Source organism: Pteropus medius, unplaced genomic scaffold (assembly GCF_902729225.1).
Source record: "Pteropus medius unplaced genomic scaffold, Ma_sr-lr_union100, whole genome shotgun sequence".
NCBI lineage: Eukaryota > Metazoa > Chordata > Mammalia > Chiroptera > Pteropodidae > Pteropus > Pteropus medius.
Window position 1 is genome coordinate 130,395 of NW_024344198.1, and position 136,415 is coordinate 266,809.

General features: G+C 52.0%; 10 protein-coding genes and 2 long non-coding RNA genes across 31 annotated transcripts; 6 read left to right on the forward strand and 6 right to left on the reverse strand.

Moving 5' to 3' along the window:
• Positions 1 to 3,656: 3,656 nt before the first annotated feature.
• On the reverse strand, positions 3,657 to 15,837 carry ZNF329 (zinc finger protein 329). Of its 3 annotated transcripts, none has more exons than XM_039868762.1 (3): positions 15,697 to 15,837; positions 13,794 to 13,971; positions 3,657 to 6,512 (listed from the first exon to the last, which is right to left on the reverse strand). In XM_039868762.1, exon 3 carries the CDS (start codon positions 6,490 to 6,492, stop codon positions 4,879 to 4,881), a length of 1,614 nt encoding a protein of 537 aa, XP_039724696.1. In that variant the 5' UTR covers positions 6,493 to 6,512; positions 13,794 to 13,971; positions 15,697 to 15,837; the 3' UTR covers positions 3,657 to 4,878. The 3 variants fall into 3 exon arrangements, with proteins under 3 accessions (XP_039724696.1, XP_039724699.1, XP_039724698.1); XM_039868765.1 differs by having other exon boundaries at positions 13,794 to 13,924; positions 15,697 to 15,816; XM_039868764.1 differs by lacking the exon at positions 15,697 to 15,837 and adding an exon at positions 15,613 to 15,631.
• An 11,959-nt stretch (positions 15,838 to 27,796) lies between these two features.
• Positions 27,797 to 49,428, forward strand: ZNF274 (zinc finger protein 274). Of its 8 annotated transcripts, none has more exons than XM_039868755.1 (8): positions 27,800 to 28,114; positions 28,519 to 28,594; positions 29,050 to 29,463; positions 30,422 to 30,517; positions 43,036 to 43,518; positions 46,457 to 46,554; positions 47,616 to 47,742; positions 48,138 to 49,428. In XM_039868755.1, the coding sequence occupies exons 3-8, from the start codon at positions 29,430 to 29,432 to the stop codon at positions 49,064 to 49,066; spliced, it is 1,767 nt and encodes a 588-aa protein (XP_039724689.1). In that variant the 5' UTR covers positions 27,800 to 28,114; positions 28,519 to 28,594; positions 29,050 to 29,429; the 3' UTR covers positions 49,067 to 49,428. The 8 variants fall into 8 exon arrangements, with proteins under 8 accessions (XP_039724688.1, XP_039724689.1, XP_039724684.1 ...); XM_039868750.1 differs by having other exon boundaries at positions 27,801 to 28,114; positions 29,337 to 29,463; XM_039868751.1 differs by lacking the exon at positions 27,800 to 28,114 and adding an exon at positions 28,124 to 28,415 and having other exon boundaries at positions 29,337 to 29,463.
• Positions 49,429 to 50,965: 1,537 nt separating this feature from the next.
• Positions 50,966 to 59,432, reverse strand: LOC120607150 (uncharacterized). 2 transcript variants are annotated; one of them, XR_005654067.1, is made up of 4 exons: positions 59,083 to 59,432; positions 56,131 to 56,313; positions 53,064 to 53,314; positions 50,966 to 52,567 (listed from the first exon to the last, which is right to left on the reverse strand). It is a non-coding gene; the product is annotated as an uncharacterized LOC120607150 (long non-coding RNA). The 2 variants fall into 2 exon arrangements; XR_005654066.1 differs by having other exon boundaries at positions 52,567 to 53,314.
• A 58-nt stretch (positions 59,433 to 59,490) lies between these two features.
• ZNF8 (zinc finger protein 8) lies at positions 59,491 to 71,929 on the forward strand. 3 transcript variants are annotated; one of them, XM_039868759.1, is made up of 5 exons: positions 59,491 to 59,682; positions 63,888 to 64,014; positions 64,308 to 64,403; positions 65,766 to 67,217; positions 68,106 to 71,929. In XM_039868759.1, the coding sequence occupies exons 1-4, from the start codon at positions 59,617 to 59,619 to the stop codon at positions 67,172 to 67,174; spliced, it is 1,698 nt and encodes a 565-aa protein (XP_039724693.1). In that variant the 5' UTR covers positions 59,491 to 59,616; the 3' UTR covers positions 67,175 to 67,217; positions 68,106 to 71,929. The 3 variants fall into 3 exon arrangements, with proteins under 3 accessions (XP_039724693.1, XP_039724692.1, XP_039724694.1); XM_039868758.1 differs by having other exon boundaries at positions 65,766 to 71,929; XM_039868760.1 differs by lacking the exon at positions 59,491 to 59,682 and adding an exon at positions 59,871 to 60,137 and having other exon boundaries at positions 65,766 to 71,929.
• Positions 71,930 to 77,663: 5,734 nt separating this feature from the next.
• On the reverse strand, positions 77,664 to 81,869 carry A1BG (alpha-1-B glycoprotein). Its single transcript, XM_039868769.1, has 8 exons — positions 81,784 to 81,869; positions 81,666 to 81,701; positions 81,289 to 81,567; positions 80,658 to 80,930; positions 80,100 to 80,402; positions 79,204 to 79,500; positions 78,147 to 78,431; positions 77,664 to 77,809 (listed from the first exon to the last, which is right to left on the reverse strand). Exons 1-8 carry the CDS (start codon positions 81,815 to 81,817, stop codon positions 77,802 to 77,804), a joined length of 1,515 nt encoding a protein of 504 aa, XP_039724703.1. The 5' UTR covers positions 81,818 to 81,869; the 3' UTR covers positions 77,664 to 77,801.
• A 2,701-nt stretch (positions 81,870 to 84,570) lies between these two features.
• ZNF837 (zinc finger protein 837) lies at positions 84,571 to 93,974 on the reverse strand. Its single transcript, XM_039868792.1, has 4 exons — positions 93,794 to 93,974; positions 93,536 to 93,699; positions 91,036 to 91,124; positions 84,571 to 87,023 (listed from the first exon to the last, which is right to left on the reverse strand). The coding sequence occupies exons 1-4, from the start codon at positions 93,972 to 93,974 to the stop codon at positions 85,736 to 85,738; spliced, it is 1,722 nt and encodes a 573-aa protein (XP_039724726.1). The 3' UTR covers positions 84,571 to 85,735.
• Positions 93,975 to 97,295: 3,321 nt separating this feature from the next.
• On the forward strand, positions 97,296 to 102,073 carry RPS5 (ribosomal protein S5). Its single transcript, XM_039868787.1, has 6 exons — positions 97,296 to 97,438; positions 98,206 to 98,314; positions 100,594 to 100,803; positions 100,959 to 101,087; positions 101,785 to 101,883; positions 101,953 to 102,073. Exons 2-6 carry the CDS (start codon positions 98,207 to 98,209, stop codon positions 102,019 to 102,021), a joined length of 615 nt encoding a protein of 204 aa, XP_039724721.1. The 5' UTR covers positions 97,296 to 97,438; position 98,206; the 3' UTR covers positions 102,022 to 102,073.
• Positions 102,074 to 102,222: 149 nt separating this feature from the next.
• RNF225 (ring finger protein 225) lies at positions 102,223 to 104,292 on the forward strand. Its single transcript, XM_039868784.1, has 2 exons — positions 102,223 to 102,866; positions 103,306 to 104,292. The coding sequence occupies exon 2, from the start codon at positions 103,317 to 103,319 to the stop codon at positions 104,274 to 104,276; it is 960 nt and encodes a 319-aa protein (XP_039724718.1). The 5' UTR covers positions 102,223 to 102,866; positions 103,306 to 103,316; the 3' UTR covers positions 104,277 to 104,292.
• Positions 104,293 to 110,057: 5,765 nt separating this feature from the next.
• ZNF584 (zinc finger protein 584) lies at positions 110,058 to 117,482 on the forward strand. Of its 2 annotated transcripts, none has more exons than XM_039868770.1 (4): positions 110,058 to 110,269; positions 110,946 to 111,126; positions 114,457 to 114,579; positions 115,054 to 117,482. In XM_039868770.1, the coding sequence occupies exons 1-4, from the start codon at positions 110,252 to 110,254 to the stop codon at positions 116,121 to 116,123; spliced, it is 1,392 nt and encodes a 463-aa protein (XP_039724704.1). In that variant the 5' UTR covers positions 110,058 to 110,251; the 3' UTR covers positions 116,124 to 117,482. The 2 variants fall into 2 exon arrangements, with proteins under 2 accessions (XP_039724704.1, XP_039724705.1); XM_039868771.1 differs by having other exon boundaries at positions 110,976 to 111,126.
• Positions 117,483 to 118,551: 1,069 nt separating this feature from the next.
• ZNF132 (zinc finger protein 132) lies at positions 118,552 to 125,254 on the reverse strand. Of its 3 annotated transcripts, XM_039868740.1 has the most exons (4): positions 125,032 to 125,254; positions 123,279 to 123,363; positions 122,956 to 123,082; positions 118,552 to 121,650 (listed from the first exon to the last, which is right to left on the reverse strand). In XM_039868740.1, the coding sequence occupies exons 2-4, from the start codon at positions 123,288 to 123,290 to the stop codon at positions 119,750 to 119,752; spliced, it is 2,040 nt and encodes a 679-aa protein (XP_039724674.1). In that variant the 5' UTR covers positions 123,291 to 123,363; positions 125,032 to 125,254; the 3' UTR covers positions 118,552 to 119,749. The 3 variants fall into 3 exon arrangements, with proteins under 3 accessions (XP_039724674.1, XP_039724675.1, XP_039724673.1); XM_039868741.1 differs by lacking the exon at positions 123,279 to 123,363 and having other exon boundaries at positions 122,956 to 123,124; positions 125,032 to 125,171; XM_039868739.1 differs by lacking the exon at positions 123,279 to 123,363 and having other exon boundaries at positions 125,032 to 125,165.
• A 193-nt stretch (positions 125,255 to 125,447) lies between these two features.
• LOC120607152 (uncharacterized) lies at positions 125,448 to 132,302 on the forward strand. Its single transcript, XR_005654071.1, has 3 exons — positions 125,448 to 126,962; positions 127,883 to 128,609; positions 129,499 to 132,302. It is a non-coding gene; the product is annotated as an uncharacterized LOC120607152 (long non-coding RNA).
• On the reverse strand, positions 128,974 to 133,970 carry LOC120607136 (zinc finger protein 304-like). Of its 5 annotated transcripts, none has more exons than XM_039868747.1 (4): positions 133,898 to 133,970; positions 132,436 to 132,562; positions 131,834 to 131,956; positions 128,974 to 131,189 (listed from the first exon to the last, which is right to left on the reverse strand). In XM_039868747.1, the coding sequence occupies exons 2-4, from the start codon at positions 132,467 to 132,469 to the stop codon at positions 129,598 to 129,600; spliced, it is 1,749 nt and encodes a 582-aa protein (XP_039724681.1). In that variant the 5' UTR covers positions 132,470 to 132,562; positions 133,898 to 133,970; the 3' UTR covers positions 128,974 to 129,597. The 5 variants fall into 5 exon arrangements, with proteins under 5 accessions (XP_039724681.1, XP_039724680.1, XP_039724678.1 ...); XM_039868746.1 differs by having other exon boundaries at positions 133,588 to 133,959; XM_039868744.1 differs by lacking the exon at positions 133,898 to 133,970 and adding an exon at positions 133,448 to 133,580.
• Positions 133,971 to 136,415: the final 2,445 nt, after the last annotated feature.

The following is a 136,415-nucleotide window of genomic DNA, read 5'->3' on the forward strand; positions in this document are numbered from 1 at the left end:
TCTCCAAAGGGATATACAAGAAACATCAACTGTGGTCTCCAAAGAGGGGTCTCAGGTGAGAAAGAGGCTTATTTTTCATTCATTTTTTCCCCTACCTTTTAATTCTTTACCCCATGCGTGGATTGCTTTTACAACTAACGTAAAAATATTTTATTCCAAAAAAAAAAGTACAAAAACCAGTCATAATAAAGGCGCTCTCAAATGACAAGTAGCAAGAATATACCTGAAGAAGCCCTGGTGATAAAGGAGAACGCAGTGGCCGTGTCTCAGTGCATCTCACAGTGTGGTGCCGCCTGGCCTGTGGGGGGCTGGGAAACAGCTCTCCACCCTGTTTCTGACTCCATCACTCCTTTCTGTCCAGCCACACGACCCATTTCTGCCCTTTTCTCTCTGCTTCATTCTCCCTGCCCAGCGTAGAAGGTAGTAGGGGAGGCAGCATCAGCTCCCAAAACGACTTGTCCTCACCATCCAGCAGCCACAGCTGACTCCTCAGAATCCCTGAGCCCCTAAGGCAAGTGCCCACATCAGGGCCCCCAGTGCCATCGTTTAGGGCCATGGAAGTGAGGACAGAGAACTTACTGCTCCTTCACAAGAGTCTAGCTGAGGCATGACTCTTGTACCATCAAAATAAACATGGCAGCTCCCACTGGTATTTGGTGGATGAAAGATGGAACTGTTACAAATACTGGGGAGCAGGGACAGTGAGACAGGGGATAGCCTATGGGAAGAAAGGGCCCACAGATCTCCCAGAGGTTGGGCTGTCTGAGATGTTACGGAGCTGCTTCCTGGCCACATGGGCCAAGGGGCGTACAAGGCCAACCTTGTTCAAGTGGAACACGTCTCACTGTTCTTGTGACATCTCATGGGAAGTCTAGCTCTACTCTGGACTAGACACGGGTGGCTCAGTTCCCCTTGGAGCAGCAGTTATCATCTGGCTTTGGTTCAGCTGCTGGGCAGGGCCTTGGAGGAGTCTTAGCGGAGTGGGAAAAGCTATGGCATGGGGCAGAAGTTCTTTTCGTCTCAAGTCCAGGAGCTTGGAGCCCAAACAAGACGAGGCTCTTTTCCAACTGTCATGGGATGGATGTGCACCACAGTGGAAGGAACACTGGGCAGCATCTTCCTTCTCATTCCAATATATGCCCTTACTCGGGGGCGCATATGCCAATGGCCGACCCACCAAGACCGCGTCACAGTGCCTGGAGCCCCGCCTCCACTTTGGTCAGGCACACACACCCCAGCTGCCATCATCCACGCCCTGGAGATCATAGCCCTCTTGACCTCTAGTCCTCTCCCAACTAGACTCTTCGACACTGCCCCCTCAAGAGACCACCAGCCAATCATGGACGCAAGTCTGAGAAGCAATGCTATCTATCAACTACTGCTGATAGATTCTGAGAGTGCGCAGAACCTGAGAAGGTGGCCGGCGTCTTCTCTTTCAGCCTCCTAGTCAGAGGAGAGTAACATCAATATTACCGTTAACAGCAACAACACAAACTCATCGACGAGATCGTCAATGACTAGAGTGGCAGTAAAAGAAGGCACAGTAACAGGAGGGGAGCAGCAACAGTGAATCCACAGAGCCATCACGTCCCAGGCACTCCACACACCTCTCTTAATCCTGATGAGGCAGGACCTGTCCGCATTCTGTAAGTGAGGAACTGAGGCACAGAGCTGTTCAATAATTCACCTCAGATCTCACACAGCTTTTGAGACGGATACCCAGGTGAGATTCTGAATGCAATTTCTTAATTTCATATATTCCTGTACATTCTGAGTCTTTCCTTCCAGCGAACAAAGATTGCTTTAGAATCAGAAAACAAATATATGCACCCAAGGTGTGGCCACCCACTGTTCACTCGTGCTGGGTCGCCTCCACGTAACTCTTTTGAGTCCCTGCTGCAGGATTCTAAGCATCAGTGATACAGCCCAAAACAGAACGAGGTGTTTACAGTCCAGCGGGGGAGATAAACAGGCAGAGCGCGTTGTAGATCAGTCACATGGCAGTCGATGCTTTGGAGAAACATAAGCAGGGGGAGACGGTGGAGTGTGTTTTGGGCAGGCGCGGTTGCAATTTTAAACAGAGAAATCTGGGAAGGCCTTGCTGAGCTGATGTGTGTCATGACAGGAGGCAGGCAACTGAGCCCAAAGGCATTGGGAAGAGGGCCCCCCCAGAGGGAACAGTGACTGCAGAGTCCCTGAGGTGAGCGCATGCCTGGCATGTTTGAAGAACGGCAGGGAGGCCACTGGACAGTGAGCGAGGTGAAGATGGGAGAAGATGGGGCCGGCCTAGAGACAGTGCCTATCAGTTGAAACGCTATTGCCAAACCAAAAAGATTACGAAGTAAAACAAGTGAGGTAACCTGTTACGGTTGGAAATATTTGCTGCCTCTCACCCAGGACGATGCCTCACTGCCCCAGCGACGTTAGGCTCGGTTGTGGACTTGCTGTGGCTACAGGAGGTGAGCGTGCATGGGGAGTGCCACTTCTGAGCAGCAACTGAGCATCTGCATGGACCCACCTGTCCTCCTTCCCTATGCCATGAGATCTGCAATGCCCCAGGAGAGAGGGTGCTCCAACAAACCCCAATATCTTTGCTGCCACTCGCCGCTGCAGCCCAGCTTACGTATGATAAAACTACCGGAATTACTGCTTCTTTAGAGGCTGAAATTACTTTCACAGCCTCTAGACACCTATCAGAATGGCTAAAATAAAAATAAAGTGGGCATTCCAAGTGCTGGCAAGGATGCACAGCAAAAGAAAGTATTATTTTTTGCTGGTAGGAAAGCAAAATAGTACAACCACTTTGGAAGGGATTAGGATGTAGACATATTGGGGAGGCCATTACTCCCCGAAGGGAGTTCTTGACGACTGTATTGGGGAAGTTGCCCTCGGGAGATGGAGGAAGGTCTGGGTCTGGAACTGAACGGTTTACACTAGCCCTACTGGCCATGCATCAGGCAGGACTTGCAGGCAATGCTCTGGGCCTCTGGCCATCAGCTTCCTGCAGCTGCAGCTGTCGGCGCTGATGCGATGAAGCCGAGCACTGAGTTTTCATGCCTCCAGATCACGGCCTGCTGCAAATGCAGCGCCTTCCTAATGCGCATGACAGCAACAGGCAACCCGGCAGTGGCCCTGCCGGGGCATCTGTGGGAGCAGGCCAAAGGAACGGAGCGCAAGCGGATCAAAACGAAGAGGGAAAGGGCAGGAGGGAATTTTCTTTTAAGGCTGCTAGTTTTCTACTGTCGCCATAACAAATCACCACAAACTTAGCAGCTTACGGCAACACACATCTATGATCTCTGCCTTAACTAGCTCAGCGGCCTTCGCAAGTCCAAATTCACAGGAGAGCAAAGCCCGGGCTTTGACACCACGTCAGCCAGCTTAAGCAGCTCTTAAGTGGCCAGCACACCTGTCTCAGGAGAGAAGCTCCCAGGTCAGCCCAGACCTCTTCCAGGCCCACCCTACCCTCTCCTCCATAGTGACATCCCCTCACAATCCAAGTCCCAAAGAAGGAAATGATTCTTATGTCCTGTGTTGTGGGACACTCATATGAGAAGCTTCTGACTGGTTGCCCCCCAATTAAGTTACGGCTGCCCTATGACCCTGATCTAGACCTTTCTGGTAAAAAAAAAAGAAAAAGAAAAAAAAAAGAAACCCAAAATTCATCACCTTTTTATTCCTTATCAAGTTATGACAGCAACAATGTATGATTTATAATACAGAAAAAAAATCATACACGATTGTAGTCCACTAGGAAAACCAGGTTTATTTCTCCATGATCAATGTCCACTCTACAGTGACATGTACACATATTTTCACATGGCCATCGTAATAGCAAATCTACTTTATGCTTGTTTATGTTGTTGCCTGCTGTATCATGAGCATTTTCAATAAGGCAACAAAACCTTTATCATTATGGTTCAGCAAGGAACAAATCAGAAGTGTCCTAAGTGAACAACAATGTAAAGGAACAAGATAAACATAACTCAGTACTTTTTGTTATAACAACTAAAGCGGCGTATCACACTTATTGACAGCAGCCCTTTCCATCTCAGTATAAGCTGGCTTCAGTCTTAAGAAAGATAATGCCACTGTTCACTCGTAAGCAACACTCTCGTCCAAGTAAGTGCTCCTTCTGAAATGAGTCATCGGCATCTGGCAAGACTGTAACACAGAAACACACTCAAACGGCAATCTACTCCAACACTGTGGTTGCTGAGAGGTGGAACACTGAGGAGCTCCTGCCAAAAGCTGCTCTCACCGCTTACACATGGTTCCGGTTAAGAGTTCACTTATGTACAATAAGGCAGACACTCCCGATTAAACGATCCCTCGTACCGATTAGTTACTGAACACATTCACAGGTTCTTTGCAGTTTACACACTCTGACGCGGGCGCAGTTGGCTGTCTCCAGGGAAGCGTCTTCCTGACAGACATCCACTGGTTTTACTCCAGTGTATCTTGCTTGGTACAGGCTGATCATCCCTGAAGCCTTTCCCACATTTATTAGCATTTTATATTCCCTCCGGGAGTCCCCTAATGTATCAACTTAATAGTATGGCTAAGGAATGTCTCACATTCATCAATTCACTGGATAGGGTAGAGAAATACTTAAAAGCAAATTTCTATATTTAAAAGCCACGTGTGTAACGTGACCCTATCCATGCAAAAACATAAACACATAAAGAGATGGGGAGAGAATGGTCACCAGAATATTAATGATTATAATCTCAGGGGGTGGGATTGCGGGGACTTACTTTTTTCCTTAAACTAAATTAAAAATCTCTTTTGTATTGACAAGGAGGAGTCATCCCTGAAGACATCCCTCCTTCACACAGGTTTCTGAGAACGTTCAGGAGACAAGTAGGCCTGCGTTCATTACGTTTCCACGGCTTGCTCTCCAGGGTGTGTGCTCTGATGGCGGACGAGGGCCGAGCTCCTTCTGAATGTTTTCCCACACTGAGGACACTGGCTGGGACCCCCCCTGCTGTGGAGTCTCTGATGCACCGCCAGGTGCGAGTTCTGCTTGAAGGACTTTCCACACTCCGGACACTGGTATGGGGTCTCCTTAGTGTGAATTCTCTGGTGCTTGGTCAGACAGGAGCTGTCCCTGAAAGCTTTGCCACACTGACTGCACTCGTAGGGCTTCTCGCCAGTATGAGTCCTCTGGTGCCGGATGAGGCCGGCGATGTTCCTGAAAAGTTTCTGACACTGGTCACAGCCGTAGGGCTTCTCGCCGGTGTGAATCCTCTGGTGCCGGATGAGGTAGGCGCTCTCGATGAAAGTCTTCCCACACTCCGCACACTCATAGGGCTTCTCCCCAGAATGGATCTTCTGATGCACGATGAGGTGAGAGTTCCGGTTGAAGGACTTCCCGCACTCCCCACACTCAAAGGGCTTCTCTCCGCTGTGAGTCCTCTCGTGTTGGGTGAGGTACGAGCCGTCTCGGAAAGCCTTGCCACACTTGCCACACTCGTAGGGCTTCTCCCCAGTGTGAATTCTGAGGTGCACGGTGAGGTGGGAGATGTCCGTGAAAGGCTTCCCGCACTCGTTACATCTGTACGGCTTCTCCCCTGTATGAGTTCTCTGATGTAAAATCAGGGAGGAATTCCGGTTGAAGGTTTTCCCGCATTCTAGACATTCGTAAGGCTTCTCCCCAGTGTGAATTCTCTGGTGCTGTGTCAGAGCTGACCCGTCGCTGAAGGCTTTCCCACACTTACTGCATTTGTAGGGCTTCTCTCCTGTGTGGATTCTTTGGTGCACAATCAGGTTGTAGTTCTTGGAGAAGGATTTTCCACACTCATTACACATGTAAGGTTTCTCTCCAGTGTGAGTTCGGTGATGCAAAACGAGAGAAGAGTTCCGTTTGAAGCATCTGCCACATTCGGTACATTCGTACAGCTTCTCTCCAGGGTGACCCCTATTTTCATTCCGAGATGAACTCAGGGTAAGCGTGTTACCAAAGCCCTTGCCTTCTGACAGTTTCTTCCCTCTTCTCGTTATTTTTTGTTCATCAAGAGGGGGAAAATGGCTGAACGACTTAACACTTTCGGGGTATTTATGGGGTTTCTCTCTCATTTGATTTCTTCCAAGCTGAATAATTTCCATGGAGTGACTGAAGGCTTTTCCACAGGCATCACTGTCACCAGTTATCTTAGACACAAAACTTTTCTGACAACTGTGGACAGCTGGGTCATAATCCAAACTGCGAACTTCTGAGTCATATATATGGAAACCGTTTGTTGCAGGAACCCTCCGAGAGGGTGGAAGGTCTGAGCTTGCACTCAAAGGCCCCCCAAGTCCAGGATATTCACAAACTGACTCCCGAGCCCCTGGCTTCTCCTGAGTTAAAGCTGAATTGCACAGATCTCCCTCCCAGTTCTTACAGTCCCAACTATCACCCAGAATGGAAAAATGGGGACCCTCTCTCATAAATCCTTCCATTTCCACGTCACAGGGTAGTTCTTCCTCAGGAATATTCTGAGCTGTCATTTTCAATCTCGTGTTCAAGGCTGAAAAGTAAAGAATGAAAAGGACTTCAGTATATGAAGCTATGTTTGGAAGAGGAATGAAAAACGATGACCAGCCAGGCATGTGGATGTGTATTTTTACTTGTTTCCTTTCTCAAATTCCCATCCATACAAGGAGGAGACAAGTGAGAGTCAAGAGATGGAGGCAAGAACAGGTTCAAAGTTAGCGACACAGCATTTTCATCCTCTCAAAAAATAAGAAGGCCGGTACTGGGAAATATTACCAACGGAATTAGCCTGTGACAGGAGAGACCCGAGGCCAGTGTCATTGCTCACAACAGAACACAGTCTTGGTCACTGTGTGCCAGTCCCCATTACCTGCTGCTCCTACGACAACCAGCACACGTTTTCAAAGCCTCAACTCATACATACAATGTGTGTATGACGGTGTTGAACAAGCAGACGGCACTCCACCTTTGTGGTCGGAGTTCTGCCTTCACAGATGGGGCACAGTATAGGCTCCCTGACCTTGAAGATCAGAAAGTCCTAGATCTGTCAGTGACCAACTTGCAGGGTTATTATGAGAGTCCGATCACATCTGAGGCTAGCCCTGAGCTGGGGAATGCACAGCGCTCCATAAGTGGCTGCCACTGTCATCACCGTTATCGATCTTCAATCAGTTACCAAGATAACTGGCTGTCCGTATAGTTTTTAGGTAAAATGAAATTAGACCCTTCCCCCTCATAAAAATTTAAAAATTTGAAGTGAATAAAGACCTCACTATAAAATCAAAGTTTAAATTATGTAGGATATCTTCACGAATGAGGCAGTCCAAGGCTCAAGAAGAAAAAACAATATAGACAAAGATTAACAATTTGATATCAATAGGAAAAGTTTCCACGCAACAAAAGACATAATACGAGTCAAAATACAAGTGGCAAGTGGAGAGACAATATTATGAAATATAAAAGCAGCAAAAAAATAATACCTCAAATCTATACTTTTTACAGAACAGCATAAAAAAGGGGGGAAAAAAGATACAGAGGAACTAAACAGAGAGAAAATGGAAATGTCCTGAAAACATGAATATCTGCTCATTCAGGCAATTATGAACTTCAACTTTAAGAACACGAAATATACATATTTTATAAGTAAAAGTAACACAATGTATGATGTGAAGCTTGGACAGGCATGCAGGAAGAGAGTTGGCGGGCATGGACAGTGGTCAGCCCACTTGGCAGGCTAATTTGGCAGTAGCCGACAGAACACAAAATGGGCACATCCCTCCACTCAGCAATCTGCCTGTGGGCATGCCAGGCTCAGGAAGCACGAGTCCCGAGCATAAGTGGACATCGACCTATACCAAGGACACAGTCTCAAAGGCCAGCAGGGAGAAGATAGACCACTGGTGAAGGGATGAAAAGTATTGTTATGGACCCCTTGATAGCAAAATAGAAACCCACAGGTAATGGAGGTTACTTTCAAAGTGCTGAGGAAAAACTGTCAACTGCATTATTGTTCAAGAGGAAAGGTAAGATAAAAGACAGCTTCAGAAAAGCAAAAGCAGAGCTTACCTTCGGGGATACTGCCAAAAGAATTAGCGTTGTTCTTCCGGAAAAGCCCAGAAGGAAAGAATGGAAAGAAAGGAAACGATGAATGTGTACTTAGATCAAATTCAGTACTGACCATATAAAATGCACTAGTAATAATGACTCAGGGAGTTAACAGCACGATGGTCTAAAATACCAGGTGGCAGTGTCCTGTGAGATGGGAGAGGGGTAACAAACTTAAGTGTCCTGCCGTCCTTATATTGTTCATGATTCATGTGAGACCCGGTCAAGTAAGGAATAAAATAAATGTCATGTAAAACTTGCAAGCCCGTAGAGTAGTGGTTTTCAACCAGGGGCAACTTTACCCACAAAGGACACTTTGGGACGTCTGGAGATGTTTTTGGTTGTCATTAGTAAGGGAGAAGTGCCACTGGCATCTAGAGGGCAGAGGTCAGGGATGCTGCTAAACATTCTTTAATTCACAGGACAGCCCCTCACAATAGAATGATCCAGCCCCAAATGACAACAACAGTGCTGAGGCAGAAAAACCCTGTTGTAGGAGGGAAGAATAATTAAAAAAATAAAAACCAGATCAATCCAGGAGAAGCTGGTAAGGGATGAAAGCCCAGAAAGGACAGGTGAAAAAGTATCACCAATAAATATACGTAAATGGCTTCGATGGGACAGATAAAGACACCGCATCGCACTGCATTAAAATGTTTGTAACACACATACCTAAAGCAAAAGGACATAGAAGACAAAAGCAAAAATTTAGAAGAGACGAATGCCAACCAAAGATTTTATGGCTCTTTGTTAACCAATGATAAACTTCAAGTACGATAATGGCAATATAACAGTGGTAAAGATGCCTACATTAATACAACGTCTCAAAACACAGCAAAGTCAGCCAGCATTGCAAGTCAAAGTCAGCAAATCCAACCATAATGGGAGGTTTTAATGGACCCCTTTCAGAAATGGAAATTCAGAAAAACTGAATAGAGACACTTGGAGAGAATGAAATTAGCCAGCCTGATTACTCAGCTGGATGAAGAGTGAAGTATCAACAACTAGAGACAGACACTTTCAAGCAGAAGTGGAACATTTGCTAACACTGGCCATAAACCAGGCCAAGATACAAGTTCAACAAAGGCCAGACCACAGCTTGACACAGACCATAGCCTCTTGACAACAGATTTGGTCATGTGAAAAACCAGTAACAGAAAACCAAATACAAGAAAAACAAGAAGTAAAACAAACCCCAATTTATTTGTAAAAATGAAAAGCTATTTCGCAGTAATTCACAGAACAAAGAGAAATCTAGACAGAAATTAGAAAACACCTAGAAATGAACGACAACGGGAATGGTACATCTCAAAACATGTAGCGAGTGAGGATGCAGCTAACACAGTTCCTAGGCGGAAAATGTTGGTCTTTAATGCTTATAGTAAAAAAAGGAGACTGTAGGTTGAGTGAGCTCACTGTTCAACTTAATGGAAAGAACCATGAAGTAAACCAACAGGAGGTGGAAGGCAGATGATAATAAAGGTATAAGCAGAAAGTACAGAAACCGAAAACAAAGAAACAGCAAGAAGATAAAGAAAACCAGAAGTCTGTTATTTGAAAAGACTAATGAAATAGACACACCTTTAACAAGAGTGGCCATTAAAAAAGAGATAGGAGGCACACAAAAGTGATAGTTATGCAAAGGGATTTGAACTAGGAAACAGTAAAATGTTACCGACATGGCATTATTGGACATGGCATTATTGGACGTATCCTAGGAATGCAGGGCTGAGGAGCATGACAGCATCTACTCACGCAATTCTCCATACTTTCAAATAAAAGAAGATAATCCCCTGCGGCCTACCTCGATAAGTTCATAAAGTACTAATTTGAGGAAATCTTGCCCAGACTTATGACCCAAATGCTCTTAGACAAAAGTAGTAGACCCCTTTACCCTATGTCAATAAATTGAGAAGGTACTTTAAAGCAAGCTCCGATTCATGATGAAAATTTGTAACCACCAAGACACAGGGAATTAACATAAACATCATACTTAATGAGTAAACATAAGGATTGTTCGCTCTGAAGCGAAGACTAAGACCTCAGATGTCTGCTAATGTCCACAGCATTTGACAGTGATGTCAGGATGGTGCCTCCTGCTGTCACTCCTGGAAGCTTATACTGAAAAAGCCTCCTAAGGCTGCTCTGCTACCAGACCACGTGTTCTCCATACTGGACCTTCTGAATGGCTTGTGGTTGTCCTGTGAAAAACAAGAGATGGAAAACAAGAAAAACGAGAGCACCTCCCCATAGGTCTGTAGGGGGAGGATGCATGTGTGCACTTTAAAGAAGTCAGTCAGACATATATAGGATGATACCACCGAGGGAAATTTTTTAGACAAAATATTCTGGAAGTAAAAATATTGAAATGTCCTGGAAAGACACCTACGAAAGCTGTGATCACAAGGTCTTGGGATATGGAGGGAAACGAGCCTTGAGGAGCAAAGGGAAAGTCCCTTTCATCTATAACAGATATTCCCTTTTTTGAAATAAGGTTTATATACCACTAAGAAAGTGAAAAGATGACCCACCAAATGGGAGAAAATATTTGTAAAGTACATATCCGACAAAAGACTTATATACAGAAAATATAAAAAGAGGATGTGGAGAAACTGGAACCCTCACACACTGTTGGCGGGAATGTAAAGCGGTATTGCTGCTTTGGAAAACAGCCTGTTTCTTGAAAAGTTAAACACAGAGTTATCACAGGACCACTCCTAGGTATCTAAATCAAGAAAAAGCCAAACATGTGTCTACAGATAAGCTTGTACATATACGTGGATAAACAAAATGCAGAAATCCACACAACTGAATATTCTAATATTCCTCAGCCATTAGAAGAAATAAAGAACTGATACATCTGAACCTTCGAAACATTATGCTCAGTAAAAGAACTCAAAACACAAAAGACCATACCTTTATAATCCGATTATATGATGTTCAGAACAAGTAGTTCCATAAAAACTGAAAGTCAATTAGCGTTTGTCAGGAGCGGAAAGAAGGGGAAGGGGGAATAACTGCTAGTGGGTATGGGGTTTCTTCTCGGGCTGATGAAAACAGCTGGAATTACACAGTGGTGACGGCTGCAAAACTTTGTGCACAAGCCTAAAACTACTGATTTGTGCATTTTGGATGAATCCTATGATCTGTGAATTGTACCTCAATAAAGTTGTAATAAGTAAAGTTATACCTTCAAGAACAATGCTTGTGATGCTAAACACAAACATGTCTCCTATATAAAGGACAAGTATCCCCCAGCCTGACCTGAAGCTCTTAACTTTGGCAGTATCCCCTCGGGGCATCTGAAAATCTGTGAAGGTGTTAGGTTGTCACAAAGGTGGAGGCCGGGGCTAGAGAGGCCTATTTGCTACCACGCCTGGGACTGCTCCACATGGTGCTTGACCGTCCTGTGTCCCAAAGTCTCTGCAGGTATCAACCTGGAGTACTTCAGAACAGCAATACTACATGTGATGTAACACTTTAGAAAAAGAGTGTGCCTTCATTTAAGAGAAGGAAGCTCAAAGGAAATCCAGATGCTGCTATGAATTCACGAAATCATTCCTTACTCTGCTTCTCTCTCCATGACGAAACTGGCTGTTCCGACTATACTCTCAGTCGATGAGGGTGTGAGTGCCATTGTGAGGTTACTGGGGGAAAAAAAAATGTCACCAGTACCTGTGAGGGTATTAGGACAGACTGCTGGAAAAGCATATTAAATCAGGCATTTAACGCAGGAAATGCACTGTATTTCATTAATCAGGGTTGTTTTCAAATGTCTAATCTTATTGCCCTCATATATATTTCTATATTACTATTTTTAGCAAAATAATGACACAAAAATAATGTTGTAAAAAATTCATCTCCATGCTGTTCACATATTTTGGGGGTCTGCCATATTCCCCAACTCCTTATTGGACCCTGTGTTTGGATGTCCACCATACCACTTCTCTGCAGCCCCAGCCTATCCTTTTCTTCCCCATGGCCAATGAGAAGGTGATCTGCAAGACTTTCTACACGCTGAATGTTGCCCCAGCACATGCTGAGACCTCAGGTCTGGAGCACTTTCTGCGATAAATTATCCCGATGCTGTTCCAGGTCAGAGCACAGGGGTGATTGACCCTTTGCCTGTGAATAAGGACAGCCTGGGTTGCCTTACTGTGTAAGTGCTTAGAACCTGCTTCCAAGGTACATTCTTCCTTTCCTGTTTAATACACTTGGTCTGGGTCCATTTCCAACACTCACTCTTCCAGCATCATCCACCCATACCATGCCCCATTTTATCTCTCTGAATATAATGAATTCTGTTCTGTTTCTCTTAATCCAAACCCACAGTCTGCAGCACCTAACTGTTTCCCATTTCTTCTAGGGTAGCTGTGCCCAAGCATTGAAATATAGAAATATATATTTTAACACAAATACCTTTCCTTTCACTGATTCTTTATGTGCACACAAGACTTTAGAAATTTTTTAATTTTTGAATATGTAATATTATCTATAAAATCCCTCTTAGGATGATAAAACACACATTGCAAACTTGATCATAAAGAGTGAAGATATTAACTCAAAATGGATAACAGGCCTAAATATAAGAGCTAAAACTATAAAACTCCCAAAAGAAAAACACAGGTGTGTTAAATTCAAAAACTTGGACATATCAAAAGCACAAGTGAAAAACATAAATAAAACCTTTTGTGCTTCAAATGACATCACTAAGAAAGTAAAAAGACATCCACATAATATGAAAAAATATTTGCAAATCCTGTATCTGACGAGGCACTGGTATCCAGAATAAATAACTCTTCCAATTAAATAATAAAAAGGTCAATAACCCATTTATTAAATGGACAAAGGATCTGAATAGACAGTTCTCTAAAAAAAGATATACGAATGGCCAATAAGCACAATGAAAACATGCTCAACATCATTAACCATCTGGAAAATGCAAATCAAAACCACTGTGAGATACCACTTCACAGCCAGTAGGATGACTATAATCAGGTCCACTCCAAGGTAGTTATCCAAGAGAAATGAAAACATATGTCCACAAAAACAATAACAACAACAACAAAATTTAAAAACATGTTCACATAAGCATTAGTTACAATACCTAAAAAGTGGAAGCAACTCAAATGTCCATCAATCAATGAATGAATAAGCAAAATGTGATATATCCATACAACAGAACATTACTCATCCAGAAAAACGAACTAAGTACTGATACATGTTACTACATGGATGAATCTTGAAAATACTATGCTGAGTGAAAGAAGCCAAAACAAAGAACTACATATTGTATGGTCATTTATATGAAATGTCTAGAATAAGCAAATGCAGAGACAGAAAGTAAATTATTGATTATCTGGGGCTGGGAGGGATGGAGAAATGGGGAGTGACTGCTAATGGGCATAGGCTTTCTTTTCTCAGATGATGTAAATATTCTAAAATTGTTATTGGTGATGGGTACACAACCTAGTGAACGTACTAAAAACCACTGAATTTTACACCTTAAGATAGTAAGTTATATCGTCTGTGAATTATATCTCAATAAAACTGTATCATAAAAATAAGCAGGTATCGAGTCTGTCAGGATAATAACCACTGGTCTAGATCCCACCTGGCACATTTGTGGTACCTTCAGACTTCGCAAGAGAAGTAAGAGTTTCATAGGGATGTGCCAAGCTTGTGTAGAATTCTATTCCCAGACACTCACCTCTGAAGGGCTTTATCTCCAGTCTCCATGACCTTGCAGAGACATCCACTTAGGCTCAATACCTGGATGTTTGACATCAATGGCTGCCAGACTTCAGCTGTCCAACCCCATCCACATGGTTCCCGCCATCTCTGTGAAGCACACATGATGCTAACTTTATTTGTTCAAATGATGCATCCTTTAAAAAAAATGTTTATTATCAACTTTAGCCCTGTTTTTTCCCCCACAGCAAAGTCACCCACCTACCAATTGTGATAGAATCTGACTCCATTTTTGATGACTGCTGACCGCTTTCAAGGCCCCCGCCCCACGACCTACTGTCTCATCTCCTTCCATTCCACAACTAGGCAAGCTGACAAGCCTGAGTGCTTTCTTCTTGGAGTCAGCAGAGGTTCAAACCATGCAAATCCCAATAAATGCAAGGCCACCCTAATCCCAGCTCCACTCTCTAGTCACAATAAAAGCCCAACAGTCTCCTTCTGCTCTCTCAGGCTATTTCTGGATCACCTTGGGAAGCCTGCCCTTTTCTCCCAAGACAATCTCATTATGTGAATAATCAACCTTTTATACTCGTGGTGTGTGTGAGTGTAAAAAATAAAGACTGTCTATATGTGTTCGAGGCAGGGAAGAATGAAAGGTAAAGCTAATGTGGCAAACTGTTATCTTGAGAATCTGGACGGTTTTACAAGTGTTCATTGAACTATTCCTGCGACTTTTCTGTAGGTGTAAAACTTTTCAAAACAGGAAGATGGGGGTGAGAAGGGAGAGAAAGCAAGCGATAGAGTGAAGGAAAGTTACTTGCTATGGGGGGCGGGCTTTGGGAGGGGACAAAGCCTTGGTATTCAAAACGTATTTTCACAAGTCCTCTACAACCAAATTTTTTCAATTGGCAAAGAATATGAGAACTTTCTGAGATGACGACGGTCAGTTTGATGAAAGGTTGGGTTGCATTTGTCAAAATTGATCCACTTGGTACAATGAAGATCTGCGCAATTCAGTGTTAAGTCAATTCTGCCTCAAAAAAATTTTGCAGCAATAGATGGAATAGAATTATAACTGATGTTAAGCAAAGTGTTTGAGGGGAGAAGCGCAGTGATAACTGCCACTTAATTTAAATGTATCCCCAAAAGATTTAATGAATAGGTAAAAGGATGGACAGAGGGAAATATACGGGTTACAGCTAGTGGAGCAGATGTTAATGCGTCAGTATAAGGTCGGACAAAGATTTCGACTTGTCTATACGTATGAAAACTTCTATCGTGAACTAGATTGGGGAGCCAAGGAGATGAATCACTAAACCAAGGAAGAAAGCGAAATGGTCAGTAAACAGGTGAAAAAACGCGGCCCCCATTGGGAACTGCAGCAAGATCTGACTTGGCAGATATTATGTGGTGGGGGGACAGGTGATGTAACACCTGCGGGACTCAGTGGGAAACGGCAGAGGTCACCGGGCGCAACGTGGCCAAGTGACTCGAGACCCGCGACGCCGACACCCGCCCTTCCACAACCCGGCAGCAGAAGGGCGTAGACCGGGATCGCCCCAGCGGCTGGGCCAGGACACCTGGCAGGTGCGGGCGAAACGGTCCTTAAGAAGGACCCGCTGAAACCAGTGCGGAACAGCTGAGCGACACGAAGTAAGGCCGGGAGGAGAGGCCACACTCGCCGGGGGAAGGCGTCCACACCCGCAGGATACCCTCACCCGCCGGGGTCTTCCACACTCGCGAGGGCAGCAGCGCCCGGGGCCGACCCCGCCCCTGCGAGCCGACCGCGCACACTGCCCGCCTGAAACCCGCCCGCGGACACGCCGCTCACGACCCACCGGGACCGGCGGACCTTCTCTGCGCCCCGCGGCCGTAAAGGGGAAAACAGACACGCAAAGGCCGAGAGGCGCGGCGGGACTCACCTCAGGCGACCGGGTGGCGGCGGCGGCCATGTTCGGGCGAGTGCGCGTGCGCGCGCCAGAGCCCGGATGTGCGCGGCCCTGGAGGCGCCGCGCCCTCGCCCCGCCCCGCGGGCTTGAAGTGGGCGTTCCCGAGCTTTCGGCTCTGCCCCGGGCTGCGAGCGTCCAGCCCCTCGTCCTCCGCCCGGGTTCGCGTTTTCCTGCGCCCGCCGGGCGCCCAGCCTTCACCTCCTGCGGGGTCGACTTTGACCCACCCTCTCCGCCTTAGGGCGCGTGAGTCACCAAGTCAGAACTGTCCCTACTTCCCCGCCTACTAATTTGCTTACTCAATTATTTCTTGATACCCATATGGACGCAAGGATTTTTATTTTCTTCTGTGGTTTTCATCCTATACCATCAGTATTGTAGTGCCTTATTTTTATTTACCGAGTAGTTTGCCAAAGTAATTCCATACCATAATTTTCTTATTTTGAGAAAAATATATTAAAATTCAGATAAGTGCCTCATTATTCATTGATGGTGTAATTGTTTACCTAGAAATCAAAACAGAAGCTACATGTTTTTTCTGTGCATCTAGGTTAACCCACCTATGAAACTCCTCTCCCTTCCTTCTAAAGTTAAGACCACTCTCGGAGAGCACGTAATCTAACTACCCTGTAATCTGATCTTCAACTTGCTTTCTCTTAGCTCAATGAAATCTTTACGTTCCTTCCTTAACTCCACATCTTTTTATTATTATTGTTTATTGGGGGTAACATTAGTTAATACAATTATATAATTTTCAGGTGTACAGTATTTGACGTCTGTATATTCTATTGTGTGTTTACCACCCAAAGTCCAGTTACCTTCAGGTATCATATATTTGATCCCCTTTACCCACTTCACCCTAGCTCTACCCCACTATATTTGACACACTTTAATCATCTACCAACCCACCCCCCTCCCCTATCCCCTACACTCTGGTAACCACTAGTCTATAGTCCGTGAGACTCTCTGTTTGTTTGTCCTGTTCATTCGTTGCTTTTAGGTTTATATCCCCCATATGAGTGATATCATGTGCTTGTCAACTTTTTGTCTGGCTTATTTTGCTTAGCATGATTACCTCAAGGTCCATCCATGTTGTCGCTAATGGCAATGTTTCATCTCTTCTTATGACTGAGTAATAGTCCATTGTATATATGTACCACAGTTTCTTTAGCCAATCATCCGTTGTAGGACACTTTGGTTGCTTCCATGTCCTGGCCACTGTGAATAATGCTGCTATGAACATTGGTGTGCAATTATCTTGTCAGATACCAGTGTGGAACAGCAGGTGTTACATCACCTGTCCCCCTACGCACCAGTTTTCAAGTCTATGAGGTAAATACCCAGATCAGTTCAAAGCCAGATCAATGGTAGATCAATTCTTAGTTTCTTCAGGAACCTCCATACTGTTTTCCATAGTGGCTATACCAATTTGCAGTCCCACCAGCAGCGTATGAGGGTTCCTCTTTCTCCGCATCCTCTCCAACATGTTATTACTTATCCTGTCGATTATAGCCATTTGAACAGGTGTGAGATGATATCTCATTGTGGTTTTGATTTGCATTTCTCTAATAACTAGTGATGTAGAGCATCTTTTCATATATTTGTTGGCCATTTGTATGTCCTCTAGGGAGAAGTGTCTGTTCAGGTCCTCTGCCCATTTTTTTATTGGATCGTTTGCTTAACTCCACATCTTAAGAGAAGCTACAAAATCATTTCCGGGAAACGTTTTTCTCAATCTGTTGAGACCTTGCCTGGGCGTATCCTCTATTTGGCTCGAATACATTTTTATAAAAACTCTCTACCTGTTTGTATGTTCTTATATCAATACAGGACTTGAGCTATTCTTCTGGGAGGGGAGTGCTGTACGTGTGGGAAGATGTGCACAGAAGTCCAGTGACCAGGGGTGTCTGTCATTAGTGAAGGTCCTGCAGGATATGGAGTCAGATCACAACCAAGGGAGGACGCTGCCTGGAAAGCAGGATCTGGGGGATGACACCCTACTCACTGCCATCTGTTGGTACCACCCCCACACCCCCCATCCGCCTCCACCTTAGCGCTGTCTGTGCACCTTGCATCAGCTTCTCCTTAGACCCCGCCCCCAGAGCGAAGGCAGACGCCCACTCCGCCACCACGCATGCGCGCCGCTCGAGACTGGTTACTGCGCTTGTAGGTTACCCGTTGCCTGTGCTCCCAAAAGGCCGCGGGGCTGACCGCCTCCAGACTGTCGTTAGACAGGGCAGCGGTGCCCCCTTGTGGCCACGAGGAGAAATTACAGCGGGTCCAGGACGTCAACGTCTTTAAGGAGCTCAGGGAGGATACTGGAGCCACCCAGCTTTAAAGTAACCCCATAGATGAAAGGAAAAGTCATCATCGGGGTTCAAACTGGAGCAACAGGTCGCGGAGGACGTAAAACTCAGCCCAGTTCCCACTGTGATTCACACTTTAGGCTGCACAGGGAGTACTGATGCTGGCCTCTAGAGGGTGGTAGATGACTATTTAATCTCATGCCTGAAATTTACTCTTAACCACTCCAGGTATTCTTACCAGAGTATTTTTTTTTATACACATTTTTTATTTTTCACTTACAGTTGACATACATATTATGTTAGCTTCAGGTGTACAATATAGTGATTAGACACTGATATAACTTAAGAGGTGATCACCCAGATAAGTCTAGAGTATTTTTTTAATACAAGGAAAAGTCAATGGATTAGAAACAAGTTGTCTAGAAACTAATGAAGGCTAATTTCCTCAAAGATATGTAAACCGTAGAAAATATTTCACTTAAAATACATATATTGCATTTATTGGATTTACTTTTTCCTCAACATTCTACCAAGAACATTGTCAAATGTTCAGAAACCTGAACAGAATTATGTACCTAGCCACATAACCACGAATGGGTTTATTTGGATGATAATCAAATGGGATTAAGAGTGCCAGTGGGTTCAAATAGACACAGTTTCTGCCTCAGATTAGCACAGATGCTTTATAACTCTATAACTTAAGGGAAAAAAAAACTTCAACTCTCTAAAACTTGCTTTCATTATTTGAACACTGGAGTACTGAGAGGGCTGTATGAGGACTGGATTAGCTAATACGTGTGCACTGCACAGAGTAAACCTTCGATGCAAATTCGTTATTAAGACATTTTTAGGAAGAACTGCTCAAAGTGAAACTCCTAGATGTTAGGAAAAAATGGTATATAAAATCTTATTTTTTTCACATTCTGGAAAGATATACAGTGCCGTTTTTATCTGTGCTTTTATTTTATATGTGACATATGGATCTCGTTCATCGCATCCTATATTTAAGTGCTTAGTTTTTTTCCGCATTCCCTACTCCCTTCCCTATGGCAACCATCAGCTTGTTCCCTTTATCTATGGGTCTGTTTTGTTCAACTGTTTTGTATTTTTAGATGCCACATATTAAGTGAAATCGTATGATATTTGTCTTTCTCTTTCTTTTTTCACTTAGTATAATGTCCTCCAGGTCCATCCACGTAGTCTAAAATGGCAAGATTACATTGTTCTTCAATGCTGAGTAATATTCCATTGTATATATGTACATTTTCTTTACCCATTCGTCTACAGATGGGCACTTGTTGCTTCTATATCTTGGCTATTGTAACTAATGCTGCAATGTCCATAGGAGTGCATATAGCTATTTGAATTAGTCTTTCCATTTTCTTTGGATAAATACTCAAGAGTGGAATTGCTGGATCACATGACAGCTTTATTTTTAATTTTTGACAAGCCCCCATACTGTTTTCCATACTAGCTGCACCAATTTACAATCCCAATAGTTCAAAACAGTTCTTTTCTCCACATCTTCGCCAGCATTTGTTGTTAATTTATTAAATGGCAGACATTCTGATAGATGTGAGGTGATATCTAGTGATTTTAATTAGCATTTCCCTGATGATCAGTAGTATGTCCACTTGAAATAGTTTTAGTTATATATTATGATATGACATGTCTCTTCATATTTCTCTCACCTACCTTGAGGAGAAGGCCACTGCCACCCCCACTCACCAGTAGAGACTTACATTCTGTAAGCCTTTCATGCCCCTATTGTTTTGTTGCTGTGTAACGAGCCACCATAAAAAAAAAGCAGCTTGAAACATGTGTTCATTATTTCACAGTTACTGTAAGTCTGACATATCTTACATGGGTCCTCTATTTTAGGGTCTCCAAAGGCCGCAGTCAAGTCGAAGTGTCTGTGGGCTACACTCTCATCCGTGGACTTGACTGGGGAAGAATTGGCTTCCGAGCCCATTCAGGCCAAGATCGAATACAGCTATGGAGCGCACGGCAGCTGGCTTCTTCCAGGCCAGCAGGAGAGTCCCTAACTACGTACTCTTTTAAAGGCTTCCAAATATGTCAGGCCTACCCAGAATCACCTCCCTATGATTAGCTTAGAGCCGACGAGTTTGGGATCTTAATTAAATCTTCCAATGCCCTTCTTTGTCATAAAACCTGACCTAATCATGATGTTACACCATCTCAGAGTTCTGCCTACCACATTATCTGATCCAGAAACCGAGACGTTGATTTAACTTGCATATCCTTAATGACCAGCAAGTTTGCACTTTTCCTGTATGTCTGTTCATTAGCTACCCAATCTTTCAGGGGACTGGTCACTCCATATTGTTCATCCATTTCTACGCCGGAGTCTGTTTATCTCACAAATACGCATGCACTTTCACATAGTGGCTCCTCTGCCTCCTCGTCCTCTGATTGTCCTGTCTGGCCTCAGAATTGCAGTTGAGGATCAGCAGACACTGAGTCGAAGTCAGAAGTATAAAAGGGTTGATGGGGAATAACACTGATAAAAGAAAGCAGGACAACAAGGGGAATGAGCGGGATTGGGCAGAAGGCGCCGCCAGACCACGGCGCTGTCCAGTGACGAGCTCCAGAGCAATGACTGCTAGTGAGAGGAGTCTCGTGTCGGCACAAACATCCAGGCCCTTGGACCATGGCCTTGCTTGCTTAGTGGCCAGAGACTGCTAGAAAGGAGCCCACAGCTGATAGCAGGTCCCTCTTCGAAGGGGAATCTGGGCAGCAGCCTGACCTGAGCCCTGCCCCCCAACTCCAACAGGTTCTAGGCCCTTGGTGTGTGTGTGGCCCTCTGATCTTTCAATTCCTAGACTTGTCCACAAAAATGGCATCATTTGTTTTAAGACTAGAAGAGAAAAAATGAATACGACTCTACCCAGATTTATACCAATGTAGTCATACAACACAAGGTGTTATATCTCTCGATTGCAGAAGGTGCCCACGAAGGCCCAAACGCCTCCGGCTTGAGAGAGACAGCATCTTCCTTTGCTGTGCACCCCTCACACTAGGTTCCCCTCCATAATCTGACTCCTTTCTGCCCCTTCCTTTGCTCGGGACCTCACTTTTTCAGATTTTATATTGCCGATGCCCCCACGTGTATAATGCCAGCCCAGACTCTTCCCTGAACTCCAAACGAAAACAGCCACCAGCCTCCATGACACTCCACTCAAAGGTCTAATGAGCACGGTACCCGCCCTGACCAGACTCCGGTGCCTCCCCACTCGCCGCTGCTCTCATGGCCTTGCCTGACTTGTGACCAGCAGTCCCACTCTTCCCCTGGTGAAAGCCCAAACCTCCTCAGCCCCTGGACTCTCCTAATTCCTATCCTACTATAGTTTGGGCAGCGAGCCCTGCCAGCTTCCATCCTTGTCCCTAAGTCTGTTTCCCCACAGCAGCCAGAACGTTCCTACGAAACCTCCCGCCCTTTCCTCCAAAGTCCAGGGCTCCCAGCCCCCTCAGGGTAAAGTCCACACAGCCAAAGTGGCTCTGAAGTTTCCAGCCCAGCCGGCGAGGCCTGGCCGGGTCAGCCCCTACCGCCTCTCGGAACTCATCGGCCACCCCTGTCCCTTTACCTCATCCAGCTGCAGTCACACTGGTCCACGCTCTGATGCTCACGCAGGTGAAACAGGTTCCCACCTCCCAGCTTCCACACGTGCTGCTCCGCCCCGTTCCCCGGACGGCTCTTCCGCCAGGTGTTTGCCCGGCTAGTTCCTTTGCCTCTTTGGCTCTTCACTCGGACCTGCCACATGCTAGGTGCTTAGGAATTCTCCTTGACTGAGGACCAGTCGATTGAATCGTTGATTCCAATTTTTTACTGCTCTCCTCGAAGGAGGATTACATGTCCCCATGTGTTGCTAGTGACTTGCAAGGCCTCCTTTTGGGTGTGGGAAGGAGGTACATATATGAAATATATGTACATATATGTGTGTGTGACATGTTGATCTATATTTTATATATTTACTTATGTTTATTTATAAATATATATTTAAAGACCAATGGAAGAATAAACCAAAAACTAATAAAAAATGTTTTATCCACAGGTGGTAGAGGAACCAGGGAGGAAAGGACGGGGATGGAAGGTGAACTTCTCTGAGTAGACATAGTTCTATCATTTTGACTTTGACACCATATAAATGGCTTACGGAATTACAAAATTTAAAAGACCTTATCGATGAGAAGTACAGTCGAATCTTCTTATATTAATGTTCTTCATTAAAATTCACTTTTAAATGTTTCATAAGATGAGAAAAGTAGGAAGGAAGTTAACCAAGGGCCTCCCCGAGGACGCCTCCCGGCTGTTCCCTCTGCCAGCAATGCCCCGCCCCCTGCACATCACACACGTGCCAGAGCACGTAGCCATGACCCCATGGCATGACCCACATCCTGGCTCTGGTTCACTGGTGCACATGTGGGTACCTGAGCTTAGTCGGGCCATTCACAGCCCTCCCCCCAGGATGCTGTAGTTAAGGACATGGAAAGTGGCAGGTAGACCATCTGGGATGCATTAATGATAGTTGCCAGCTCTATTTGTGAGCCGCTCAAAAAAAAAAAAAAAAAGCCAAGAGACTGGAGTAGAAATCAATAGTAAAGCCACAGTGTCTTTTATAATCTACCCTTGGAAGTGACGGTACATTCAGCTATGAGTCGCACAGACCAAGCCTGGTACAGCGTGGGAGGAGGGAACCACAGGAGAGTGTGAATTCTATACGTTGGACACGGGAATCACTAGGGACCACTAGGGACCACGTGAAACTAATATATTGCATGGCAACTGGAACTTTTAAAAAATAATTAAAAAGGAAGAAACTGATGGCAGGTGTGAGGCTGGAACGTGTGGGTGAGAGACGGGTGGGCAAGGCTCAGACGCACCAGACCTCGTGGGCCCGTTAGGACTTCGGGCTTCACTCTGGGTGCAGTGGGAAGCCACCATGGGCAGAGTTATACGTCATTAAAAGGTCACTGCCTGCTATGTGGGACAAATCTCTGGCACACATTTGTCAGAAGCTTTGGGAATTCAGACATTGGGTATTAATGACTTTGACTTGAAATTCATCTACATAGCAGTCAAACGTAAAGTGGTGAGGGGTGCAAGTGACTTTGGACAATTGGCCAACAAATAGTCATGACTCTCCCATGCCAGATGTTGGGACTAAAGAGATATACAAAGAGACATGGCATGTCTGTATGTATGCTCTCAGCATAATGGAGGTGGGTAGTCTACCAAAAAATGACATATACTTAAGAGCAATGGGGAAACCATCGGTCGAGCTTAAGCATGAAAATGACATGATCTGGTTCACATTTTTGAGGCTGCTCTGGATGACTGTAGGAGCACGAACAGAAGGGATGATAGGTAAAGCCTTGCTGTGGTAGTACAGCTGACAAGTGCAGTGATTCTGAGTCGGATGGGGAAATGGACACAAGAAGGAAACCGATTCAACGTATAGATACCGTGGACTCAAAATTTGGTGACTGATTTAAAATGGAGGTGCCGGAGTCCTTGGACACTGGCACAAGCCGCCAGGTGGATCGTGTGCCCCTCACTGATAGGGAAAGGCTGGGGTGAGAGCAAGTAGGGATGTGGGAATAGTACTCAATTTTGACAGGTAACGATTGTAGAATAAGTAGAGATGCCCAGTAGACAACTGAATGTGTCCAATGCTCAGAAAACAATCTGGATGAAGTGATAGAACTGTGATTCGTCCACAGTCAGATGGCATTTGAATCCGGGGGAATGAAAGAGACCACACCGGCAGTGGAGAGAAGCGGGCTCGGCCTCTCCTGGCAGGGCAGATCCGAAAACACGCCCTCAGGCTTCACGGCTGCTCCTCGCTTAACCTCACTATATTCTCGCCAGATTTACGATCCACAGGGAAAATTATACATCTACTTTCCAGCTCGGAAAGTAGAACGAAAGCAGAGCATTTCGTTTAGAACCCTATGCTGCACTGGGGATGAAGTATATCCTTCCTCGTTTGGCCGAGACCAGGAATGTGAGGCCTACTTCAAGAAGCAGGAGAACCAGGAGAGATGGTGGAACATATGGCCCTTAAGGAAATACTGATTCAGGACAGAGTCTGCAAGGATAATAATTTGGTGGGAAAAGTTCATTAGAATTCAATCCTTCTTCCACTATACAATGACATCAGAGAAGTCATACTCAAGAGATCACATAAATGTAATGTGTAGAAAAGTCTGAACAGAGCTTAACGCTTTTCTCCATGAGCAAATTCACTCAAGAGAAATACCTTACAAATGTGTCCCGTGTGGGAGAGTCCTGGAGAAAGACCGCCTTTCAAAGGACATTTCAGACCTCACACAGGAGAAAAACCCTACAAATGCATAGGCACAAATGATCCCTTACTCAGTACGAGAGAATTTACATTTAAGAGAAAACAATGTTTGCAGTAAATTCAGGAAATCATTTTCCAGGAGTGATTGCTTTACAACTAAGAATCTACAGAGAGAAACCATACAATGCAATTATTTAGGGAAATGTCTCATGCATTTCTCTTTCCTTACTCAGCATCACAGAATGTACACTGGAGAGAAACCAATGGAGGTGGTCACCGTGTGAAAAGCATTAACCACAGCTCGGCACTTATGAAGCTACATCAGAGAACTCATACTGGGAAAACCCCTATGCATGAAATCGGTGTGGAAGAGCCTTCAGGGGGTGTTCTCACTTTATTCGACACAGGAGTACTCATATGAAGAGGGAGAACACTAGGAATAGGGTCAATGTGGCAGGCTTTCAATTATGGTTATCACCTTATTTGACACCAGGAAATTCATATAGATAATAGAAACTCATTGAACATAACATGGCAAAGCTGTGGTTGGAATTCCATTTTGTTTGACATCATAAGTAAACCACAAATGAGGCAGAATCCACAGACAGATATCTGGGTTTAGTAAGACAAAACTCGTGGCTCTCTGCAGTCACAGATAAGCCGGGATGAACAGTTATATTCTCTACATATGCCCTTGAGTTGCCATAGAAACACCATTTGATGGGACTCGGGGTTGTAGGCCTGACGGACATTTCATAGAAATGATTGTCATAGATAATAAAATGCAAATGTTATCAAAGACAAGAGCATACTTATCTTTTTACATCACATATGAATCAGGGAACCGCCAAAAGGGAAGTGTCACACAGAGACTATCTTTTAGTGTCATGGAGATCAATAATGCATAATTTCATATTCATATAAGAGAGCTGAAGAACACACCATCCATTTTTTCCTGCATAATCCAAATGCTGTCACTTCAAACAAATCACAGAGCTTCACACTAACTCAATGTTTCACAGATGGCGTTCTACTGTCGCCTTTAAGAGAAGCATCGTAAAGACTTGTGTTCATCGTCCCACTTCTAGGGGCACAGCGAGTGTCCAGGCAGACTGCGGAGACATGTCACAGCCTGGTGAAGTGTCCATACTCCACGGGTGAGGCAAACCAGCTTTGATTCAAATGCCCTACAAAGCTGGGTCTGGTGGGAACCTCACCCGTATCTGCCCAAACAGGTGTTTGGAGTATTATGGGGACAGGAAGGGGGAAAGTTCCCGCACATGAACTCCAAGGGCCATCATCTCCCTCTGCCACTGTGAGGACTCTTTGAAATGCTGGCTCTCCTCCTGTACCCGAGGGAGAGCACCTGTTCCTCCCTCCGCCCCATGGGATGCCGCCTTCCCTTCCCAGCACCCCCACCGAACCCGCCACCAGTTCCCCCACCCCTCCTACTCCCTGGATGTCGAGACTTCACTCAATTCTAGATCTCTGCTGGTAGCAAGTCTGGAAACTTCTAGCACCAGCGGCTCTCAGACGGGTGTGTGGTCTTATAACTCAACTTGAGGAGAGGCCTCTGGGGCAGAAAAGTTCACACAAGTACACTTTAGTGCCAGCCCCTGTGGCTGTGTGAACCTCCATTATTCTGGAGAGGCCGGGTCCCTCCACAGATGCCAAAACACCAACCACCCTTTTCCAGCTTTTACCATAGCAAGGACACGGACACATGTGTCAGTGCTGGCTAATAGCATCTGAGGAAGTCCATGAGAAAGAGGGCTTCTGAAGAGATTTTATTCCTTCCCTGTGGTATGCAGAGTAATGGCTCCCCACAGATGCCCACATCCTAATGCCCGGAACGTGTGACTGTGTTACCTCATAGGGCAGAAGGGACCTTACAGGTGTCAGTAAGGGTCTTCGGGTGGGAAGATTATCCTAGATTACTTGTGGTGAGCCCAATGTCATCACAATCGTCCTCATTAACAAGAATAGGCAGGAGAGTCAGAGTCAAAGACTGCAGTGTGATAACAGAAGCAGAGGTCAGAGTCAGAGAGACACTTGAAGATGCTACACTGCTGGCTTTGGTGATGGAGGAAAAGGCCATGAGCCAAGGAATGTAGGTGGGTTCTAGAATCTTGGAAAGGCAAGGAAATGAATTCTCCCCCAGAGCCTCTAGAAGCAGCTCAGACCTGCTAGGAAACCTCCAGGAAGAGGAGAGTACACAGGGCCATCGGCCTGAGGAGCACAGGTGAGCCCCGAACACCAAGGAGAGAGAACATCAGAGCTTGGGTCCTGGAACCCGAGGAAAACGAAAGAACACCAGATCTTGGAGTCTGAGGAAGACAAGAGAACATGTCATCCTGGGCTCCCAAGGAAGATGAGAGAGCTCTGGGCCCAATGAAGAGCACATACCATGCCCTGAGCAGTGACAGACTTCTTCCATTACCTAAGCATGGGCACCTCGGCTCTCAGAGGACACTGGGCAGAGGATCTAGCTCACTCTTCTTCTCTGACAAAGATTCTTTCCTTAACCAAACTTCTGTCAGGATCCCCGAACGCCCTCCCCAACAAGGCCTATCCACCTACTTCCTTGTGGAATCGTTTTAACAAGAATCCTGCTAAGTCAGTTTATCCAGAATTTCCTACTTTTGATAGCTAACCAAACTCAAATCCACTATCTCCTCCCCATCCTGGGTGATATCGGTCACCTTGGCCTGCCTTCAGCAAGAATCCTGTTCGGTGGGTTCAGCCAGAATTCCATCAACCCCCCACCCCAATCCAACCTGCTGCTTGTCTGTAAATCTCCACTTATTCCGCTTGAATCCAGAATCGAGCCCAGTTCTATACCGGAGTCTCCCTTCCTCAGTTGCAATATTTTTATTGAATTAAATCTATTTTCCCCGCTTCAATTTCTGTCCAGCTTTGCTTTATCTTTGACACCACTCCCCAACCCGGGTGCCTAGAGTACAACGAACGCTGCCCCTCTCCCAGACTTGACAGGACATTGAGGCCTGTCCCTCCTCCTCTCCCTGGACATACTTCCGGGTAAGTTGGGTTCCCCCCCCCACCCCACCGCACCACCCGCCACCCCGCCCACTATCCTCCCGACCTTGGGCTGATTTTAGTCAAGCCTCCAGCATACTTACAGCTCAGTCCCGCCCCTTCTATCTCTCCATTAGACAGAGTTGCTCATTTAGCCCCGCCCCCCGCTCAATCCCAGGAACTTGGTGGACAGTGACTCCGCCCTCCCCGTTCCTGCCCCTCCTCCTCCACTTTGGGTATGAGTGGTAGTTGGCCCCGTCCCCTGACACTACCGGCCCTTCCCGCCCATCACCTCTCCCAAGGATGTAATAGTCTCGCACCCCCACCAACCAACTCTTAAGCCATTTAGCACTTCCGGCCCGCCCTTCTCCCCGCGCCTTCCTTTTCTGACTTCCGGTTTGCCCCACGCGTGGACGCCCTCCTTCCTGGGCGCGACTATCTCCAGGCATGTGCCACCGCCCACTAAAGTATTGGGACCCTCGTAGCCTGGCGTGCTTCACCCGACGTCTCCTTCTGACCCTTTGGGCCGCCAAGGGACGCGGGCGAGGGCCTTTTACCTGGCTGCCCTGGCTTCGCCTTCCACCCAGAACTGGCCGGACAAGATGGCCGCCGCCGGGGAGCGCCCTGGCGCGGCGCGCCGCGGGGCTGTCTGGGAGTTGTAGTCCAGACCGCTGCGCTGACGCATTTCGCCGCGGGCCGACGGGCGCCATTGTGCGCCGCGCGCGGGTGAGTGCGGCGCGAAACGTGCGTCCGTCGGGGGTGGTGTGGGTTCGGCCTTGCCTGCTGTCCTCCCGCCGCGGGGAAGGAAGAGGCGGTGTGGTCGGGAACTGGGGGCCCAGAGGGAAGACAGCTCCCTCCGGGCCCGGGCGTGGCGCGGGCCGCCCCTCTCGGGCGTGTGCGGGTTGATGGCGGGAGTCTACTCCCCCTGGGTGATGAAGGTGGAGGGTGTCTCCTCTCGATCGAGGGGAAATGGGTCTCTCGGTCCCTGGGAGTAGGTGGATACGACCCCTTCAGGGTGTTTTCCGAGGTGGGGGTGGACTTTTCCTCGTTGATGGGCGGCTTCGGGGCAGAGGAGGGGACCTCGGCGTAATCCTCAAGCAGCTCCTACCTCCCCAATTCCATCTTCTCAGGACTGTGCCCACTCCCACGAGACAGGTTGAGGAGGAGGAAGGTATGGCCTCCGGGCTTCCGACGGCCTGGTTCCATGTGAGTAGAGGCTTCTTTGAGTTTCTCAGTGCACACCCTGATCTGGGGACGGGGGTGGGCGCAGGGAGGAGGGACGCCACCCTCCCTGATATAGCCCCCGGGCCCCAGGGCATCTCGGGGAAGGGGCCGGCTGAATGGAGACCTTGCTGGAGCGACCTCAGGCTGTTCAGCTTTCCAAGGTCGTGGTTAGTGTAGATTTCAGATTCTAATTTGTTTTTTTTTAAAGTTGCGGGGGGGGGGCGGGGCGGGGAGGCATTGACAGGTCTAAGCAGGGATCAGATTCGTATTTAGATTTCAACAGTTATTCTGGCGTCAAGAGCTAGACATGAGGTGAGTTCAGTCACTAGGAGAAAAGAGAAGGGTGGATCCTTTACAGATGGAGGAAGTAGAAGCAGCACGGTCGGCACGGGTGCTGAGGGCTTGGGTGTGGTGATTCAGCTCACGGAATTTCCTAGGCGGAGGCATAAGCACTGACATCCGTGTTGAAATCCCCAGGAGAGTAAGAAACGCAGAGGCTTTCAGAAACCGAAGAACCCTGTTCAGCCTCACGTGGTGTCCTCCTTGGTGTGACCTGATAGGGCGAAGCTTGGGTTTGCTCAGTTTCAGACAAATGCAGGAACACATGAGACGCCTGGAACGTTCTCAGGCCGTGTTGTAGACTGCCTTCATGTGCTCACTCAGCCTCCCTACTGTCAGCGTGAGTGGCGACAGACCTTGGCTGAACAGAACCTGTGGGTTTTAGGAACCAGTGACCTTTGAAGATGTGACCCTGGGTTTTGCCCCGGAGGAGTGGGGACTGCTGGACCTTGAACACAAGTCCCTGTACAGGGAGGTGATGCTGGAGAACTACAGAAACCTGGTCTCAGTGGGTAAGGCTGGCCTCCGTGTCAATAAAGGTCTGCGCTTCGCAGCACCAATGGTGCCACTGAATTGTGTGTCTGCTTGTGCTCAGGCTGCAGGGATCAAAGTGCAAGTGTCAAGGCCCCGGAGCTTAAGGGAGAGGGCTGAATTTGTACCCTTTGGAAAGGGTGACTTCTGAATCTTCATCTAGTCCATCCCTCAGAGGCCCTGAATACCAGGGGTGGGGGTGGGGGTCTGTCAGGGATGTTTTTAGCTGCTGTAGTGGATGCTTACTATTTTCTGTGCGTGTGGTTTTTTGTGTTTGTTTGTTTGTTTTTTCTATTAGAGTTGACATTAGCTTTAGGTGTACAGCATAACGCTTAGACATTTACATAATTTACAAAGTGACTCCTCAATCTAGTACACAGCTGGCACTGTACATGGTTATTAGATTACTGACTATATTCCTTATGCTGTGTGATACTTACTGTGTTTGTAACGAGAATTCCAGAGGACACGGTGTCTTTGCAACACCTCAGGATTGTCATCCCAGACCCTGATTCCTTCCTTCTCTATGTGGTTAGTGTGAACTTTTCCATTCGTAAATTAGTAGCTGCATCATTGCGGCACCCAGCATCATGTCTGTGTTAAAAGCAGAGAAAAAAAATCAGAAGAAAGAAGGAGAGAGGGAACGGCCCCGAGTAGTGCCCTTTTCACTTCTGTCACCTGTAGCAAGAAAGAAAAAGCCCTAAGGCTCCAGCTGACAGACATTCCTTTGTGTCTTGCTGGCCAAAACCGGGTCCCACTGCCACCTTTACCAGCTCTAGGGAGCCCAGGAAAGCAAGCAGCTGACAAAGGAGATGGATGGATGGTCATCACTGCCCTAGACCAGAAGTCACGCCCTGGCAGGAGACAGCACGCGCCACAGCAGGAAAGCCTTTTTTCTGAACACAGACCCCCAAGCCCTGTCTCTTTTCCCTTGGGCAGAACATCAGCTTTCCAAGCCAGATGTGGTATCTCAGTTAGAGGAGGAGGAGGAGCTGTGGTCGGTGGAGAGAGGAATTCTTCAAGACACCTTTTCAGGTGAGAACCAGGCACGTGGGAGTCCTGGCAGGGATCGGGCTGACTGGTGAGTCAAGGACGGTGTCTCAGAACAGAAGGTAGACAGGCGAAAGCTCCGGCGGGGAGCCGTGGCGCTTGGCTGTGGCCACACTGACTCAAGCGCTGCGTTTCGCCTCAGTCGGGTTTGTTGCTGCTGGTTGACCGTGAACCTGTTGCCAGTGGCAGGTTGGCATTCGGGGCTCCGTCACTTTGCTCCACTCGTCGTCGTCTGCTGCCCTCCCTGTTGTAATCACCAGTAACTGTTGTCTGGCCAGACTTTTCAACGTACATTTACATACGTGTATGCGAACGTAGACATCCCCGACTCAACGACAGTCCAGCTTAACCATTTTTCGACTACAGTGGTGCGAAAGCGACACCCATACAGCCATTTTGTTCTTCACTTTCAGTTCAGTATTCAACAAGTTGCTTGAGCTATTCACATTATATCAAAGTTGGCTTTGTGTTAGATGAGGCTGCCCAGCTGCGGGCTAATACAAGTGTTCTGAGCACATTCAAGGAGGGCTGGGCCCAGCTGTGACGGTTGGTAGGATGCTTCAATTTACGATGGCTTTATCAGGACGTAACTTCATCGTATGTTGAGGAACGTCTGTATATGTGTGTTTTGGGGGGTGTGATACTCAACACAGTCAGCTGTGCGTCTTTCATTTTAACAAATGCAGTGTAGTATACATTTGATTTTTTCTCTTCATGGACATTTAAGTTGTTGCAGAAAACTTTTTACATACATTCTTTTGCACACTTCAGTTGGGTTTTTTGTAGATAGGATTTCTTGAAATGGTACTTCAGAATCAGCCAGGATGTAAGCTAAAAATCTAGTAGCAACAAATCGTTGTCTATAAAATACATGTAGCTGCTCAAGCGCACGAGAGCTGCTTTTCCCTATCCATGCCAGTGCTTTACGATGGTCTTCTTAAAGTTTGCAGATTTGGTGGGAAGAGATAATATGTTCAGTTTAGTTTCCCTTTCCTTTATGGAGTTACACGTATTTTCATAAATTTACGATAGACCGTTTGTATTTTTTCTTTTGCGAGTTCACGTACTGTTCCCCTCTTTCTCTGTGCGTGGGATTTTATGGATGTTAATATTGCAACTACCTGAGACCAGCATTTATTTTTTACCTTTATTCAGTCTTCGTAAAGTTTTATGATTTCAGGTTTATATGTTTGTTTTAATTCCTATCTGTATTCGTATTCTAGGTTTCATATCATACATAGGCAGGTTATACAAATCCTTTTTTGTATTCCAGTATTTTTAATTTTGGTCGGCTGTTCCATTTATTTGGTGTTTTCTTATGTATGTGGGGTGGGGCACAAGTTCTTTCAACACCCATTTTCTAACTAGGTTCTTCCACATTGAAAACATCTTTATCGTGGACTAAATTCCCACAGTCACCGTGTGCGAGCCTCCTCCTCAGCCCCTTCGATTGCCGTGACCTCTCTCTGAATAAACCCTACATTGCTGTCTTTACTGTAGCTTTGTAACAAACTTGGATAAATGGTAGTTCTTCTCGTTAGTAAAAAAAACACGTTTTTAGCTGTTCTAAACCAGCTAGTTTGCCAGATGAACTTACCATCAGCTCGCCAGGGTGAATTGAGAAAGTCCTGTGGGAATAGGTATTACATGCAATTGGATTAAGAGATTCCTTGGTGCGGAACTCGTCCGTCCAGTGAGTTTTGGCACAAGGGCGCGAAGAGGGATCTGCTTGCCTCACTGTGCTGTGTCAGGCCTTGCGAGTCCTGCCGGGCTCTCATCTTAGTTACTGTTATTGCTCAGGTTAATCCTCCCATGCAGTCTTGCGACTTTGTCCCAGGCAAACCTGTCGTGCTGCAAAATTCTCATCGGTGTTCTCAGAGCACTCATTTTTCCAGCAGGCGTAAAGGAGGAGGAAGTTGTATTAATTTTTTTTTTTTTTTTACTTCTTTTGGGCAATCTTTAAGTGCATTCATCATAGCTGGTATATCCAAAAACTTTGGAGGCTCTCCCCTTTGTTCTCTGTGTGTTAATGCAAGTGACGTTGGAACTACCCACTGCTGGAAGTATTCAGCTGTGAAAGCTGTGCTTGGTCCCCCATCTTTGGTGATGACCTTCCCTTCGGCACAGCATAGACTGCCGTCCCCAAGACTGTTTGCCCCTTTTTCTGGACTCCATGTTTCAGCTCGATGGTCTGATGTTAGTGCTTTCTATTTTTCTTTTTCATATTCAAAGTCGTTCTTTTCATTCTCTACGTTGAAAACCTTACTTCGAACTATTAGCACAGGTCACGACTATACTTCACCTGGAAGGTCCCTGGCGACACACGTGCTTTGTGTCTGCCCACAGTGGTTGCCCTTGGTTGCTTCCCTTGATCCAGCCGCCTAATGTCCTTTCCCGTCTTTGTGCCTCTGGCTGTGGCAAGTGTTCGTCTCATCCTCCCTGGAGCTTAAGTCCCATGTCCTGTGGGGGCAGACCTTCCAGCCATGCACTTCTGGATGATCTAGTAGTTTTCTGAATCTAGCTGCCATGCGTGGCATTGGGCACCAGTGGTTCTACACATCTCGGGAGAGCTGGGCTGACACGTGACAGGAGATTCAGGGGTGGTGCCCCAGAGCGAGATCGTGTGCAGGAAGGCTTATCAAGACACTCTTACAGGCCTGAGGTGATAGGTACATGCCTCATCTCTGCCCTGTCACACAGAGTCCTTTATGGGATGTTTTCCCTCCACCCTTTCATGTCACGATCAGCCGTGGAAGGCCTCTGCGTCCCGTGGAAGATGCTAAACTTTGGTAGTAAAACAAGGACCTGACATAATCTCTGCCATCGTAGACTTTGTAGTCTAAAAGACGAGGGCCTACAGAAATTTACACAGCTGTACCTGCATAAACCCAGATGAATAGTGGTAAGTCCGTGGTGCGAAGCAGGAGAGGTGAAAGGTTACTCTGGAGGAGGCGGCCGGGGACAGTGCAGAGGGAGATTTAAGCCGATTCCTGAAGAAGTCTGCAGACGTGGAAGAGTGCTGGCGAAGGGAGCTTCCAGGCGTGGAGATAGTTTGGGGTGACTGAGAACGGAGAAAGCTGGGGAACAGAAAGCCACCCAGTGGGTGGGGAGGGGGTAACAGGTGTACTGACGTGCGGCTGAAGTTTGGCAGAGCGCTTGGGGCCTCCATCCTTCATCGAGCAGCTGTGTGGTCTTCGCGGCTCGCTCTGGGCGCGTGTGAGGGGAACTGCGGGAGGGCACAGGTGGAAGCAGGTGGAGGCCGTGGTAACATCTGGAGATGAGGTGGTGATACTTGGCCTGAGAGTAGCAGTGGGGTCGGGGGGCTTCTCCCCACTCAGTGATCAAGGGAGCAAGGGAGAGGAAGCTGGCAGCCCTTCCTTATAGGCGAAAGCTTCCACGGATTTCCTGTGACTATCCATTATGTATTTACTGTATACATTATTTTTATATGCGTCAGTATCGTTTTAAAAATACAATAAAGATGAAAAGTTACTACCCCTGAATTTTTGGTGATAGACAGGTCCGTGAGAGAGTCTTGTAAAGTCACAGAATCTTGAAGGGCGGAAGTAGAGGTTTTGTTTTACTTGTTACATTGAAGTAATTTTAAAGAGTTAGTAAAGTCATAGAATTTTGAAGGGCGGAAGTAGAGGTTTTGTTTTACTTGTTACATTGAAGTAATTTTAAAGAGTTACGTAAACTCCCTTTGTACTCAAACAACTCCCTAGTAACTTTCACCCAGATTCAAGAGTTTGGAACTATCAGGAGTCTTGACCTGTTTTGTGAATGAGACGTGAATGAGAGCAGACTTAGAAACATCCAAGGAAAGGCTTGTGACGCTGGTTGAATGCACGTCTCTGGACCTCAGGAGGAGGCCCGGCCTCGCATACACACATGGGAATCATAGGTGTTTGCAACTGTGTGCTCTAGTGTTAGACGACACGAGCATCTCCTGCAGCGGCCTCTTCCTCCCAACACTGGTGCGGCTGTGCCTCTTCTTAATGCAGAGACCTGAGATTAAGTGGAAATCTAGGCCTTTCCGATGCAACTCAGTTTGCATGCCTCTGGCTCCCCGTGATGGCAAAAATGGCAGCTTAGGCATTGGTTGAAGTAGAAGGGAAGCTGGGGAAACACTTAAGACAGATGGCATTCGTCTTCGAGAAGGTGCTGGTTTGGAAAGATGCTATGAAGATGAGAAATGTGGAGAAATATTTGATGGCACTCGTCTTCTGCCATCACTCAGTTCTTTCAAGAAAGTACTTCCATGTATGGTTCAGAAAATCTGAGACATAATCTAGATTTAATCATTAGAATAGCAATGGTGTGAAGATACTGTTTTGAAATTCATGATTGTAGGAAGGCCTGCAGGACATTTAACTTTCTTGTCAAGAAGTTAAGCAGGAGATTTTCATCCTTTGTACAGCCTGAGAGGACTCGGCTATAAAACAAATGTGGCAAATAGGAAATCAGTTTATTTATACAGAAGATAGTTGTTCATCCAAGAACAAGAGTGAATGTTTTTAGTATGAGAAATCCTGTTTTTAGTTCAGCTTGGCCTTCTTTAAGAGAAGGCTCACACAGGAGATTGACAAGCAAAGATCTTCAATAGAGGAAGCCCTCTTCGTGAATTTTTTGACATGAGAACTTAAAACTGAGGTAAAATTGCAGGAACATTATCATAGCAGGAAGGGCTTCTGGCCTGATCCAGTCTGACTTGGAGAGAATTCATACTGGATCCAAAAAAATTCCACTAGTTTTGAAATTGGAAAAGTTCGTACACCAAATAATTATATCTGAGAACTCTGAAACGATGAGAATGTGACTGCTGTGGGAACGCTTCGTGCAGCGTTCCCTCATTCAGCATCACAAGGCACAGTGGGCCGTGCCTGAGAGCGTACTCAGTGTTGGGAAGGCCCCGAGGGGCCTGGAACCCGCTGCAGGAAGCCCTCCAGTAGGAGTCCTCGTGGTGCTCGGCGTCAGAGGACTCATATGACAGCGGCCCCTCGGTGTGGTCTGTGTGGGTAGATCATTAGCCTTAGCTTTCACCTCTTTTGACAGAACAAAAGCAACAACAAATTTTACCCTGGAGAGAAACGGTTTGAGTAAAAATGAAACATCTGATCCTGTTTATACCAGATAATTCCTACAGAAGGTCGACTCTGCATAAAACTTTGACCACATAAGTATACAAACACAGTAAAATAGGCTGTGTCTTTTCCAATTTGTTCTGTTACCTGCACATCTTAAACAAGTAACGTGGGTGACAGCAACATCTTTATTTCCGTTTCCCAAGTATTCTCTAGTAGCTAAAGCAGTGACTGAATCTCTAGCTGAGGACACTGTTGACTGAATAAATGGTTGAAGAAATTGAAAGAGAGAAGAGGGCATCTTGAAAGAGGAGACCGTTAAGACCAGGCCAGGCTTCGAAATGAGAATGGAGAAAGGATGAGAAAGGGAAATCTTGAGATAGAGTGTGCCACAAAAGACTTTAAGAGGTTCACATGCTGAGGACTAGGCCAAGAGTCTAGAATCATGTGACTATGAAACATGTTTTAGCAGGAATCCAGTTTAGCACAGTGTGGTCACTTACCGTGCAGTCTTTAGCCAAGAACACTTTATGTTCTCTGTCACCTTCCACATACTTGCTCTCCAGGACCCATGTAATCTTGATCCATTTAACTGGGACCACTATCCCTGGTGTCCAGATGTAGTACTCGGCGTAATATCATGACCTGAGACGCCTTCACTATTAGTTGAATAGGAAGGAAAACAAATGAGTAAGCATCTGGTTCAAACATTTTTTTGGGGGGTGGAGGGCCTCTAGAAATCCTAAGGAATGAAAAAAATGATAAGATCAGAGCAGGAATAAATGAAACGAATGGGAGGGGAGAATCCAGGAGCCCATTTTTTTGGATAGACAAAATGCGAAACCAACATTGATTAAATAGAGAGTAAGATGCAAGCTAAAAACTTAAGTGAGAGGGGGAAAAAAAGACTAAATATTCAGTAAACATTCTTTTCATTATAGTACTTTGCATAACTGTTATAAAGAATGAGCCAGCTCTATGTAGCGTATGAAATAATCTTTCAGATACACATTTCTTAAAATACCTCTTTTAGCACATGTGTATTATATAAAGATATGGAATACACATAGCAGTTTTCTTCCTTAAAAATATACACACAAATACAAATATGAATGTCACTTGGTTGTCACTGGGAAAATTTAGAAACTGATAGGCCGTGATTGCCTCCCAAGAAAGAAACTGGGCGGGAAGATGACATTTGAGTTTTAGAGGTGCTGCCCACAGCTGTGTTCATGAAACGGAAACAGCTCTCTCCCTCCTGTGTCACCAGTTGCTGACACAGCATCGGAGCTCAGTAATATTTGTTGAGTCTAGGAATGAACAAATAATAAGATGGAAGATTTCTGGAAAAGTGTAAAGTTGTCAAAAGAAAATTTTTTAGAACAGAGTGGTCTCTTGCATCTCAGATCGGACCCGGGCAGTATTTCCCTGCTTCCTGTTAAAAGATAGTTCCCATGGAATGTGAACAGTTCAGTGACAGAACGGAACACTGGCTGGCGTGTTTACAGGTTCTTTCTGTAATGTATACATAGCACTTTTCTCATCAAAACATGAAATGAGAAAAATATTGAAAAGGAGGAAATATTCGTAGCTCATAATCGACCACCTTAAAAAAATAATCTTCTGAAATAGTATTTAACACATGGAGGCAAACATTTAACAGATGGAGGAAAGATTTTATTAATAATACTCTTCTGAAATTGTTCCCAAGAATAAATTAAGGAACGGGCAGGCTCTATTTAAAGGAAGTTACAGTTAGTGGGATACAGAAGACTCGAATACGTGTCAGCATTGACTGTTGAGGACTTAGAAAGTCTAGAAGTGTATGAAGTTCCTTGCTTGACATAAGTCCTGCAGTCACCCCAGCCAGCAGCCTCTAGGGAGTGCTGCTGGGCCGTTTCACCTGCGGGCATAGGAATTCAAGCCCCTGGTGTGGCCAGTCGGGGAAAAACAGGGGTGTGGACCAGGTGTTTCCCCTTATCCCGGGGTTGGCATTCCCAGCCACTGCTCAGGTGCCCGAGTAGACAGGAACATGGTGACGGGAACATTTATACAGAGGACACAGTCACGCCAGTGAGATTTCCGGGAATGTGACAGAAACTCCTTCACCAGGTCACTTAGAAGCTGTGTTGAGTCAACAAGTACTGCTTGAGCAGCTGCCAGAACACCACGTACTGTTACAGAGGTGGGTCACTGCAACGAACACAGCATCAAGGCCCTTGTTTCACTGGGCCTGCGTTCATTCCAGAGCAGCCACATGTGGCTCATTAAATTGAAACCAACTAAAGCAGCGGTCTCCAACCTTTTTGGCCCCAGGGACCAGTGCCCCTATGAGAATCTAATGCCTGATCTGAGGTGGAGCTGAGTCGGTGATGCTGGTGCTAGGGAGCGGCTGCACATACAGATGAAGCTCCCCTCTCTCGCCTGCCGCTCACCTCCTGCGCGGCCTAGGGGTTGGAGACCCCCGAACTAAAGGGAACATACTAGTTCTGTTCTTTGGTCGAATGGACCATCTTTCAAATGATCATTGGTCACCTGCAGCTAATGACTGCTGTGTTGGACAGTGCAGATCTAGAACATTTCCTTGAGTGAAGACAGTTCCACTGGGCAAGTGCTGCTCTAGAGAAGGTGGAGAGGTGACAAGTAAATTAACTGGATATTTTGAGATGGCAATCAGTGCTATGAAGAGAAATAACAATGGGATATGCTAAGGGGGGGGGGGAGGCGTGGGTGGGCAAAACTAGTTTAGAACTGGGCAAGAAGACAGCTTTGAGGAGCTGACATCTGAACTGAGAGCTGGATTGGGATGGGGGACCAGGTAAAGGTGTCATGAAGCCCTCTGGACGAGACACTTGGACACATTTGAGGAAAAGTAAGGTGGTGGCTATGGAAAGTCCCTTTTGGTGTAAAGGGCGTATGAACAGGGTTTGGATCACACCTGCGATGTTCCCACGCATGTGGCATTGGGCAGGGCTCCTAGCTGCTTCTTGGGACTGTGGTGTGAAACCTAAGCCCTGGGGGCCCTCGTGAAATGCTAACTGTTACCGATTTGAAGACTGATGACCATCCACAGATCCTCCTCTGGGCCTGGCTTTGGGGATGCTGACACCTAAGACTCAGGTGGCAGCCTCAGCAGTCCAGTGGGGGAGCCACACTTAGAGACAGTGTGCCCAGCAGAGCTGAGGAGTGAGTGATGGAACGAGGAGAAAGGACGGGGATCTGGGAGCACTTTGGACGAGGAGAAAAAGGGACGGGGGAGCGGAGGTGGCACCACTCCTGCCGTATCCCCCAGCGAGCCGGTGAGAAGTGGTTGTGGTTACTGTTGTACCCGCGGAGTGGGAGCCCTGTGTACCGGTTGGTCGCCATTCACTAGGAAACAGCACTAAGAGAGAGAGATAGCTTACCCTGGAAGGGACGCAGCAGAGAAAAGGAACATGAGAGAAGACAGCAGCTCCCATCAGCCTTTGCTACACGCTGCACCTGACTGATCACTTAGGGCGAGGAAACCTCCAAAAGCTTGAGTTTGGAGAGAAATAGGGAGTTGCAGGTGAGTGGACTGCATGGCGCAAACTGCCCTGGGGTCATTCAGCTGGTGCGTTGAAAGACGGTACAGATGGACCCCAGATTACGACGGCTCAATTTAGGATTTTTCGACTTTACAGTGGTACTAGAGTGATATTCATTCAGTAGAAACCGTAGTCTGAATCTTGATTATTTCTCGGCTAGTGGCAAGGAGCCGCAGCTCCCAGTCAGGCATGTGATCACAAGGGTAAACAACCGATACTCTACAGGGTACCAGCGTTTTTTGAATGTTCCTTTTGTACTTTTGCATTTTATCATGCTTATAAAATGCCTGTATGTCTCCTTCTGGTAAGGATTGGAAGGCAGCAACTCTTGAAAGAAACTGCTCAGCTGTGGGCTCGTGTTCTGAGCATGCTTAAGATAAGCCACACTCAGCTATGATATTCAGTATGTTAGGGGTATTAAAGCATTTTTTAAAATTATTTATCATTTTTTTATTTTATTAAAGCATTTTTTGACTTAGCATATTTTCAACTTGTGGGTTTATGAGGTGTAAGTCGAAGGGCTTCTGTACTTGAAGCCTCAGGTAGGTAGGTGGATTAGTCTTAGGATGCCCCAGTGAGGTGAGGATCCAGCTCCACCCATGCTTGTGGCTAAACTTAAGGGTGTCCACCTTTTTTGGTAAGGATTATTTTAGAGGGCTTGGAATGGTCCAGGGGGATGAGGGATTTAGAGCAGCAGTCCCCAACCTTTTTGACATCAGAGACCGGCTGCTTCTATGAGAATCTAATGCCTGATCTGAGGTGGAGCTGAGGCAGTGATGCTGGCGCTGGAGAGCGGCTGCAAATACAGATGAAGCTTTGCTTGCTCGTCGCCACTCACCGCCCTGCTGTGCAGCCTGGTTCCAAACAGGCCAAGACAAGTACCCGTCCATGTGGTTGGAGACCCCAGATTTAGAGGACTGAGGGGCCTAGAATGATACTTAACCACCAGTTTCTCGGTTTGTGGCCCATCTGATTTACTGCATAACACCCAGTAGGTGCTTTATAATTGCAAAGCCTACGCTGGCCTGAAGGGTTGCTACAGCAGGGAGAGCTCTTAGTACCATAATAAGGATTGGCAGAGTTTTTGACATCCAAACCCAGAAACAACAGAGTTAACATTTTTGAGTGAGTACTCAATTAAGATTTTGAGAAGAGCAGCTTGGTGCCCCCAAGGATAAGAGGAGGAAAGAAATACACAATCAAGATTAAAAGAGAAATAAGTAAATTAGAAACGGAGTGGGGCAGAGGAAGTGAAATAGAAAAGAACCTAACATGTATTTTCATAAGGCAGAAAGCACTAAATAAAAATCCCTCTTGATGATTAACCAAGGAGTACAAAACGAAAGTTTTAGAATTAGAAAGCTGTGAAGCAATACGGAGAACTAAGATTGTTTTTAAGTGTCATGATTATTACTCAAAGTGGTGACTGTGGCCCGGCACAGAGCCGCTAGGGAGTCCCCACATAGCCCATATATCCGAGGCACTTGTACTAAATTCTGGGACTCTAGTACTAAATTCTTGTCCCTGGCTTCCCGAATGACCTCAGAGGGGTAAATTTCAAGACTTAATAGCTTTAATTGGGAAAAAAAAAAAAATACATGAACTGCTTTCAAATCAAGAATCTGGACGGGTAAAAATAAACCCTGGAAGTCCTAAAGAACAGGAAGAGGATTAAATGTCGAAGGTAGCAGAAGATGAAACTATTTCAAAAGCTTATTTGGGGAAAGAGGTTGGAAATGGGAGATCAAACACCTGTAGTTATTCTTACCAAGGAAAAAGAATTACTTTAAACGTTGGAAAGGAGTGACGGGCGATGGCCGGTAATTACAAGCCTGGCTCAGGACCGGTTTTGCAACCGGCTGCGTCCAAGGCCAGCCTGGGGCGGCCCCACCCAGCCCTGGGCAAGTCCCGACCCTGACCTGACTCACTTCCCGGCTGCGTGCCAGCACCTGTTAGGTCTGTGCAAACGAGCAACCGAAACCACGAACGAGCCAAGTTTATGAGGACGTTTGGAGGAGGAAAGACAGGAAGCCCTATAAGAACCGGGAGAGAATGGGTGGGGGAGTGAAGTGGCGAAAATGGATTAGGAATCCGGTGTTCGCTGCTTTTGGGAGGAAGAGACCGCGCTCGCCCACCCTGTGGGGCCCAAAGAGAAACTTGCACACTCGCGAGGTGCGCGCGGAAGCTCCACCTGCGCCGATCCCGTTCCCGGCGCCATATGGGGGGTGAAGGCGGCCGGAGCACAGCCCAGCAACTCGCCAGGCGGGGCCCGGACCGCAGCTGAACCCGCAACATGGCGGCGCCGGAAGTCCGCGCCGCGGAGGCTGCTGGGAGTTGTAGTGCACCGTCGCCCGCCATCGGACGCCCTTCTGGGCCTGCCGTGCGCTCTTTTGCGTTCAAAGGAACGGGGGCCCCGGAAGCCTTGTCCGGTTTCGCCGAGGGCCTTACAGCGCCGTTTGAAAATCGCGTGATGACAGCGATGACAAATCTTGTGGGTTCCTCACAGACACCGAGAAACACGTACATAGAGGCACTTCTTGGTCAGGCAACCGCTGCCCTTGAATTTTTCTGTTTTTTTTTTTAAGGCAGCCGTTCTTTCTCCTAATAATTACATTACCTGTCCCTGACCATGAGTAGATTACCCTGGTGAAAGTCCAAAGTTCCTTGCAAAGATTTTGAGTTCATGCTGTGAGCTCCTTTTCAGGTGGAGTCGTGCTGTTTATACTCTGCAAGGGTGGAAGTGCAGATTTCCTCTAGATGTCAGCCATGACATTTGTTTTTATAAAATAAATCTAATTGGGAGTAAACCATAATTTGTGGTTATTTACGTTTTAAAATGGGTTCCCAGAGCATTCCCCCACATCGACAAACAATTCTCAGACACCGGCAGGGTCTCATCTCAGTTGACGCCACCTACCCAGGCATAAGAGTCTACAGGTTAAGAGTTTAGTCCTATAAGACTGCGGCGTCACGGATGGGCAGCTTCAAACACACGCGCACACACTCCTCAGATGCCAGCCCAGGCTCTCTGTGCTTCTGACCAACTGCTTATAGATTAGAGGTTCCAACAACCCTCTTCTTGGGTTCAATTAATTTGCTAGAATGGCTCTCAGAACTCAGGGAAAAAAGTGTTATTTGCTAGATCACTGGTTTGCTGTAAAATTATTTAATTCAGGAATCCCCAGATGAAGAGGTACGTGGGCTAAGGTATGTGGGAAGGGATGCGTAACTTCTTTGTCCTTTCTAGACACTCCATTCTTCCTGAATCTCCACGTGTTCACCATCTAGAAGCTCTCCTAACCTCACCCTCCAGGGGTTTTATAGAAGCATCATTACATAGGTATGATTGAGTAAATCCCCGGCCACTGGTGATTGATTCAATGTCCCCATCACATAGGTAGGCCAATTTTCTTTGTCCGTCCGTCATTTGATGGACATTTGTTTCCCCTTTGTGGCTATTACAAATAATGCTTTTGTGAACATCCTTGTACCTAGATTTTGCGTTGGTACATGTTTTCAGTTCTCCTGGACACATACTTAGGCGTGGAACTCTTGGTTCATAATATAAGTCTTATGTTTAACTTTTGAGGGGCTGCCATTCTTTTCTGCAAAGCGATGCCGCTTTCTCCGTTCCTGCCAGCAGTGGACGAGGGTTCCAGCTTCTCCACATCCTCACCAGTCCTTCTTTCCCCCTCTCTTTGATAACAGCCTGCCTGGTTCACATCACTGATGTCCCGTTATGTGAAGTGGCATCTCCCTGGGTTCTGATCCACACTTCCCAGGTGCCTGATGACATCGAACACCTTTTTGTGGGCTTATTGTTCATCTGTCTTGCTCTGCTTTTGACTCACAGGCTGTCCTGAGGCTCAGTTGGACCCTGAATTGGACACTCTTCCTGCTGGGGATCCCCTGACGAATATCACGGTCGTCGAAGTCCTCACACTGAACCAGGAGGTGGCTCGTTCCCGGAACGCCCAGATCCGGGCCCTCTATGCTGAAGATGAGGGCCTAAGCCCAGAGGTCCTCAGGGAGCCAAGTCAGCCGCTGGGCAGGTATCCGGCTGACCCCGAGGCCGCTCGCCAGAGGTTCCGGGGGTTCCGCTTAGAAGAGGCGGCGGGGCCCCGCGAGGCCCTGGCCCAGCTGCGTGAGCTGTGTCGCCAGTGGCTGCGGCCCGAGGCGCACTCCAAGGAGCAGGTGCTGGAGATGCTGGTGCTGGAGCAGTTCCTGGGTGCGCTGCCCGGGAAGCTCCGGGTATGGGTGCAGTCCCAGCACCCGGAGGACTGCCAGGAGGCTGTGGCACTGGTGGAGGACGTGAACTGGATGTCTGAGGAAGAAGGTGAGTGCAGTGGGAGGGCGAGGCAGGGTGACCCCTACAGGGCATCTTGGAGGATGGGGAAGGGGTCATGGCCACTCCAGCGCTGCCAAAGGCATCTGCCTCCCCGACACGTTCCTGAATCAGAGCTTGAGATGTTTCCAGCTGCCTGCCGTTGGCCCTCGATCAGGGGCTCTGAGAATGGCTTCGTTCCAGGACCCACCTGTGGAAATGGAAGGGCTCAGGCCCCACCTCAGAGCTACTGAAACCCTCTGGTGGGGCCCGGCACTGCATTCTGTAAGGAGCTCTCCATCCACAGGCTTCTAGGAAGCTAAAAGATACAGTGCTTCATATTCATCCCTTTGGGATCCATGCCACTGTGAGCCAATAGCAACCCTGCCTTCCGTCACACAAGCACATTCCTGGGGTGCCTTCTAATGTCACGCACTCGGCGGGGACTGCGGATAAACTGGTGACCAAGACATAGGACTCATGGATTCATGAGCTCAGCAAGGCTTCAGGAGAGACGGGAATCTGACAAAACGTGTGTGAGACAGTGGTGAGGTTGAGAGGAACTCAGGCACGCTGGCAGTGGGGCCCGTGACGGCCACGTTGCTGTAACCGACACTTGGTATGGAGTGGGGTTCAAGAAGGAGCAGGAAGGATGTGCCAGGCAGGGGGCGGGGACCATCAGCTGTGAAGGCCCAAGATGTGAGCAGTCAGGGTATAGTCAAGAACCAGAGAGACTGAGTAGGTCTGCAGCAGAGGGGAGCAGAGAGCAGAGCTGGCAGGGCTCTTGGGGAGTGGGAACCGACTCCTGAGTTCTAGGAACAGGTTGAAGGATCTGACTGAGCTTTAACGATTCATTGGGTTGCAACATGCTGTTGATGGTGGGCCAAGGACAGGGCAGGACTAAGAGTGGAAGGGCCAGGGAAGCTGCAGCCACACCCACCGAGAGGAGCGGCTGCGGTGGGGGCTGGGAAGGAGCACAGTAAGGGATGCATTTGGGAATCAGACTCTGTGAGACGTGACATCTGTCAAGCTGAGCACCTGTCAAGCTGAGCACCGTGGAGCACAGACACTTCTTGGCTCAGCTCCACTCCCCACCCAGCATCTGGTATGTTTCTAGAAGGTGTTTCTTGAGCAAAGGAATGATGGACTGATTGACTTTGGGGACTGAGGGATAAGAATCTGACAGTGGAGGGTGGGGTTCTGAGAACAGGGCTTCCTGGAGAAGCAGCTGCAGAGGGAGCGTGCTAGACAGTAACACGAGCCACGTCTGTCTCACGCACCGAGTCTGGGTGCTGTTGTCAGCAGGATAATGGCCCCCAAAGGAGTCGACGTCCCAGTCCCTTGAAACTGTGAATATGTTACCTCATTTGGCAAAGCGAACTTTGCGGGCATGATTAAGTTAAGGATCTTGAGACGGGAGATTTTCCTGGGGTCTTTATGATAGGCAGGCAGGCAGGAGGGTCAGTCACAGGTGACATGATGACGGGAGCAGGGGTAATACGAGGAAAGGACCATGAGCCAAGGATTTCAGGCGGCCTCTAGAAGCAGGAAAAGGCAAGGAGTCTGTTCTCTCCCAGAGCCTCCAAAAGCAGCATGGTCCTGCCAACACCTTGCTTTTAGGCCTGTGGGGGTGTGTCAGACTTCTGATCTCCATCGTTGTCGAAAAGGAAATTACGACAACTTTGTGTTACTTTGAGCTATGGATGTGGCAGCTGTAGTGAACTAATACGGGTGTCAGAGTCCACTGTGGAGCTTGTGAGATGAAAGTCAGTAAGTCTGTCCTGTGTTTAACACCTCAGGGCTGAATTAAGTATCACACAGGATGACCGGAAGACACCTTCCAGAGGACTTGAGAATCCTGCATTGGTGGCAGTGTGTCAGCAGGGACTCTTGGGTGTAACTGCCACAAAGCCTTGCACAGGATGGCCCAAGGAAGGAGAATGTATTGAAAAAGTCCCAGGGTAGTCTGGCTTCGGGCATGTAGTGTCCACAGCACTGGTCCTGTCTGTGTACTACTGCTGGCCTCTGTTGGCGTCACTCACAGGCAGGCTGTCTCCATGTGGGACCTCCTGGCATGGAATTTTTTTTTCTAGGCGAGGCAACCCTTGGTTGACTTCACAGATTGCAAAGACCTTGTCATCTTACAATACCCTATTTTTTTATTTTTATTTTTTTATATTTCTTTATGCCTACAGTACCTGTTCTTCCTAGGTGGTCTCGCATCCAAGTACTAACCAGGCCCGACCCTGCTTAGCTTCCAAGATCAGACAGAATTGGGCTTGTTCAGAGAATTTCTCTTAAATGTTCCTACAAAAGCCTCTTTGGCTCTGATTAGCTCCATGTTCATCTCTGATCCAGTCTTGGTGGCTAGAAGGAAGTGACGGCCTGGTGGGCCAGCCTGAGTCACGTGTGTGTGCCCCTTGATAGTGAGGATGGAGCCATCACTATAGAAACTCGAGGACCATTTGGGGACGTGTGAGGAAAGTTGAACGTGAAAGAGCGTGTCGAGGGGCCACGAGGCCGGGCCGGGCTGTTTGCTGAGGAGGAAGAGACTTGTGTTGGGAGAATGGGTCTGGCCCCAGGGGACAGGGGAGGTCCCACCCTCCACGTGGTGAAGGGCGGGGGTGAAGGACCTGGAGGCCAGAAATGGAGTCTTTGCTCTGAGGTGTGAGGCCAGCTGCTGAGGCCAGTGTGGAGGTGAGGCAGATGCCTCAGGAAGGACTGGGTCTAGAACAGCCGTTGGAGAGTGTGGGACCAGGGCTGTTAGCAGCCGGGTATTTGGGCACTGGCTGTGAGGAGTCGGGGTGAGGAGTCGGGTGGGGAGCTGACCTGGTGAGGAGAGCGGGCACGGACACCCTCAGCAGTGCACAGGCTCCAAGGGTCCCAGAGAGACGCAGGCAGTCTTTGCGCCCATCACTTCTTCCTGATGCCTTGTGCTGACATCTCCCAGCATCGGCCACCCAGGAGCCCACCTGCTCCCTGGAGATCCCAGCGCAGCAGAAGGAAAAGGAGGAGGAGACCTCCAGGCCAGTGAAGGTGCTGCCTGAGGTGAGTGGGGCGTGTCACCCTTGGGCTTTTTCTGGTCACAGCATCCCCGGGGAGGTGAGCCTACCCCTGAGTCTTCCAGGGCCGGGCCTTTCAGAATTTCTAAGCATAAATGACAGGCCTGCCCTCCAGCCACCATGGCTTCATTGGAAGCCAAGAAAGGGCACCACGACCGGGGCTCAGGAAACCTGGAGGCAGGAGGGTGTTTACGGACCCTTGGGAAGTGGGGCAGCCTCAGCCAGGGGCGTGCAGACCTGTCTGGATCCCAGTTAGACCCTGAGAGCCCTCATCCTTCAGAAGTGAACATTTCGCCATTTATCGTAAGAGCCTAGGATTTCTTTTAATACCGCCCACAGCCGGGCATAGACAAAACAGGGCTGTCGAGGCTCACGGAGTGTGACCAGGCCACAGACCGTATGTGGCATTGGTCAGGGCTGCTGCTGCTGCAAGTGGCTTACAACTGGCTGGAACACAAGAGCGAACTTAGTGGCTCTCATGTAGTGAGCGGTGTGGCGCGGGCGTCAGGCAGAGCCGAACTGGGTTCCTGGGAGATGAGCACACTCCCCTGTGTGTCTCATGGCTCTGCCCCACGTGGGAAAATGACTTCCAAACCCAGGCAGAGGGCCATGGGGAGACCTCTTCCTCCTGGGATCCTGGTTAGCTCCTCCGAAAGGACTGATCATGGCCGTCCAGGTGACTGCCTCACCCCCAGGTGGCTCCTGTCCCACCACCTGGGATGTGGTGTACCCAGGAGGGGTGTCTCCTGTGGGGAATCGTGGGGAAAGGGGAGCTGGATGCAGGTGTCGGTCGGGTAGAAGGTTTGCTTGTGACACTTGCAGCTCTTAGTGAAGTAGGAACTCTGCCTCCAGCCTGGGCCCCAGACTCTAGTACTGTGAAAAAGGACTCATTGCACATCTGATGCCCCAAGTCAGTGTTTCCAGCAAACCCCCGAAGCAGGGGAATGCCCAGCGGGCTCTGTCAGAAAGTCCCAGCACGGCTTTCTTTTGTTTCCTTTGATGACTCTCTGAGCCTTCTGCTGAGCGGACATATGTGTGATGTTGCAGGAACCAGTGACCTTTCTGGATGTGGCCGTGGACTTCAGCACGGAAGAGTGGGGGCTGCTGGATACAACACAACGGACAGAGTACCACGACGTGATGCTGGAGACCTTCGGCCACCTGGTGTCTGTGGGTAAGGCCCCGCCCACGCAGGCCGTCCCATGATTTTGGAAGGAGGTGCCACAGGGGACCCGAGCCCTGGCTTGTGCTTTCTCTGGACTCGGCACAATGCCTGAGCGTGCCCTCAGAGTCCTTTTATTGCCCAGAGCCTTTTGGTGGCACTGTGGACCTGGAGGGTGGTGGCTCTTCTGACGGAGGCAGCCTCGGGTCCATGGAAGGACTGCTCTGCTGTCCCCGGGGGGCCTGCGAGGGTAGAGCGCACCTCAGTCGTCCCCCCATACTGCCCGCCCCGGCCGCCTGCCTGTCCTTGGGAAACCGCAGATCCCCTGCTTTCGAATACTTAAGAAGGTCATGCTGTCGCACACTTCAGCGCTCCTCCCCACAGAGTGCACCCGTTTGCTTTTTCAGGGTGGGAGACGACTGTGGAAAGCAAACCAGTAACCCCGCCATCTGCCGCTCCTGAGGAAGGATCCACCCGGGACCCTAAAATGGAAGAACCCTCGGGGGCCCGGGCCAGGCCCTCCACCTCCGGGGAAGGCGTGCCTGGGGCGGGCCAGGGAGTGCTGAGCAGGGCCCTGAAGCCGGCGGGGCCGACGCCCCGGAAAAGCCTCCCTGGGAAGCAGCGCACCGGGAGCCCCCCACCCCGCGCGGACAGCGGTCCCCACACGAGCCGCGTTTCCCAGCAGAAAACGCGCCCCAGGAAGCGCCTGCGCAGGCGGGGCTCGGGGCTCAGAAAGGGGCCGCGCGACGCACGTGTGCAGGTCCCTCGGCAGAGCCGCCGCGGGGACGAGTCGGCGGGTGGCCGTGGCCGTGGGCGAGGCCCCGGCCGCAGCAGCCAGCAGGTCACGTTCACGCGCATCCACAAGGGCAGCCAGGTCTGCCGCTGCAGCGCGTGCGGCAAGACGTTCCGCAACCCCCGGTACTTCTCCGTGCACAAGAAAATCCACACGGGGGAGAAGCCCTACGTGTGCCAGGACTGCGGGAAGGCGTTCATCCAGAGCTCCTCCCTCACGCAGCACCAGAGAATCCACACGGGCGAGAGGCCCTTCCAGTGTCGCGAGTGCGGCAGGACTTTCAATGACCGCTCGGCCATCTCCCAGCACCTGAGGACGCACACCGGCGCCAAGCCCTACCAGTGCCAGGTGTGCAGGAAGGCCTTCCGCCAGAGCTCGCACCTCGTGCGGCACCAGAGGACGCACACCGGGGAGCGGCCCTACGCGTGCGGCAAGTGCGGCAAGGCCTTCACCCAGAGCTCGCACCTCATAGGCCACCAGAAGACGCACAGCGCGGCCAAGCGCCGGAAGAGACCCCCGCCGCACAGCCCGCAAGGCCGCTGAAGAGACCCCGCCTCGGCGCGGTGGGGAATCGGGACTGAACAGGGAGCGCCGGGTGACGATGTCCTCGGGACCAAAGGACCGCCAGGGACACTCTCCTGCACACGGAAGAAGAATGCTGGGGGTTGTTGCTAATGAATGTAACGTTGGAAGAACATTTACTTTTTCACTCAGTTGATTTCCTATTACAATTTGTTCATTTGGTCGTTAAAAGTGGGATTAGTGAAACCCAGGAAAATGCTTATAATTACGTTTAAAAAGCCACGTGCCAAAAAGTGTGTGCACTGATATTTGTAGTATTTATGTATATGGACAAGGACCAGAAAAGAAGATGGATAAATAAACTATATATTTCTGTGATAGAACCTGAGTATTTTCCTACCCAACAGGTATGTTTTCTTAAATGTTTTGATATCTAAAATCAGCAACGTCAAAGGGGTGGAGATAGACTAGTTCTAGCAGATTCTGTGCAAGGCCACAGCCCCTCCGGCCCAAGATTCCAAGTGAGTCAGGATGAGCGCGTCCTTCTATTCCTTATGGTGCCATCAGGATACAGCTGGGGACAGGGGGCAGGAACCTTGAGGCACCACTGGAGGCCTAGAGGGCCGGCAACCCCAGCAAGCCTGGGAGCTAGGGCATGTTCATTTGCTTCCTATTTCCACTTCCGCTCAGGGACTCCTTCGAGGGGGGGCCCGACCATGGCTGGATGCCCATCACCAAGTTAAGCAACAAGACACTGGCAGTACTAGAGCACGTATTTGATGCTGTTTCACATGGGATGACAGGTGAGTTCTTTGTCCTGGTCACACAGCCTGTAGCCCACAACCCATTCCAGCCCTCGCTTCCCGACTCCTTTTGTTCTCGAGTTCTGCCTAACATGTCCTCTGGATCAGAAGTCCTTACATTCAGCACATGTTGGTTGAGTGCTGCTCTGCGCGGCCTCTTCAGGCACAGGGCTCGGGGCTGCTGTGTCACATGTCATCATTTCCACAACCTAAGAATGGCAGTCGTGACTCCTTCGAGCTCTGAGAACATCTGGGGTTGCCGCTGCCCTGCAACTACACGAGACACAGGCCTTCCTCAGGGACAGGGAGCAGCTCTCCACGGAGGACGTCAGCAGCTCCTCCGAGTCCTGACGCTGTAGAGATGTCCATTTTCTTGGGGAATGGCTTCACTGTGGTGCCTAAGTACTGGCTGCCAAAGTTCACAGCCATGTCCTCAAACAAGGTCACTTCGTCCCAAAATGTCACACACTGATTGGCTGCCAGGTGGTCACTGGAGGAGGTGAGCTGCTTTCCTGTTTGTGGCAGTATCAAACATGACCACGAATTCTTGGCTAGTCTTCCCTTCCTAGAACTTGGATGGCTTGTGACTGTTTCGACCCATAGCATCATGCCATGTGACTTCCATGACATGAGGTCATAGTGATGTGGCTCTATCTTGCTTGCTGGAACACTCGCTCCGGGATGCCACGTTCATGCCCTAATTTCCTCATCCTGACTTAGCCTCTCACAGCTCTCATCGCCCTGACATTACTGATGAACTGCAGTTCGCTGTAGCCCTGGCAGGAACATGAGCCCTGTGCGTGCGGGGACTAGGCTTGGCTCTTTCCTACTCTTCCCACAAGAAGTGTTTGCTGCGTGAGTCCGTTACCAAACTGATCTCCCCGCCACAAGCATCTCACGACCATCCCTAAGCCCCGGTATTCCATGATGTCCCCACCACTCAGGGTCAATGACAGGATCATCCCCTGGTTTTAACTCTAGAATCACCCCAGGAACAGTGTAGACGAGCAACTAAATCATCTGTATATCTCCAAATACCACCAACCCTCAAAGCAAGAAAGAGTTTCCCGTTTCGGTTTTCCATCAGAGATTCCTGTGACATAAAGGAGAAAATCTTGGTTTGGTGCTAGCTCGTTTTCAAGCCTCTCTCACATTTTGCCTATAAACTTTTTAGCAAAAAAGAACAGGCTTTCAGAGGCCGCAACATCTGGCTAAAATCCAAGCAGTATTGTTTTGTTTCAACCACGTTTATTTAACACATTTTGACAAGCGAATAACTACAAGACCCCTTTAAACATAGTTTCAAGTTGTAGCAAATAAGTGAATTTAACCAAATAAGACTAAGGGTACTGAATATGGCAAAGTCACAATGATGGGAGCAGATGCCCAGTCTGGGAAAACTTGGCTCGCAGGCCCTATATGGCTCCTTTGCTGTTCCCCTGCCAGGCATGCCCGTGGGTTCATGGTCCCTGATGAGTTCCAACAGTTCCTGCTCGGGGCCCCAGGTCTAGCCCCTCTAATGCTCCCCGCCAAGTCCAATGGCTGAATTAAACAAAACTCTCCAGCAAACACCCCTGGCCTGTGCCAGGCCAGGAAGGTGGGTGAGTGACGCTGGGTGGGGCAGTGGCCACCTAGGACCTCCAGCACAACGTGAGTCTTGGGGTCCCTTTCCTCACAGTGGGGAGCCCTTCAACAGAGAAGGTTGAGACCACTCACCTACGGCTGGATGGACAGGTGGGCCTGCACTCCCAGGCTGTGGGACTGAACTGGGGATGGGGTCAGAAAGCTGGGGAAACCTGTCCCAGGACCCGCAAACCCACAATGTGCTCTGATCCTCTAGTTCAGCCCAGATGCCCCCCATCCAGGATCCCCAGATTAGCCCAAGGACCACTCCCCCTAGTCTTGCCAGCATCCCCCAGGGTCAGCTTAATACCCACCTCCTCACCACCCGAGGTTCCCCAGCTCAACCTGAGACCTCCCCTGAAGAAGTGGTAGCCAGGCCAAGACTCCCTCCCCTGCTCAGGAGCCCTGGAGACCACATCTCCCTGCTCCCAGGCACTCCTCAACCTTTCCCGGGGTGTGGGGGGGACATCAGGAGCTGTCCCACCACATCGGGTTGGGCGCCCCCAGGTCCAAGCCCTTTGCCACTGCTGCACCGCACTCCGGCAGATTCCCTTTCCTAAGAAGACGGTGTAGTCCCTTCCCCATCACTGAGCTTTCTACTTTCTGTTCACAGGCTCGTCCTTGGTTCAGAAAAGGGTCGCCACTCCCACGGGGGCCTTGACCCTCACAGGCAGGCCTTCATCCACTCTCTCCTTGCATTTGGATTCTTTCCTCTCCCTTTCAGCAGAAAATGCCTCTGCCTGATTGTTTGTTCTCTTCCTTGCCCCGAAAAACAAACAAACTTAAATCTAATTAAGCTTCTAGATCCAATGAGGAATTTACAGGAAAAACAGGGAAAGAGAAATGAAACCATAAAGTGCTGGCAAAGTGGTTCTGTTGCATACAATACAGACAGCATTGTCCCGAGGCAATAAAAGAGGACACGCTAGTGTCTTATGTCCATTTTTTAGAGAGGGAAACTTCCCCAGAAGCCCCCAACACACCTGATATTTCCCCTTGCTCAGAATACCCTTGCCTAATTCAACCAAACAGGAAAAGGCATGAGACCATCATGACTCCCCGCTTGGAAGTTAGAGTCCAGACTTCCGGGAGGAATCTACAAATGGCACGGTCATGTTAGCAGGTAACAAGTAGTAAGGAGGTGATGGCTGTTGGGCAGACCACCAAAGAGATCAGCCCCAGGAGGGAGGGTCAAGGCAAAGAATGCTGGCCACAGGAGCACCCCAGACACAGCAGCACAATCGCGGAGCTTAGGACACCTGAGCTTCGCGCCTAGCGGCAGCGGTCCCCACCCGAAGGCCACCCTGGGCAGGCTTCCTGCGGTCTCTCAGCTGGTAGAGTCAGGGCGGGTCGGCAGGTGTGATGCGTCTCAGGCTCCGAGACCCACGGCGCAGTGACACTGACCACGTGCGACATGCCTCTGACCCACGTCAGTCAGGACGTGGTCACTAACTACTTAGGAGCACCCGGAGGAAGCCGAAGCGCTCCCCTGAGCGCCCCAGAGGCCGACCCGCGTCGGGTCCGCCGGCCTCCCGACTTCCACCCTCGCGCCGCTGCGGCCTCTCCCGTTTGTGGCTGTCCCCGTGTCCTACCTTTCTCCCCTACCAGGGGGGGGTCTTCGTTCACTCGCACGGCAGGTCCAGGAGCCGGCAAGGATGAGCCCCAGCACAGTTCAGACGCAAACCCTGCCCTCCACGTGGGTCGCAACGTCCGTGGCTGCGGCGTCGGCCTCGGTCGCGGGATGAGGAGACGCGGGGCCGCCCGCTGACCCGGATCCGAGGGGAGAGGCGCAGTCAGGCGCTGGGCCGGAGGGACGCGACCGTCTAGACTACGGCAGGAGCCGCTGTAGAAGGGAGGAAGCTGTGACTTGGACAGCGCCAGCCTCCACGCCTGCGCCAGGAAAACGGCCGCAGCTACGCGACAGACGGCCGAAGTCGCGCGAGACCAGGCTTCCCGCGCGCGGCCCTCTGGGACTTGTAGTTCAGACCAGAAAGAACCCGCATGGGTGTTATCTGTGTGGAAAAGCTTTCAGGTATTGTTCTGAGCTTGTACACCAGAGAACACATTCTGGAGGGAAGCCATAGAAATCCAATCAGTGTGGTAAAGCCATCACTAGAAGCCTTCACTTTCACCTCAGAGAATTCACACTGGCGAGAAACCCTATGAATGTAAGAATTGTGGGAAATCGTTTTGACAGTAATCACAGCTTATTGGGCATCAGAGAACCCATGCTGGACAGAAACCTTATGAGTGCAGTCGCTGTGGAAAAGCTTTTAGACAGAGGTCTCTCGTGCTCTCCAGAGAACACACTGGAGAAAAGCCCTGTGACTATATTGACTGTGGGAAAGTTTTCAGTCATCAGTCAGCTCTTAGAAAGCATGAGAGAATACACACTGGCGAGAAATCCTGTGAAAGTGTTCATTGTAAAAAGACCTTTGTCCAGCAGAGTCAGCTTACTAGGCATCGGGTAATTCATACTGGAGAGAAATGTGAGTGATCTCATTGTGGAAAATTCTTCAGCCCTAGTTCTCACTTTCTTGCGCATAACGGGATTCATACTTCAGAGAAACCCTGTAAGTGTAACAACTGTGGGAAATCATTGTGGTCACAATCACAGCTTGTGCCTCCGTGAACCATACTGGAGAGAAACCCTATCACTGTGGCACGTGTGTTAAGTCCTTTCGTCAGAAGTCACACCTTATTGCACATCAGAGAACACATACTGGAGAAAAGCCCTACGAATGTATTGAGTGTGGGAAGGCCTTCATTAGCTGGTCATCTATTAGAAGACCGACGAGAACACACACTGGAGAGAAACCCTATCGGTGAGACGTGTGTTAAAGCCTTCCGTCAGAAGTCACACCTAATTGCACATTAGAGAACCCATACTGGAGAAAAACCCTGTGAATGTGTTCACTGTGAAAAGTCTTCAGTGACTGGTCAGCTCTCATAAAACACAAGAGAACACACATTTCATGTTGGAGAAAAGCCCTCTTAATGTAACTGAGCATAACAAAGCTTTCAGTAATCGGTCATCTCTTAGAAAACATTGGAAAAAAACGCTGGAGAGAAACCCTATGAATGTAATGAATGTGGGGCAACCTTTAATAATCAGTTATATGTTAGGAAATGAGATAACACACTGAAGAGAAGCCCTATCACTGTGACTTGTGCAAAAGCCTTCTATCAGATGTCACACCTTGTAGCACATCAGAGAACACCTACTGGAGAAGAACGTTGTGAATGTACTGAGTATGTGAAAGCCTTCAGTGATTGGTCAGCTCTCATAAGACGTAAGACACAAGAGAATACACACGTGAGAGAAACTCTATGAACATAATGACTGTGGAAGTCTTCAGCGTTGATCACAACTTGTGCATCAGTGAACCCATATTGGCAAGATGAAACCTTTTGAAAGCAGACTTTGTGGAAAAGCTCTCTAATGGAGATATCTCCTTGTTATGCCTCAGAGAACACACTGTAGAGAACCATGTAACATTTCTGTTAAAGCCTTCAGTTGGAAGTCACCCATTACTGAACATCAGAGGACACATACTAGAGAAAAGCTTTATGAGTGTATTGCCTGGGAAAGTCTTCAGTGATTGGTCTGCTCTTAGCTAACATGAGAACACACATGAGAGAGAAACCCTATGAATGTAATCATTGGGAAAAGACCTTTAGTTGGCAGAGTGGCCTTACTGTGTATCATAGAATTCATATGGGAGAGAAACCCTATAAAGGTAAGAGTGTGGCAAAGATTTCAGTTATAACAAATCCTTTATCAGACCTGAGAAACCCTATGAATAACTAAGATGGGGAAGCCGGCTGCCAGAACTTCTTTTCTAGATATCAGAGGACCACATACATCGGAATCGCTTGGAGTGTGTATTGAAACTGCACATTATCAAGCTTACCCTGGTCTACTAAGTCAGAATCTTTAGCAAAGTCAGGAGCCTGCCATTTTGAAAACCAGCACAAGTTATTTGTATGTGTGTTAAAATGTGTTTACTTCTGCATTTACATGAGAAGATACGAACATGACCACTGATGGAAATTTTCAGAGCTCTTCGCAGGAGTTAGGAAATTCAGAATGGAGCTGTGCCCACTGATTATCATTTTATTTGTAACGACCACCCCAACTTAAGCAGATGTTATCGTTGTAGCACGTTCCTGGAAATGATGAGAGACTGGAAGGCATTCTTTATACAGAGCCTTGGACACGTAATCTAAGAAGAAACCATTGCATGAGGAAGTCGGTGTCGAGTGATGAAATATGAAGCCAGCCACGTTCAGTGTAAACCAGCAGTAAAGGAGAAATTGAAGGAGGACTGAGGTGGGATATCTTCTGAAATGGTTTTCATTGGAATTAAAAGTAGACTGAATGACTATTTCAGGAAATTTGTTATGCTCTTTGTTGTTCAGTTGGGTTGACTGTATTCAGAACTGTGTGTATGTGTAGTGACATGGATATTTATCAGGTGAAATAAATCAATCCATAGTCATATATACACAAAACTACAACCACATAACAACATGTGCACAGATGTCTGGTTAAGGTCAACTCGGCGACACGTACGAAAAAGGCAGCAATGGTGAAGAAAACAGGAGAGGCCATTACCGCGCATTTGAGCAAGGTGAAAGCAGGTGGGAGAGCGTCACCTGGATATGGAGAATGCGAAAGGCTGAAGCCAGGATGTGAAGAGAGGGCTGCAGCCGTGGAGGCCATGGTGCTCTGGCAGAGTTGCAGGCTGACAGGTGGGGCAGGAAAGCAGGGTTGATTGATGGTCTGTTCATGAGACTAAATTTCCTCCTCCTTTTTTTCTTGTCTTGCACTAAATCAGGCTGTGGGTAAACAAAATAAAATAGAAAATGAGTTAGGTACTAAGAAAAAATTAGTCTGAGGATGAGGGACATTGGTGTGCCTCCAGAATAAGCATGCTCCAGAACAAGCAGCTGTAGCTTCTTGTTTCAGGGACATCTATCCTAACACCTTGTTCTTGCCATTTTCCTCCTAAAGCAAAGCATTCCACTAAACCAGCCCCGACCGTCTATGGGGACTCACATCTACTTTCTGGTAGCCTCTTCAATACAGATAGGAGCCAAGGAGTGAAAGATTTGAAACCTCGAACGTGAAAGAAAAAAGACGAAGCAAAAAAAAAACAACCAAAAATGCAAATATTCTCAGGGGAACAACATATTTAAAATGGAGATTGAGTCAAGAAGTAATTGAAAATGAAAAATAAATCCAGGCTACTCGTTTAAAAAAGAGTTCTGAGAAGAATAGACTATTAGATTAAAAGTAATATTGTGACCAAAAAAAAAAAAGAGAGAAGGGAAATTTCCCCAGAGCTGAAAGAAAAATCTTCAGATCATCCCAACTACTTACTATTCAGGATTAATAAGATCCATGCAGCATGAGAAACTGAGAACACAATTAAGATAGTGCAGAAACTTCTGGAGAGAATAATTTTGAACAAAAGTATATGGGTTTTATTTAAAATATTAGTTTCAGGTATACAACGCAATGGTTAGACATTTATATAATTTACGAAGTGATCCCCCTGATTAGTCTAGTTCCCCCTGACACCCTCCATAGTTATTACAATGTTATTGACTATATTCTTTATGTTGTACTTTATATCCCCACGACTATTTTGTAACTGCCAATTTGTAGTTCTTAATCTCTTCACCTTTTTACCCAACTTCCCCACCACCACCGCAACCTCCCTCTCATCTGGCAATCGCCAGTTTGTTCTCTGTATGTATGAGTCTGTTTTTTTGTTTGTCCATTTTGTTCTTTAGATTCCACGTATAAGTGAGATCATATGGTATTTGTTTTTCTCTGACGCAACTGTTTCATTCAGCATAATATCCTCTATGGCCGTCCCTGTCATTGCAAATGGTAAGATTTCATTTTTTATAGCTGAATAATATTCTGTTGTATACATGTACCATAACTTTATCCAGCCGTCTGTTGGCAGGCAATTAGGTTGTTTCCACATCCTGACTATTGTGAATAGCACTGCAGCGAACACGGGCGTACATAAATCTTTCCAAATTACTGTCGTGGTTTTCTTTGAATAAATACCCAGATGTGCAATTGCTGGGTTAAAAGGTAGTTCCATTTTTAACTTTGTAAGGAACTTCCAAACTGTTTTCCTCAGTGCCTGTACCATTCTGTAATCTCACCAACGGTGTATGAAGGAATATGGTTTTTAAAGAAAAAGAATATTTCTTCTAACTAAAAAAAGAGAAGAGAAAAGATAATCAGATACTCAGGGTAAACAAGTTCTAGAAATATAAATATTGTACAAGACAGTTGTGGTCCAAATGTGAACCCAACTTTAGAAAAGAGTATTCATTTGACTCGGATGTTTATCTTCCTAGATGTAATAGGTTACTTGAGAGATCAAAATCAGAGTTCCAAACAGTAATATGACAGAATTTGGAAGCAAATAGAGGAGAGATGTAAGTCAGATTGTAGTTTCTATCATAAAAGGAAGTCAGTAAAGTCTATAAACACTGAACATAAAAATATGAGTTTATGTGTTAAACGTATGAATTTTCATATTGGCTTCTTAGCGAAATGGCTTCAAAGTGAAATGGCTTTGTAAATGTTGACTTCTCTGCTTAAGGCACAGGTTACTTAGGAAAAGAGGAATAGCTGTCCTTCAGGGGAATCTCACAGAGACTCATAATGCTATTTGTGCCTTAGAACTCTCTGGCCTTGTTTAAAGAGAAATAACCTTCTCAAATGTCCCCAAGACCGATCATCCATTTTAAAAACTAATATCCCATCACTATATTGTCTAATAGTGTTACAAAATTAGATTAATTGAAAGAAAGAGTTCCATTTGGATATTTTAAAATATTGTTTGAAAGCTATTTGATCAAAAGAAAATAATAAAATAAAAAAGTAATCATCTTAATTTTAGAGTAAAATAATTAAAATCCTCCATAGTAAAACCATAGGAATACATACAAAGTTATCAAAGCTTGCTTTTTAAGAAAAGCCTATACTTAGAGGGTAAATGGGGTCAAATACAAGATGATGGAAGGAGACTAGACTTTGGGTGGTGAGAACAATAGGCAATACGTATGTTGTATTATAAAGTTGTAATGCTGAAATTTATATGATTTTATGAATCAATGTTAACTCAATAAATTTAATAATTTAAAGATAAAAATGCCAATCCGCAAACAAGTGTTTCAAGCTTTTCAGTCTCTAGACCATCTTCACTTTTTCTTCATTGTTGTCTATTTATTTCATTTTTATTTTGTTTTAGGCACGGCAACCTTCGGTTGACCTCACAGACTGCAAGGGCCTTGTCAGTTTACAATCCCTTATTTTTTATTTTTAACAAATAAAAAATAAGCACCTGGTCTTCCTAGGTGGTCTCCCATCCAAGTACTAACAAGGCCCGACTCTGCTTAGCTTCGGAAATCAGACTGGTTCGGACAGGTCACAGGGGTGAGCCAATGCTCCAATACGACTGCTCCTTATAAAAGGAGGAAATGTGCAGACACAGGAACACAGGGAAGTCTTGTTTCCTTTTGACTCCTTGTATTTGACCCCTCTTTACCCTTTTTGTGGAAATATGTTCAACTTACAAGGAAGGCAGTAGATACCACAGATAAAATGGGGAGGCCACGGCCCTCGCTCTATGCACTTCCGGCCAGGACGAGCAAGCCCCACGTCACACCAGCCAGTCCGCCCAGCGCGGGGACTGAGGGAGACTTGGGTCGGGGGCTGCGGAACCGGCAGGCTGGCCGCGGGCCACCCAAGGTGCCATCCGCCAACCTAGGTGCTGTCCTTCCACCCCACAGCCTCGCGAGAATCGCGGCCGGGAATCGCCGTGGACCGTGCCTGCTCAGGATCGACCCCATTGGCCAAAAGCCCGGCGGGCGGAGGCTCTCATTGGCCCGAAGCCGCAAGGCTCCCGTTGGTCGAAGGCTCGACTGACGAAGTTGTCATAGGCCAGGCGCGGCTGCGCGAGCCGCATGACCTTCTGGGAGTTGTAGTCCCAGCGTCGCCGGCGCGGCCGCCATTGTCCGGCGGGCAGCGAGTCGCGCGATCCCTGTGGCCCGGGTGGCTTTCGGGCTTAGGGTCGCCTCGGGCGCCTGTCCTTGACCTGTCGGTCCAGGATGGACCCCGAGGAGGAAGCTGCAGCATTGGCGATGGCTGCGGGGCCGCTGGCGGAACGGCTTCAGGTAACGGTAGTAACAATAACAGCCATGGCAGCGGTCCCCTGGCCAGGCGTCTCCCGCAGATATTGACGCTTTAACCCTCGCAGCGTGTGGTGAGCAGGGTACGAGCGTTATCCCCCTTTACACACAGGGAAATTGAAGCGGAGGTCGGGGTGCGCGGCCCGCAAGGGGTGGCGTCTGGTTCGAACCCGGACCATCGCGTCCCCGAGTGCGCATGCTCAACTGGTACTCCTGCCTCCCTGTTCTCGGATGAAGATTAGGGAGTCCTTCCCGAGGACAGGGCTGGCCCTGCTCTCCGCCGATTCCCTTCCCCCCTCACCCCCGCTCGGAAGGCCGACCACCGCGATCATGGGTAATAGAACGCCAAGGTGGCAGGTATTATCGAATAGAGATGCTTTAAGGCACGGAGTCAGCGAAAGCGAAGCCCCTGGCCTAGGGACGGGGCACAACCACGGGGGGTAAGGAGAAGTCACCACACACCCTGTTAGTGGGGCGGGAACGACCCCCGGATCCCCCACTCAGCTCGCGGGGTAACCGCTGGGCAGGGCGGTCAGTGCTTTCAAGGCCATGGGGGAAGGCACCTGATTCTAAGCTCCAGCAATTCTAGATAAAGTGGTCCCTGCCAGTGTTCTCTCTAAAGTGCTGTCTCCACATTAGCAAGACCCAAAAGTAATTCACGATTACTAAAGCATCTTCGAATTCATATGCTTCCTGCATTTTGTTGTTTACAGGGGTTGGCATTATTTCAGATTTAGCATGCGAAATCAGACTGTTTTTGCAGATTTGCATGAAATGCAAATTTCCGTTGTCACCCCTTAATTTGCTTTTGCTGTGGATGTCCGGGCAGGGAGAGAGCAGTGTCAAAGAAAATCAGAGCTGAACAGTAGTTAAAGCAAGTAAAATCAGATTCTGTTCGGGAACGGTTGCAGTGGGAGGAAGGGAGACCAGTATAGAATTGGACTCAATTCTGAAAACAACAAGGAAAAGGGAGACTTTTTAGCCAGTCGTGGAGGGGATTCTGGCTGCAGCAGGCCAAGTGATCACAAATGACCTAGACGATTATGTGGATGAGGCCTTGAAAAAGATCGAGAGAAATTACATGTGGAGGGTGGGGATCCTGGGTAAACGGACTTGACAGGATTTTTGGTAAAACTGGGTGTTGCAGAAATGGACCCAGATCCCTAAAGGTCAAGGTCTAGATGAGAAGAGGGTTCAGAGGAGCTAGACTCCAGTTTGGTCGAGGAGAGGGTCTTTGTCAGCATTAAGAGAGCCTTAAAGGAAGTGTGTCAGTTATCTGTTGCTATGTAACAAATGACCCAAAAACATAGGGGTCTAGAATAATAATAAATTTTACCTCATAGTTTCTAATGATAGGAATCCTGGAACGACGTAGCTGGTGGTTCTGGCCTGAGCTCATGAGATTATAGTCAACCCAGACCGTTGTCACATGAGACTTGGCTGTGGCTGGAGGATCCACTTCCAAGGTGGCTCACTCACATGACAGTTGGCAGGAGGCCTCAGTTTCTTCCCACGTGGCCCCTGTGGAGCTTCTCGGTTGTCCTCGCAACATGGCATCTAGCTTCTTACTGAGCGAGTGATCCAGGAGGGGGCCAGGTGGAAACACAGTGCTTCTTGTGACTTGGCGTCAGAATTCACACTCTGTCATTTCCACAATATCCTGTTACATGGGGTCAAAGCTGCTCAGTACAGGACGGGACTCCAAAAGGGCTGGAGATCCTTGGAGCCATCTTGGAGGCCAGCCACCACAGGAGGCAAGGAACGAGTGGAGGGCTTTGAGGTCCAGTGTATTCGTTTCCTGTGTTGCCATAACAATCCCACGAACTTGGTAGCTTAGAACAGTACACGTTTAGTCTGGAGGCCAAAAGTCTGGACTCCGTTTCCCTGGTCTGAAATCAAGGTGTGGAAGAGCCGCCATTCCTGTGGAGGCTCTAGGGGAGGATCCGTTCGCTCGGCTTTTCCGGCTATTACAGCTGTAGACCTGTCATTCCTTGGCTCCTGGCCCTTTGTCCATCTTTACAGCCAGCAGCATAGCATCTCACTTTAGTGGTCACATTGTGATCTGTCACATGAGACTTGTGACACCCCCCTGCCTTTCCCTTAGAAGGACATTTGTGATTGCGTTCAGGGCCTCCACTTAATCACATCCGCAAACTCTCTTTTACCATTTCTGGTAATGCTCACAGGACCCTGGAACTAGGACCCAAGGACTCAGCCAACCGTAGCCAGGTTGAAAGAGGCCAGCCTGTCTCCAGTGTGAGAGGGGACCTGGGGGCGGGAGCCGGAGGGATATTGAGAGCTAAGGGAGGCATGGGGGTTGAGGGTCAGTGACTAGATGTTGGCTGATGCGGGGTAGCCGGGTCCACTCTGAGAGAGTGCATGGGTGTGACACAGCCCATCCCTCCAGGGCCCAACAGTGCAGAGCAAGAGGAGGGCTGCAGGGGACTGAGGCGGAGCAGCAGGTAGAGTCACATGACAGCAAGGAGTGGGGGCTCCCGCCGGAATTCCAGGAGGAGACAGAAGGACCCACGCGATGCCCCCGAGAGGCCTTGTGGCCGGGACAGACCAGTAGTCAGTGGACCCAGTGCCTGGGCTGTCCCTCTAACCTGTGCAGGGTGGGTAATGGTGGGTGGAGGCAGGTGGCACGGGAGCACGTTTCAGGGTCGGAGGACTTTCTGAGTGGGAGCTGAGGATATGCGGACAGAAGCAGAAACCTTTGTTCTCAGCCAAAAGGTTCTACACGTTTACTGAACAAGTTCTGTCAGAGCCACGTGCCCCCCTAGCGTTTTTTAAATCTACTTGTGTTTTTCTAGAAGAAAATATCCTTTTGAAATTGAGGTATTTGGTATGTGATTGTGGTTTGCATTTCCCTGGTGGCCAATCTTGTGGTTATTTGCTCTCTGTTTATTTTGTTTTATATCTTCTTTGAAGAATTATCTGTTTAGATTCTTTGCCTGTTTTATTTATGTTGCTTTTATTATTGACTAAGAGTTCTTTGTATCTTTTGGATAAAGGTCTTTTATCAGATATGCAATTTGCAATTTAGTATCTTCCGTCATGCGAGTGTCTGAGTGTCTTTCCACTTTCTTGATAGGGTCCTTTGGAGCACAACAGTTTTTAATTCGATAAAGTCCAGTTTATTCAGTTAGTTATTTAATCAGTTAGTTGCTTGTGCTTTTGCTATCATATCTAAAAATCCTTTGCCAAATCCAAAATTATGAAGATTTTATTCCTGTGTTTTCTTCTAGGAGTTTAATACTTTTAGCTCTTACATTTATGTCTTTGATTCTTTTTGAGTTAACTTTTATATGTGGTGTGAGGTCGGAGACCAACTTTATTCTTTTGCATGTAGCCATCCAGTGTCCTGTAGGACATGCTTTACAGCCACTCAATCCCTGTCACAGCCCCCAAGGAGACAAGGAAGCAAGGGGGCAGAGGCGGGTACCTGCTCTATGATTCTTGAAGAGGAAGTGGCAGAGTCGAGACTGTTCAAGAAGTATTTAGCTTTTGACCATGGCCATACCCAGTCCACAAAAGAGTTTCGTTTGTGGGACACGAATTGCATTGTATCAGCTTATAAAAATTTAAAACTTGACCTAATTTTTAACTTCTCACCAAAGATTGGCAGTTCTGACCGCATGGGGTTGAGTCCCAGCTGCTCCTTTAGACAGGGCACATGTTACCTGTCACCTCCAGTGTCACCTCTCACAGATTTAATACCTCAGTTGGCTCTTACACCGGCCCGCTTCAGTCTGTCGTGAGCACCCGGTCCCGGAAGGCAGGTGCGTTTCTGACTGTTCACTGTATGCCCTGTTTTCCCGGAGGACGAGTCTGGGGTTAGCGTATCAGTCAGCTATAGCTGCGTAGTAAACTGTCTCCAAACCTCAGGCCTCAGGGCGCGAACCATTTCTTTGGCCCACAGATCTGCAGGTCAGCGGTTGAGACGGATCTCTTTCGGCACCCTCGTCCGAGATCGGCTGTAGGTCAGCTGTGGTTGGCTCTGATCCTGGCCGGATGCTCTCATGTGTCCTGCAGCAGCCCAGTGGTGCCCAGCGAGACCTGACCCACGTTCCCCAGAACGCACACTCTCAGGACACTGGCCTGCCTATCCTCTCTTTCCCCATTCCTCCTCCTCTTCCTGAGAGCGCTGATGGGGACAGGCCAGCTGACTGGGCACTGTGATGTTTCAGGAGCCGGTGACCTTCCGGGACGTGGCTGTGGACTTCACCCAGGAGGAGTGGGGGCAGCTGGGCCCCGCCCAGAGGACGCTGTACCGGGACGTGATGCTGGAGACCTTTGGGCACCTGCTGTCTGTGGGTAAGGCCCTCTTCCCAAGCCAACAGTCAGATTCCTGCAGACTCACTCTTCACGGTTGTCGGCCATGGGGTCTCTGGTATGAAGATTGGCCCCCAGGCTGGGGACCAGGAACCTTGGGTTCTCCTTCCCTGTGAGACATGCAGGCGGGGGGAGGTCTGCCCCTCTCCGTCCCATCTCAAAGCCTTCACTTGTTGTGAGGTGTCCCCATGTCCTGACGGTCGGGGATCAGGGCGGGGGCCTGGGCAGTTCTCTGCGGAGCAGCCTGCCACATCCTGTGTCTTTCCCATTTCCAGGACCTGAGCTTCCCAAGCCCGAAGTCATCTCCCAGCTGGAGCAAGGGGCTGAGCTGTGGGTGGCGGAGAGAGGGCTCGCCCGGGACAGCCGTGCAGGTGAGAAGTGGGAACCGCTCCTGGGAGCGGCCCGGGAGGGGGTACAGGTGCGCTGCTCGGAAAGGGCAGTGTGTCTGGGTCCTGGGGACCTGCAGATCCCCTGACCACTGGGCAGAGTCAGCAGAGGGGAGAGGTGATGGGACGAAGTCCAGAGAAAGCCAACTCGAGGTCGCAGAGTCCCGTCCCAGCGGGGCTAGGTTTGCGGTAAGTTGTCACGGCCCCAGAGAAGACGAAGGCACCTTCACTTGAGCGTGCCGGGCCGAGGATGGGGGCAGGGGTGTGTGCCTGCCTGGGGGTGCTCCCCTGGGCGGCCTCGTGAGCGGCGGGCCCTCTGCCTGGGCGTGCGGCCTGTCTCTAAACCGAGCCGCTCATCTGCCCGCTCAGCAGCTACTTCCACGCTTCGTTCAGCGTCTGCCCCCCCAGCTCCCGGGGGTGGGGCCTGTCACCTGTCAGGGGCAGCGCTTTGTCTGCAGCATCTGGAGCCAGACAGTAAACGTTAGGCTTCGCGGGCCACGCGTGGTCTCTGTGTTTGTGCTCCATCGCCGCCGTGACGAATTCCCAGGAGCGCGGCGGCGTCAGCAGAGCGCGTGCGTCATCTTCCAGTTCTGTCCGTCCAACCTGACCGGCTTGTCTGCCCGGGTCTCGCGAGGTGAAAGTCAAGCCGTCTGTCAGGCTTGGAGGTCGGGGCTCATGGGGCCACTTGGGAAGACGGGTCCTGGCGTCCAGGCTTGGTCAGCTTGACAGAATTCAGTCCGCGCGTCCAGGGACTGAGGCGCCTGTGTCCTTGCAGACTGTCATCCGAGAGCTGTTCTCGGCTTCGAGAGGCACCTGCTCTCCTGGCTGATGCCCCCTGCGCAGCCAGCCTCGCCTCTGCTTCCTCTTTCTGCTTGTAAATGTTCAGGCGGCCGCCGTGGGCCCACCGGGGTCACCCAGCGTCAGCTCCCTATTTCAGAGTTTAGGATCAGCTGATGAGTGACCTTCACGTCCCCTGCAGAAGCCTTTCACATCAGTATCTAGATGAGTGTCTGACAACTTTAGAATTCTGCTTGTCTCTGTCATAGTTTTTTTTTTTCCTATGGGCTTTTGTAAACAAAAACCATCTGCGACTTGGGGGCTTCGTGTGCCAGCCCCTGATATGGGCCCGGACCCAGCGTATGGCAGGTGCTCAGGAAATTTTTGTTGAAAGAACAAATGAGTGAAGTTGTGTTTGCAGACAGGCGCTTGATGTCGACATAAAAGCCGAATGGGGATTTGCCTAGTGGCTGGGCAGGTAGTTAGGGTGCAGGCCCGAGGTATCGGGGTCCTGTCCCGTTCTCCCTATTTCTTGTGCCCAGCCCTCAGAGCTCTTCGGTTTTCTTTCAGGCTGGGAGACTGGACCCAAAGGCCAAGCAGCACCCGTGGAACAGGGCCTCCCTGAACAGGTGCCGTCCCCAGTCACGGAGAGGGAAGGTTTCCCCAGGGATGCCCCCCGTCCCGCCACACCAGGGGAAGGCCGGGACTGTGGGGGCCAGGTCAAGGCGCCCGAGGAGGACCAGGAAAACTCGAGGCCATTGGAATTTTGCCTGGAGGAAGCACCAGTTCAAGACGGAAGCCACGAACGTCTCAGGCTTGGGGCAAACCGTGTCCTGAGTTCAAAGCTCAGTCCGTTCCCGGAGGTTGTTAGACGAGACGATTCGTGCACCGAGGACTCGGCGGTTCCGGATTCGGAAGGTAGCTCCAGCGTGGTGAGCCCGCAGGCGGGCGACAGCGGCGACTGCAGCCGGGCTTCGGGCCAGGCCCTTGCGCCTCCGGAGCCCGCCCGGGGCCCGGTGCAGGAGAAGCCGTACAAGTGCGCCGACTGCGGGAAGTCGTTTAACCACAACGCGCACCTCACGGTGCACAAGCGGATCCACACGGGCGAGAGGCCGTACATGTGCAAGGAGTGCGGGAAGGCCTTCAGCCAGAACTCGTCGCTGGTGCAGCACGAGCGGATCCACACGGGGGACAAGCCGTACAAGTGCGCCGAGTGCGGCAAGTCCTTCTGCCACAGCACGCACCTCACGGTGCACCGCAGGATCCACACCGGCGAGAAGCCGTACGAGTGCCAGGACTGCGGGCGGGCCTTCAACCAGAACTCGTCGCTGGGCCGGCACCGGCGCACGCACACCGGCGAGAAGCCGTACTCGTGCAGCGTGTGCGGGAAGGCCTTCTCGCGGACCACCTGCCTGTTCCTGCACCTGCGGACGCACACGGAGGAGCGGCCCTACGAGTGCAACCACTGTGGCAAGGGCTTCCGCCACAGCTCGTCCCTGGCGCAGCACCAGCGCAAGCACGCGGGCGAGAAGGCCTACGAGTGCCGCCAGAGGCTGGTCTTCGAGCAGACGGCCGCACTGAGCAGGCGCGGCTGGGCCGGCGCCCTGGGCTGCGACCCGGCGCTGCCGCCGGGCGAGCGGGCGCCGCCGCGCAGCGACAGGCCCTTCAAGTGCGGCCAGTGCGGGAAGGGCTTCATTCAGAGCTCGCACCTCATCCGCCACCAGATAACCCACACGCGAGAGGAGCCCCACGGCCGGCCCCGGCGGCGGGACCAGGCCCCCGGCCGGAGCCCGCATCAGCGCCCGCGCCCAGCCGAGCACCCCGCGGGTGGGACGAAGGCGGGACAGCCGGCGGGCAGGGCGCTCGCTCTGTTCGACATCCACGAGATCATGCAAGAGAAAAGCCCTGTGCACGTCATCGGGGTCGAGGAACCTTCCGTGGGCACCTCCGTGCTCTTCGACGTCACGGATTCCCCATAGGGGAGGTCTGCAGGTGACTCTGAACTGCAGGTATAGACACTTGGTAAGTGCACACGGGCTGTTCACGGAAAGGGCGCCTGGGGGTAGACGTGCCCAGGGCGACCTCGGATTTCCCAAGAAAAGGTGCTTCCCAAACCCCTGAGATCGGGGGTCCTCGGCTCTATCGAGCACAGGTGTTTTGCACTGTTCCCTCTGTGACCCCAAAAGTGAATTCACAGGTAGTATAACCTACGCATGTGTGTGATGTGAAAATAATCAATACGCAGCCCATTTCCTAAAGGATCATCAAAACAAAAGTAGCTCGTGATCACGTGTACCGAGCTGGTGCGGGATCTCTGCCTGTGACTTCGGGCCGTGACCCCGGGAACCTGCGCGCTGCCTTGTCACTTGCCCTCTGGCACGTGAGGTGTCACGTTGGCCACAGAAATGTGGGGGGCCTTCCTGTATTCCAAGCCCACTTAGTTCCCAACCACATGTCAGCCACACTTGTGCCCGAATCAAATGACCAGCCCCGTGAAATTCCACAGCACTCCCTGGGGATGTCACGGCTTATGTAGAAAACCATTAGCTTGAAACAGCCAGCGTCGCTATAAGCCTGAGGTCTCAATTCAGGGGTGGTTTCGTCCCCCAGGAGACATTTTTGGTTGTCACGACTGGTGGAAGGGAAGGATGCTCCTGGCATGTACTGGGTGTAGGCCAGGGAAGCCGCTAAGCATCCCACGATGCCCACGACAGCCCCGTGAGAGCCCTGGGCCCGTACATGCCGGGAGGAACACCGTGCCCAGCACGACAGCCGACGTCTTCCAGACTTTAAATAAATTGGCTGATCAGGCCTGTACCGACAATCGTAGACACTTGATTTGAGGGAATGATATCTCGAGTTTATGCACAGCGTGGTTTTTAGTCATTTTTTTTTCTCACTGTTTTGTAGCGTTCCTGATTGGTGTGGAGAGAGAAAGAGAATCCACTTATTTTTCTGAGTAGTCTAAATTTTAGCCTTTTACTGTGGCCGTTAAAACGCGGACAGTATATTCTCGCTGGCACCCTACCTGCTACAGGGTTATGTTCATATCGGTCCCAGAACTCATGCTATCTCAGCCGTGTTTCTGAATTTAGCTCTAAACGGCAAGGACTTTTGAATCGACAGGCCTCCCTCTTTCTTTTTCAGTCTTATTTGCTCTAGGAAAAAAACAGGTTAAGCTAAGTTTTGTCCCCATCTCCGGCTTGCCCATGAGACCCTCCTTGATCTGGCCCGGTGGAACGACCTCTGGTTTGGCATCACGCCGCCGGACTGTGCCGAGGGGTCCTGTGAATGTGTGATTCTCACCGTTCTCGGTCATCTTTTCATGTCATACGGTGTCTCTGCCGGAGGTCTCCGCTGTCAGTGCCAGGAAAAGCCAGCCCTCGGAGAAAAGGTTTGTCTCTACAGTGCAGGGCAGGCTGTGTGCGTTCTAACGTCCACAGTTCCGAACTTGCCTCCGATCATCTCACTGCTTTCCTCCAAAGCAAAGCGTTTTGGCCTTTGTCCATGCCGTTCTTGACAGAAAGAACATCGTGATCGCGGTGTGTGACCCTTGGCGTCTGACAGCGCATGGTGTATATAGACCAAGGAGTCAGGCCACCTGCTTTCCAACCTAAAATGAAATGAACGTCCCCTGGGACACTAAGTCACATGCTTCGTTATACAGAACAGTTGCCTTTTCGCGTGCGTTTCCTGTCCCAATGCGGTTGCGTTCTAGCGAAATTAGATCTGTACCGTAAACGTCAGAGGTGGGAAGGAAGGGACATTGACCACGGCACCTCTCAGCTCGTAGAAATGGCTCCCTGATAACGTCCTGCAGGAGGGGTGGTGGGTCGGCAGAGAGTAGAGTCGGACAGAAGAAATCACTTCTTGGAAAAATACAACAGCAGTTTCTGATGGCTGCGTTGGAGTGATTGAGCATGAGAACTCAGTGCCAGGCGTCACGTTGAGTGTCAGAACTGTCACAGCTTCTCGTGTCCATTTTTGTTCTTCGGATGCTGTGAATGTCACAGTGGAGGGGGTTTCCGTGGTAACAGAGCTGGCTTTGCTGCCCATCTCTGGAGGGTTTGTCTACAAGGTCCTCTCAAAGAGGTGTGTCGCTGTCCACTCACCTTTCCTCCGGGGTCCTCGCCCGTCTCCCTCGTCCACTGTCATTTCTCACCGCTTGTCCTCACCCTTCGGCCTGCACCGCCTTCCATCTCATTGGTGGCATGTACCCTTTCACCTACATGGCTTAGAAAAGGCATGTTTTCGAGCAGACGGGGCCTCAGTGCTGGATTCGTGAGGTAGCGCCGTTCTACGTGTGAGGACAAGGCACAGGGCAGAAATCAGTAAGTAGAACAGAGTGACTGTCCCGAGGTGGAGGCGGAATTTAAAGTCAACACCCGGCTAAGGTGGCTTTGAACAAATTCGGTTTTCTTCAAAGGCCGTCCCTCCAGCACCTCAGCGACGTCACAGGCTGTGTTTTCTGCAGCTCTCTCAAGCAATGAGACGGCTGTGGCTTCGGCCATTACGTCCAAATCAACACTGGGAGACGGGCCGGCCCCCGCTCATCTCTGATGCCCGCTTAGGTCTCAGGGGCCAAGTCGGGGTCACAGGCCCACCCCTAATGACGAGGGGGCTTGGAAAACTACTGCGTACCCGCAGAGAAGGCCTTGGGAGTGGGGCGTGCTAGGTGGCCCCAGCGTCTGTCCCCTTTCTCCTCCGGTCTCACGGTGGTCCCGTTTCCTTAACCAGGTACTGCTGCCGCTCGGCCTGTCCCTTCGTCTCCTGGACTGTCCAGCCTGCTGGCCGGGCCTTCTTCGCATCTCCTGGGCCCCTGGCATTCTGGGATCTGCCACTTCCTGAGGGCCTTCCTGTCCCCTCACCTCTTACTTGTTGGGTCCCCAGGACAGTGGCCAGGGGACTCCTGCTGTGCTCCACAGCCTCCCCGGATGTCCTCGTCCACACCCACGGCTTTGCGCTACTCGCTCCCAGATCTTGGCCTCCAGCACCATGTTCTGAGCTTCAGGTGCAGCAGCAGTGTGTGCTGCCGGGCACGCAAACCCGCCCTCCTGTCCCCGGTCCCTTTCACGGGGCCCGCGGCCCCCAGCGTTCCATCCCCGAAGCCAGCGGGTAGATGCTCCGTTGGCCTCTGTCACCTCCCTTTGCATCTCTGCCTCTCGGTGGGCCTGGCTCTACCGATCTCACCACCTAAGCATCTCAGTTCTTCGCTTCATCCTGACAGCCCCGAGAGCAAGTGGCACGTCACCAAGGGACCCAGCCACGAGATCCCCACTTTTGACAGTTTCTTCTTACCGTTCCTTCAGTGGTTCCGGCTGTGGATTCAGGAATGCTCCAGCTGCCAGTGCTTTCTGGGGAGGGGGCACCCCGCTGGGACTTCATGGCCTAGGTGGCTCTGGAAGCCGGGCCTGAGATTGCCCAGTTCCCTCCACCTTGACCCCAAAATTGCAACTCCTGAAGGGTCACATTTCCACAGTTGTCAGAGCGAACACCGCGTGGGCTGAGGTTACAGTGGCCTCATCGGGCAGGCCAGGAGCCGGCTCGTCACCGTCGGCACTCGCCTCCCTCTCTGGGGCAGCAGAGAGCTGTGCAAATTTTCCATTTCTCATTCCAGGTCATGTTTTCCAGGCATAATGTCCCTGCCGGTTTCCTTGTAGATATTCGAAACAGACGAGAAACTCCTCAGGGGAAATTACTGTAAACTAGTGAAATACATGGTTTTATTGATTTCTAAAAGTCATGCAAATTGTTTGTAGCAAAACCTGGAAAATGCACAAAAGTTAAAGAATACACAAGAGTGTGAAAATTTACTTAAAATTTAATTCTTCATATTTCCACCGTCCAGAGATGGTCATTACCGTTACAGTTTTGTTAATTGTCCTTGGAGTTTTTTCTTAATAGTATACGTGTGTACACATACAATGTAACACGAAATCTTACACACACAAAATATAGATGTATGCGTGCTCGTCTTCTGTTTGGAAAATCGGACTCCCTCCTAGTTCCCTTGTAACACGTGCTTCTTACTATATTTTGAGCATTTTCCTCTGATAGTGACTTTCACGTAGCTTCGTGAATTACCTTGCAGGAAGATCGCAGCACTGCACCTGCCACCCAGCGTTTACCAGCCTTGACTTTTATCCGAAAGGCAGGGGAGGTACTGCACTGTCCGGGGGCAGGATGATGGACGCGGTCTCTGCGAAGGGCAGGTTATCAGTTGCTCTCTCAGTTACAAACACACAGACCCTCCGTCTCAGCGAACCTGCCGCTCGGAGTGAACCGTGCAGGTGTACGTGTACGCGTGCGCTGTTTGTACGTGGTTCTCACTATGGTACTGATTTCAAAAGTAAAAGTTTGGAACCAACCTCAGTGTCCACCGTGGAACTAGCTCAGTGATTTACGGTGTGGAACGGAGAACTATGCAGCCTTCACCATGGGGACTGTCTTTATGTACTCACGTGGGAAGAGCTCCAAGGTACAGTGTTAAGTGGAAAGGTGTAAACAGTGTGTAGAGTATGTTTCCCGTTTGTGTAAGGAGGAAACATTTGCTTACACACACACACACACACACCCTCTGAAAGAGTACAAAGTAACCAGTTACTCTTAGGAGAAACGGGAAAATGGATGAGGAATAATTTTCACTTTATATCTTTTGATACTTTTGGAATTTTGAAACATGTAAAAGTACTACCGATGCAAAAAATAAATTAAAAATGTCAACTCTTTGAAAACGTCCATGCGTCTTGGCCCCACTTTTTCTATATGCACAGCCTGCGTGTGCACATGCATGTTAACGAAACCAGCTGAGTGTAAAATAACTTCGACTCCATGATTTTTCCTGCAAGCCGGCTGTAGCACATCAATTTCCAAGTTATTTTATTAAGTTACCTGTATCAGTCAGCCCGAATTATGAGAGCGCGCACACAAATTGTGGCCAGTAGCTGAGTCCCCCATTTTTAGTTATCTCCTTACACATCTTCAGAGTTGTCTGCAAAAGATAACTAGGGAGAAATCTGGATTCAGCATGAAAAGCAGTCTCCCATAGGCCTCTTGTGAGATCCTGGATGAATGGCTTCCAGAATGTGCTGTCCAATGTGCTAGCCACTAGCCACATGCAGCTATTTAGATATAACTTTAACCAAAATTAACATAATTCAGTTCCTCAGTTAAACTAGCCACATTTCAACTGCTCACTAGTTGCAGATACATTTCCGTCATCATCTCAGTTCTTTTGGATGTTGCTGGTCTAAAGACTGTAGCTGAGAGGATTTTTGTTAAAACTCCCCTTCATGATCAACTGAATGAAGATAGATATCACCAAGTCAGCCTGCACATTGGGAGCCTGCTTCTCCACCAGGTGACACAGGTCTCCCACCTGTAGATGACATTTTCATGTCCCACAGTATACCCAGGGACGTCCCTTTATTAGGAGAAGGTACGTTGCATCACACAGCCTATCCATTGATTTTTAGGGAGTCATCGTGGATATACAGTGAATGTATAGGAACATTCATTGCACGTAGCTCAATTTTCAGTTAATGGGAATGGAGAGAGTGATTTTGTGATTTATAATAAACACATATTTTGTCTCCATCCTGTTTCTGGCACAGCTAAAACCTGTGGAATTTCCTAAGTGATAAGAACAGAAAGTGTCTTGTTCTGTGAATGAGGTGACTTTTGAACCCCATCTAAGGATGGGGTCTGGTTGCCAGGAGAAGCAACTCTGTGAAGGTTGGAAATTAAAGTCTCCCCCTCTCCCCCGCCACTGCCCCGACTTCCTGGAGGGCAGAGGGGCTGCAGGACGAGTCAGTCACCAATGGCCAAGGATTCGATCAGTCCCGCCTGTGTAATAAAGCCTCCATAAAACCCTAAAGGTCAGGGTTTCGGAGAGCTGGGTTGGTTCTGCTAGACAGCGACCCGTTTGGAGAGAGTGTGGAAGCTCCACGCCCTTTCTCCATCCCCCGCCCTATGAATCTCTTCCATCTGACCTTCTCCAAGTAAACAATTTTCACCTCTTCCTCACGGGAGATACGTTCCAAGACCCCCAGTGGGTACCTGAAACCACGGACAGTACCAAACCCTATATATTCTATGTTTCTTCTTATACATACATACCCCTGATAAAGTTTAATTTATAAATTAGGCACGACAAAAGATTAATAATAACTAATAAAATACAACAATTATAACAATATAATAAAAGTGATGTGAATGTGGTCTCAGAATATGTTCACCTTTCTTGTGGTGATGTGAGATAATACATACACGCCTACACGATGAGATGAAATGAGATGGACGCGATGGACAAAGGGATGACTTACATCGTGGGTGGGATGGAGCAATATTTTATCACACTACTCAGAAGAGGACTCAACTTAAAACTTTTCAATTGTTGTTGCTGGAATTTTCCAGTTAATATTTTTAAACCGAAGTTGACCGTCAATAACAAACTACAAAAAACAGAACTACGGATTGGGGGGCATTATATAACCTGTTATAATAAACCAGTGATCCAGTGAGTAAACGGATTGCCTGAGATCTGTGAGCTGCTCCAGCAAATGAATCTTACCCAGTGAGGGAGTTGCTGGAACTTCCGGTTTATAGCCAGTCTGTCAGAAGTACAAGGACTGGACTTAAATCCAGTGTCGGAAGGGTGGACAAAGCAGTCGTCTGATGCTATCCAGATAGATAGTGGCAGAAAACGTTGCTTGTTGATGTGAAGGAAGACCCGCCCCCCTCCGCCCACACACACACACACACATTGGAATTGGATGCAGAACCCAAAGGAGAGGATAAATTATGGTAAATTCACACAATGGAAAACTGTGTAGCCACGTAACAATCAAAAATCGTTTAATGAAAAGGAGAAACGTTCTGGTGCAGTGGAGGAAAACACGATGGGAACAATCAGACATCTAAATTGGAAGACAGTTCGGAAAACTGGCTTGGATACATAAAAAATGTCAAGATTATTATTTTAAGGCCGAAAATCCGTTCTAGATTAAAGCCAACTGGAGGACGTTATTGGGATAAATTAGCATATGGACTGTGGTGCAAGTAAACGTGTGGTTTCAGCGTCGTTTCTGGGGTGGGTGCAAGAGTACAAACTAACCAGTTACTCTTAGGAGTAGCTTGTTCTTAGGGGACATTTGCTGAAGGATTCACAGGATCTCCAGTGTCTGGGGGGTAAATTCCCCAAACTCTATGTCTATTTTATGTGTGTGTACACATATTGTGCGAAGAGAAAGAGAAAAAGATAAAAACGCTGTATATTTTAAACATAACATAAACTGCGTGACAATAAACACTTTCGGTTAGACTCATCGCCCGCACAGAGCAACCCGCAGGTTCCCACGCTCCCTTCCCAGCATCACTTCCCCCTAGACTCCATTTCCCAGAAGGCCGTTCACCTCGTGCCCCGCCGGTTCCAGGCACACAGCGCGCAGGGCCCTCTGGGAGGTGAAGTCCTGGGCGGATCGCTGGCAACTTGGCGGAAGGGCCTTTGGCCGTTTCGCGCTAGAAGGCGGGGGTCGTGAGCGGCGGAACCGGGTTGCTCTGCGAGGAGGCGGGTGTCCGCGGTCCCGGTGGGGCGGCCAGTGTGAGTGTGAGGGACAGGGAGGCCCGCGTGTGTGCGCGGTGGGCGTGACCGAGTGGGGGTGAGGCGGTGGAAGGGGAGCGCGGACCCGGGACAGCCAGGCCGTGGGGCGAGGAGAGAGGAGGGACCGTGCGCGCCGACGCTTGCTGGGGGTGGGGGGAGCGAACTGTGCATGCAGGTGAGACCTCAGGTGTGTGGGGGCTTTGGGGGAGGCAGCGCGTGCCTGAGAGGCAGTTTGTTCTGCAGGTGGGACACGACCCCTGTGTGCGGATGAAACCCCAGTTGTGTGCATGTGGCCGGTGTGTGACCGTGTACGCGTGACTGGAGAGGAGGTGTTCTGTCTGTGACACGCCGTGTATGCAGATGTGACCTCAGATGTGTGCCTGTGACCCACAGCTCTTATCCAGAACTCCCCATTCCATCTTCCCCAGTCCCTGGCAACCCTACTTTCTGTCTATTTTGGACGTTTAATATCAATGAGATCATAGAGTATGTGATTTTGTGTCAGGGTATTTTAACTGAGCTTAATGTCTTCAAAGTCCATCCACGTTGTGGCACGTGTCAGTACTTCATTCGTTTTCATAGCTGAATAATATCCCGTTGTCTGGCTAGATCGCAGTTCACCTAAGTGATGTTGCTGAGAACATTGATGCACAGGTTTTTGTGTGGATTTGTGTTTTCGACTTGGGGGAGGGAGGCAGTTGGTCTGTCTCAGAGGAGTCCAGGAGTATGGCTGCAGCCACACCCCATCCATGATGCCTGTGGCACCCAGCAGGACTTCATTTTCCAAAATCCCAGCCCCGGCACCAAGGTCAAAGCCAGGAGCCCAGAGTCCCACCACTGTGTGGGAGTAGACAGGGAGAGGCAGTGGCTCTGGGAATAGGAATCCACCCCTGCAGCAGTCACCTGCAATCTGACCTCTGCCTGGGACTAAGACCACAGGTCCCACCTCCTATAGATGCTAAGGCGAGCAGCCAGGAGATAAAACAGAGCGGTAAGCGATGGAGCCCAAGGAGACAGGTGAAGCGGATAGTGGGGTAGTGGTCACAGAGCCGGACATTTTCAGAAACCAGATCTGCCTCAAAACATGCCCTGCTCCCGCCGCTTTCACTTTACTGCCCAGCCTAGTCCAGGCCGCCACCTCCTCACCAGTCTCCTACCTCCCCTTTCTCCCTCCATTGTTCTCCGCATAGCACTGGAGCGTCTTTAAACCCTGAACTGAGGCCATCGCTCCCCTCAAACCCTACATCGCTGCGTAGGCCGGCATAGCAGGGTCTGCAAATTCTCCCTGTAAAAGATCAGATAGCAAATGTTTCCAACTTTGTCGGTCAAGAGGCAAAACCAAGGACGTCATGTAGGTACTTATCTAACAAGAACACATTCACACTTTTTTTTTTTTTCCCCTGATGAAATTCTGAACTGCGTGTGCGGTCAGCAATCCCAGTCGTAATCACTTCGGCGCCAGGGAGGGCCCCGCCCCAGAGGGAGCTGTCCGTGGTGCTGATGAGTCCCAGCCCTGAGCTGTCCGATACGGTAGCTTCGCGCCACCTGCAGATGTTGAAATACGAGTTAGTTAAATTTGAATGACATTACAAATCCAATTTCTTTGTCACGCCACCTGCATTTCTGCTGCTCAGGAGCCGCACGGGGTTGATGGCTGCCGAATCAGACAGCACAGCTCGAGAACGTTTCCATCCCCAGAAAGTTCTTCTAGAGCTTGATCGAGAGGGTGGCCACACAGGTGTGTGTGCACTGCTCAGAACTCACTGAGCTGAGCGCTTGTGCCTCTATTTAAAAAGTGTCTTTTTGCAGACACAGATTCAAGCCTGGCTGCGGGGGTTCAGATCCCCACCTGCCTGTCACGCACTTCACCATCTTTGCTTTAACCGCTCTGTGCCCCTGTTTCCCCACTTGTATGACAGGAGATTCTGGAGCCGCAGTCTCAGCTTGGCCGCTACTAACCGTGCGATCTTCTCCTAGTTTCTCAGCCCCTCTGATCCGCTTATGTGATCTGGTACCCAGTCCTCGAGACCTCCCCTCGCCTGGCGCTCCGCTTCCCGATCGGTGAGAGGAGGACACACTGCTAGGGGTTTATCAATTTTATTCATCTTTTCAAAAAATATTTTATTCATCTTTTTTTGGCCTTGTTCATTTTTTTCTCTTTTCTATTTTGTGGTTCTCTACTTGTGTCATTATCATTCCTTTCTTTATACTTCCAAGTAAATTTTTTTTTTTACATAGAAAGGGAGAAGGGGTCAGGTAGAAGGGACACATCAGGTCAGTTGAGAAGTGACATCACTACACACCCTGCAGGCATTAATAGAATACTGGAATATGTCAGAGCACACAGATGCAATAGGCACATTCCTTGATAAAGACAGTACCTGCAGGGCCAGTTCCAGCCGGGGGCTGGGCAGTGGTGCAGGAGGGTGGCAAGTGGGGATAGGGGTGCAGATCCAAGGGACAGCAGGGAAGAACAGAGAGGAGTCCCACCCATCCCACAGCCTCAGGCTCTGGTGGAGACCCGGCCTTTGGCTGGATAAAGACCAGCACCACCTGGTGGCCACTCAGACCTGGGAAGACATTACAAAATGCAGCCTCTCTGAACTGCCTCCCAGGGTGGGGACCGAGGTGGGGTGGGTGAGTCTGCAGCCTCAAGCTACCTACTCACGCCTGCTGGGGCCCAGTAGAGGTGCCTGGGGAGTAGGAGGCCACTTGATGGAAGGAGGCAGAAAAGGAGCCCATGCTCAGCCCTCCACCCGCAGGACCCGGCCCAGAGCCTGTCCCACTTCGGCACACAGGATCTCAGCCCGCTTCCCACAGCCCTGGGCATCCAGCCACTGCAGCAGGGCTGCCATCAGCAAAACACATTTTAAAGTCTCTCATCACATTTATTGATTCTTAGGAGGAATTAGGGATAGCCTCCTACGGGGAGTCCAGCCTCCAGCTGCAGCAGGAAGGATCAGAGCCAAACAGAGTACTTCCCCAGGACACCCTCAGGAGCCGGATCAGCTTCCTAGACAAATTTGACAAAAGAGAAATGGCAGGGGAGGGTGGCGCCCTGTGCGCATCGGGGCAGCCCTCACTGAGGCCCCACGGGAAAGGAGCAGCTCAGGCAGCTACCAGGCAAGACCGCCGGGCCCAGGCCTCCCTCCGGCGCTCCACCTGCCCCAGCCACTCTGCCTCAGGGCCTTTGCACGTGTTGTTTCCCTGCCTGAAATTCCCCACACACCCCGGCAGAGACATTAACAGATGTGCTGGGGACAGGTGCAAGGAAGGGCACTGCCGGCGGAGGGCACAGCCCTGGCAAAGACCGGGGAGGAACCAGCCCTCAGAACGGAGGGGAACGTCACCTGCCACCTGCAGCTCCACCGGGTTGCTGAGCTGAGACAGGAAGGGCGTGGGCCACCAGGAGCGGTAGCGGCAACTGTAGTTGCCAGCGTGCTGGGGCCCCACGTAGGTCAACACCAGGTCCGCTGACGAGTGGTCCGCCCCGTGCACTGTCGCCACCGTTTCGCCCGCCCGCAGCAGCTCAAAGGTGACCTGGGGCACGTGGCCCTCACAGCGCAGGACGGCATCGTGGCCCGGACTCACTGCTCCCCTCCACAGGGGCAAGAGCTGTGGCCTGGGGAGCGGCCCTGGAGGTGGGGGTGGCAGGAAGTCAGGCAAGTGAGGCCCCCGCCTCGGGCAGCAGCCGCCGCCACTGAAACCCAGGCCTACTGGCCTCTGGCCTCCACTCCTGCCTCCCCTTTCCTGGCCCTGAGTGAGACGACGGCCCTCACCTCGCACTCACCGCACTGTAACCCTCTGTGTCCCCGTGTTGTCCCCTTCCCCAGGACCTTGCAAGGCCCCCGCGCCTGCTCTGAGGCTTCGTGGGGTCTCCAGCCTGTGGCACTCAAGGCCCCAGGATAGGCGAGGGGAAAGAAGAAATGCCCGAGGGGAACGGTGTTCCCTGCGGAGCGAAGCACAGGGCCCAAAGGTCTGGAGGCGGGACCTGTGCACCATGGCCTCTGCCCTCTGGGGACCTTGATTAAGAAATCAGAGCAACAAACAGACCCCAGGGAGGACAGGACGGAGACTACACATGAACCCTCCGCCCCTGGGGACGGGGGCCCAGGCATGCGGGGAGGGTCAGAATCTGACGACATGGGGGAAACTGAGGCACGAGCGGGTGCAAAGACCTCAGGGATCTGAACGGCGCTACAGGCCTCCTACGCGCTCACGACCCAGGGACATGAGTCGAATGCCAGGCGTCCCCAGCCCCTCCGACCGCCAAGCCCACGGTCCCGTAAAGGGTCGAGCACGCGGGCGGGACGGAGGCCACAGTGCGTCCCTGGGGCACCAAGGGAGGCGGGCAGCTCACCGCGCCGGGCGGGAGGAGGTTCGGGGGGGTCGCGCGCGCCCACTCACCGTCCACGCGCAGCTCCACGCGCGCGCTGGGCGCCGAGCCCTCGAAGGGCGGCGCGGTGTCCGCGTAGACGCAGCTGTAGTTGGCCGAGTCCAGCAGCGAGACGTCGCGCAGCTCGAAGCGGGCCTCGGCGCCCGCGGGGCTCTGGAGGCTGTGCACCCGGCGCCTCCCCGCGTCCTCGCGCACCAGGGCGAAGCGCAGGCCGGCCCGGGGCGCGCGGCAACGCAGCTGCACGAGCGCGCCGGGCGCGGGGCGCAGGGTCGCAGGCTCCGCCGAGAGCTCGGGCGCCGGCAGCGTCTCTGCGGGCGGGCGGGGGGATGCGGGTGACCCGGGCGCCGGGCGAGGCTTGGGCCGCACGCGCGATCTTGGCCGGGGCCAAGCCTTCGGCCCGGAACAGTTCGCCCGGCCCGCTCTGGGACGCCCGCCGGGCCCACCCCCGGCCGAAAGCCGCGTCTCGTCCCGGGCCTTGGGTCTTCTCCACTGTTTCTTGTTAATTCCTTTGTCCGTAAGAACAGACGAGGGCGGGGGGCTCCGCGCCCTCATCGAGCCCGGGGGCTCCGCGCCGGCCGGGATCCCCTCTCTGGATAGTCTCTGGCTGTGTCCTGGGCAGGTCTTGCAGCCCCGGTCCGGCCGACCCCTACAGCCAGGCCTCCGCGCCCACCTGCGCCGGGCGCTGGGGGATACCCGGGCACCTGGCTCCGCATGGCCTATGCCAGACCGGAGTGCGGACCCCATTATTCTCGGTGGGCCTCAAGATTGCCGAACTCATTGTTCCGTTCTCGAACCGGGAAACTGAGGCCGGGCGCATGCGCCCGGACTGGGACCTGACCCAGAGCCCCGCAGTCCCGGAACGTTCCCTGGTATCTCCCCCTCCCCAGGGGCGAGGCGCCAGGCTCACCGTCGCTCAGCAGCAGCTCGGCGGGCTCGCTGTCCGCAGACCAGGGCCAAGCCGTGCGCTCGTTTCCCAAGCGGTAGCGGCAGGTGTAGAGGCCGCCGTCCTTGGAGGCCACCGCTTTCAGTTGGAAGAAGATGCGGTCGGGGCTGGTGCTGGCCCTGGGTACCAGCAGCACCTCCTCGCCGCGCCGCAGCTGGAATTCCACGCCGCTCAGGGGCGCCACGCACACCAGGGTGATATCCGCGCCGGGGAGGAAGACTTGGGCCGACTCTCCGTCAACACTCAGCGTGGGCGGTGGCGGCGCGGCTATGAGGCAGGCAGGGTGGCTGAGGCAGCTGACACCCCTTTCCCCGAGATGGCCCAGCCTCCAGATCGCCGCCCTCCGGGAACGCTCTTCGGCAGGCCGCCAAAGGGCACAGCAGGTTGGCGCTCAGGCCCACAGACAACTGTTTCCCAGACCCAGGCCTGGCAGCGGTAAGCGGGGCTAGGGATCAAGGTAAAGGCAGCTCTGTCCTCCAGAAACCTCCCCCAGGAAGCCCTCCGCATGGTCCAAGCACTCACCCAGCTCCTCGATGACCACAGGGGCACTGGGCTCAGAGGGCGCGCCCGCTGCGTGAGTCCGGTAGCTGCAGCTGTAGTTGCCAGCCCGTTGGACAGGAAAGGTGGCCTGCACGTCCTCAGGGGCCTCAGCCACCTCCAGAAACTGGTCATCTCCTTCCCGCCTTAGCAGGAAGGTCACACCACGAAATCCCCCGCGGCACACGAGGATGGTGGTCAGGCCCGGGGTGATCCAGGACACAGGCTCGCTAGAGAGCAGGGGTGGGGGCGGGGACTCTGCGGGTGAGGCAGGGTCGATAGTGGGTCCGCATGACTTGGGAGATGTGGCGGCCCAGCGGGACCTGGACCACCACACTCGTGAAAATGAGAGAGATGGACATGGACATAAAACAGAAGACGAGGCGGTAAGGGCCCCACCATGCGCCAGGCCTGCCCTAAGCACTTCGTGGGCGTTCAGTCACTTATTCCTCGCACCCTTTTGTGGTCAGTGCAGACATCACCCTCGTTTTACTGGTGGAGGCTCAGAGATGTCAGGTGACGTGCGCAAGGTCACCTTGGCGCAGGGACGGACGGGGGGATGTGGGAAGAGGACAGGAGAGTGGAGGAGGGGAGGCCCACAGAAGCCCCTGCTCACCTGCCCCGTTCACCTCCAGCAGGTTGCTTAGCTCCGTCCACCTCTCGTCCATGCCAGAGCGGCAGCGGTAGAGGCCCCGGGTGTCACCCGTCACCGCTCCTAGCGGGAACCGGTGCTCCGTGGTGACTAAATCAAGGTGCACATGTTCCTGGCACACCCCATTCTTGAACAGTTGGAAATCCAGGGTCTCTAGGCGGGCCTGGCACATCAGCGTCACGTTCGCCCAAGGTTCAAGCAGCGATTCGGCCTCTGCCCATAGGTTGGGCCGGGTCTCCATTGCTGCGTGGGGACAGGGGTTAGAGCTGGGTACCAGGACAGGGGCACCCACCACCCCAGGTCCCCCATGTGCCCACCATCCCAGGCCCGGGCAGACTCACCTATGGCCGCTTCTGGTGCTGGGCTTAGGGAGAGACCTGTGGAGATGTGACTGTGAGGCCCCCATTCCTTACCTTCCCGCCATCCTGCCCCAGGGGACTCAGGCCCGGGAAGCCTCACCCCAGAGCAGCAGGAAGGCCACCAGCACAGACATGGTCAGCCTCGCTCCAGCCCGATGACTGTCTGGGTAATAAAGGCCCAAGTGAGGGAGGCAGGGGTGGCGCAGGACAGTGACCTCTTACTGCTGTTTGTCCTTCCTGGAAGGCGGGAGGCCTGCACAGGGTGGGGACAAAGGGCAAACGCCTACGGCCTCAGAAACCTCAGCAATAAGGATAATCAATAAGTATACATAATTAATTAACTAAACGATAAAGAATAGACATGATGATTTTTTAATTAACATATTAAAAACGGCAAAAAATAATGAAATCAACAAATAATAAAATGAATTAAATGAAAAAATACAATTTAAAAATAAAATAAATAAAACAAATAATATAATAAATACTAACAAACTTAAATATGAAAAATAATATACATAATAGAATGGAATAATAAAATTACTAGTAAGTAATGAAATCGCTAAATTGAAAGAATTAAATAAAATGAATTATACTACAAATAATACCACTAAGTAACAAAATAAATAATATAATAAATGACAACAAATGAATAAATAAAATTCCGAATGTTAAAAACAAATAATATAATGGCTATGTTAAGTAATGAATATGTTAAATAATAAGTGAATATTTAAATTAATGGATTGCTTATTATCATAATTAATAATGATAAAATAATAAATAATGAGTAAAATAAAAATAAATCGTAACAATTCCGAGGCACCCACTCTGGTGGTGGTCGCAGCGTTCTGCAGTTGCGGCCTCGGTCGGTAGGTGGCGTTACCACCACGCGTGTTAGAGGGAAAGGAAATGGAGCCAGAGGGGAGCCTTCCTCTTATCACCTCCAACAGCTGAACATCGCTGGGATCCTTTTGTTCAAGGGGACACTGAGCCCTGCCGGCTGAGGGGTGGCTGAGGTCACATGGGCAGGGCCCGTGCCGTCCTGGAAGCCCAACTGGCCCCTCTTCATTATACCGCACGTTGCGTGTGACCGCCAGATGGGACTCGCCGGCGTCTACCTGGCTCCCTGGAGGCACGGCCTGGCTCTGCCCCATGGCTGGTTAACTGCACTGCGTGACTGACCCGCGGCGGTTGTGGCTGAATCTGTACGCAAGATGCTCATTCAGACCTGTGCTTCTGGCCCCTCCCTGGACCAGCACTCGGGTTGTGGACAGCTCTCTGAGCGGCCTGTGGACACCAGGCCTCCCCACACCCCTGGCCTCTCCCCCCTCTCAAGGCACAGCCCGATGGGACAGAACAGCAGGGGCAAGAACACGGTCTCCTCACACTGGACGTCCGAGGATGTCCTTTCATCTCATCCCTCGGGGTCTGGTCTCCACCCTGGGTGTCCAGGCTCCAGCTTTCCTGCCAGGTTGAGGGCCCACGGGAACCTCCCAGCATTCACCTCCCACCTGACCTGCCTTCCTCGTCCATAAATTTTTATTGAGTAGAGAAGACGGTCGGACAGTGTTGGCCCAGGCCCTGCCCATACGGAGCCCAGGCTGGTCGGGGATATGGAGAAGGCACAGGGTCAGCACTGGGAGGAACATAAGTCCCCGGGGCATATGGACAGAGGGGCCATGCAGCACTGGAGGGTCAGGGAAAGCTTCTGGGGGTGCAGAATGCTGAACGGGACCAGGAGGTTTGAGCCCTGTGGGTACCTGGGCAGCAGCATCTGGGCAGAGGGAGCAGCCAGTGCAAAGGCTGAGGCAGGACAAGCGGTCAGATGGCCAGGACGGTAGGGCTGGGGAAGGTATGGGGCAGGGGCTGGGGGTGGTGGAGAGCACGGAGCTGGCATGAAGACCAGTCACGCGGGGCCCAGTAGGCATCGCAGGGCTTTTGGGGCTGGGGCGACTCCCAGTGATGTCTGCTTCCCTTTCCATGTTTGCCAAGCACCTGCTGCATGCTCGCCACCCCTGCTCTGAGCCAGTGCCTAGAAGAAGGCTGCATGTTGCAGGCGGGGCTTGGGAGGTCTCGGGCATTCCTTGCAGAAGGGACCACTGAGTGCCAAGGCCTGAGGCATCCAGATGAGGACCGGTGGCCAGGCTGGAGGAGCAGAGCAGAGACCGAATGCCTGCTAAACCTCCAACCGTGGGCTGTGGGGCGCCCCGGTGGGCAGGGGAACGGTCAGCTCAGAGGTCTGCAGAGCCGAGGCCAGCAGCCCGAGCAGGAAGCCTGTTTCTTTCCCAATGCCAGCCTCGCCTCCCCTCCCCATTGGCCCCAGGTTTCTGGTGTTATTACCTGTTCCCTTGGGTCCCCCCAGCCCTGTGGGTGGCAGCAGCTCCCCGAAAAAGCATTGATCTCTGCGTTTCAGCAACATCTCATTTTCTCTCTAAGCCTTGCAAATCCTGTATAACCAAGGCTCTGCCTTTATCCTGTTTGAAGTATCTAGTGAAATTTCTGTTTCCTGGGTCGACCCGAATGACATGGTACTTGGTGTCAAGAGGGGTCCCACAAAACAGACCCTCAGAGTTGGGGCTCTGCGTTTCACTTGCTTCTGGAGCACAAGTCCTAGCCAACAGAATACAGGCACTGGTAACCCACAGTGGGCAAGGACACCGTTGAATTAAACTATCACCTGTGGTTACTTTAAGTGCTTCCTGAAACCGGTGCCTTCGGAAAGCAAGTGGCCACTGCACTGGGCAACTGAGCGCAGCAATGGTGACCTTATGACCACTGCACAGGTGATAGAAAGAAAATGACATGTTCAAGGCTCTAAATCTTTAGCTGAAGATAAGGAGAAATCAGAGAGCTTCTAGACCTATGAGAAAATACAGCTGAAACATAAATACAAGATTTGATTGTGCGTATTTCAGAATTACAACCTACATTGAATCCACAGAGCCATGAAGTGTCGTAGGTGAGGATTAGGGTATTGTCTGGAAAGGAGGGAAACTCTGAGGCTTGGCATGGGGTTGACACTTGGATTCAGATGAAGTTGGACATTTTGTGACACTTGTGCCAGGAACTGAGTTGACTTGTCTGGCACGGCAATTGGAGTCAGCACCTGGTAAGATTACGATAACCCACTGCCATTCTCCAGGAGCCACCCGCTTTCTGCACAGGCCAAACAGGTGTGTTGAGTGGGGATGCGGGGGAATTGCCACCCTGCATCTTTCGAGTCATCGATGATGGCACTGATCTCTGCAGTCCCTCTAGGGACATGCCGTGGATTCTGCTTTGCCATTCGGGCAGAGGGGGGGCCATTCCAGAGCCTCTGCTTGGACTTTCCTACCTAAAAGGTCCTCACCCTAGGGGCAGGGGAGCCCACCTGCCAGTTGCTGCTGATGTCCCTTCCAGTTACCTACCCGGGCACTAGGGTCATGACCAGATGGGTAATGAGCACAGGTAATGTGCCCACCAGGAGACCAGCCGAGCTTGCTTTATTGTCTGACCACCGTGAGAGTCTGCTTTGTCCAGTGGGCCACCGAGTGTTTGGGGATTACCCTCAACTCAGAGCCAGTCTCTCTCTGTCCCTTATCCCAGGAATAGGGTGCGGGCCTTTTGAGGAAGATGCGTCTATCCTTGTGGCTGGTCCTTAAGAAGGATGGATCTCCCTTCGCCCAGGGCACTGCATGTGGGGACGACCTCAGATTGGAATCTGGGTGACACAGCCTCTTATCGTGACATCTGGATAATGTGTCACACAGGTCAAACAGCTTTTGGGTCAACTGCCCATCACTCATTCCTAAGGCCATCCTGGTCAGTCGGCCACCACTTGAACCTGTCTCTGGAGGGATGCACCCCGCTCAGGACCATGAACCGCCTCTTAACCGCACGTGTCCTCAGCCGGGCCCAGGTCGCCCCTGGGCCTGCTGTCCTAGGGAGTGTCTCCAGCCGCAATCCGACGCACCCATCGTCGCCGACCCTGTGCTACAATCACGCGGAGCCCACGCGAGGGGCCTGCGACGGTCGCCCCGCTCACAACGTGCGGCTCAGGCATCCCGGGGTCAGGGCGCGGCGCGGTGCCGCCTCTGGTGTTTGTTGAGGTTGGAGCGGTGGCTGAAGGCGCGGCCGCACTGGGCGCACGCGTAGGGCCGCTCGCCGGTGTGCGTGCGCCGGTGGCGCACGAGGTTGCAGTTGCGCACGAAGGCCTTGCCGCAGTCGCGGCAGACGTAGGGCTTCTCGCCCGAGTGCAGGCGCTCGTGCTGGCGCAGCTCGGAGCAGCCGCCGAAGGTCTTGCCGCACTCGGGGCAGCCGAAGGGCCGCTCGCCGGTGTGCGCGCGCCGGTGCTGCTCCAGGCCCTGGCGGCCCTTGAAGGCCTTGTCGCACAGCGGGCAGGCGAAGGGCTTGGCGCTGCTGTGCGTGCGCTGGTGCCGGCGCAGGTTGGAGCGCTGGCTGAAGGCCTTGCCGCACTCCGCGCACGCGAACGGCTTCTCGCCCGTGTGCACGCGCCGGTGCAGCGCGAGGTGCGAGGCCATGGCGAAGGCCTGGCCGCACTCGGCGCACGCGTACAGCCGCGGCGCTGCGGGGCGCCCGGCGCGGGGAGCCGAGGCCGGGCTGCGCGGGGGACGCGCCGAGCGGGGCCCGACGGGCTTCCCGCCCCGGCCAGGCGCGGGGGCCCTCCGCCGCCGCCGGCACCGGGCCCTGCGGGGCCAGCGGGGCCCTCCTCCGGGCACGGGCCGCGCCGGGCGGCCCGGCCAGGGCACTCTGCTCGGGGCGGCTTGGGAAGGGCTGGGCGCCTGTGCCCCACGGACAGTCTGCGTGGACCTCCCCGCGCTGGGGGCAGCGCCACAGCGACGCCTGGCCCCACGGTGGTCACCCAGGGGGAGCTCCTCCCCAAGGGGTGCTCTGCGATGCCGCGCCTGGCAGCGGTTATGGCTGCAGGCCCTGGCACCCGCTGGGCTCCAATAGGGGCCCTCCGCAGGGTGCGGCCTCTGGAGAGTGACCAGGTCGGGGTCCTGAGACAGGGTGAGGCCGCGCAGCTCCTGCAGGGGGCGTCCAGCTCCAGCACTGTGCCGGGTTTCTGGGCTGCACTGCTCACAGAGGCCCCAGCTCTGGGAGTCCCCGTCTGGGGGGGCCGTCCTGCCACCCCCTGTCCAGCCGTGCAGGTCCCCTCCTGAGAGGGGCGTCTCTGGGCTAGGGCCTCTGCCGGGGGCCTCGGCTCTGTCTTGGGCCTCTCCTCCTGGCCCCTGTCGGTTTCCGGGGGATCCGCCTTGAGAATCCTTCCCCGTAGGGAGTTCGGGGCTCCAGCCTCCATCCCGAGCCAGCCGCCACCACGGTGAGCTGCTATAGGATCTGGAAGAGCAGAAGAGAAATGGAGGTGGCATTTCCCAGGAGCGGAGACGGATAGAACTGGGCCAAAGAACCAGGACCCCAGGACTGTTGCCTGCTGGGTGGCCCCCGGCTCCCCCTGGCCCAGGGAAACGGAGAAGTGACACCAGCAGATGAGAACCCTAAAAGCCTCCTGCCCCTACTCTCAGCGTTGGCCACACCCGAGACTGCCACCAAGGCCTCAGGGTACAGTTTCCCTGCCTCTCTGCTCCCCACCATCATCCCTCCTCCTCACCAGCTGCTGGACCGCCATCGCCACTGCCTTGGGACTTCAGCGGCCTCCTCCCCCAAGCAACAGGGTCAACCCGATTAGTCAGCCACTTCCCCCGCCAGAATCCCTCCTCTGCTGCTGACCTCCAGCCTTCTGGTGGCATGCCCTCCTGGCCCCTGCCTTGGCCTAGCCCAGCCCCATTCGCTGCCATCAGCCGGCTCTTCTGCGAGGTGTGAGCTGGGCCTCATCCTGCAGCAGGGCTGGGCGCTGGATCTGCCCCTCCCCACTGCCACCCAGGAGCCCGGGGCTCTCTCAGGTCTGGTGGCCTCAGTGCACATGTAAACAGCTGAGCACGGACCCTGCCCATTCCAGCCAGAGCCTGACGCCTGCTGTCGTGATTTCTAGTCGCACGGTGGCTGCTATTAGCTTCCTACTGGTGCTGTAACGAACTACCACCACCTTAGTGGCTCGAAGCAATGAGAGCCGGTCACCTCCCAGTTCCAGAGGTCAGCCCTGAAGCAAGGTTTCCGCAGCATGTCTTGCTTCTCGAGGCAGGACCTGCCTCTTCCAGCGTTAGAGGGCCCTGCTTTCCTCCCCTCACAGCCCCGCCTTCCACCTTCCAAGCCGGCAGTGAACGTCTCTCGCTCTGCGTCTGGTGCCACATCTTCTTGGACCCTGAGGCTCCTGCCTCTCCTTATGCAGACACTGGGATTCCACTGGGAATAATCCAGAATAACCACTCACATCAGATCCTTCATCGCACCTCACAGTCCTTTCCGCTGTGTGAGGTGACGCAGTCACAGGTTCTGGGGATGAGGACATGCACGCCCTTCAGGGAAGGGAGGGTATTATTCTACCTGCCACGGTGGCTTTTGCTGAGTGCTACATAGGATTTGCAGGAGAAACACATTATGTACATCAAGATGGCATTTAGATGAAGTGCAACTATAAATGTTTAGCCTGGAATCTCGAAGGACACACAGGCGGCTCGGAACCACCCCATCCGGGTGCGGCTCGCTCGGCGGGGCACGGCTGCACCGCGCAGGCCGGGGACAGTGACTCAGGTGCAGCCAACATGCACAGAGGGGTCAGACAGAGAAGACCCACCTGGTGGGGAGGAAAATGGAAAGAGACAAGGCCTTGTGTGTGGGTCACATTCCAGATCGGTGACAGTCACTGATAATCAGAGGACTGACCTATTAAAGAGCCCGCGGGTAAGAATGAAGATTTTCTCTCAATTCTTGTCACGTCCAGAACAAAGGTAGATCTCCTCTCTGTGGCCTCTGGGAGGTGAACGCGGGACCACAGAAAAACGCCACCTCAGCGAGCACAGGGCCCAGGTGCTCCTTTTTCTCTGTGGTCCTTTTCTGTGGCAGGCAGATCTCCCTTTATCGAAAATTCCAGAAACTGGAGAATATTTAGTGAAATGGCTTGCTCCAGCTCCCCCTTGACCCACTGTCACTTTTCCGTCAGTTTTTTAAATTCCTAACAAGCAGTTCCCCGGGGTCACGCAGGGCCCTGAAATAACTTGACCAGGAACGAAAAGAATCATGAATCATGTAACCAGGACTCTGCACGTTCCCAGCGAGGGCGCTTCAGAGTGCCTGGACGCCGTTCCTTTCGCGATGCTGCTGCCAACCACCTCCGGGGCATCGCCTTGACCTTGGACATCGCGATCACGATGGCAGAAATGCATCAGTGAGCGGCGCTCTGAGTGGAAATCACACACACTGGATTGGTTAAAGGTGAAAATACAGAGAGCTTGACATGTCCCAGAGATTGGGTCGGGCCGCGGAAGCAGTTCAGCTGTGACTGCCACACAGGAGTGTGAGAGGTGGGGTTGTGACCTCACACAGCCCTCACTCCCGTCACGAGTGATAACTGCACAACCTTTCTCTCCCCCCGCAGCCTGTGGGAGACCAGCCTTCAACCCAGGGCAGGTAAGGCCGCCCCGTCTGCACCCCAACGTCCCTCGGGGTCTGGGTGAACCAAGCCTTCACGGAGCCGCGTCCAGGCCCAGGAGGGCATGGCTCTTTGCTGGCTCTCTCTTCTCCGTAGGTGGCACTCACTGATCGGGACTTAGTTCTCGGAAATCCAACGCCCTCCTCACTGTGGCAACAGCCACTTTGTGCCTTGGTTTCTCCACCTGACAAATTAGCCAGCTGGTGCTCAAGACCCAAGGAGGCGGTGCTCGGAGTGAGGAACTTCTCCCGGCCAGCGTGAGGACATCTGGGTGACGGTGAGCACTGCTATGTCACACCCCGGTGCCAGATTGTCCACAGGACCCTGAGAGAGGGACACTTGGGCCTGAAGGAGGATGTGACAGACAGGCAGCTCTTCTCCGAGCACTGGGGACTTGAGTCCGAGGACATTCTCTCCAGGTGGGAAGTGGGCTGGTGCTGTCCCAGCCTTTCACTGTGTCTGCCTGTCACCCTGAGAGCTGACTGTGCAGCTTCCCGAGAACAGGAGTGGTGACAAGGGCATATTGGGGCGCAAGCAGCTGAGGGCCCCAGCTGCTGGCCGGCAGGAGGTGGACATGAAACTAACCCAGAGCGGAAACCGTGCGGGGCTGGTGGGCAGGCTCGGGGGTCACGACTCCTGAGGGTCCTCGCGGGACGCCTGGGGGAGGTCACGGGAAGTGCTTTCTCTGGAATGCGGAGCATGACAGCAACTCTGCCCCTGGGAGTCAACTCTGCCCAGGAGAAATGAAAACAGGCGTTTGAGCAAGAACGTCCATAGCAGCATTTTTCGTAACAGCCAAAAGGTGGAAACCGCCCTAATGTCCATCCACTGATGAACAGCTCACGGCACCAGTCTGTCCCTAAAATGGACCGCCACCCAGCAACCGAAAGGGAGGGCCGACACATGGTTGGACCTCTGAAAACACTACACTCAGTGAAAGAAGCGAGACACAGAAAGACCACATATTGTATAATTCCATTTATATGAAAAATCTAGAATAGGCAAATCCATAGAGACAAAGAGTAGATTAGTGCTCGCCAGGGGCTGAGGGGACAAAGGATGGGGAGCGATGGTTGAATGGGTATGGAGTTTTATCTTGGGGTGCTGGGAACGTTCTGGGGTTGGACAATGGTGATGGTTGCACACGTAGTGAATACATTAAAAACTAAATATACTAAGAACCAATCTGAATTAATTGTACAGTTTATAATGGCTCATTTATGTTATGTGAACTGCAACTAAAATAATGCAAATCGAATGCACCCGTGGCACACAAAGTCCCTGCCTTAGGGGTGCCCTCACGCCTGTCCTCAAACAGCCTAGGCGAGCCCACTCTGCAACACCCAGGATGTCACCCGAGCCCTGGCCACCCGAAGAGCTCTGCGTGGGGTGCAGGTGTGTGTGTGGATGATAGTTCTGTAATGAGAAAAACAAGGTCTTCAGCATTGCCAGGTAAAATTAAACGTTAACTTGGCCAAGTGGACTGCACACCAAGTAGACCTTTCATCTCCGAAGCTTAAACTTGGGCTGACAGCATCCTCCCCCAGGGCACGGACTTCTTCAGCCGGGTGTCTCTTAATTTACTCATCTCAAGAAGAAAACTCTGCTGGGGATGACAGGCAGCATGCTAGGGCACAGGGCAGGGCCTCTGGCATCCTCTGCCCCAGGGCACTGCAGACACTGAGTCACAGATGGCAAGCTGTGACACGGGCGCAGGCATTCACGTCCCAGTCTGTTCTCCAAACCCAGGCTGCCCATTTGCCCACCACAGAGAGCTGTTCAGGACAGGCCCGTCCTGCCCACCTCTCCAGCCACCGCTGGACCCCGAGCCTGCCTCTGGGCCCCCGGTTCTGCGACATTCTGAGGTCTGCCTTCAGGAGGCCAGGCTGACCCTGCAGGGGGCCCACACAGAGCTGCTGGGGGAGCCCCAGGCCCCTTTATGAAGGGGCCCAGTCCAGGGACACCACCACCACACTGAGATCTGAGGACCCCACACCAGAAGGGGCTCCCCAGCCACAGGCACTGATGTGGGGACCCCATCATCCCCTTCCTCTTTGTGTAACTGTAACCCCGAGGCAAACTCCAGCCCCTCACAAAGAGGGATCCCACGGTGAATGCTGAACAGCAGAAGGGCAGGTGCCCAGGTTTCTGTCCATCATCCCTGGGAGGGACCGGGGCTTCTAACAATCATGCGTCCTGGAAGCCCTGCAGATGAGATCCAGCTCCCTCTGACAGGACATCACGTTGTGTGCTCCGGGTGTGAAGGACAGTGGCACCTGGGTTCTGTCATGCTCCGGTGCCCGGGCTTCCAGTATGTAGGGTCATGGCTGCCGATCTCATGCCCTGGTCTGCACAATACCTGGAAGCTAGAGCAGAGCCCCGGGCCAGCATCTGGCACGACCTCCTGTTCCCCACAAGATCTGGGGGCCGAGGAACCATCAGGGTGAGAGAAGACACTCGGGGCAGCCTGGCCAATCCAGGATGGCCAATCGCCATGGACCCAGTGGACCCATGGATGGGTGTCCTGGGCGTGAGGCCACCCACAACTGAGAAGGTTCCCCTGATGGAGGCTATAGCGGATTAAAAGGTGCCCCTACCCCTCAAAGATAAAACCACACCCTAAGCCCCAGAATCTGTGACTGTCAGCCTATTTGGGAAAAGTGTACTTGCAGATGTAGGGAAGGATCTTGAGACAAGATCATCCTGAATTATTTGGGTGGCTCTAAACCCAATGACAGCTGTCCCATGAGGCAGAGAGACAAGAGGCCAAGCCTGGCATACAGCAGCCACAAACCAAGGAGCACCTGGAAGCATCAGCGGCTAGGACGTAGGGTTATGTCCATGGCGGAGCCTACAGAGCGTCATCCTACCGACGACTTGACTGCAGCTTCTGGCCTCCAGAATGGAGAGAGAATTCGTGGTTTTAAGCCACCCAGTTGGTAGTAATTTGTTCCAGCAGCCGCAGGAAACTAACAGAGACTGGTAAGCACCCTCAAAAGGATGCGTGGGTTGTGAAGGGGACCTCCTGACCCTTGGTCATGTCTCGGAGTCAGATGCCTATACAGAGGGTCAGGGAAGACTGGGTGGTCCCAGTGAGAAGCAGCAGCCCCTGTGGCAGGAGGGACCCTGAACTCACAGGAGATTGGAGCCAAGGGGCACCTGGTAGTCATATCTCCAGAACAGTCTCCAGACACCCACTCCCATGGGTGACTCTGCCCATCTGCTGCGACAAAACCCTGCCTCCCAGCACCAGACACAGCAGATGCATCCTGGAGACCACGGCTGCATCTCTGCCTCTCCTGCCCTGCGTCCACAGCACCCACTGTGCCTGGATGACCTCCAGCCTGGGATCAGAGACTGAGCATGGCAAGGACTCCCAGGGGCCTGTCCCCGGTGTTCTGACAGTTACCTCCCCTCTGCCCTGCACCCTCAGGGCTTCCCCCGCCTTTCTACATACCCCCAGGGCTGCTGGTGGATGGGAATAGGACACAGAGCAGGCACCTTAGGGCAAGTAGAGAGGCTGAGAGATTACTGTGTCCCAGGCTGAGCCCTGCAGAACCGCATGGCAATAGCACGTGGGAAAGCAGTGAGGATGAAGGTCCTCAGAGCTGGGACAGGGCTCACTCAGGCTGCTAAGGGGGTGTTCATGGAGGTCAACACAGGCAGCTTAGGTGTGGAGGGCACAGATGACCTGCGAAGCCCACCGTGGTTCCACCTCTATGAGTCACAGACCGACCTGACCCCACTGACAGCCCCGAGACACACAGACCCTAGCCTGTCCTATGTCACAGTGTACGCGTAGTGGGAAGGTAATGCACGACACACGGTGGGGGACAGTGGCCTGAGTGCAGGCGCGACCCCCCTCCGTGCCTGCCCTCCCACGGTGCCTTCGTCCTCGTGGGCCCGCTTCAGCGCTCGCGGGACATCGACTGTGTCAGGGTCGGGGGACACAGCGGAGCCAAACAGGGGACTTACGGGGAGTGAATGACAGAAGCACAGGCAAGAAGAAATGAACAAGATTAACGAAAATGACGTGAAGAACATCGAACACGGGGCGGCGCGAGCGTGGGGGAGGAAGGCGGCGGCTTCTTCGGCTTCTTGGAGGAGGGGACATTGGACCTGGGACCGAAGGAAGAAGAGGAGCTGCCGCGTCCGGAGCCAAGGAAAGGGAGCGGCGAGCGCAGAGGCCGGGAGGCAGGGCCAGAGGCGGCGGGAAGGCCGGTGTCGGCCACTGGAGATGGGCTTGATTCTGAGAGTCGCGACGATGAGTCCTGGGCCTGATGCCTCCCCTCGCGGGACTCACCTCCACACTCAGGATGGTGGAAGCCGGAACCGGGGCCGGAACCAGAACCAGAACGGGCAGACCCGCCCGGAACTGAAGGCCCGACGTGCGGTAGCCAGCCCGGACCCTGAGCGAACGGACCGGAAGTGGCGGCCAGACCTCGGCGCCGGCCCCCGACAGCGCGGCTGGGGGAGGGAACGCGGGTGGCGGCGGCGCTGAGCGCCCGGAGGCCCCTGACTCGCAGGCTGGGGTCTCGGGTACACGTAGAATGCCACTTACTCGCTGGGGGTGACCCGCAGGTCCCCTGGTCCCCGCACGCCGCGCAGAGCCTTTCTCGTTCCTCCGGGCCGCCGCTGCACTGAGAAGTTGGCTCCGCCTTGAGGGTGGGCTGGGGCCCTCCCCCGGACTGCCGGGCAATGTAGTCCCCTCGCGCTCCGCCCTCCGTGCTCCCGGTAGTCATGGCAACCGAAGCACTCTACACCCAATAGGAGGCGGGACTCTACGTCGTCGCCAAGGAGACGGCGTCCAGAATGAGCATGGTCCCGCCCACCAAGCCCCAGAATACGGATGATTGGTCGTTACGATGATTGATAGCCCTTGCTCCCAGTCATACTTCTGGGAGGTCTGGACGCAGAAACAATCGGCCATTCCCTGCCTCGCTGGGGTGGGAAACGCTCGGGTTCTGACATGTCCCAGTGAGCGAGCTACTTGCCACACTGCCAAGAGTGGAGCTCGAGTATCTGGGTGTCAAAGCCCCATAGTTGATTCTAGTATGTGCAGCCCCGTTTGAGAGCTACGGCCTCCAGCCCCAAAAGTGATGCTAACCCCAGTTGCTCACCTCGGTAGAATAAGCTGGTCGGGCCTCACCCACTGACATCATCCTCATCTTGTGCCCATCTATTCCTTGGCCCTATCCAAGGACAAAGGGCTTGGTTTGGAAATCTGCGTGGGGCTTACCATGCTCAATGAAGTTGAGTGAGCTGTGCCTGAATGGCACTTGGAAGGCTGTTTGTCCATGTGCCTATTCTGGTGGCTCACGAAGGCCTTGCCACAGTTGCCACAAAGGAACACAATCTCTGGCTCTCTGTATGGGGCGCCAGTGTGTGAGCAGGTTCCACCACTGCCTGAACGTCTCAGTGCACTCCCTGGGGCTTCTCACTGCCGGAACTTCGGATCTTCTGATGTGTGACGAGGCTGACCAGAATTGGGACATCTCATGCCAGTGTGTGCCCTGCTGCTGGAGCAGCACTGAGCTCTTCCAAAAGGATTTCCTTCTCTGGGTGCATAGAAAGGGCCTCTCCCTGGAGTGAATTATCTGGTGCTGCCGCAGGTCTACCCACCACACAAAGGCCTTATTGCTGTTGGGTCAGGTGTGAAGTTGCTTGTACTTAAGGAAGCTGGAGGTCCAACTGAAGGCGGGCACTGGTGTGAGGGCCTTATCTGGGTAGGTGCTGGTGACAGGTCTACGGATAGTCTGCATACCCTTCCCACTGTTACAGAAGCCTGTTGCCTAAGGGGGGTCCCCCACCCTCCTCAGGACTAATACTGGGAGTAGCAACAGAAAAGCACCCCACTACATTCAGTGGTTACACACAGGGTGCTTCAGGAGTGAGACCCTTGGTCACGCAGGGCACTAGAGAGGAAGTAGGCTCCCACACAAGGAATCCAGCTCCTTCGAATTGTCAGGGCTCCTGCCAAGGCCACAGTCTTGGGAGCCTGTGCCCTGAGGAAGTTGTCCTGCCACCTGCCATCCCTGAGAGGGGTTTTCCCAGCTCTGTCCTCTGTAAGGGTGCTCAGTTCCACCTCGGGCCTTTCTTGAGGGCCTACAGATTCTTCCACGCTCAGCATCCTGGGCTGGAGCCTCAATCCTGGGGCCAGCCTCCAACTCAGAAAACTGGGGCCAGATGTGCAAAAGCTGAGCAGAAATGGAGGGGCTAGCAGTTTCCGGGAAGGAAAAGGGTCCCAGGAGCCATTAAAGTAGCATCCTGGATGGGTCGACCAAATTTCCTCAACAGTCTTGGAAGCTGTAAAAAGGGGAGACATAAAGGAATTTCGGCAGGAACTGAAGGCAGCCAGCTCAGCGGTGAGGTGGTCAGGGGATAAATTTGAATGTCTGGTTCTTTCTCAATATTCGTTTCTACTCGTTCTCCAATTCCTGCCTCTGAGTCCCCCAAATCCAGGTCCAGATTTCTCTTCCATTTAAGGTTTCGGATTCCTTTTCCTCAATCTACATCCCCGTTTCTTCCCTAATTTGTGTCTTGCACTCCCAAATCACAGGCACCACGAACCCATATCTGTGAGACTGTTCTGAATTCATGTCCCTCCAATGCACGGCAGACTCTTGTGACGTTTATATAGATGTACGTTATCAAATGACCACCAGTAGCCAGGTCACAGGCTCCAAACCGGCCATGTCTGATTCTGTTCTAATTTCTATGCTGAAGGAGTGGGCCCTGTCAGCTTTCAAAGAGTAAGAGGCAGAGTTGTGGGGGTCCCCTCTGTATCCTGCTCAGTGTGAGAGTGAAAGGTGCCACTTCCTTCACCCAGCCTTCCTGCTTTCCCCCCAGTCATCACCACTCCAGGTGCAGCCCCCAGGACCAGGCAGGGCCCCCAAGAATTAGAGAGGGTCCCTCTGGGACCATAGCCCCTCTCCATAACCACAGACCCCAGTGGGAGGCCCAAGGCTACTGCTCCTCACATATCAGGGTTGAGGGCAGTGTTAAGGGCCACCAGCTACAGGGGTTGGGGCCCTGCCTTCTGGGTGCAGCTCCTGTACCCTCTGCTGAGGTAGCCTCCAGGCAGTGGGAAAACTCGTGTTCGGCCAGATGCGGCTCCTTGCCATGATGCGGCTCCTTGCCACCCTGCCGGGCGCGGGATGTGCAGACACAGTGTTGCTGTCTCTGGGAAGCCCACCAGGGTGGAACCCACGCGTCCCAGCTCAGCTCCGTGGTCTAGGTTTAGGAGGTGCAAACAGGTGGGGTGGTGGTGGCATTGAGGTGGAGTGGGTGGGTGGGGAATTGTGTGTGTGTGTGTATTATTCAATGTGTGTGTGTCTGACACCTTGCACTCTCCACAGTCACTGGGTGGGGCTGCAGAATGGGCAGGGCACCTAGAACCAGTGCCGACCCCTTGCGCCGTCCAGTAACCTCAGCACCAGCACAGGCCCCAGTGGACCAAAGAGAGCGGAGGCTGTTCCCCCAGGGCGCCTGCTGGGCACACGGGCCCCTCTCCTAGGGCCCCTCCGCGATCTCCGGCGGCACGCGATGACAGGTCGAGGAAAGACGATGGGGGAACCCGGAGATGGGGGTAAAGGGAGAGATCAAGTCCAAAAACGTCCCTTCTCCGGGGTTCAGGGTCGCAGCAGCCCCAAGCGTGAGAGTGTAGCAGAGCGGGACGCACGAGTGAGGGCAGTCGTGACAACGGGATACCATTCCGCCACCCGGGGAAGCGGCCGCGCCTGGGCCAAGAAATGACAGGGGTGCCGAACCGGTTACCCGCCCCTCCAAACCTGGTGGATGGCAGGTGGGACTCGAAGTCAGAAAGCGGCGAGCCCGAGCCGGAGTTCTACTCTTATTAGACATGGCGGCGCTGACCTCACGGAGAACTGTGCGCTTGTGCTGTTCCCCGCACGCCCGGCAAGTACTGGAAAACACACGTCTGCCAGGCACGCTGGTGGGGACACGTCTGCGAGGGCGCATGCGCCCTGGCAATGTCGTTCATGGAGTGCGGAGGACACTTTTACAGTCTTGCTCCGGATTGGTCCATAAAGACACTGATCCTTTTGCGCGCGCGTGGCCTCCGCTGACCCGGAAGTGTTCGCTCCCGTTAAAGGCGAAGGCCCGCGGCCCGCGGCCTCTTCCTGTCTGTGCCAGGGCCGCGTGTGGTCCACGCCGAGCGACAGAGGCGCCCCGACTACGCTCTCAGGTGAGGCCGCCGCGGGGCCGGGGGTCTGAGGGACGATGCAGAATGCTTTAGGGAGTCATAGGGGCGGGCCCCGAGGCCCGGACCTTTTTTGGGGGGGCCTCAACTCTCTCCGGAAAACGTGCGAGCGAAACGGGCGGAGTCGTGGGGAAAGCCCTTGCCTGGTTACTGCTCCGCCGCCGCTTCCGTGCTGTGCCCGCAGCGGGGCTCCGGACTGTGGGTTTGGCCACTAACCGCACATTGAGATAGGAAGGTTCCGAGATGCACGATGCACCATCTGTTCTGGGCACGGTTTTCTCCTTAGTAGCAGCCCTTAGTGCCTCCTTAGTATTGGCCACGAACCGCATCTTTGACTTGATTCTGCGCAGAATTCGTGCGGTGATCTTTGATGGCAGATAACAATTTCGTTTCACTGATGGGGAAGCGTAGTCCAAAGCAGTTTGTTGACTCTTCGAGCGTCGCAGAGCTCGTTAATGACATGGCTGGGATTTGAACCCCCGCAGATGCCATATCAAGGCATTTGGCATCACCTGCCCACTTGTGGTCCAAGCAGCAGCCGTTGACCCGCGTGCCTGCCAGCTCTTGGCCCCAGGGATGCTGGGCGAGAGACGCAGCTTGCTGAACGCTGAGTGGTTTCTCAAGAGTTCAAAGAGATGGACCCAGAATTTCACAGCCTTCCTCGGGTTTTCGTAACTTCGAAATCGCAGAATGCGGACAGGTCTCGGAATCAGTGGTGGGTGTGCCTGGGCTCTGACGTTTTCTGTCCCTAGGATGACGGAGTGGGAGACAGCCGCACCTGCAGTAGCAGAGACCCCCGACATCAAGCTCTTTGGGAAGTGGAGCACGGATGATGTGCAGATCAATGACATTTCTTTGCAGGTGAGGAGGGGTGGTGGTTCCTCCAGCCAGAGGTTGGGGGCACATGTGGATTCTTGTGGGAGGGGTCACTTGAAACTTGAAGCTGTCCAACTTAGTCAAGAATTGAAGACATGACAGGTAAAAGGGGACTCCCTAGACCACCAACCAACCCCACCACGTCCGCGTCCTTGTGTCCTGTCCAGAGATTGCTATGGTTTTTTTCACGGGGTAGCTCCTTCCTCAGAAGGAGCAGCACATGCCTTGGGCTGTTTCTTTGTTTTTTGTTTTGTAGTCGACTACACAACACCGCGGTCATCACTTTAGACTATATGAGTTCAAACATCATTTTTTTGCGTGTGAAATCATTGTCCTGGCACCATCTAGTTTTTTGTTGCTTTGAGCTTTGTGCTAACAAATCTGACCGTAGAATGTTTGTAACTTAAATCTCTTCCATACGCCGTACACGTGTGTCCTGGCGCCATTTGTTGAACAGAGTCTTTGCCACACTGAATGGCCTTGGTGCCCTTGTGGCACATCAGTTGAACGCAGACGTGTGTGTTTACGTCTGGACTCGGTCACGTTCCGTTGGTCTGAATGTCTTTCCTTGAACCAGGACCATGCCGTCTCGATTACTGTAGCTTTGGATGCGTTTTTGAGATTAGGAAATGAGCGTCCTCCCACTTTACTCCCATGTTTTATACTTGGCCTCATTAGGACTTTTGTAGGCCCTTCATATAACAAAAAGTTTTTTTCGTGACTGTATTAATACGGAGATGAACAAAATTCAGGTTGGGTTATAGTCATTATTTCTCTTTCTTGTTTAAAAGGAATTAAAACATTTTTATTGCATCTATAAAAGTATATTATGGGATCTGGGCATTAAGCCTTATGGAGAACTCAGCCTTATTTTTTGTCGGAAGCCAGCCGACCAAGTCAGACCAGGTCCCTGAATGGGGGAGCGGGGACTGAGAAAAAAGAGAAGACAGACAGGGTGCAGGAGGGAGAACAGATCTCACAACTGTCTCTCCGAGTTTATTTCTTATGCTTCTTTTTATACATAATCTGTTCCTTTTGGTCTCCCAAGATAACATAATTAAAGTAACATCCTGAAGATCAAGGTACAATCGACACTTCCTTTGACACTCCCTTTGACACTCCATTTATCTATACTTAATCTTCTTCTTCCTGGAATTCCACAGAACCAGCCTTTTCCTTTTTATGCAAGCAGACCTCCCGAGATAATCCATGCACTCTTTTGAATTTGGGGAGCTTTATCTCCCTACAATTTTTCACGCTGAATGTCATGTAGACATTCATGGGTTTGTTGGTGGATCTGCAAACTTAAAGGGTCAGTAAATGTTTTAGTCTGGATCACGTATATTCTGTCACATATATTCACTTCCTGACTTCCTTTTTTTTTTTTTTTTTTTTTGTACACCCTTTAAAATTCTAAAAAACTATTTTCCACTTTTCCTAGTACCCTCTTAGGGACTGGAAAGGCAGCCGTCGGTGTGGGAACAGTTCGCCCTGTCCAGAAAGTTTGTGCAGGGCTCTGCTGTGGGGCAGGCAGGACGGCGGTGTGTGCGTTTCTCCCCCGCATGAACCCATGCCTGGGTTACTTGGCCTTTTTGTGCAAGTGCTTCGCTGCATTGTAGACACAATACTGTCATATCAGTATCAGAATCCTGTGTCCTTCCCTGTCATTGCCGTTATTGTAGAAAAACGTGGATGCCTGTATCCTTGTATATAAGGGGCACGCCGACCTTGGGTGTGTCTCATAGTGGAATTACTGACAGTCCTGTAAACATACACAGTTCGTCTGATCTCCCGTCCCCCCCGCAACATCTTGGTGCATTCCTGACATTTTCTCAGGAAATGTATATACGTATAGGAAGGATTGTGGGTTGATTTCTTTTTTCCCCCTCTAAGGGACATTTGGCAATGACAGTACATTTTGGGTGTCAAAACCGAGGGGTGTTGCCTGCATACTGCATACTGCTAAATATCCTGTAGTGCATGGTACAGTTCCCCTCCCCCCAAAAAAGGAATTCCCTCATTTCAAATGTCCGCTGGGCAGCTTTTGAGGAGCACCTAAAGCACGATGGGTCATGCGCTGTTCTCCGTGGTTCACCCCACTCCCTCCCACGAAGGAAGCGCTCTTCAGCAACTTCGGAAAGTCACTTGTTCAGGTTCTTATGTTTTTGTGGCCGGTGGGGCTCACAGCCAAGCCCCTCCAGGTGGGTGGCAGCTACTCAAGGATGCTCCTGCCTGAGGTCCCCATGCCCCTCCCGTTGCCCCAGGATTACATCGCAGTGAAGGAGAAGTATGCCAAGTACCTGCCCCACAGCGCGGGCCGCTACGCAGCCAAGCGCTTCCGCAAGGCGCAGTGCCCCATCGTGGAGCGCCTCACCAACTCCATGATGATGCACGGCCGCAACAACGGCAAGAAGCTGATGACCGTGCGCATTGTCAAGCACGCTTTCGAGATCATTCATCTGCTCACTGGCGAGGTAGGGCCCCAGGGCCTGTGGGGCACAGTGCCCTTATGACCCCTATAGCCAACAGCCGCCCCCGGCATGCTCACCAACCAGCTCCTCCAGGTTTTAGAGAGGAGACAGGGAGGGATTCGGCCAGAAGACAGACTCACGGCCTCCCTGTCTCCTAGAACCCCCTGCAGGTCCTAGTGAATGCCATCATCAACAGTGGCCCTCGGGAGGACTCGACCCGCATTGGGCGAGCCGGAACAGTGAGGCGACAGGCCGTGGATGTGTCCCCTCTGCGCCGTGTGAATCAGGTGGGCCTGGGGCTTTTGGCACATGGGGCTGGGCAGGAACAGCAATCAGGCCTCAGAGTCCTGCCCGGGGCAGAGTTGGCAAGTGGGAAGGCTTATCCCTGTCTGCATGTTTTACCTGGAGTGTCATTTCCTCCAGGAAGCCTTCCTGATTCCCATCCTGTGAGGGGCAGATCCTAGCATTGGGCTTTCTAGGCCACATTTGGCTGAGGTGTATGTTTTTACGCACTCTGTGTTTTTTTGACCGTTTGAGAATCAGTCACAGACGTTCTAACCATTTACCTTTCATGCTTCCTGGGTGTCTCTAAGAACGTCCCCACCATCCACCCCCAAGGAACTGAACAGCCATCAGCCAGTGTTCCCTCTCCCATTTATGCAGCTGTCCCTAGCACACCCTTCATAACTGCTCATTTTCAATCAAGAGTCCAGGCCAAGAGCTCACATCGTGTTGCATTCCCAGTCGTGGGTCTCGAGTCTCCCATCATCGGGGACCCAACCTCAGCCTTTGTGTCCATGCTTATTTTTGTGACCCTCACAGTCCAACCCCAGATCTGGCCGCATGGCACCTGGGCAGCACTGTGGACTCCTGCTATGTCTTGTCTCAGTGGGCCAGTTGGTGGCAATGTAGTAGGCAGCTTTTGTTGGGGGCCCTGCCTGGTCTGGGGACATGCCCAGGTTTGCTGACCCCTGTACTCCCCAGGCCATTTGGCTGCTGTGCACTGGTGCCCGGGAGGCCGCCTTCCGGAACATCAAAACCATCGCCGAGTGCCTGGCAGATGAGCTCATCAATGCGGCTAAGGTGGGTGAGGACATGGGGTTCAGGGTAGGCTCCTCCAGCATCCAGAGCTGACCATGTGTCTCCTTGCAGGGTTCTTCCAACTCCTACGCCATCAAGAAGAAAGACGAGCTGGAGCGTGTGGCCAAGTCCAACCGTTGATCACCTGGCTGCAGCCCCAATAAACCTGTTTGCCCTCTGAGGCAGCACCACCTGCCTGTGCTGTTTGTCCTTGGGGGGCTTTGGGGGGTGGGGCAGGGTGGCCCCAGTGTCCTGAGGAGCTGCTCACATTCCTGGCACGTCTTTCGGCCTGTGGGGATCTCGCTTCCCCAGGGAAACACCACTGACTCAGAACCGTGGCCACCCAGAGTGTTGCAGGTGTTGGGAGAGAGGGGTGGGGTTGTCCTGGCAGCGCTATCACTGGGGCCTGGGGAGGGGCTTACTGGGTGCTCATGAGGTCTGGGTGGCGGTCTACCTCGCTGAGAAGCCTGCGGTTTGGGCCATGACAACCCCTCTGCACCCAGGGAGTGGGCAGAGGCCAACGGTGGCCGGTCCACAGTGGGGTCTGCCTGCCTTCCACCCCAGGACTCCAAAAATCGCACCCTTGTTCTGGCCAGTTTTCCACTGCAGCTCCAGGCAGCCTCCCTAACAACTTTGGTTCTGGGTGCAGCCTGCAGAGCCCTGCCCCCCAGGTTCTTGCTATACTGTGACTCCAAGGTGGGCAGTTGAGCTGAGTGGGTGAGGGCGAGCCCTCACCTGAGGAGCCTGGGTTGTCAGTTCTGTGACCTGTGCCATTACCTCACCACCCCCGACATCCGGCTGGGTGCTCACAGTCCTGGTGGGCGGGGCAAGCAGTCTGACGGGTCTGGCGGGAACCTGGGACTTGGGGGGGCGTGGTTCCATGCAGGTACCGTCCCACAGGGCGGGGCACAAGTCCAGAAGCCAGTAGGCAAAGGATTGGGGTCAGAACTGGCAGGGACCAGCCAGCCAGGAGGAGGCACCAACAGGTAGGAAGAGCCTGATGGCCGGCTGGTGTGTCACTGGTGGGGAGCCCCTGACCCCTGCTGTGGGCTTTCAGCCTCGCTCTGCTGTTGGCCACCCGCGGCCAGGTGTCCTCTGCCCCTCCCTGGAGTCCCTATTTTTGCTCACTCGCAAGCCTGTCGGGTCCTCAGGCTCCGTCTCTGAGGCCTCCAAGTCTCACTTATCTGTGGTTCCCTGGATTCATCTCTGGTCCATCCCACAGTCCCTGCCTTCCTTCCTATCCCACCGCCCCCCCACCCAAGTCCTAATCCTGCCACCTTAGACAGCTTCTACAACCGCGAGTCTCCGCGTCGCCCCATCCCGTCTCTCCTGGGCCCCGATCCCCTCCAGAGCCCAGTCCCTGACGCCGGGCTCCCCTGCATCCTTCCGCCAATGCCTCCCGGGCCTGACCGCCTCTCCCCGCAGGTCCAGTCGGGATGCCCTGCCCTCGGCCGCCCTGGCTCCGCCGCGCCCGGGCCCCTCAAAGCACGGGCCCCAGCTCCCCCGGAAGGGGGACGGACGAGGACGAAGACGAGGACGAGGGGGACGGCAGCCGGGGCTCTGGCCCCATCCTGCCCCCTGCGTCCCCCGTGGAGTGCCTCATCTGCGTGTCGCCCTTCGACGGCGTGTTCAAGCTGCCCAAGCGCCTGGACTGCGGCCACGTCTTCTGCCTCGAGTGCCTGGCTCGCCTGTCTCTGGCCACGGCGGGCGGCGGCGACGCGGTCGCCTGCCCGGTGTGCCGCGCACCCACGCGCCTGGCGCCACGCGGGGGGCTGCCCGCGCTCCCCACGCAGCCCGGCCTACTGCCCCGCGACGCGTGCTCGCCGGCGGCCCGCCACGGCTCCGTGCGCTTCGACCGGCGCCGCGGACTGCTCTACCTGCGCCCGCCGCCGGCGCCCGCGCCCCGCAAGGCCCGCACCGCGCGCCCGCCGCCCCCGCCGCCGCCGCTGCGCCTCGGCCGCCCGCTGTCGCGCCGCCTGACGCTGGACAGCCCCACCTGGGCCTTCAACGCGGCCGTGGCGCTGGCGGTGCTGGTGGCCGCGGGCCTCGTCGTCTCCGGCGTCTACATCTTCTTCCTCATCCCGCACGCCGCCTCCTCCGGCCCCGCGCGGCCACAGCTCGTGGCACTCGCCCCGGCACCTGGCTTCTCCTGGTTCCCGCCGCGGCCCACGCCGGGCGCTCCCTGGACCCCCGCCTGGACGCCGCACCCCACGGGCCGCAACCTGGACGCCGCTCTGCCAGAAGCTGCGGAGGACACGCTTGAGGGGAGTCCCGAGGACCCAGTGGAGGCCGAGCGTACGCTGGACGGGCCCTCGGACCCCATGTGGGGGACAGAGGGTGGCCCCGTCTGGGCCCCGCGGGCACGGGGCAGGAGGAGGGTGTGGGGGTCACAGTAAAGGCATCTGTGCTGCAGTCCCTGTCTCCAGGCCTGGGGACCTCGGCGTCGTGGTGTGGACCCCTGCCAGGAGCACTGGCCACCATCCCCTGAGCCTCAGCAGGGCGCGTGGCAGGCACCCATTTCTCCGTAAGGGAGGCCTGACAGGACCATCACCATGGGACAGGGGACCCTCTCAGGGAGCAACTTTGCTTTCGCTCCCTCGGGGACCTTCTGGGAGTGCCCCATCCTCAATCCCCGCTGGCATCCAGTTGAGGGTCCCCTGACCCCACGGCTGTAAAGGTTCTGCTGGGAGGTGCTCCAAAACCTGGTCTCCGGGAGGGTCCAGTAGGAGTCCAGCTGGGGGAGCCCCCTGGCCAACCTCCAGCTGGGAGCCTGCTAGGGGCCCCCCCCACCCGCTCCTCAGCGTCCTACTGAGCACACCCCCAGTCGTCATCAGAGCCCTGGGGGAGCATTGTCAGCAGCACCAGGGGTAGAAGGCTCTGAAAGTCCCTGCAGGTGACTGGGGCCCCCACCCTTGGAGGCAGAGCTGCTGCCGCTGCCATTGGCCACACTCCTGACTGGGCCGCTGTGGTTTGTCTCCCACTCTGCTGCCTGCAGGCTGGGCCCCGGCGGGGGATCCAGCAGTCGCTTTGCCGGTCCTGGGTTGACACCCTGCCAGTCTGGCTGGCGCTTGGGTTCGGAAGGGCATGGGGTGGCCTGGCCAGGGCTGGGGTGTGACAGATAGGGCCTGAGCCTCAAAGACCAGCTCCCATCTGGCTGCTGAGCACCAACTTGCTGTGGGAGCCTGGACTTTCCCTATGGGTCCTCCCACTATGCTGTGGGGCAACTGTGGCCACCAAGACTCCAAGGGGCCAGGGTTGGCCTCTGAGTCAGAGAGTGTCATGTGACTTGGGGGTTGCTCCTGGATGCTCCTGGACTACCCTAGGGGTCCTGCACCCTCTCTAGTTGCTAGAGCCCCCGTCACTCATTAATCTCCAGGCCAGTTCCTACACTTCCTCTGCCAGAGCCACCAGCCTTTGTGGCATCCCTGTTGTACCCTGAGGTGATGCTTCAGCCCTCCCTGTGTTCGGCAGCCTTCATGGAGGGCAGCTCTTAGGTTCCTGTCCTCCTCTTCCCAGAAGCCTTCCTGGGTTAGTCACAGCAGAGTAGATGGCAGCTACCCTCTGCACAAACTGAACATGAGTCATCTCCTCTCACCCTGCAGGCCCTGGAGCCGCCACCCTGCCTTGCTTCACCCAGGGTTGGGGTGCTGCGTTGCCGGTGGGCATCCAGCATTTTCCGAAGTGAATTCTGTGGAGGGTCCTTTTTGGTTTATTTACTTGTGTGTTCTCAGTGCCTGGCACACAGTGCATGTAAAATAGTTTTCTGGACAATGATAGCATTGCAGGTGACCATAAGGCAGCCTGGAAATGCCTGTGGGCCCCCCGGGCTCACCCGGCTGCAAGCCATCCTGACCTGGCCAGTCAGCGGATCGCCTTCTGTGAGCTGCTGCTTCCAGGTGGGAATCCAGAGCGAGAGCAGCAGGGTGTCTGAGGGAGTGTCCTCCCAGACCAGTTCTTGTCCCACACCCGTGTGCCAATGTCACCCACAGCCCAGCCCCACAGGGAGGGGACCCGATCAGGCAGGAGCGGGCTTGGAGATCTGTCTTGTTTTTCTATGGCTGCTGGGACAAATTTCCATCGGCTCAGTTCTGCAGCCAAGAGTCTTCGGACCAGTCTCTCGGGGCGGGTGTCCAGGTGTCCGCTCACCTAGTTCTTTCTGGAGCCTCTAGAGAATCTGTCTCCTTGCTTCACCAGCTTGTAAGCTGCATTCTGAACACCTTCCTCCATCTTTAATGCAGCATCTTCAAATCTCTCTGGCCCTCTCACCTCCCTCTTTCACGTATAAGGACACTGTGATGACATCGAGTCGGCCCTAACAATCCAGGATAATCAGCTAAAGAGCCTTAACTTAATCACGCACTTTACATAGGCTCGCCATATCTCCCTCCTTATCCCTTCCCTCCCGCACTCCTGCTGGAGGGGGAGAGGGAAAGGCAGGGATGGACCCAGCCAGGGAGTTCAGAAAAGGGCCCTTGGCTGTCAGTGCACAGAAGAGAGAGAGACAATGCTTTCTGCCTTAGGGTGTTCTAGGAGGACTGCACGGAGGAAGAGACCTTAGAGCTGTATCTTCAAGGACACCCAGGGGAAATGATAGCTGGCTTGAGGCAGGGGGACCTGGGGCTGGACGGTGGCTGAGAGCAGCAGTTCGTGTTCGTGTTCTGGCCCCTCCTCCTCAGTACTAACCAGCTTCCTCCTGGGGGCTACAAGGAAGCTTGGCTTCTCTACCCTCCCAGCTCAGAGCCTGAGACCTCAGTCTCTTTTCCAGTAAAATGAGGCCGATGACAGAGCCCAGGGGCCGCTGAGCGTCCCCATGTGCTGATTACTACCTCAATGCCTGCCCGCCCACTGCCCAGGAACAAAGGAGCTGTCCGAAACCACCCTGGGGCCAGGGTCATGGCAGACTCCTCTCCACCTCTGCTGTCAGCCTCTGTGGCCACCTGCAGCTGTGCCCTCCCAGCCCTCCCTCTGCCTACTCTGCCCAGGCTGGACACCCCCTCCCTACACCCCTGCCTTAGGCTCACTCCTACTCCCCGGTCCTGTGAACACCCAGAGTGGGGGCAGTCTCAGTGCCTAGCATGGTGCCAGAGGCCTGTACCCCCGACTGTGGTTCTCTTTTCTGTAGAATCGGCGGCAATAAACACTCTACTTGCAGGGAGAATTCGTTAATACACAAATATTTATTGAGCACTTGCTGTGCACCAAGCGCACTGGGGGCGCCTTGGGCACAAGGACGGACCAATCATGGCAGATGGTGTCCAGAGGGCTGAGCAGAGGAGTCACTATCTTGGCCACAATGCCGCCTCCACCACACTCGTGGGGTACCCAACTCCCTCAACCTTTCTCGAGTCCTCCCCCAACTCTGCTCCCTTTATCCCCAGAGGGGCAGCCGGTGCTCCATTCTAGAGGAATCGGGCCAGCCTCTCCCCATCAAGGTCAGAGGCCCACACCACACCCGTCCCCAGCCAGCAGGGCATCTTCTTGTGTTTAGGCCGAGGGAACAGAGAGCTACGGGTGGCCCTCTCTGGACCCCAGGAGCGGCAGTGTCCAGAATGACAAATGGGGAAACTGAGGCTGACGGTCTGGATAGGGTGTGGATTCGAATGGGGAACACAGAGCTTTCTGAAAAATACCTTCTCCCCTCAACTCTCAACTCCACGCCTTGGCCCGACCTGGCAACTCGGTTATCCCGGCTTCCCGGCCCCGCAGCCGCAACTTCTCCTGACACCCTAAGCGGACCAGGAGGGCTAAACGAAGTTGTCAGGGACCGCGGACCAATCAGACGCCGCATACCAAACAGGGGGCGTGGCTCATTGCTATAGCAACTTGACTCGCCTTCGGCCGCCCCTCCATAGCTGCGCACGCGTAATACCCCTCCGCAGAGCCTGGTGGGAGGAGCAAGGAAGGTGCGCCAAACTGACGGACATTCTGTACTTCATACTTTCAAATTCACACACTTCAAACTTGCATCCAATATAACCACCATGAAAAATCGCAATACAAAAATATCTAATAGGTTAAAAAAATACAACACAGGGGCAGAGGGGTTAGAGCTTAGGGGGTCAGGTCGACCTGAGCTTGTACTTGGGTTCCCAAGCGAATGGGTACAATGCCTCATTTCTCAGTATCCATTTCCTTATCCGTAAAATGGGGAAATTACAATCTCAGCCCATTGCCCAAGGTGGTGGGAACAGCAACAGTCGACCACTGGCGCTGGAAATTCAGCATCACTGCTCAGGCCCTCTGTGGACACTCCCACCTCTGGTCATACCTCACAGTCCTGCGGGACTGGCTGGCAGGAGGCGTCTCCCAAACGCCAACAGCCTCCCATGCTGCATTATGACCCGGATAGTTTCAGGTGTCCTCCTGTAACCCAAACTTCACCCTCCTGCTTTCCTTCAGGCAGCCAGCCCCAGGTAGGAGTCCTGCAGTTTAGGGTCACCCCATCCCCTCTCCAGTGACTCTCCCTAAAGAAGCACTAAACCTAAAATCTGAAAAGTGAAACTACTGAGGACTAAGAAGGCAACTGTACGAATAGCACAAATGAAAAACATAATGAGCTGGGAACGCAAGCCCAGGAAAGATGAGTGGTTAAGAGTGGCCGCCACAGTCAGAGTGCCTGGGATCCCACTGTAGTGCTGCCTCCTACAGCTGTGACCAGAAGCACTGAGTTTCTGTGTACCTCAGGCCTGGACCACCCACGCCTCTACCCACACCATGGGAGAGAAAGGCGGTCCCACGGAGGAATGGGCTTGCTAGCAATGGCTAAGGATATGTATCAGCCAAGGACGTGTTAAGGGGTGGCCAGTACCAGAGGCACAGGCACGGGTACGAGAACAGGGTAAGCCTAAGAGCACTCCTGCCCCCGCTTGGAATCTCCATGGCTGAGCTTCCTGCGGACCTCACATGCCATCGCTGGTTTCAAGTCTACCTGGCCCATCAGTCAGTGCTCCTGACCGCACTCCAATAGGGTGACGTCATGGGCTGCGAAAGTTACAATCATGACGGTCCATGGCTACGCACAACAGGCATGTACTTGGGGAGTCTCACCTCTGCCTGCCTTCTTGGAGACAACAGGGTTGCAAGGCCTACCTAAGGATCTCTGGCCAACTCAGGACCCGTTAAGAGGTGAGCACTGCACAGCGGGAGACAGAACAGTGGGCCAGACAGCGGAGCATGGCCAGCGGACTGGCGTCGGTGGCTGTCAAGAGGGTGAACAACCATTAGGAAGGGGGTCAGGGAGGCACCAAGACCTAAGAGGGCCTGGGCCAGACACCAGGTGTGAGAACAGCCAACCCCCGGGGCGGTCGCCTGGACCAGCCTCCTCATCAATGCCAGCTAGGTAAGCTCAGGGAATGTGGAAGCCACCAGAGCCCTGGCATCAGATGAGGTTTGTGAGAATCCAGCCCAGGGAAGGCCCACCCACCCGGTGCACCGAGGAGGGCGGTGAACTTCGCGAACTGAATGTCTAGGGCAGGTCTCCAAGGCCAAGCCCACTGGCCCCACGAAAAATGACCACGTCAGTGCATCTTACAGAAAATGTCTGAGCTGGACATGACCTGCTGCGAAGATTTAGACTTCTGACCCCTGATCTCGGCCACTCATGGCCCGTGGGTAGAATTTGTGGCGGCGGCTCACAAGGAAGCCAGGGCGAGGAGGCGGCCTGGCTTGGGCCTCCAGCAACTTCCAAGGGAAACAAGAGCAAAGTGTTCCAAAACGGCCTCCTCTCTGCGGTTGGGGGCACCGGGAATGTGGGAGTCGGGACACTTGCCGTGGTCACGACGCGTACGGGCCGTGGTGGGACCTCCTTGACCCCTGTGCCTTCCCCGCCAGCGTGTCCGCGGGCCCTGAGAGCCTCCTTCTGGACACCGCTCACCGCGCAGCGAGCTGGCCTCGATGCCGAATGTGGTTCTGAAGTAGGAGTCGGAATCTGGCGCCGGCGGTCCCTCGCCGGCCGGCGGGCCGGGTCGGAAAACCCCGCTCTCCCGGGCCGTCATTACTTACGTCGCTGGTCGCTCTGCGAGGTCACTTATGGGAAATGTAGTTCGCTTGCGTCCGGCAGAGGCTGGGAACGCCCTCCCCCGTAGCCTTGGCAACGGGCAAGAGGGGCGATGGGAAATGAAGTGTGAGGCGGCCGGCGAATCACAGACGGCTCCGGCCGCGCGAGAGCGGGACTTCGGCGGGACTTCCGGCGGGACTTCCGGCGTTGCCCGCCCCGGGCTCAGTCCGCCGCGGCGGTGGGCGCGCGCGCCTGGTGGGCGTGCCGGGCCCGGGCGCCCGCCCTCAAGCCCCACCGGCCGAGGAGGAGCGCGCGGAGACTCGGCACGCGTCCTCGTCGGCGTCGGTCGCGGCCACGCTCGGCCCGCAGGTGCCGATGGCCGAAGAGACGCAGGTGAATGGAAAGGGGCCAGGTTCTGAGTGAGCCCAGGAGTGAAAAAGGCTGTGGCAGGGGAGGGGACAGCCGTGCAAAGATCTGTGGAGGACGGCCGAGAGTTGACGCTGGGAACGAGTCCGGTTGAAGGGTTCAGTGCAGAGCTGGGGGAGGCCATGGAGGTGCGGGTCTAACCTGGGGCAGGATGGAATCATGGGTGCTCTCCGTAGTGTCACCAGAGACACCATGTGCAGAACCGGCGTGTGGGGAGTTCAGTGAGTTGCCCGTGGGGCGAACTGGTGAAGTCGTGCCGGGGGTGTGGCGTTCTCACGTGCTGTGGTATAAAGGGTCAACGTGCCTGGTGGGCAGAAAGACAAACCGAAGGGCCCTGGGACCAGGTCCTTGTGCCTGAGAGGGAAGGCCCAGCAGGAGATCAGGTGGGGCCTGTGTGCCTGGCCAGGTACATGGAAGGTATCTGTCTGGTCACCAGCCCCGTCGTTGAGCTGGATGCAGCATCCAGTAGTAACAGGAGAAGACAGGCACTAGCGGTACTGGAGGCCCTAGTCATCCTCTGAGGTGGGGTCTTAGGTAGGGGCGGAGGTATGAAGGCATGTGTGAGATGGGGGCGAGGTGGGGCCCAAAGGGAAAGATGTCAGTGGGTCAAGGGCCTGGATGTGTTTCTCTACTGAAATTTTAGTTGGCTTTTCTGCTCACCTTTGACCCCAAGGCTCAGCTGAATCCATCATCACAGGACCCAGTGACCTTTGAGGATGTGGCTGTGTATTTCTCCCGGGAGGAGTGGAGTCTCCTAAATTCGACCCAGAGGTGCCTGTACCGTGATGTGATGCTGGAGAACTTCGCACTCATCATCTCGCTGGGTAGGTGTCACTCTCCAACAGACTGACCGCCTCTGCCTTGTCGCCGTGGGAAGTTCTGTACATCCTAAAGCCCCACCACAGAGGCTGCTTTCTTCCTGGGTTCCCTGTGTTTGGTGCTGTGAGTACCAGACTGGGCTGTGTGCTCTTCTCCGCCTCTCTGAACAGCCCTGTTACCATCCTCAACGCCCTGCAGCTATCTGGGGTAAGGTTTGAGGTTCAGATGTTTACAGTTTTCCCAACAAATCCCACCAGTTCTGCCCCTTCCTGGCCCTGTGACTCTGATGAGGACATGGTCCCTCTGTGCTCTGGGTTTGCCTTCTTCCTCGGAAAGAAACTGTATAGGGCCCTCCCTGGGCCAGGCTTGAGCTGTGAATTCAAATCAGTAGATCAGTTTGGGGAGTACTGCCATCTTAATATCATTCAGTCTATGAATATGAGACGTCTTCCCACATGTTTAGCAGTTCTATAATTTTTGCAACAGTTTGTGGTAGTTTTCAGTGTACAAGGCTAAAATTTATACTTAAAGATTTTATTCTTCAATGCTATTTTTAGTGGAATTGTTAATTTCATTTTGGATTGTTTATTGCTAGTGTATAGAAATATTGAGTTTTGCATACTGATCTCGTGTCCTGCAACCTTGCCATACTCATTTTCTAGTTCTAATAGTTTTTTTTTTTTTAGTGGATTCCTTGGTATTATCCATATATTAGTATCATATCATCTACAACTATTTTTACTTCCTCTTTTGCCTAATCGACCTGGCTAGAACCTCCAGTACTTTATTGAATTGAGTTGGTAAGAGTAAACATCCTTATCTTGTTCCCAATCTTATGAGAAAAGCATTCAGTCTCACTAGCAAGTATGATGTTAGCTATCGGTTTTTTGCAGATGCCCTTTTCAGGAGAGGAAATTCCCATCTCTTCCTAGTTTGTTGAATGCGTTTTTCATGAAAGGTCATTAGATCGTGTCTCATGCTTTCCCATGTATGTGGAAATGATTGTGTGATTTCTGTCCTCTGTTCTGTTAACATGGTGTACCACAGTAATTGATTTTCATACCTTCGACCTTGCACAACTAGGATGAATCCCACTCTCGTGGTTTCGATCCTTGCTACATATTTCTGCATTCGGTTAGCTAGTGTTTTGTTGAGTTTTGCATCTGTATTCATGAGAGTTATCAATGACGACGTTTTATGTTCTCATAATGTCTTTGTTTGGATCGAGTATGAGGCTAATTTTGGCTTCAGTGGATGAGTTGGGAAATGTTTCCTTTTCTTCTGTTTTCTAGAATGAAGTAAGAATGGTGTTCTTATTTCAGTGTTAATATTCACCAGTGAAGCCGTCTGGGCCTAGACATTATTTTCCCCGGTGGGGGCAATTTTTTTTTTTTTTTCTTAAAGCCTATTTCGATTTTCTGTTTCTTCTTGAGTCAGTGTTGATAGTTTGTCCATTTTACCCATTATATAACATGTGGCCGTACGGTTGTTTGTAATTTTTCCTCAAGTCCTTTCCGTTTTTGTAAGGTTGTTAGTGATGTCCCCTTTTTCATTCCTGCTTGTAATAAATCGAGTCTTCTATTTTTTTCTTGTCAGTCGAACAGTTTGTCAATTTTGTTGATCTTTTCAAAGAACCAGATTTTGGTTTCATTGATTCTGTTTTTTTGATCTCTATTTCATTTTTCTCTGTTCTTTGTTATCTCCTTCCTTCTGCTAGATTTGAATTTAGCTGCTTTTCTGTTTCCTGTTCCTTGAGGTATAAAGTTTGGTTATTGGTTTGCGATCTTTTTTAATATTGGTGTAGTGACAAAATAAGAAACATATTTATATTTTTACTTTGTTTCCAGTTCCTGGAACACAGCTCCTAACACCCTTGGAATCTCTGGAGTGATGAGAGTGTCTTTTCTGTGCTAATGGGATGACTGGTGGCTGGGACCCTCTAGATGGCTTCATGATGTGGGCTGGTCACCAGAAAGACCAAGCTCTGATGGGAGGGTTGGACTTTCAGCCACCCCTTACCATCCTCCCACCCTCTAACCACCTCCCACCAGAGAGGGAAGGGGCTGGGGATTGAGCCAGTCACCAACAACCAATGATTTAATCAATCACGCCTCTATAGAGAAACCTCCATAAAAACTTCTGAACGATATTTGGAGAGCTTCTGGATTGGTGAACACATCGAGGTGCTGGCAGAGTGGCCCCACTGGAGGGCGTGTACGCTCCTTACCCCCTACCTCCTCAACTCCCACCCGGCACACCCTGCCCTTTGCACGTCTTCCTTTGGGTTGTTCCTGAGTCACATCCTTTATAATAAACTGGTCATCTAAGTTAACTCTGTTCCTCAGTTCTATGAGCCTGAGTTCTAGCAAATTATTGAACCTGAGGAGGGATCAATAATTGTGGGAATCCCTGACTTGCAGCTCGTTGGTCAGAAGTACGAGAGGCCTGGGACTTTCTATTGGCGTCGGAAGTGGGGCAGTCTTGTGGGACTGAGCTCTGAACCTGTGCGGTCAGACACTAATAATGAGTAGTTAGTGTCGGGATGGAATTGAATCCTTGGACGCCCGGTTGATGTCAAAGAGTTGGAGAAATAGTGAGAAAACTCCCCGCATGTTTGGTGTCAGGGGTGTTTTGAGTAAAACGGCATGGAGGTGTTTGTAGCTATCATTTTGCCTCTGAACACTGCTTTTTACTTTTGTCTGATGTGTTTTCATGTTCATGTATCTCGAAGTGTTTCTAATTTTCTTTGTGGATGTTTAGGAGTGTCTTATTTAAAGTCCATACATTTGTGAGTTTCCCAACTTTCTTTTCTGTCGTTGCTTCCTATTTTAATTCCTTGGTAGTCAGAGAACATACTTCGTATGCCCTCAGTGGATTTCAGACGTCCTGGCAGACAGTCTGTTCTGGAGACCGCTCCGTGTGCATGTGAGAGTGTGAGCAGACTGTGTATCTATCCGCTTTCGTTAGGTGGCATGTTCTATGGCCATCTATTAGGTCTAGTTGAGTTTTAGTGTTATTCGAGTGCTACATCCTTGTTCATTTTCTGCCCGGTGGTTCTATCCATTATTGAAAGTTAGAAATTGACGTCTCCAACTATGATTGTTTTTTCTTATTTCGGCTGCGTCGATTTCGCTCCATGGAGATTCTTTATTAAACAATCGTGGTAAAACACAACATGAGCTCTATCATCTCAACAAGTATTTAAGTGAGCAGAGGAGGCCTGTTTCCTAATACTCAGTTTCCATCTTTTTGCCGTGACGACACAAGCTTCCTGTGCATGTGGTGGGCTGGGTCAGCCTCGGCTCGGGCTGGCCTCTTATATTTCTCCCTTCTAGGATTTGCACCTTCAAGGGCCCATGTGGTTGCCCAGCTGGAGGGTGAAGAAGAGCCCTGGGTGCCCAGTATAGTGGACATGACTCTGGTCAGCAGAGCAGAGGCCGGGAGGGGTCCCGGTCTTGGTGAGTGGGGCTGGGGGATGCCTTGGTTTCAGTGGTGGGCTCACCAGCCGTCTGGGTGTCTGTGCACTGGCATTTCAGTGCTGAGGCCAGTGGCCGCACCTCATTCCCACCTTCTCTCTCCCTTCTGGACATGCCATGTGGTTTTGCCATCTGTGCCGTGATGTAGCCTCTTCCTAGTGGTCACCGTTGTCAGCAGCTAAGTCCCTGCTTGAAGCCCGTTACAGAGGAGTGACCGAGAGGCCCCGCCTCTCCTGGCACCGCTCGGGTCTTTGTGTCCTCGTCCCCGCCGAGGTCCTCCCTAGTCTGTTCTGGCAGGGCCCTGATGTGCCGGGCCAGCCCTTTCTCGCCCAGACCTTCCCCAGACGCCTCCTAGCAGTTCCATGGCCTCCTTCTGGGGTGTCTGACAGACAGTAGTGGGGAAGGCGTCTCCTCCCTCTGGTCTGGCTCCAGGTAACTGTCTTGGCTCCACTTCAGGTTGTCTGCCTAGACGGACCACCGCGGAAGCCCCTCCGCAGCAGGTGAAGAGCTGCGGAGTGCCTCTGTCAGAGAAGCACCTGCTGTGTGGGGAGTCTGGGAAGGACATCCCTGCCATGCTAGGCCACCTGCAGCACTGGGCCAGCCATGGCAAGGGGAAGCCACGCGGGAGCCAGGAGCGCAAGGCGGCCTTCTGGCCTGGCTCCTGTCGCCAGCAGCCACCGGGCGCGGGTGCCGCGCGGGAGCCCCTCAGGTGCGGCAGCTGCGGGGCCGCCTTCCAGAGGGCTTTCGCGCTGCTCGACCACCTGGTGACTCGCTGTGCAGAGAGGACCCTCCGGTGCCCCGCGGGTGCACGTGCCCCCAAGGAGCACTCGGCCCTAGTCGGTCACCAGGGAGGCCCCAGGCCGGCGGCGCCGCACGTGTGCGCAGACTGTGGGCGCGCCTTCAGCTACCCGTCTAAGCTGAGGAAGCACCAGAAGGTGCACACGGGCGTCAAGCCTTTTGAATGCGGCGAATGCGGGAAGACCTTCAACCGCAAGGACGCGCTCGCCCTGCACCGGCGAGTGCACACGGGCGAGCGGCCGCACGCCTGCGGCGAGTGCGGCCGGGCCTTCAGCGTGCTGTCCACCCTCATCCGGCACCGGCGGGTGCACGTCGGGGAGCGGCCGTTTGCGTGCCGGGAGTGCGGGAAGGCCTTCAAGTACAGCCACAGCTCCGTCCTGCACCGGCGGGTGCACACCGGGGAGCGGCCGTACGCGTGCGAGCAGTGCGGGAGGGCCTACGTGACCCGCTCCGGCCTCTACCAGCACCGCAAGGCGCACACCGGGGAGCGGCCCTACGCCTGCAGCCGCTGCGGGAAGGCCTTCACCACCAGGTCCTACCGCAACCGGCACCAGCGCTTCCACACCGAGGACAGGCCCCACGCGTGCGCCGCGTGCGGCAAGGCCTTCAAGCACAGCTCCACCCTCCTGCAGCACGCGAAGGTCCACGCTGCCACCGCGGCCACGGGCCGGGGCCCGGGGAGGCCTTCACCCGCGCCAGCACCCGGTGCAGCACGAGGGCCTCTCTGAGGCTGCACAGGGCCGCACCCCAACACTCATGCTGGGGGGAGGCCGGTGTGTGGGTTGCTTGTGGGAGCTGTGCTGTGCTCTGACTTGCCCCGGCTGTGACAGAAGCCATCCCATGTCTTCCAGCTGGCAGGTCCCCGTGACGTGCACCCGTCATCCCAGGGCGCTCAGGGCCAGAAGGCCTCCCTGCTCCCCACTCTGTGGAGGACAGAATCGAGTGGTGGGCCCATGCCAGGCTCGTCCCCTCCCGACCGGTCAGCTGAGGACAGGACCTTGCTCTGGCCAGGACTAGCTGAGCAGTGTCCACTGGGGGCGTCCAGGGAGGCTTAACCATTTTCATGGATGCTGTTGACACTACACGTGGCGCCTGTCATGGTTTTGTCCAGCGCCGGAACTGTCCCAAACTGCTCTGCACTGCCCAGCTATAAAGGCCTTGTTTAGACTGCTCCAATACCAGGGTTTCTGATCCCTGTGTGGGGGGACAGAAAACAAAATTGAACTGAGCAGACGGAATAGCTTCTATGCGTGTGCCTGACTTTTGTCTGCCTTAGTGGGGACAGCAGGGTGGCAGGAAACAGCCCCAGTCAAGGACAGCCTAATTTGCATTGGGGCCTGAAACCGCTAGGGAGAGCGTGAAGGGCTCTGTGGGTGAATTGTGCAGCCTAGACGTGAGCTTTATTTCTGGTTCCAAGCTCACACGGAAGAACGAGGGAGTAGATGGAAAATCTCCACGTCTCTAGGGACACCGTGAGCTGGGCCCTCGTTCCCAGGGGATGTTCTTCAGCCTCCAGCATTGGTCAGTCAGCTCAAAAACCATGGTCTCTGAAATCTGTAACGTCGAGGTATGTTCCGGACTGACCGTGAGACCCACAGGGGCCTGTTGGAAAGTAGCTGGGGACAGAAATACTGAGTGAAGAGATAAGGAGTGGGGCGTCGTGCACCAGGAGTCTGAGCTGCTGCTACAGCGGCACCTGCAAACATGCCAGCAGCTGAGGTTTTGTGGGAGAGCGTTGCAGGACTTCTCGAGAATCCCCGACCTGTTCCTTGTGGCCAAAGTCCCTGTCAGCAGATCGTCTGCAGGTCCTCTGATCCTCTGCTTTCTGGGGCCCGGTCACTCATGGCCAAGAAAGATCCTTTAGTCCAGGGGTGTGGCTTCTGTGACCTGGCCAGTGTTCCTGATGTCCGCACACCGTGGCCTTCACTGTTTTTGCTGCCACTGTCCCTGGACTCAAGGGAGAGAAGTGGCCGAATCAACATATGGATCCAGATTTGGTTTCTAGGGCCTTCTGATTTAGAAAACGTTGGAAACAATTTTTGGAAACAATTTTTTCCAAAAGGTAAATAAAATGTCAGTTCAGCAAATCTTGCGTGTTGGCTGTAGCTGTCCCTGGTCCTGAAGCTGCCTCCTGTCAGGACATTAGCTGGATGACGTTAGGGGAGGCGGGGGCATATTTGGAGAGCGGGAGATCCCTGACTCAGGGGGGCTTTGGGCCACAGCGTTCAGCCAGTACCACGTGTGGGGCTGCAAACCACTGCTGCCTCCTCTGACTGGGGTGATTCTTCTGGCCCAGCCTCCTGATGGCAGGAACGTCGAGGACCACACGAGGCAGAACCGCAGGCAGGCTTGCAGTCCGCAGTTTTTGGTCAGTCTGCTCAGTTTTCCCCCAACACTGTAAAGTGTTTACCCACCTCCAGGCCTGCTCAGGCCATCCTCCCTGGTGTAATGTCTGCCTGCCATGTGGCAGTCTGTGTAGGGTAGAGTTAAAAGTCCAGCTCAGCCAGGCAAGGCTCAGATCTCCAAGTAAATAAGGGCAGGCAGACCAGACCTTGGGCACTGGAGCTCAGCTCTTTGTACCCTGTGTGGGTGGCCTTGGCTAGATCACATAGGACAGCCCCCAGCACATGGGTGAAGGGGCCTCTGCACTTGCCCTGAACCCGCCTTCTGGTCTCCTGCTGGGGTTCCATGCCTAGCAGTCAACCTGTTGGGAAGCGGATGGCAGGCAGAGCTTTCTGGCGCTGCTGGGACATCTAGAACAAAGCCTGGTGGCTCTGACTCTTTGACCTGCTCAAAGTACCAGTCCGGATGGGACTCTCATTCCATCACTTTAACCCAAACGTCGCCTGGCAAGCCGGCACCAGCAGCCACAGCATGCCCTAGCTGCCTGGGGACTGTCCACTCCCCAGCCAGCAGCTCTCTGGACAGCCCTCAGCCTTTCAGGAATTACCACCACCCCCCACCACTTTCTCTCTGCCTCTCCCAGTAGCATCCCTTCAACAAGTACGCTGAGATGTCCCCTCTTCATGAGTCCCCTCACTATCCCATTTGGAATTTTCTCTTCTTTGTGTCCTCCATGCTTTTATGTCAGGCCGGATACCAGCCCTCAGCTATTTGTCTTCATGGGCATGAAATTAAGGGGCACAAGGCTTGATACCAGGGACTAGTGATGGCATGTTTCTTGCCTTTTCAGGTTCATCTACAGATGCAAAGTGCTTATATTTTCACTGCGGTGTGTGACATGCTTGGACCCCATGTCAGCATGGCAGTGTCCATTTATTTAGTCATGTAAACAAAATAATTTGGGAACAGTTATGAACAAACGTGCATGTCTCCATATTAAGCAGGACAGTGGGTTGAAAGTCTCACTATTCTCAGTTCGATACTGTCTAATAAGACTAAACTAGTCAATGAGACCAACACCATTTTGCTCTGTAGATGCCCGTGGGAGGGGAGGGGGACCTTCCTCACCTCTTGGTGTCTCAGCCTGTTCCAGCCGCTATAACAAAATGCCATAGGCTGGGCAGCTTAAACAGAAATTTCACATAGTTCTAGAGGCTGGGAAGTCCACAGTCCAGGTGCCAGCCAATTTCAATCCAGGTTCCTGGGTGAAAGCTCTCTTCCTGACTTGTAGACAGCCATCCTATTGCCGTCTCCACAGGGAGAGGAGGGAGGAAGCCCTGGCATCTCACTTCTTACAAGGACACTAATCGCACCACAGGGGCCTTGCCCTCTTGACCTCATCTAAGCCTGGTATTACCATCATATATGGGGTTAGCGCTGCAACACGTAACATTAAGTAACAAAGCAAACTGATGCTTTGTGACTCTGGCATAAGAAGAACTTGGTCTTCACGGTGACAGTTATGAATATTAACACCAGAATAAAAACACTAGAACTATTGGGAACATTTTCAACTTAACAGCATCCATCTGCCTTCCTAAGAAGCCCAAACTGGACATCCCTCAAGGGCTCTCGACCAGCGTGGGGTCAGGTCATTCCCTAAGCCTCTCAAAAACAATGAGAATGGAACCATTCCAACAGGCCAGGACAGTCCTGATTCCCTCCAGGAAAGGGGAAGGAGGCACACGGAGTGTTCTGCATGCAGAGGCAGACAACCACTGCAAATATTTGGATCCAGGAGGAGTATGCTTTGGGGGGTGGGGTGGCAGGGCAGGGAGACAGGCCTACCCAAGTTACCCAAGTTCCTGGGCTGCTCAGAAAAGGCAGAGTAGCTTCTGAAGGCTTTTTCCACACCACTGGTACATGCAGGTATTTTCTCTGGGAATTCTGATGTATGAAGTTTGACTTGGCTGAAAATTTTCTCACGAAGACAGTTTCCATCAGGCTCCTCTCAGGTATGAATCCTTTTATGCTGAGCAAGGTTGCAGAGGCGACTGAAGATTTTCCCACAGTGGCCACACTCATAAGTCCTTTCTCTGGTGTGAACTATCTGGTGTCGAATAAGTGTAGACCTTTCACTGAAAGCTTTCCCGCATTGGCTACACTCGTAGGGCCTTTCTTGTGTGTGGACTCTCTGGTGACGAACCAGGTGAGAGTTATTGATGAAGGCTCTCCCGCACTCACTGCACTCATAAGGCCTTTCTCCAGTGTGAACTCTCCAGTGATAGACGAGGCTGGACTTTCGGCTAAAGAACTTCCCACATTCGCTGCACTCATAAGGCCTTTCTCCAGTGTGAACCTTCTGATGTTTAATGAGAATGGAGTTTTGTCTAAAGAATTTCCCACATTGATTGCATTCATAAGGCCTTTCCCTTGTGTGAACTCTCCAGTGCTCAATAAGACTGGAACTGTGAGCAAAGGATTTCCCACACTCACTGCAGTCATAAGGCCGTTCTCCAGTGTGAACCCTCCAGTGCTGAATGAGGCTGGAGCTGCGACTGAAAGCTTTCCCGCATTCGCTGCACTCGTAAGGCCTCTGCCCGGTGTGTACCTTCTGGTGCTGAATGAGGGTGGAGCTATTGCTAAAACATTTCCCACAGTCACTGCATTCAAAAGGCCGTTCTCCTGTGTGAACTTTCTGATGTCGAAGGAGGTGGGAGCTTTGGCTGAAGTCTCTTCCACAGTCACTACACTCAAAAGGCCGTTCTCCAGTGTGGACTTTCTGGTGCTGAGCAAGGTTGGAGTTATTGTTAAAAGTTCTCCCACACTCGCTGCACTCAAAAGGCCTTTCTCCAGTGTGGACTCTCCAGTGCTGGATGAGAGTGGAGCTGCGGCTGAAGGCTTTCCCACACTGACTGCACTCATATGGTCTTACTTGGGTGTGAACCTTCTGATGCCGAAGGAAATTGGAACTTTGGCTGAAGGCCTTTCCACATTTGCTACACTCAAAAGGCCGTTCTCCAGTGTGGACTTTCTCATGCCGAGTGAGGTGTGACCTGTTATTGAAAGCCTTCCCACATTCGCTGCACTCATAAGGCTTTTCTCCAGTGTGGATTCTCTGGTGATGAACAAGTGTGAGGTTGTGGCTGAAGGTTTTCCCGCAGTCGCTACACTCGTAGTATTTTACTCCAGTGTGAAATTTGGGGTGTTTCCTCGGTTTAGATGGGTGACTAAAGGCCTTCCCACAATCCTGACATACGTGAGATGTGTCTACAGGGTGAGATTTTTGGTAATTAACAAGAGTTGATTTCTCCTCTAAGGAATTTCCAACTCTTAGGCATCTAAATGGAACCTCTTCAGAGTTAGTTCTCAGGTGTGTGAGGAGGACGGAGCTGTTCCTGAAGTCTCTGCCACAGTCATTGCATGTGAAGAGCTGCTCAAGATTAGAACTGGGTGGGAAGGGCTCCCTGCATTCTTTGCTCCCATGTGGCTTCCCACCGCTGTTGATGGTCAGGTGCTGGAGGAGGTCATGACTGTCTGAGACATGCTTACCACCTTTCATGCAAGCGAAGGGCTTCTCTGACAAGCAGACTACAGAGGTCTTCAAAAATGAGTCCCTGTCTTTGTCCCATCTGAAAGGTTCCTCTCCAATGTGTTCCTTCTGGTGCTGGGCAAGGTGTGCACTGAACCAGAACCCTCTTCCACATGCTCCACATGTGTAAGGGTTCACATTAGGGTATGTTCCTTGCTGCTCATCTAGGTGCAAAATGTCTTTCAATAATGGGCCGCACATGTCACAGGTGTCAGTCTTCTGGGTGGAAGGATGTGCACTGAGGATCCTGACCTGTGACACCCCTTCTACAGCATTCTGCTCAGAACAGGCCCCCTCATCTTCCACTCCATGCCAACAACCTGAAAGCAGAAAAATGTCCAGTTAACCGAGTTCCACTTGGTGGAAAAAGTGACTTCATCAAAAATGTGACTAACACATATAGAAATGGGTCCAAGGGATTGCTGACATGCCAAGGGAGCCAAAATAAGAGTGAAAAGCCCGCTGTGCAGGACAATGCGCAGTCAAATCACAACACAGGAGGCCTCACCAGAGGCAAGGGCAGAGATGGGGAAAGGACTTGAATAAATATTTCTCAACAAAATGACACATACCCATACAACTGGTCAATAAGCACGTGAAAAGATGTTCAACATCATTAGTTGTTAGACAAATGCAAATAAAAAGCACAATGAGATACCACTTCACACACACGAGGATGGCGATGAGAAAAAAGACCCAACACATGTTGAGGAAGTTGGGAAACAAAAGCTCATGCTCTGCAGTGAGAACGTAAAATGGTGGTGCCAGTTTAAAAAAGTTTAGCCATTCCACTCCTATGTATCTACCCCGGAGAAATGGAAACACAGCCACACAAAACTTGTATTTCATAGCAGAATTTTTCATAATAGCCAAAAAGTGGAAGAAACAAGCTACTGTCCGCCAACTAACGAACAGATAAACAAACTGTGGTGTATGCGCACAATGAAGTATTTTTCGACCATAAAAAGGAATGAAGCACTGACTGGTATGTGCTACAATATGGATGAACCTTAAAAACATTATGCAAAGTGCAACCCTGACACAGAAAAACATACATTGTGTGATTCTATTGATGTGAAATGTTCAGAATAAGCAAGTCTATATAGTCAGAAAGCAGGCTGCCCATGACTGGGAGGAGGAGGGAGGATGGGGAATGGCTGACAATGGGTACGAAGTTTCCCTTTAGGTGATAAAAATGTTCTAAAATTAAATTTTGATATTTATACAACTGTGTAAACATACTTTACAAGAATGAACTTTACGGTATATTCTCAATAAAGATGCCTTTAAAAATGCCTCATTGGGGAAAGGGCAGAACCTGGGCATGGCCCCACACTGGGTCAAGCTCGGTGGGGTCCGCTGGGCAGGCCGGAGATGCCTGATCCCCAGCCTCCGTTCCCAACAAGGACCCTGGGCAACAGCTATTAGGACTGCTCATGAGGCTGCTCAGGGAGAGACGGGGGAGTGCACACAGCCCAGTCCCAACACCCACAGCACCGACAACAAGAAACCTAGGAAAGCAGCAGCAGCCATGGTCTGGCTTTGGGACAAATAGAACTTTCTACAGGGAAAAGGCATTGGGCAAAAACTGGTCACCATGGTGGGGCAGAGCATAAGTGTCTTACCAAGTGAGATCATGAGCTCAAAGATTTCCAGCATCACATCATGGTATAGGTGCCTCTGGGCTATATCAAGGAGCCCCCACTCCTCCTGGGAAAAGCATACCGCCACATCCTCAAGTGTCACTGGACTCTGCAATGATAAGACAGCTGAGCCAGGGTGCTAACACGTGAGCTGAAAAACAAACAAAATAGTCAAATGGGTACATCTAGGCATTTGACCTGTGACTGAGTTCTGCCACATCTACCACTGGAATCTCCTCTTCTCGTAAACCCCTCAGTCCACCCTCCCCTCACCCACCTGTAACTCATACTTCTCAGGCCCCCACCTCAGAGCACATAACAGGTCCTGACACCGCTGGTGTCCCTCTCCCCTTGTAGTCCCACTGGTCACTGTATCCAGGCCAATCCAACCTAGAGGAATGAAAGGCAGGTGGGCAGATAGAGGGTATCTGAGCTCTGAGCTGGAATACAGACCCCTTAAACTGGCACTGGCCAATTTCCCTTGTGTCCCCAGATATGAGAACATTGGGGCTCTCCTTTGTACCTTAAGCTGCTGGGACCAGGACCCATTGGTTCACATTCTCTTACCGTGTACACGTCACTCTGTGTACCATGCCATCCTCGTATGTCCACTGCCACCCTCACCCCTGAGCCACACCATGGGCATCTCCCTAGAATCCCCATATCCCACTATGCATATGGCATACATGGAAAGACAACCCGGATCCAATACTGACCCTGGCCTGCCCCAGATCTCCAAACCCCCAACTTCCAGGGACAGCCATCACATTTAGTTAACACCTCCCCTCCTTGTCTAGTTGCTTCAAACCTCAGCTCCCTGGAACCATGAGCAGATCTCAAACATCCCCACTCTCTGCCATCTCTGCCCCTGTACATGCTGTCCCCTGACCGGTCATAGCTGTGCTCGCTCTTCCTAATATACAAATCCCAGAACACTGGCCCCCACCCTTGGCTTGGGGACTAAGCTCAGCCAGACTCTGCCTCTGCCACTCCACCAGACTGACAAAATCCTCAGGCCCTCAACCTGATGAGCTGTAGAGAGGTAAACTAATCCAACAAGCCCCACTGTCATCCTAGCTCTGTTGCATCTATGCTTCACTTTATTATCCCAAGTCTGCTCTCTGCTCAGAAGCTTGGTCACCATCCTGAACCCAACACACGGCTGCACAGTGTCCACACACAAGCCTCAACCCGTCCGTCTCCAACCTGGATCTGGCATGAAGCATACTCGACACTTCAATGTGGCAGCCTCTGGGACATCTCAAATACAATATGGTCAAAACTCAACTCTTTAACTTCCTTCTGGAGTCTACTCCTCACACCAACTTCCACATCTGGAAAACCTGTCAGGGTAGACCCACATACCTCCCTGCCCCACATCAGGAAATCTAGCCCACCCTACTTAAAAAGCAGATCCAGGAGACAACCATCTCTCCTACCCTCACAGGCTTTCTGGTCCAGCCACTGAAAGCACACATCTGAACTACTGCAGTCGCCTCCATGATGGTCTTCCTGCTTCCAAGCCCATCACCATCACCACCACCTCCGGTCTGTTCTCCACCCAGCATCCAGGGGAAGCCTATTAAGACCTGAGTCAGATCACCTCCCTCCTCTGCTCTGTGCTATCCATGACTCTCGTCACACTCTGAATAGAGGTTGGGCCCCTCAGTCTGCCATCCTAGGCCTGAACCTGGTCCACGTCCTCTATTTTCAACAGACAAAATGGAGCCTGCAGTTTCTTGAACACTTCTGCCTTATAATCACCTGCATGCAGTTTGCAAATGCTGGTCCCTGTGCCTGACACCCCTCCAGACCTTATCCCATAGGATTTCAGAAACATGAACCCCCTCCATATAACCTCTGGCCTGAATTTAGGATGTTAGGAGAAAGTGACAATCAGGTGAGACTGAAAGTGACCACTGCCCACTGCCACAGAAAGTGACAACCCCAGACTCGTGTGCAGGCGAAGGTCCAGGACACCGGCATTCCCTAAACCGGGGCTCCAGGATCGTGAGGGCGAGGATCCCGCGGGGGAGGGTCCGAGGTACCTCCACCCACCTGCGGAGGGTCCATCAGCGACGGTGTCGGACGGTCGGAACCTTCGGGATCATCTAAACCACAATCCCCCACTAGGCGGCAGGACTGCGAGCTAACGGTGGCACTCAGGGCGGATACTCGATTCGTCGCTTCCACATCCGGGAAAACCTAGGGTCAGGCAGGATGAACTATTATCCACGGGTGAAAGTGCGAGCAGAGGTGCGGCGAGTATCCAGGCAGTTCCCCGACCCTTTCTCCTCGGGTCCCAGCGGCGGCCGCCTGCGGCGATGCCCACCCCGGCAAAAGGAAGACAGTAATGGCGCCAACGGCAGGACCGCCCCATCCTCTGCTCGCCCCCACTCGGAGCCGGATTGGATCAAAGCCCATCGCGGACTAGGACACCGTTTCCCTGAGCCAATCGCGGTGCCGCTTGGTCGTTGTCTAGGTGACCAGGAAAAATCGACGTCGCGTCACTTTTCCCAGACGCGAACTGCATTACCCAGAAAGCCCCTCGTTGTGTTGCTGCACCAGCGCTGGCCAATGATAGCCCCGGAGAAGGTGATTTCTGGGCGGGCCTTAGGGACTCTGACCAATGATAGCCTAGGGGCGGGGTGTTTCGGTATGGCCCGGTCGGCGGGGGCGGGACTTCCAGTGTCCGACAGTTGCCTTGGCTTCTGCGGCTTATGTCCGCAGAGGGCTGACGGACGTAGTGCCGGGCTGTGGATGGCGCAGAGGAAGCAGGAGCGGAGAAGGCACGAGAGTCTGGACGTCCCACCTTAGTGCCCTGTACCCGCCGTGACCGCAGCGAATGTCGGGCCTCCGCGAAGCGGGGAGACCCCGGCCGTAGGGCGGCCCTGGGCCCTCGGGCCGCATCGCGCGGGGGCGTCCGTCAGGGCCTCCGTGAAAGCCTGCCGGTGCCCTTGGCATGCCATGTGCTGTATGTAGCGGGAGACGGAGGCTCAACAGCCGCCCGTCAGGACCCAGCACGTGGCTGGACTGCGGGCGTGACAAGTAAGCGGATCCACTAGACACCGGTGAGGAAGGCTCTCCTGGCCCCACCCGGCTGGACTCCGAGCCCCTGTGTCCTAAGTTCGCCCACTGAGCCCCAGGCCTCAGCAATCAGGACGGCGAAGCTTTCACAAGTCTTTGTTTCAGAATCCAGTGCGGTAAGATGTGGAGGGTGCAGGCAGATGTGCATGTGCAATGACTCAGTGGTGAGGCTGACCTGAGAGTCTGTCTCCACTGCAGGGACCCGAGAGTGTGAAGAGAGAGGCACCGCCTCTGTTGGCGGGCTGAGTACAAAATGCGAATAGAAGGATGGCCTGAGTTAGGATTTTGCAAGTATCCCAACGGATACTGAGTGAACACACTGTGGGGAGAGGGATTGTGGGGGGCGGGGGCGAGAGCAAAGAGATTCATGAGGACGCTGCTGCAGTATTCTTCAGGACGGTTGTAACGGTGGCCTGTCCAGGATAGAGGCAGGAGAGGTAGAAGAAATGATCAGAAGAAATGATCAGAAAAATGATAGATTTTTCAAAATGGAGTCGATGGGATTTCGTGCTACACAGGGGGAGTGAATGTAAGTTAGAGATGAAAGACCATCCAAAGTGTTTAGGAAGAATGGGGTGCTGCCTGTAGACATCGGAGGTTGGCAGGAGGAGGAGTTTTGGGGGGTAGATTAGCAGTTGGATTTGTGAGTGTAGAGTCTGAGTTGTCTGGAGACCTCTGAGTGGAGGTGACACACGCACCCTGGTCTGTCATGGGGCATATCACCCTAACCTGGGACTAACCTCTCCCAAACCACTTTATCCCCTGGGAGAATTACTGCCTCCAACCCCCACCCCCCACCTCCACAATGCAGTCACCCAACATGAACACTGCAAGATCTGGCTGGTGGACGAGGCAGCTCAAATCAGGAAATAACCAGAGTGGCCTTTGGAGCACCAGTCCTGGTGAGTGCAAGAAAATTTTGAGAGGGCCTGTGGCAGTGGGCTGCTGTCTCATCTGGTACCTGACCTGTACCCTCTGTTGCCCTGGCACCAAAGTGAGTAGCCATGCCTTTTTCTCTCAACCTTTCTCCATCCACCCTCTATGGCTGGGTCCTCCACCACTGGCCTGTCCTCCTCTTAACATGTCCTTAGCTGATACGTATCTTTAAATAGTTCTTGAGAAACCGATCCTTTGTTTGGTTTGTTCTGGCATCACCGAGGAACTACTAAGGCTCTACTAAGTTGGCTGAGGTGCACAGAGCCCTGGAAGGCAGGTAAAAGACATCACCCTTGCACAGCGGGCAGTGTTATGTGTATCCAACCGTGGCTGACCACACGGGTACAAGGAATTGCGCTCTTGAGATCTATGCCTATCCTTGGCTTGGAGGCCTGAGGCCCTAAGGTTCTACTGGATTTTTACTCTGATCCCAAGCCCCCAATGTTACTAGAAGACAATTATGGACTCAGGGATGGTCTGAGTCCAAGGGGTGCGCTGATTCCTTGGGATGCTAGGGAGAGCTTAGGCCGACTTGCCACATGCTTGGCTGAGCACAAGCTGGTCTGGGATGCCATCTCTTATGTGGTCACCTTCAGGGAAGTGGGGGGTGAAGAGAGTCATCCCGAGTTCAGTGGCAGCAGCAGTGCCACTACCCATGCTACGTGCTGTGGGGCAAAATTCTGAGGGCCCAGGGCCTTCATGTGTGGGGACCCGTGGGCTCCCTATAGCCTGGTTTGCTTATTTTCTGAGAGTCACAAGTGCTGACTGAGGAACACATATGCAGTATATATATATAGACTTTGTATAAAAGTTTTTAGAAAGTAGTTTTCAACATTTATAAAGTCAAGAGTCTACACATAAAAATTCAGATCTCTCATTCCTCTAGGAAAACCAGAAAATGGGAAAACAACAATATGCTGATTCTACCAACTCTCACCCCTGTATCCAGGGACAGCCCTGCCTAATTGGCAGCAAAAACCAGCAGATGGTTAGGGCCATGGCCACCACGCTCACCTGGAATACTGGATCTCTTCTCTCAGTCCCTGGTTCCTGCCTGTGCAGAGATGCCTTGAAGTGAACAACCCAAGGTAGCTATAGGAACCCACAACACCTTTGGATTCTTTGCTCTGGCAGTGAGCAGCACACTGCTAATTGTGCCTGTTCTAAAAGAGCATCACACTTGTTGGAGGAGAAAGTGAGAGTGTGCAGGATCCCAAAGCCCACAGAGCTGACTCTCTCCTGTGGCCAAGGTCACTGTCAACAAATTTTGCAAACACTGCAAATCAGGTTTTCTCAGAGTTTGTTTTTGTTTTGTTTTGTTTTGTTTGTTTGCTTGCTTGCTTGCTAATTTTTGTGGTATGAACTCCACCATGGCTGATTTCCAGCTACCCACGTCGTCAGTGAATGCAGAGCAAGCACAATCAGTTCTTGTGAGTGGGTATGATGTAACCCAGGCACAGCAGCAGCCATACCTCCTCCGTTTGCCAGTCTCCAATTCCATAACCTCGAGCCCACTGTTTTCACACCCATTTATGGTTCAGCCTGGACCCTGTAAGTCTTATATCCAGTGACACCTACCTACAGATACTGGACTCCAGGGGCCTTACTCATAGGTAGGTCCCAGCAGACAGTGGCCTCTCAACACTACCGGGGAATGTGTGACATTCCCAGGAATAAGGGAATGCTGCCCAGGAAGTACTGGAAATTGCCACATCAAATACCCAATTTCCAGAAAGGTCTGGGCCCAAAAGCTGGTTCTGCCTTCCAGACACAAGATTTGGCCCAGAGACCTCAGTTTGTCCCAGGATGCCTTGGGCCACAAGGCAAATTAAGTTAAACTAGACTGCAAGCTGTTTCTTGTCATCCTGTCGAAGTCGGGGGCCCTACCAAAAAAGCGTTTCCCCTCTTTACACTGTTAGAGTCCAAGTCTGTTCTCAGGCTCTCCCCACACACAGTGAATGGAGTCCCAGAATTATAGATGGCTTCAACTATAAGGCCTTTATTATCACACACTCTGGAGGCAGGCAGTTCTGGGACTGGGTGGTTTGAAGGATAGATAAACCCATCATAGGCACCATCTGTAGAGTCAACAATGCATGTGAAGAAGGGGAACCTCTAGAATTCATCAGACTCCAGGTCCTCCTAGAACTAGGTCAGGACAAAACTTGAACCACTGGGGACAGTGAAAAGGTGGAACGTTAGGTCACCCCAAAAGGTGCCCATCACTCATGGCTCCCTCCAGGGAATGAGAGAGCACAAGGCCTGCTTTCCCTGAGTATGTTAAAGTGACAGGCACATGCTGTGGGGACCTGCCAGCTGGTAGAGGTCAGATGGCGTCTGGCAGTGACATAATATGGCAAAACACCTGGACAGGTTAGAAAGTGCAATGTAGCCCCTGAAAACTTCCCACATATCTGATACTCAGGCAATGTCCTGGTAGGGGTGTTAGAATGTGCAAATTTCCATTTCTGGATGGCTTCTTCACAAAGTTTTCTTTTACAGACATTTTCTCAGGAGTCCTCTTATGGCAAACAAGGAGGAAGCCCCAGCTCATGTTTCTGCACATTTGCCACACTCCTAAGGCCTTTCTTTGGTGTGACCTCAGTGGTACTCAGTGCTACTGGGGCTCTGGTTGAAGGCATCTCTGTGCCCACTGCACTCAAAAGGCTTTTTTCCAGAGTGACCCTTCTGGTGCTTAGAGAGGTTCGAGCTGTAGCGGAAAGCTTTCCCACATCTGCTACACTCATAGGGTTTTTCTCCAGTGTGAACTCTCTGGTGCTGGCTGAGGATGGAGCTTTCGCTGAAGGCTTTCCCGCACTGGCTGCATGCATAAGGCCTTTTTCCAGTGTGAACTTTCCGGTGCTTCACAAGGTTAGAACTATAGCTGAAGGCTTTCCCGCATTCACTGCACTCATAAGGCCTTTCTCTGGTGTGAACCTTCTGGTGCTGAATGAGGGCAGAGCTTTGGCTGAAGGCTTTCCCACATTCAGAACACTCATAAGGCTTCTCTCCAGTGTGAATTCGCTGGTGCGGAATGAGGTTGGAGGGGCAGCTGAAGGCTCTTCCACACTGGTTGCACTTATAAGGTCTTTCTCCCGTGTGACTCCTTTGATGGAGAATAAGTTTGGAGGTTTGCCGGAAGGCTTTTCCGCATTTGCTGCACTCAAAAGGCCTTTCTGTGTTGTGAACTTTCTGGTGCCGAATCAGATGGGAGCTGTTAATGAAGGCTTTTCCACATTCACCGCATTCATAAGGCCTTTCTCCAGTGTGTATTTTCTGGTGCTCAACAAAGTTGGAGATACAGCTAAAGACTCGCCGGCACTGTCGGCACTCATAAGGCCTTTCTGTGTTGTGCACTTTCTGGTGGCGGACAACATGGAAGCTGCGAGTGAAGGCTTTTCCACACTGCCCACACTCATATGGCCTTTCTCCAGTGTGGACTCTCTGGTGCTGAACGAGTGAGTGTTTGCGGGTGAAGGCTTTCCCACATTCACTGCAGTCGTGACGCATTTTTCCAGTGTGAACTTTCTGGTGCGTCCTTAGTTTAAACAGGTGGCCAAAGGCCTTCCCACATTCCTTACACACATGGGATGTTTCTCCAGTGTGAATTTTGGGGTGACTGAGAAGGGTTGAGTTCTCCTTGGAGATGTTTCCACCTGCTGGGCACCGGAAGGGCCTCTCTTGACAGTGAGTCACCAGGTGGTCGAGCAGCGCAAAGGCCCTTGGGAAAGCTTTCCCACAGCCACCACACCTGAGGGGTTTCTGTGCAGTGTGGACTCCCCATGGCTGGTGGTGACTGGAGCTGGACAGGAAGGCCTTCTTGCACTCGGTGCTCTTGTGGGGCTTCCCCTCACTGTAGGTAGCATGGTGCTTGAGGAGGTCGTGACTGTCCAAGACATCCTTGCCACACTCCCTGAATGTGAAGAGTTTCTCTCCACTGTGCTCCTTCTGGTGCTGGCAAGAGTTTGCACTGTGCCTTAAGCCTTTCCCACATGCCTCAGATTTGTATGGTTTCTGCTTGGGATGTATCCGTTGGTGCTCAGCCAGGTGTAATATGTCTTTCAAGAATGGGCCACATATGTCACAGGGGTTATCTTTCTGGGTGCAAGGACTTGCCTTAGAGGTCCCGAACTGGAGCACTCCTACAGAAGCACCCTGTCCAGGAGGGATTTCCTCTGTTCCATACCAACAACCTGAAAGCATAGAAATGCTGCTGAAGGGTCTATCTTACATTTGCTGGGAGAGGGAAGCCCCTTCAGGGATGTGTGTCTGACACATTCACAATGAGTCTGAAGGATCAAGTCAGGGTGAGGTAGAGCCAGCAGTGCAGGACTGGGCTCAGGAAGGCCACAAGAGGCAAGGCCTCAGGCCATGTGAGAACACAGGGGTGGGATTCAGGATGAGAGGAGAGGCAGGGACTCCAACCCACTCCTCAGTTTTCAAGAGGACTCGGTAAAGGCAGGCCCCAGGAGATCTCTGACAGGAAAGAGGCACAAAGAGTGGTGTGCACAAGCCCAGGATAATCCAGCTGCAGCTGGCATCCCGTGCTCAAGTCTGTATGAGGATACGTACCCATCCCCTTACACAATGACCAGAGGCAAATGTGGATGGCTCTGCAAACAGAGGGGAGCAGGAGAAGCGGGGAGATGTGGGAATCAGAGCAGTGTAGTCATCCATCATCCAGGGCCCAGGGACAAAGTAGAAATGGCAAGAAAGTGAAATGTCCAAAAAGGCGTGACTACTGGCCCCAGTAACAAACACTGGAGGACACAGGGTAAGTGCACAGTACAATGTGAGCTCAGCCCCAGTGTCACCTCTGCCCCCAGCTCCCACTCACCAGAGCCGGGCCCCCTCCAGGTCTCTCTTGCAGTGGCTGGAGACACATCTCCCCTATCAGGCACCCAGGGATCTTTGCCTTGTTCCAGGTGGGCAACCACACAGGACTTGGGAGATGCAGGTCCTGGGAGAAAGACGGGGTGGGTGAGTGGCTGGCCCAGCTCAAGGCAACCCACCCTGTGACACTCCAAAGGGAGCTCGCGTCATCTTTGCAACTGGGAAGGAAACACAATATTACAAAATAAGCCTCTGAAGAGCATCTCACAGGAACAGCCCAGTGACCATGTCGTTGTCTGCAGTCCATGGCACAGCCAGGCTCCTGGAAATGTCTGACAGTAAAGGGGGGCAGAACCTGAGCATAGAGGTGCCACTGATCTGAACAGAGTCAGCCAGGTGGGCTGAGGCTCCAAGCCTTCTACTGAAGGCTTCAGGGGCATGTGTTATGGCTCCTTGGAGGGAAAAAAAAAAAACAGGTTTTACACACACAGCAGACAGTCTGGGGAGGAAGCAGCAGCGTCCATGCTCAGCTGTGGGGAGTCAGCTGATTCTGGGAGGAAAAGGGGCAGAGCCTAAAGCAGGAGATGGGGAGTGTGACACCCTTACCTAGCGAGGCCACGAGTGCCAAGTTCTCCAGCATCACACTGTGGTACAGGTGTCTCTGTGCCTCATCCAAGAGCTCCCACTCCTCCCTGGAGAAGTACACGGCCACATCCTCAAACGTCCCCCAGCCCTGCCATGAGGAGGACAGCCAAGTCAACCAGACCAAAAGGCAGCAGGAAAACAAAGCAAAAACAGATGAACCCATCCAGACCTAGGCCCATGAACCCACATCCCTCCACGCTGGTGGGCAGTCTGTGACCTCCAGACAAACCCCCTCCTTGCACACTCCTAGGTCATCCTCCTCCCCAAACTTAAGACCTGCATGTCCACCTGCCCATTCAATCCTTGGGCGTCTCTGGGACACCAGCCTCAGCATAGTCTAAATCCACCCCCCGAGCTTCCCTGAAACCTACTCCACCCACCGACTTCCCCGGCTCAGTCCATTCACTTCTGCGTTCTCATCGTTGAGGCCAAAATCCATGGGACATCCCTACCTCCACTGCTTCTCTCTCACACCCTCCACATCAGAAAATCTGGCTTGCTTAAGTTAAAAGGCAGATCCAGAATCGAACCCCTTCTCCCAACTGCAGTGACCACTCTGGCCAAGCCACCACCATCACTCCCCTGATATATTCAGGTAGCATCCTTATGGGCTTCCCTTTCTCTTCCCTCACCCTCATCCCACCCCCCCACCCCCCACCCCGGTCTGCTTTCCTCTCTGAAGCCAGAGGGAGCCTCTGAAGACCTGAGTTAGAGCACCTCCCTCTTCTACTCCAAACCTTCCATGGCTCCCACCACCCTCAGATCACAGGCCCAGCTCCTCAGACTGCCATTCCAGACCTGGCTCCTGTCCACCAGTCATAACGGAGACTTGCAATTCTCTGAACATTCCCAGCTCCGCCTCATCTCCAAACGTGCATATCCCGGTCCCTATGCCTGAAACAGCTTTCCACACCTTGACCCACTGGATTCCAGAAATAACCTTTCCACGTAACCCCTGGCCAGGAAATAGGACCTTGGGATTGGGATGACTATGATCCTTGGTAGCAAAGGAAGGGGCGGAGAAGAGTCCAGGGACATCCCTCTCTCTTTTATTGGGGGGGTCCGGAGCCATGTGGGTAGGAGTGCGAGGGCCGCGGGGCGCCCTCCACTCACCCGCGCCGGGTCCATCAGTGCCGCCGCCACCGCCATTGGACCCGGGCCGGCCCTGCGGGCTGAGGCGATCCCACGCCTGCACCGGGTGCCCGCCCGCTGCCTGTCACGCTCGAGGCCTCGGTTCCACGGTGTGAACACGCACGAAGCCCAGGGAGCCACCTCCGGGGGCCGCGGGGGCCCAGGACAGGTGCGGAGGACGCCCCGTTACAGGGGCTCCCGTCCCGTAGAAACCGCAGAGGTCAGCCCCATCCTGCTCACTGTCCTCCCCGGCTGGTCCCGAGGGGGCGCCTATAAAGCCTTCTGGACCCACCGGTCAGGCCCCCAAGGGCGGAGCAGAACGACCTGTCAAGAGCAAAATGAACGTCCGCAAGGTCGTGCCGGAAGTCCCTCCCTCACCGACACGAGCCGCAGGAAGCAGCTCTTCCTCCGGGCTGTGATTGGCCCAGAGCCCGGCGCCTTCTGGTCAATGTAGTTCGGCTCGCAACCCGCCCAGCACCCGGCGCCCACTCCGTCTCCATGGCAACGCCCAGGTGCACCGCGAGGGCCTCTAGTAAGTGGAGTCCAGAGGGGAAGAATGGCAGGGTTGTGTCTTAGCTTCTTAAAGAGGCTGCTCGCGGATTTCCTCCCTCAGAGATGTCCAGCAAGTGACCCGTGTTCTAGGCGAGGGGCTACCAGCCTTGAGAGGGGCCCCTGGTAACCCGTTTCTCTTCTTCGAGTATGCGAAGTGAAGATAATGTCTCCTCATGGGGACTTTGTTCTTTCACATTAAATGTTTCTAATTCATTGGTCCCCAAACTGTGGTCTCTGAGTCAGGATCAGCATCACTGGGGAACTTGCTAGAAATGTAAGTTCTTGCGGCCACCCTTACGAAATCAGAAACTTGGGTGAGCCCCAACACTGTGTGTTGACAAGCCCTCCTGGAGATTCTGATGCTCACCCAGAATCAGGTCGACTTCAAAGTCCGGGGAGAAAATTTGGAAAATACAACTTTCCTCACGAGAAGTGACATGACAAGCGTTGAGCACATGGCCAGGCATGGGGTTCTAAATACATGAGAGCTATTTTGTTTTCATCATCATCCTCATCCCAAGGCTCTCGCACACGCTGTCAGGAGAAGACAAGGCAGAAACGCTTCTACAGAATCACAAGGGTCCATAAAAGTGGAAGAGGGAGACAGTGGTGAATGAGAGTGAGTCGGAGCGACGCGATGTAAGAAAGACCCAAGTCTTCATTGCTGGCTTTGAAGATGGAAAAAGCCACAAACCAAAGGATGCTGGCAGCCTCTACAGCCCAGAATAGACAAGGGAGCAGCACCTCCCCCAGAACTTCTGAAAGGAACACAGCACTATCAACATCTTGATTCTAGAGCATTTGACAGGCGTGTCAGATTTCTCACCTCTAGAACTGAATTTTTTTACAATTTGGGTTGTGTTTCTCTGCTTTCAAGGGCTCATGTGATTACATTGGACTCACCCAGATAATCCTGGATAACCTTCCCACTTCATGATCTTTGACATACTCATACTCGTAAAGTCCACTATGTGAGATAACATATTAACAGGTTCTGGTCATCTTTGAGCAACCATGATTCTGCCTGCCGCATTGAACTCACATGCCTATTAGATACTTTAAAACAGGTGCCAGATTATAAAAGAAATTTCCACAAAGAAATTAGAAGCTCCAGTTCCCCAGAGTTGCACACACACACACACACACACACACACACACACACACACACACACCAGAAGATCTGGCAACCACAATTAAATCTCCTGCCTCCTTTCTACCCTTCTCCACCTCTAGGTTGGGCCAGCCATGCCTCATTGGCCTTGTACTGGACAACCATGGAGGCTATGTCTTCTTAGGTCACCATGAACCCAGCCTGGGCAACAGAAGCCCCTCTGGGTTTCTTCTGGAGGGGTGACGGCTATCAGAAAGATACCTCAAAAAAATGCAGGATGCAGATTGTGATTTCCTCAGATAGGGACCCAGGCCGCAATAGATACGAGCTTGGTCCCTGTAGGTCTCACAGGCAATGACCTTGCCTACTGGGCTTGGGTCTCCCCACTCACTATGGCCTGCACCTGTCATTCTCCCACATACGCTTCTGACCTGCCCCTGCAAGTCTTATGGTGCTGAGCCTGCCTACAACAATCTCATTTTCCTGGTCAGGCACAGAAAGACAGTTTCATCTCAAGCTTGTGGCCAAGATATGCCTGGGATGAGGGACCTGCTACCTCATTCTCTCAGACCACTGTACTCCTAAGTCATCTACTGGCTCCTCGGGTGAGCCCCAGGTACAAAGGTAACTCTGAAATCCAGGCCACAGGTTCTTTCTGCAGAGTCCTTGGACTTTCCTTAGAGACCTGAGGCAGTGCCCATCGTACCACCACAGGACAGTGCGGCCACCTGCCCCACCCTTTGTCCTCAGAGGCAGAGGTTGTCACCACCGAGAACCTTACCCTTCTTCACACAGGCAGCGACCCATTTCTGCCCCCTGCCCCTCCAACCATACTCTTGCAACAAAGGTGCTGTAATCAACCCGGTTTTTATCATCACAGAGCCCAGTGCAGTCTCAGATAAGGAAGAGAGTCGTTCCCTAGGACATTACAGGTGCCACATGCAGATTTAACAATGTCCACGAAGCAGGGAAGCTTCCCGAGTTGCCAGCAAACACTCCATGTGTCTGTCCCCTTGGCCAGAGTGGGTCAGTTCCTGACCACCACACACTTAAGGCCCCTGTGACTTCTCCTGCTGGTGAAGATTCTGCTGAAAGGTCAGATTTGTTGTGGGCATGGTGACTGGAGATCAGAAGAGGCCAGTTCGTG

Excerpts from the sequence above, each read along its gene's own strand:
- ZNF329 (XM_039868762.1), bottom strand. The coding sequence starts at position 6,492 with ATGACAGCTCAGAATATTCCTGAGGAAGAACTACCCTGTGACGTGGAA.
- ZNF274 (XM_039868749.1), top strand. The coding sequence starts at position 28,358 with ATGGGTCTCTCGGTCCCTGGGAGTAGGTGGATACGACCCCTTCAGGGT. Across the intron at positions 46,555-47,615 it reads CAGTGAAGGTGCTGCCTGAG|GAACCAGTGACCTTTCTGGA; the intron begins GTGAGTGGGGCG and ends GTGATGTTGCAG. Across the intron at positions 47,743-48,137 it reads CGGCCACCTGGTGTCTGTGG|GGTGGGAGACGACTGTGGAA; the intron begins GTAAGGCCCCGC and ends TTGCTTTTTCAG.
- ZNF8 (XM_039868758.1), top strand. The coding sequence starts at position 59,617 with ATGGACCCCGAGGAGGAAGCTGCAGCATTGGCGATGGCTGCGGGGCCG. Across the intron at positions 59,683-63,887 it reads CGCTGGCGGAACGGCTTCAG|GAGCCGGTGACCTTCCGGGA; the intron begins GTAACGGTAGTA and ends GTGATGTTTCAG. Across the intron at positions 64,015-64,307 it reads TGGGCACCTGCTGTCTGTGG|GACCTGAGCTTCCCAAGCCC; the intron begins GTAAGGCCCTCT and ends TCCCATTTCCAG.
- A1BG (XM_039868769.1), bottom strand. The coding sequence starts at position 81,817 with ATGTCTGTGCTGGTGGCCTTCCTGCTGCTCTGGG. Across the intron at positions 81,702-81,783 it reads GGCCTTCCTGCTGCTCTGGG|GTCTCTCCCTAAGCCCAGCA; the intron begins GTGAGGCTTCCC and ends ACATCTCCACAG. Across the intron at positions 80,931-81,288 it reads GCTGGAGGTGAACGGGGCAG|AGTCCCCGCCCCCACCCCTG; the intron begins GTGAGCAGGGGC and ends CCTCACCCGCAG.
- ZNF837 (XM_039868792.1), bottom strand. The coding sequence starts at position 93,974 with ATGACTACCGGGAGCACGGAGGGCGGAGCGCGAGGGGACTACATTGCC. Across the intron at positions 93,700-93,793 it reads CTGCGGGTCACCCCCAGCGA|CCGCGCTGTCGGGGGCCGGC; the intron begins GTAAGTGGCATT and ends TCCCTCCCCCAG. Across the intron at positions 87,024-91,035 it reads GTCCAGCGGTGGCTGGAGAG|ATCCTATAGCAGCTCACCGT; the intron begins GTGGGCAGGACG and ends CTGCTCTTCCAG.
- RPS5 (XM_039868787.1), top strand. The coding sequence starts at position 98,207 with ATGACGGAGTGGGAGACAGCCGCACCTGCAGTAGCAGAGACCCCCGAC. Across the intron at positions 100,804-100,958 it reads TTCATCTGCTCACTGGCGAG|AACCCCCTGCAGGTCCTAGT; the intron begins GTAGGGCCCCAG and ends CCTGTCTCCTAG. Across the intron at positions 101,884-101,952 it reads AGCTCATCAATGCGGCTAAG|GGTTCTTCCAACTCCTACGC; the intron begins GTGGGTGAGGAC and ends GTCTCCTTGCAG.
- RNF225 (XM_039868784.1), top strand. The coding sequence starts at position 103,317 with ATGCCCTGCCCTCGGCCGCCCTGGCTCCGCCGCGCCCGGGCCCCTCAA.
- ZNF584 (XM_039868770.1), top strand. Across the intron at positions 111,127-114,456 it reads CGCACTCATCATCTCGCTGG|GATTTGCACCTTCAAGGGCC; the intron begins GTAGGTGTCACT and ends TCTCCCTTCTAG. Across the intron at positions 114,580-115,053 it reads CGGGAGGGGTCCCGGTCTTG|GTTGTCTGCCTAGACGGACC; the intron begins GTGAGTGGGGCT and ends GCTCCACTTCAG.
- ZNF132 (XM_039868739.1), bottom strand. Across the intron at positions 121,651-122,955 it reads TGAGCTCATGATCTCACTTG|GTTGTTGGCATGGAGTGGAA; the intron begins GTAAGACACTTA and ends TTCTGCTTTCAG.
- LOC120607136 (XM_039868744.1), bottom strand. The coding sequence starts at position 133,546 with ATGGCTCCGGACCCCCCCAATAAAAGAGAGAGGGATGTCCCTGGACTC. Across the intron at positions 131,957-132,435 it reads GGCACTCGTGGCCTCGCTAG|GACCTGCATCTCCCAAGTCC; the intron begins GTAAGGGTGTCA and ends TCTTTCTCCCAG. Across the intron at positions 131,190-131,833 it reads CTGGAGGGGGCCCGGCTCTG|GTTGTTGGTATGGAACAGAG; the intron begins GTGAGTGGGAGC and ends CTATGCTTTCAG.